At 43.4% G+C, this 142,151-nt stretch overlaps 7 protein-coding genes across 10 annotated transcripts; 3 read left to right on the forward strand and 4 right to left on the reverse strand.

Annotated features, from left to right (window-relative positions):
• Window positions 1–1,556: 1,556 nt before the first annotated feature.
• Hpdl (4-hydroxyphenylpyruvate dioxygenase like) lies at window positions 1,557–6,563 on the forward strand. Its single transcript, XM_040756891.1, has 2 exons — window positions 1,557–2,009; window positions 4,324–6,563. The coding sequence occupies exon 2, from the start codon at window positions 5,210–5,212 to the stop codon at window positions 6,323–6,325; it is 1,116 nt and encodes a 371-aa protein (XP_040612825.1). The 5' UTR covers window positions 1,557–2,009; window positions 4,324–5,209; the 3' UTR covers window positions 6,326–6,563.
• A 453-nt stretch (window positions 6,564–7,016) lies between these two features.
• On the reverse strand, window positions 7,017–16,034 carry Mutyh (mutY DNA glycosylase). Its single transcript, XM_013114843.3, has 16 exons — window positions 15,896–16,034; window positions 12,213–12,330; window positions 10,733–10,881; window positions 10,610–10,649; window positions 10,412–10,485; window positions 10,266–10,307; window positions 10,114–10,185; window positions 9,919–10,032; window positions 9,737–9,834; window positions 9,513–9,657; window positions 9,381–9,435; window positions 9,034–9,225; window positions 8,806–8,942; window positions 8,568–8,720; window positions 8,329–8,370; window positions 7,017–7,198 (listed from the first exon to the last, which is right to left on the reverse strand). The coding sequence occupies exons 2-16, from the start codon at window positions 12,322–12,324 to the stop codon at window positions 7,073–7,075; spliced, it is 1,551 nt and encodes a 516-aa protein (XP_012970297.1). The 5' UTR covers window positions 12,325–12,330; window positions 15,896–16,034; the 3' UTR covers window positions 7,017–7,072.
• An 18-nt stretch (window positions 16,035–16,052) lies between these two features.
• Toe1 (target of EGR1, exonuclease) lies at window positions 16,053–19,599 on the forward strand. The gene is made up of 8 exons (XM_005072055.4): window positions 16,053–16,206; window positions 16,865–17,007; window positions 17,094–17,134; window positions 17,268–17,364; window positions 17,481–17,639; window positions 17,877–18,136; window positions 18,334–18,496; window positions 18,576–19,599. The coding sequence occupies exons 1-8, from the start codon at window positions 16,155–16,157 to the stop codon at window positions 19,194–19,196; spliced, it is 1,536 nt and encodes a 511-aa protein (XP_005072112.3). The 5' UTR covers window positions 16,053–16,154; the 3' UTR covers window positions 19,197–19,599.
• Window positions 19,491–107,347, reverse strand: Tesk2 (testis associated actin remodelling kinase 2). 2 transcript variants are annotated; one of them, XM_040756889.1, is made up of 11 exons: window positions 107,029–107,347; window positions 83,404–83,701; window positions 61,854–61,975; window positions 46,071–46,119; window positions 31,180–31,326; window positions 23,334–23,416; window positions 22,512–22,596; window positions 22,197–22,280; window positions 21,910–21,996; window positions 21,385–21,502; window positions 19,491–21,107 (listed from the first exon to the last, which is right to left on the reverse strand). In XM_040756889.1, exons 2-11 carry the CDS (start codon window positions 83,620–83,622, stop codon window positions 20,395–20,397), a joined length of 1,707 nt encoding a protein of 568 aa, XP_040612823.1. In that variant the 5' UTR covers window positions 83,623–83,701; window positions 107,029–107,347; the 3' UTR covers window positions 19,491–20,394. The 2 variants fall into 2 exon arrangements, with proteins under 2 accessions (XP_040612823.1, XP_040612824.1); XM_040756890.1 differs by lacking the exons at window positions 61,854–61,975; window positions 83,404–83,701; window positions 107,029–107,347 and adding an exon at window positions 50,535–50,636.
• Window positions 107,348–113,216: 5,869 nt separating this feature from the next.
• On the reverse strand, window positions 113,217–119,158 carry Ccdc163 (coiled-coil domain containing 163). 3 transcript variants are annotated; one of them, XM_040756892.1, is made up of 10 exons: window positions 118,635–119,154; window positions 118,472–118,502; window positions 118,115–118,302; window positions 117,930–118,011; window positions 117,299–117,482; window positions 116,369–116,436; window positions 115,771–115,838; window positions 115,401–115,498; window positions 114,192–114,325; window positions 113,217–113,474 (listed from the first exon to the last, which is right to left on the reverse strand). In XM_040756892.1, the coding sequence occupies exons 1-10, from the start codon at window positions 118,983–118,985 to the stop codon at window positions 113,359–113,361; spliced, it is 1,320 nt and encodes a 439-aa protein (XP_040612826.1). In that variant the 5' UTR covers window positions 118,986–119,154; the 3' UTR covers window positions 113,217–113,358. The 3 variants fall into 3 exon arrangements, with proteins under 3 accessions (XP_040612826.1, XP_012970414.1, XP_021084019.1); XM_013114960.3 differs by having other exon boundaries at window positions 118,472–118,505; XM_021228360.2 differs by lacking the exon at window positions 114,192–114,325 and having other exon boundaries at window positions 118,472–118,505; window positions 118,635–119,158.
• Window positions 119,159–119,359: 201 nt separating this feature from the next.
• On the forward strand, window positions 119,360–124,132 carry Mmachc (metabolism of cobalamin associated C). The gene is made up of 4 exons (XM_005072058.4): window positions 119,360–119,509; window positions 121,825–122,019; window positions 122,953–123,105; window positions 123,510–124,132. The coding sequence occupies exons 1-4, from the start codon at window positions 119,429–119,431 to the stop codon at window positions 123,918–123,920; spliced, it is 840 nt and encodes a 279-aa protein (XP_005072115.1). The 5' UTR covers window positions 119,360–119,428; the 3' UTR covers window positions 123,921–124,132.
• A 3,730-nt stretch (window positions 124,133–127,862) lies between these two features.
• Prdx1 (peroxiredoxin 1) lies at window positions 127,863–138,090 on the reverse strand. The gene is made up of 6 exons (XM_040756893.1): window positions 137,940–138,090; window positions 136,049–136,165; window positions 132,711–132,864; window positions 131,791–131,913; window positions 131,133–131,263; window positions 127,863–128,188 (listed from the first exon to the last, which is right to left on the reverse strand). The coding sequence occupies exons 1-6, from the start codon at window positions 138,034–138,036 to the stop codon at window positions 128,103–128,105; spliced, it is 708 nt and encodes a 235-aa protein (XP_040612827.1). The 5' UTR covers window positions 138,037–138,090; the 3' UTR covers window positions 127,863–128,102.
• Between the last annotated feature and the right edge of the window lie 4,061 nt (window positions 138,091–142,151).

Consider the following 142,151-nt stretch of genomic DNA (forward strand, 5'->3'; position numbering starts at 1 on the left):
GAAAACTCAAAATACAAAGACAAATAGACGAACAAGACAAATAACACAATTAAGCAACTCACAACGAGACACGCTGCGCGCTTTCGGCAGAGAACCGAAAGTAAATACTCAGACGGGTCAACAGGAGTAGTGGTCCTGTTTTTCCCTTTTCAGGCCCATGAGCTCCAAACAATTGAGCTCTCCAGATCCCTGGCACGTCTGCCAGGGTGGCAGGAGAGAAGTCTGGGCTCGTCAGCCCCTTCTCAAGCCGCCCTAGTTACTGAATGACTACGTAGCCAACCTGCTCGGAGACAGATCAACATACATACATATAACAAGGAACAAAGCAGACAGGGTGCCGGCTAGCTTACCTCCCGGTGGCACTGGTGGTTCTGGGGCAGAAATCTCGGTGGAAGCTCCAATGAAAAACCTCGGCATCAAAGCGCCGGGCACTGAACCGAACCCTCTGCCCAAGAACCGGGGCCAGACCACTGGCTGCAAATGCAAGAGGTGATTTATTGAGTACACAGGCGCCTGCGGATGCTACTGCAACTCGGGTGCAGAGCATCCCGGGCTTGTAGGGAGTACACTATTTATGGAGTTTTAATGATTACATAAGTATCAGCATAGCAACAGATATTTCATTGGCTACTGAAGCATGGGCTGAGATCATCTGGGGGGGCAGGGGTAGTTGCCAAGGACTAGGTTTCCTACATGAAAGACCCCGGCATGCTTTAACAATTAGTATCCGGGTCCTATGATTGCTACAGTGATCAGACACAATTGGGGGCCAGGGTAGTTGCCAAGGACTAGGTTTTCTAGTATTGTCATATGAAAGTTCCCAGCACGCTTCAGCAATTATTATCCGGGTCCCATGACTGCTATAGTGATCACAGACATCCTGTTTTGAGGGTGAAACACCTGGTCTGGGTTTCTTTCATTAGGCAACGGCCTGGCCTTGCTTTTCTTTTCCTAGGGGGTCCTAGGTAGGGGTCTTTCATGACTTTCTGTCTTGGTTTTACTGTTTTGGGTATTAACCTAGAGCCTCTAGTATACTAGGGATGCCCTTTGCCTTGGAGCTACCGCCCCCTCCCCCAATACTTCCCTGCCTTCTCTTTCCTCCCTCCCTCCTGCCTTTTCACTTAGGGACCTGTCCTGCAGCCTCTCCCCTGGCTTGAATGTACTTACTATCACACAGTGAGTACATTTAAAAGCTAAGTTGGGAGCTGGGGATGTAGGTCAATTGGTGACGTTTGCCTAGCACGCATCCATCCCCAAGCATTTCATAGTGCACACCTATAATCCCAGCATTCTGGAGGCAGCAGTTCAAAGTCACCTCAGTTACAAAACGAGTCAGAGACCAGCCTGGGCTACCAGAAGACCCTGTATGTGTTGTTGTTGGTGTTTTAATTCGTTAGTAAATATGTGTATTTTACAACTTGAAAAAATTTCAAGTCACCTTCCCTGAGAAGTTTTTCTGAGCCATCCCTCGGCAGTCAAGTGAGAATGGAGGCGGATCCAAAAATGGGGGAGCGTTCGGAGCCGCTTCCGGCGGAAGGGAAAGGTAAAGGAGCACTGGGCCGGACCAGGAAGGACTTGTGAAAGCGGCGGATCCCTAAAGAAGCGAGCTGCCGGGTGGCCCCGGAGGCGGGGGCGGGGCCGATCGAGACTGTAGCCCCCTCCCAGGCAGGGTAGGAGGAGCTGGAGCCGAGGATTTCCTAGCATGCTACTGCAGTCGGATAGGTTTAGAGTCGACACCTGCCGGAGAGGAGCTGTTCTACGACTTGGATTCCTCAGCTTTCCGCACAGCCCAGGATCACCCCTACCTCACCTGAGCCAGCCAACACCCAAGGCAGGAGTGGCAGGCAGCTTCCGCAGTACCTTGACCTTGCTCCCTGCCTGGGACTTTATTTCCAGTGGAGTCCTTTGTTTCGTTTCTGTCCTGTGGCCCCAGCACGGGTAGCCCCAGCAGGAGGGCAGTCGTCATGCTGAGAAGCCGGCTTGTGAAGGTTCCCTGGAACTCCAAGAGGGTAATGTTCTGGACGCCACAGGGAACCAACACCTGCAGCCCCCTTCACCCCTCCTTGAAAACCCAGTGTGTTTGTTACCTGTGCCAAGTATGGCGCTTTTCCAGGACACCACACTCCAGCTAAAACACTATGCATACCACTTAGTTTCCATAAACCCTGCCTCTCCCTTCCTGAGCAAGAGGGGCGTGAAGGGCCAGTGGTCTTATTTATACCCAGTTTGTTGTACTTGGGGCACTTGAGAGCAAACTTCTGGGGCTGGGTCAAAGGCCTAGAGGGTTATAGATTATGAAACCCTGACTATAAAAACTCAGGGAAGCCGGGCCGTGGTGGCGCATGCCTTTAATACCAGCACTCGGGAGGCAGAGGCAGGCGGGTCTCTGTGAGTTCGAGGACAGCCTCCAAAGCCACAGAGAAACCCTGTCTCGAAAAAACACAAAAAAAAAAAAAAAAAAAAAAAACTCAGGGAAGCCTGTTTTTGCTGTAGCATTCGCAGAGAACCGTATTTCCAGTCCTCCTTTCTCAGACTCCCCTAAAAGAAGGGCCTTCCTAAGTGCTCTAGGAGTGGCCCTAATATGCATTGCCTTTGAGGCTACACGGTGACCCTCTTGTCTTGGTTGTATAGTCTGACCTACACCCACTCATAGCTGGGTCAAAGCCACCTCAGTCCAGGCCCTACACAATCAGACCCAGGTTCAGGGGTTAGACCTAGGCCTCTCCATAGGTTGCAATTCCTCAGCTGCACATGTCTGAGAAAATCAGCACAATCCAGGGTCTGGTAATAGGGACATTTTCTTTTTGGTGGGAGGACAGGTGAGACCTCTAGGGTTCCACTGTCTAAATCTTTCATTTATCTGCAGTCATTTAAGGTTTCGGTGTGAGACTGGCCTCTATCATCCTGCTCAGTATGAAGTATTTGGGGGAAAGTGAGCTGGGATTATACAGGTTTAAGGTGGGAAGACTAGCATTAATCAAGGTCATGCAACAAAAAATAAAGGCTGGACTGTAACTAGGACACACCTTTTCCTAAGGCAGTCCTGACACTTTCCACAGGGCTTCAGGCTTAGAAATCTTAGAGGGATGAAGCTGAGGTCCAAGGGGATGTGAGAGAAGGAAGGATGGAGGATGGGGGGTGTAGGATGTAGCTCAATGAGTATTTGCCTAGCATTCACAAGGCCCTGAGTTCAATCTGTGGCATCAGGGAAAAAAAAAGTCAGGAATTAATGCTACAAGACTCCCTGAAGGGAGTCACGGCTTGTTCTGGGCCATTATCAGAGCTGTTCCTTGATTGGACTGCCCAGCCTTTGCCCCAAGCCAGTACAGTCTCTGCCCATCCCCATCTCCCCAAACAGGTCAGACAATACCCTCTGGGAGGTACCATTGACACTGTGTAATGAGAATAGAACAATAGGTACAGCAACAGCCACTACTGATTGAACACTGTCTCGTTTAACCACAGCAATCTGGGTTAAAGGTGGGGTGTAATTAAATAGCATGCTTGCCTAATATGTATGAGAACATGGGTTTTGATCACCACCACCGGCATTGGGGGGGGGGGGGGGAGGATCCCATTTTTGCGGATAAGGAAACTCCAAGAAATTGAGCAACATGACCAAAGTCATGCATGCAAAGTAACCCAGGTCTGCTTAGCTCTGGAATCCACGTTCTCCTGACCACTGGTCAGCAAAAGAGGCCCTGCTCTCCCATCCTGCTTGCAATTCTGAGTACCCAGCGGAGCCTGCTAGTCTAAATCTGGTCCCCTATGGCCGCCAGCCTTCTCACTCCCTGACAAAGGAGTTTCTGGCTGCACCGTGGGGCACGGTGTCCCTCCCAAATGTCTTTTCAGCACAATCACTTTGAATTTGCCTTGCGTCTTCTCTTTTTTTTTTTTTTTTGGTTTTTCGAGACAGGGTTTCTCTGTGGCTTTGGAGGCTGTCCTGGAACTCGCTCTGTAGACCAGGCTGGCCTCGAACTCACAGAGATCCGCCTGCCTCTGCCTCCCGAGTGCTGGGATTAAAGGCGTACATCACCAACGCCCGGCTTGCCTTGCGTCTTCTCTTAAGGTTTCCCCCATGCATTTTGTCCTTTCAATGTCATTCTCTAACCTTAATTCAAGGACCTTCCAGCTGAAATCCCACAAGACTTCCGGTTTCCTCATCCTAGTGATTTCACTCATCTTGGGCCTCCTGGCTGATATCTTTAGAGTAAGGAAGGCCTGAGTAGTACTTGGAGTCCTATTAAGGTGACAAACAGTAGTTCCTTACAGGAACAACAACCAAAATGCAACAGCGTCTTAGGATTATTTTTCTCCCTCCAGGTCTCGATTAGATGTGGAAGTAGATTTGAAGAGGCAGATAAAGTTGAGATTGCCCAGATGATTGGAAAGATATGTAAATGCTTTCTCTTCTGTTTCTCCGCCCCGTTTTGGGGATTGAAAATCTGTAACTGCGCGGGAGGAGGGGAGGGAAACGGAGAGGGACCTGGAACTGACTTGTGAAGCAACCTTGTTTCTAATTAAATTTAAAAATAAATAATAAAAAAAGAAAATCTGTAACTGAACATATTTTAATATTGAGAAAATAAAGTAAAACATGAATGGAGCACTAGGACTTCAACATAAACTCCTGAGTCCTAGAGAAAAGGCACCAGACTAAGAAATCCTGTGCTTGTGGAGGGACGATTCGGGCTCCTCCCCCACTTGGGGAGAATTTAGCTCTGAGGTCTCAAGAAGAGTGCGCCTGGCACCGAGTAAAGGTGGCTATTGTGACTTCCCGGGCCCAGAAGGGGTGGCTCAGTGCCAAGGGTGTGATCTGGTCCAAGGCCCTGGGAAGGAACTGCCCTTCGTCTCGACTGTACTCAAGGAGACGGTTCTGGGCGAGAGGGCGTGTCAAAGGCGGAGTCTCAGGCTCCACCCCATCTCCGGGTCCGCTCCCCTCAGCGTCCACGTGGTTCTCATACAATTTACCCCCAGAGCCTGTCTGTGGTCCTCAGCCGGCTTGTGATCGAGGTTGCGCTGCAGAGAGGATCATTCCCCCGACGTCTGACTGTGACCTCTGCCCAGAAAAGACCAAAGAACGCTCTCTCCAGGCAGACCTGGACTCCACCGGCTTCCAACAACTAGTCTTGGACCAAGAATTTTGGAGTTTTAAACAAGTGAGCGGTCCCAGAAGGACAGGGACTGGTGACAGGCCATTGGGATCGCCATGGCTGCGCCCGCCCGCCGTCTGTGCCATGTAGCTTTCCATGTGCCAGCTGGGCAGCCCCTAGCAAAGGACCTACACCGCCTCTTCGGCTTCCAGCCCCTGGCGGTACGGGAAACAGGCGGGTGGAAACAGTTGGCCCTGCGCAGCGGAGATGCAGTCTTTCTAGTGAACGAGGGCTCGGGCCCGGGGGAGCCACTGTACGGCCTGGATCCGCACCACTCGGTGCCCAGCGCCACGAACCTGTGCTTCGATGTGGAGGATGTGGACGGCGCCGCACGGGCGCTGGCGGCACTGGGCTGCGCCGTGCCGGTACCACCCACTAGCGTGAAGGATGCACAGGGCACAGCCATCTACACAGTGGTCAGCTCTCCGGCTGGTAATCTTAGTTTTACTTTGCTGCAGCGTGCGGGCTATCGCGGATCCTTCCTGCCCGGATTCAAACTGCTGCCTTGCACACCTGGCCCTCGCTGGGTCAGCCACGTGGACCACTTGACCTTGGCCTGCACCTCTGGCAGCTCCCCTACACTTAGGCGCTGGTTTCACGACTGCCTTGGGTTTTGTCACTTGCCGCTGAGCCCAGGTGAGGATCCGGAGCTGGGCCTCAAGGTGACTGCAGGGCCTGGGCGAGGGGGACTAAGGCTTACTGCCCTGCAAATCCCGACTGACAGCACCGTCCCCACCCTTGTTCTGGCAGAGTCCCTGCCAGGACCCACCAACAAACAGGACCAGGTAGAGCAATTTCTAGCCCGGCACAGGGGGCCAGGCCTGCAGCACGTAGGACTGTACACTCCCAACATCATGGAAGCTTCTGAAGGGATGATGAAGGCGGGAGGCCGGTTCCTGACCCCCCCTGAAGCCTACTACCAGCAGCCAGGCAAAGAGGAACAAATCATAACTGCAGGTCACAAGCCCCGCCTTCTAGAACGGCAGGGAATTCTGCTAGATGGCAATAAAGACGCGTTTTTGCTTCAGGTCTTCACCAAGTCCCTCTTCACTGAGGACACCTTCTTTCTGGAGCTGATTCAGAGACTGGGGGCCACAGGCTTTGGCCAGAACAACATTCGGGCACTATGGCAGTCGGTGCAAGAGGAAGCTGCCAGGGCCCAGGGAGCCTGACTCTGGCTAGGTGTGGGTGTTGCCGCTAGTCCTGGGTTCTGGGGGTGACACACCTCAGAGCACCACACCTCCACAGGATCACACCCCAGATAAAGGCCATCCGTGCCCTCGGGACCAGGTGCAGGTCTTCATTCTAACCAGTACCTGCCAATTCTAGAGCCTCTTGTTAAAATCCAAAACAACACATTTAGGATATATAAAGAAAGAATAAAGGAATGAGATTATAAGACACAACCAACACCCTGGAGTATTTGTGTTTTCTGTTTCCTTCCCACCAACCCTTCAGGTCTTGTGATTATTAACCCTTGTGCTTTCTGAAGTCTTATTGCTTGTGAAATGTACCCTGAATAAAAAGGAATTCAATACAAACCCTCCACTGTGTTGATCTCCCTAGGGAGCCACAGCTGCAGGGTTAGCCCAACCACCTGCTCTAAGATGATGCTCCAGCTCCAATCAGAGCTTACCTGAGACCCAGAGTGGGAGGAGCATTGGATGCCAGCCACTGACAGGTGCTCCCTGCAGCTGCCCTAACTCTTTACTGGGGACGAATACTCAAGTCAGAATGTGTCCAGCCTCCAGGGCTGCCTGGGAGCTCAGCCAGAGCAAGTCAGAACCAAGCCGACTTTACCATTTTCTTAGCCTCTCACAAGTAAAGGGGCTAGAAGAAGTGTGGGATGTTCTCCAAAAGGACTACAAAAATAAGAAGCATTTTATTAGACTGGATTTGAGGTAGGCTTCACAGGGGTGTCACTGGGTCATACTGTTGGGTGTATCTGTGGAAATAAGAGGCTTAAAGAAACTATCCAGGATTTGCTGGCCCCTGCTGGGTTTTTTCCGGCTTGATGGAGTAGACACCCGGGACCTTTTAGAACCCTGTGCAAAATCAAAAGATGGGAGGTAATGAGTACACATCAGGGAATCTTCTGCCTGCTCTACTAATCTAGTCTAATGCTGTGGAATTTTCCACCTGCCTTCAAGTATCAATCCCTTCAGTCAACTCTCTAAAAGATGCCTAAAAATCTTGCTAAAATGCAAAGCTGCAGCCGTGGACATAGCTCAGTTGACAAAGGGCTTGCCTAACACACACAAAGTCCTACGTTTGAATCCTAGTGTTACATAGAACTGGGTATGATAGGCACATGCCTATAATCCCATCATGACGGGGGGGGGATCAGAAGTTCAAGGACATCATCTTCAGCCACACAGTGTGGGTGAGGAGTAGGGGATGGCTCAGTGGTTAAAAGTGTATGTGGCAGCCAGGGGATGGAGACCACGCCTTTAATCCCAGTACTTAGGAGGCAGAGGCAGGCAGAAGGCAGATGTCTGTGTTCGAGGTCAGCCTGGTGTACAAAGTGAGTTCCAGGACAGTCACGACTGTTACACACAGAAACCCTGTCTCGAAAAACCAAAAACAGAAAAAAAAAAAAACCCCAAAAAACAAAAAACGTGTGTGTGTGTGTGTGTATGTATGTGTGTGTATGTATGTGTGTGTGTGTGTGTGTGTGCTGCTGTTGCAGTGGACCTGAGTTGGAGGCCAAGTACATATGTTACATGGTTCATAAGCAAGTACCTATAACATCAAATCCAGGGAAGCCAATGCCCTCTTCCTGGCCTCTATGGGCACTACACTCAATGTACATATACACACTGACACATACGCATAATTAAAAATAGTAAAGATAAATCTTTTTCTAGGACTCAAATGAGTAGTTATTCTCATTAAGCAGCTTTTCCTGATCCTTGTCTCAGAAATGGCTCCCTATCACATATCCCACAAAACCCGGCACAGATACTTCACCTACCTGTGACACCAGAGCCCGCACCAATTTGATCTTGCCCATCCCCCCCAGTTCTCATTGTACAATCATTCCCTAGTTCATAAACTGTCCTTCTGCCTCCAGCAATGGAATGGATAACGTTCATCCCAAAATGTCACTAAGTGACTTAAAAACCACCAGAGGCAGGCCTGGGGAAAGATGGCAGGATTAGCTTCTGAGGCTCACCTTGCCGGTCCCTCGCCGATGGTCCTCATACATGCGGAATACCTGGCCAAGGTGGAGTTGGGAGGAAACAAAACAGGGCTGGCACCTCCCCGAAAAGAACCAATACCCCGGGTGCCACCCCAGCCTATGGTCAGCCCCAGCAATCTTGTTTAAAATATACATCTCTTTCTCATGTATACAGCAATGAGTTCATGTAAAACATGCAGGTGACAAACAAGAAAAGATAACAAAGGTGGTGCCTTTTTCACAGCAGTAGAGACAGCTGCAGTGTGGAATTCTTCCCAAGTCAACCATCGAGCGCCAGGAGGTGCAGGGGTCACTGGGGTCTGTTCTTCTAGGACCAAACTATATACTTGATACGTCAGTTTAATGTGAGAGAAGACGTGGGTCACCTGGGGGGGAAGAGATGGAACCAGGTCTGTGAATGTGAACACAAAAGCGTCCATTCTTGGATTCCTGGCACCTCTGCTCACCTACCTCCCCCAGGTGCTGGGGACGAGTGGCTGGGTGGAGTCCAGACCAGCTCTGCAGTTCCTGCAGGAGGGCTTTGTGCTGCTGCTGTTCTGAGGGCCCCACGGCAACAGACGGAAACTCCCACAGTCCTGCCAGCAGACCTGAGGGCAGCCAGACACGGGGTCAGCGTCTTCTGCCCCCCCTATTCCTCTGTTGCTTGTGACACTGCCCTCTAATCCCATATTCAGGTACCTGACTTAGGCCTTTGCACCAGCAGGATGAGGGGACTCCCAGTGGCTCTGGGCTGCTCCAGAATACAAGTGGCAGAGTACTCCTCCCTGGGAGGCTTGCGGCTGGCCTTTCGAGGAAAGTTGGCCACTCCCAGAGTGGGGTCCCAAGGTTTTGTGGGAGGTAGGCAAAGCTGGCACTGTCCAGCCTTGAGAGCTGGAAACAAAGATCCAAAATTGTGCTTCGGCAAGCAGCCTTCCGTGCCAAGCCCAGCGGGAGGCTTAGTCCCAGTGCAGCATCTTCTCAGGCTTGAAAGGGTGACTCCCTGATAGGGGCAGGAGGGGCAGGCTGGGACCAGGGCTGGCGCTTACCACACTCCTCTATGTCAGGACTGCCCGGCAAGGCTGAGAGTTGTTCGCACTCCATCTGAGAGACATACAGGAGGGTGTCATAGGGCAAGGGTCATTCGCTAGGGCACCCCAACTCTTCCTCAGGAGGCTCACCCTCTGGTACGCCTGGCATAGGCTCTGCACAGGACACTGGCCACAGAGAGGGTGCTGCGGGGCGCACACTGTGGCCCCCAGCTCCATGGCTGCTTGATTGAAGTCCCCAGGCCGGGCTGGATCCACTAGCTGATGGGCTAGGCTCCTAAGAGTAAGAAATACTACTACAAGCAAAAACCCTATGAAGAAACCCTCCCCAACTTCCCATCATCCCAATATCTTACCAGAGGTGATGGGAGACAGAGGAGCTGCTGGGATCGGCACCAATGGCACGGACACGGCACAGCACCCGTAAAACATTGCCATCCACCACACCGGTTACCTGGCACAGAGGAGCCCGGGAGTCAGACTGGACATGGAGGAAGGGGAGGTGTACACGTTAAATACAGGTGACACATGGGCTAACCTGGTCAAAGGCAATGGAAGCAATGGCTGCAGCTGTGTACTGCCCCACGCCAGGCAGGAGCTGCTGTAGGGTCTCTGCTGTACGTGGCATACGACCTCCTAGCTCCTCTACCACCTGATGGGAGTAGAAGGGCTCACAGTCTTAAGACACCGCAGGTCACCGGCCTCCAACTCTTCGGTGCACCACCCATTTTACCTTCCTAGCTCCCTCCTGCAGCCGACGGCCTCGAGAATAGTAGCCGAGGCCAGACCAGAGCTGATTCACCTCCTGCAGGTGGAGGTGAGAGTTCAAAGATCAGTGGCCGGTCCCTCAGTTGTTTCTGTTCTCCCTACCCAAGGGTGGCTCACCTCCAGGGAAGCACTGGCCAGGTCCTGAAGCGTTGGCCACTTCTGTAGTTCCAAGACAAGTAAGAAGAAATAAGGTCAAGGACGGCGGGGGTGGAGGAATCCTTTTCCGGGGTCTAGCCAAATTTCCCCTCCCTCCCTGGCATCACCTGCATCCATCGGTTATAATAGTCGATCACTGTGGCAACTTGGGTCTGCTGCAGCATAACCTCTGACACCCATACTGGGGAGGGGGTTAACATGAGGTACTGATAACTCACCCCGGCTCCTAGCCCCTAGCCCCCCAAACCTAAGCATAACCCTAAACCCAAGGACCTACAGGCAAAGCAGCCCAGTTTTGTACTGACCAGCATAGGCCCGCCTGTCCAAGTCAGCCTCCTCCTTTACCTGTCAACGAAACCACAGGTGCAGACTTAATATCAAAAGGGCTAAGAGCCAGCTTCCCACCCCACTGTCCCTGTCCCACTTACCCATCTTCTCCAAGGTAGGTCCCGCTTCTCTTGGTCATACCAGCTGAGCAAGTTCCTTCGGAAAGTCTCGACATCGGCCATGTCTCTGAACAGATGGTACGGGGAGACGGAGGCCTTCAGTAACTCCTCTCCCTTCTGCTTGGCCCGGCCTGCGGGACAGTCAGGACACTCAGGGATCAAACCCCACACCCATTTCTTAAGAATTATTTTTAAGTGCTCGTGTATCTGAAGTATCTGATTCCTTAGAGCTGGAGCTCTGGGCAGCTGTGCACTGCCTGACAGTTGAGATGTCTCTCCAGCCACCCTTTTCAGTATTCTGAGGCCGGGCCTCAACAGGCTCTCATATAGTTTAGACTGTCCTCAAATTTGCTGTGTAGCCAAGGCTAGCTTCAAACTCCAAATCCTCCTGTCCCAACCTCCCAAACACTGGGATTACAAGAGTAATCACCACACCAGGCTCTTCTGTATTTACTATTTATTTTATTATTTTTATTGTGTATGTATGATGTGAATGTATGGGCATGCATGCCATGTGTGCATGTGGACGTCAGCATTCTTTTTTTTTTTTTTTTGGTTTTTACAAGACAGGGTTTCTCTGTATTGTTTTGGAGGCTGTCGGTCCAGCCCAGCCTCGAACTCACAGAGATCTGCCTGCCTCTGCCTCCCGAGTGCTGGGATTAAAGGCGTGCGCCACCACCGCCCAGCTCTTTTTTTTTTTTTAAAGACTTATTTATTATGCATACAGTGTACCAGATCTCATTACAGATGGTTGTAAGCCACTATGTGGTTGCTGGGAATTGAACTCAGGATCTCTGGAAGACGAGCCGGTGCTCTTAACCTCTGAGCCATCTCTCCAGCCCCCAAGAGGGCAGCATTCTTGAGTTGGTTCTCTCCTTCCGCCTTTCTGTGGGTCCTGGAGTTTGATACTCAGATCACTAGCTAGGTTTGTGTGGCAAAAGCTTTTTCCCACTAAGCCATCCTGCTGGCCCTTTGGGGGATCATTTTTGTATGGGTTCATCAGGGAACCAGGGCATAGCAACCTATAGTAGCCTGTTCCCACTTAGGGCTTCTCCTACCCAACTCCCTCACTCAAGCTTTAGAGCTACAATCAGATCAGGTCTAGTTATGTGTGGCCTTGGCCAAATTTCTGGTCTTAGTTTTGTCAGAGTGTTTTTGCCCTCTCTGGGCCACAAATGAAGACTCAATAGTTACCCATGCAGGGTGCTTCCTTGTTTTCAAACCACACTCAGGCTTATAAACTCATTTGATCTCATGAAAGTCACACAGACAGTGAAGAAATGTGTAGACGAAATTGTTCCATTTCTACTGTTAAGAAAATACCCAGAGTACTTGCCCAAAGTTACACAGCAACACAGTCAGAATTAGCTTAATTCCCTGGTATACAGCAAGCCTGAATCTGCCCTTTTGTATGGCCAGTGAAAGCAGTTCCAGGACATTCTGGCCATAGCCAGCTCCTTACCAGCAGGGGCAGAAGTCCCGGCCTGGCTGCTGCTGCAGGTACATTTTTCCCTTTTCTCGTGGTTGGCTGACTGCTTTCTGTGACTCCTCATGGATGCTCGTAATCTCTTCATGATAACCTGGAACAGGCAGAGGTAGCCAATGTGGTCAGTCACAGTGAGGCTCCTCACAATGAGGAATTATAGCCACCTCTTCCCGAATCTCTCAGAATGCCTAGCTTTCCTTTTTCTGTCCGTACACATGCATGTATGTACTGTGTGCTACGCTCAGAGGCTAGAAGCCGGTGCAGACCCTCTGGAACTGTAGCTACAGCTGCTTGTGAGCCACCACGTGCATTCTGGGAACTGAACTCTGCTATGAGAGCAGCAAGTGCTCCTAAATGCTGAGTTACCTCTCCAGGCCTGTTTCTGTCTTTTGAAACAGGGCCTTACTATGGCGCCCAGGTTGGCTTCACACTTCTGGTCCTCTGTGATGCTTAATCTTGGTTGTCAACTTGACTATGTCTGGAATCAACTAAAATCCAAGCAGTTGGGCATACCTATAAGGAATTTTCTTTTCTTTTTTCAGACAGGGTTTCTCTGTGTAGCCTTAGTTGTCCTGAAACTAGCTGTGTAAACCAGGCTGGCCTTGAACTCACAGAAATCTACCTGCCTTTGCCTCCCGAGTGATGAAGGATTTTCTTGATTGGATCATGTGGTGGTCTGAACCCCCCCCCCCAAGGGAGTGGCACTATTAGGAGATGTGGCTTTGTTGGAGTAGATGTTGCCTTGTTGAAGAAAGTGTGTCACCGTGGGGGTGAGGTGGGCTTTTGAATTCTCTTATGCTCAAATTTCACTCAGTGTGACACACAGTTGCTTCCTGTTGCCTATGTATGGATCAAGATGTAGAACTCTCAGCTCCTTCTCCAGTACTCTGTCTGCCTGCATGCTGACATGCTTTGTGCCATAATAGGCAAAACCTCTGAAACTGTAAGTCAGACCCAATTAAATGTTGTCCTTTTAAGAGCTGTGTGGCCACAGTGTCTCTTCACAGCAACAGAAACCCTAAGACAGATCTTATGAGGTAGGAAAACACCCTGAATCTGGGCCATACCTTCTGGAGGCAGCCCACACAATAGGGCAAGGAGGTGGAAGCCTGCTTGCCCTGACTCACACTGGCAAGTGTATCCATCTGTTGCTGAGGCATTCTTTCCCTGGTATCAGAACCTACTTCAGGGTTCTAGCATAGACTGAAGAGCAGCAGCTCTCTAGTAATTCCTGGGTGACTTCAACACAGATTAGGACTGCTGAGACATGCAGTCTCCTGGACTGAACAAGTGCCAGATTGCTGGCTCTTCCACCAGATGGCAGTCATTCCTAAACTACTCAGACCACAGCCTGTAAGCCACTCTAATAATGCCCCTTTTAATATGTACTATCCGTTCAGTTCCATTAGAGAGCCTCAATACATTCTCCTATCACTATTCCCAAGTACTAGGACTATACATGCGCACAACTATACCCGACTTGTCCATCTTAAGCCCTTTCAAGATGCCTGTGATTGTCTGACTGAGAATGGTCTCCATAGATTCATATGTTTGAATGCTTGGTCCGCAGTTAGTGGAACTGTTTGGGAAGGATTAGGTGTGGCCTTTTGGATTGGGTGTGGGCTTGTTGGAGCATGTGTGTCACTGAGGGTGGGCTTTGAGATTTGAAAAGTCCCTAACAGTAAGAAGTCTGTCTGTCTGTCCATCTCTCTTTCTCTCTGCTGCTTCTGAATCAGGATGCAAAGTTCTTAGTCACTGCTCCAATGAAACTGAAGCAAGTCCTTGATTAAGTGCTTTTTAAAAAATAAGAGTTGCCTTGGGCTCTGGGCAGTGGTGGTATGTGCCTTTAATCCCAGCAGAGCCAGGTAGATCTTAGTGAGTTCTAGGACAGGCTCCAAACCTATACTGAGAAATCCTGTCTCAAAAACAAAAACAAAAACAAACAAACAAACAAAAAAAAAAAAAACGAGAGCTAGTAAATTGTGACTGGCTGGCCGCTGGTAACGAGAAAATATCCTGGCTGACTGCTGCCAGACTGCTTTCCTGACTATCTTTTCTCTAATTGCAAAAACATTATTAGTAGGGAACAGCAGGATGGCTGAACAGATAAAGGTGCCTACTGCCCAGCCAAGTCCAAGGCATGTATGGGCTCACACACAAATACTACACACATTAAAAATAAATAACACAGCTGGGCGTTGGTGGCGCACGCCTTTAATCCCAGCACTCGGGAGGCAGAGGCAGGCGGATCTCTATGAGTTCGAGGCCAGCCTGGTCTACAAGAGCTAGTTCCAGGACAGCCTCCAAAGTCACAGAGAAACCCTGTCTCAAAAAACCAAAAAATAAATAAATAAAAAAATAACACAAAGTAAATGGGAGAACGGGCTTTTACAAAGTAATCTAACACAAATGGGTGCCTACTGTGTACTCAAGCCCAGGGGGTGCTTTTCTGTGTTGACCACTCTACCTGATGGCTCCAGGAGGCAGGAACTATTACTCCGGTTTCAGCTCAGGAAACAGAGGCTAGTTAAGCAATTTGATCTCATCTTCAGCTGTGCTATAACAGTACCAAACCTGTTTTAATGTCTCCCCCTAGTACTTGGACTTTACCACCTCATTTTCATTAAAGCCCTTGCTTTTGCAATGCCTCTGGCCTCCATGGGCACCTGCAATCACATGCACAAGCCCACACACATACATGTAATTAAAATCTAAAAAAAAAAGGGGGGGCCTGGAGGTGGCTCATTAATCCCAGCACTCAGGAGGCAGAGGCAGGAGGATCTCCAGGTTCGAGATCAACACATACACAGTTCCAGGACAGCCCCTGACAACCACTCCACAGGGTATTTAAACTGCCTCCCAGAAAATAGACTCGTGGTTTTCCAGTCTCTGGGGGCTGGAAGGCCATCCGGGAACGTTGTATTTCTTATGTGGGCTTTTTCTGATTCAGTTTGATTTGGATTGCTGTATAGACGAGAGGCTTACCAGGGTGCAGAAAATTTTCAGCTGATAAAATAGTTTAGTAAGGGGAAATCCAGGTCGGTGGTTCCAGAGGATGTGAACGAGCCCTATGGTGGGGCTGGTTTCTGACAGTGTTACTCTCTTCTGACAGGGGTCAAAATCAAATTGGCTCTACCTTGCTACCCCATTATCAAAGCCTTAAGTGCACATTATCACCTGAGGTTTTTTTTACTTTTTTGGTTTTTCAAGACAGGGTTTCTCTGTAGCTTTGGAGCCTGTCCTGGAACTCACTCTGTAGACCAGGCTGGCCTCGAACTCACCAAGATCTGCCTGCCTCTGCCTCCCGAGTGATGGGAGTAAAGGCCACCACCGCCCGGCTTACGCGAGTTATCTTAAAAGCGTTCCTATTAGTTGGTCGCTTTATCACCTATCTACTCGTGTCCTGTAGGGCACTTCCCGCCTCTCACTTCCATCTTTCCGGAGTTGTGCCGACGCTCAGACCCTTCACTCTGCGGCGCTCCCTCCATCTCTCTCGAGCTCCTAAGGCATGGTTTAGCTCAGCATAGGAGGCATTCTCTTCTCCACCCCTGGGAAGCCTACGTTGCCCACCACACCCTGGGCTGTATAGATGAAAAGGTCTGCAGTAACCTAAAGGTTCCAAGTTCCCGCCAGAAGATACAGAGAAATAAATCAATTACCTGGTGCGCAGTCTCCAGCCCGCAGCCCCAGAGAACCCGCCAGGGGGCGTGGCTTCGCTGCAGTCCGGACGTTCAGCCAATGGACACTCAGCGCGCGCAAAGCCCGCGCTCCGCACTTGGCCGGACGGCTCTGAACGGAAGTTGGGCCCTAGGTGACACAGACGCCGAGCTCCGCCCCATCCCAGACCGGAGTCTTTCCGTGAGACGAAGCGGAAGTCTCCGCGTACCCACAGAAGGCTTGCGCGGTGCGCGCGGCGTCATGGCTGCCGACAGTGACGACGGTGTGCCTTCAGTTCCAACGACCTCTGACGGTGAGCGACTTCCCAGGGGGTAGCCACGGAAGCTTACGCGGTTCTGTGGAGGGAGAAGCCTCGGGCTGGTAGTTCTAGAGACAGGCCTGTAGCTTCTGCTTTCTCCAGATATCCTAGGAGACTACAAGTCCCAGTGTGCAGCGCGTGCAACTGCAAATCCCGTAATGTTAGATTGTAGAGCAGGGAGGGCATGTTGGGAGGTGTGGTTTGGATCCAGCCGGTGGTTGTCAATCGGTGACACCAAGGAAGTGTGAAGTTGTCCAAGGTACGTGGAGCTTGGGTCTAACTTTGAAGCCCTTGTGTCTGTGAGGAACCGTGTTTGGGGTTTGTAGCTCAGGCTGGCTTCAAACTCAAGATCCTTCAGTTTTATGCTCCCTAGTCCTGGCATTACAGGCTCGGAGAATAAAGAACCCTCAAAGGTTGTCTACTCCACCTCCCTCCTGATTATCATGGTAAAAAGGAAGTGATTTCCCAGACCCACATAACACCCACTTTCCAAATTTAGGGCACTGTCCACTCCAAGGCTTGTGGACAGTGGATGCAAAGTCTCTAGGGAAAAGCTTGTTAACGGGCAGCCCCTCTCCTATATCTAGCTTGGTGTCTTCATGCACTGGGACCTTGTGAGACCATGAAAATCCACCACAGTCCTTATCCCTAGGTGGTGTCAACAAAAACACAAAGTCTGCAGAGAAGTTTGTAATACGAGTTCCTGTGGTGGATGTCCAGAGTGACAACTTCAAGGAGATATGGCCATCGCTTTTGCTGGCTTTAAAGACAGCTAGCTTTGTGGCTGTGGACACGGTGAGGCATAGAAGTCAGGGAGGACGGGTGGTTGTGAAGGGTTTGACGGGGGTGGGGAATAATTAACACTCTTGACCCATCCATAGGAGCTGAGTGGGCTTGGGGACAGGAAGAGTTTGTTGAACCAGTAAGTATAAGCCTTTTCCCAGCTCTAACAAGTGGGTCAATCTCAATCCAGGGTTAGGGAGTCCCAGCCCTGGGTAGTTTGGGTCCTTTGTGAAACTAACTCAGCCACAGCCATGCCCAAACCCAACTCTAAGGTGCATCGAGGAACGTTACAAGGCCGTGTGTCATGCTGCCAGAACCCGTTCTGTTCTGTCCCTGGGCCTCGCCTGCTTCAAGCAGCAGCCAGATAAGGTATGAGCTACCCTCATCACAGATGTGAGGCACCGGGCAGAAGAGTTGAGGTGCTGGAGAATATTGTGAGGTTTTCCTCCTAATTTTTGATAGAACAAATCCTCCTTGTTTTTCAGGGTGAAAACTGTTACTTGACCCAAGTGTTCAATCTCACCCTACTATGCATGGAGGAGTATGTTATAGAACCAAAGTCTGTGCAGTTCCTGGTACAGCATGGCTTCAATTTCAACCGGCAGTATGCTCAGGGAATCCCCTACCATAAGGGCAACGACAAGGTATGGCTCCAGCTTCTCTAGCCTTGAGTGTGTGTTCTCTGTGGCGTTTCTTGCTACCATAGGCTGAATGCCTAGAGGACATGTGCTTGTGAATATGGGGAATCACTGGTAACAAGGCTGAGCAAACTGAGACTTTCAAGGGAGGCTAGCATTGGTTTAGACAGTGAGGTAGCACTTTCCCGGTGGGAAAAAGTGTGCTTTGCTGTCCGTCCCATTGACCCCTTCCGTTCCACCCAGGGAGACGAAAGCCAGAGCCAGTCAGTACGGACACTGTTCCTTGAACTAATCCGGGCCCGTCGACCCCTGGTGCTACATAATGGCCTTATAGACCTGGTGTTCCTGTACCAGAACTTCTACGCACATTTGCCTGAGACCTTGGGAACCTTCACTGCGGACCTGTGTGAGATGTTCCCAGCAGGCATTTATGACACCAAATATGCTGCAGAGTTTCATGCCCGCTTTGTAGCTTCCTACTTAGAATATGCTTTCCGGAAATGGTGAGGACACGGTTGAGGGAAAGGGGTGGGGCCTGGTATAAACGCATTGCATCCACTTAAGATTATTTATCAAGTACCTACCATGTGCCAGGCACTGTTTTTAGGTGCTGAGGATTCAGCAGTGAACAAAACACAAGCCCCCCTGTTCTTGTGGCGCTTATACGCTAGTGGAGCAATACCCTCTTGCGCTGTTGCAGTGAGCGGGAAAATGGGAAGCAGCGGGCAGCTGGCACCCCACATCTTGCCCTGGAGTTCTGCAGCTATCCATCCAGCATGAGAAGCCATATTGACTACCGATGCTGTATATCCCCTGTAACCTACCGCCGTTCTCATACCACTGGCATCTGCGACAAGTTCTCGGTGAGAGCTTTCATCCATGTCTTGGGGAGGGGAGGTTCTGATGTATGGTACCCCTTCTTAGTCTCTTTCCAACCTCCAGGCCTATGGCTGGTGCCCTCTAGGACCTCAGTGTCCTCAGTCACATGATATTGATCTCATCATTGACACTGATGAGGCTGTAGCAGAGGACAAGCGGCGACGGCGGCGACGTAAGGATAAACGGAAGAGGGCTTTGCTGAGCCAGCCAGGGACACAGACCTTTGAGGAAGCTGAAGATGGCCCTCCCACAAAGCAGGTCTGTGAAGACAACCTCAAGACAGAAGAAATTGAGCAAAGAGTGACAGAGGGTGAAATTAGGGATGAGCTTGGCTCCAAGCAAGCTCACAAAAGTGGCTCAGAAATGGAGCATAAGGCAACAAGTTCTGAAACAGTTGATGTGGCTACCTCAGAACTGCCTGTGAGTCAAGCCAGTCCTAATCCTGTGCCTGGGGATGGACTGCATCGGGCTGGTTTTGATGCCTTTATGACAGGTTATGTGATGGCCTATGTGGGACTGAGCCAGGGACCTCAGCTCTGTAGTTCTGGACCCTGGCTTCCTGAATGTCACAACAAGGTATATCTAAGTGGCAAAACTGTACCCCTCACAGTGGCCAAGAGCCAGTTTTCTCATTCTTCTAAAGCCCACAACCAGAAAATGAAGCTGGCTTGGGGCAGCAGCTGATCCAAACATCTGTCTGGCCCTAGGCCTAGGGAGAGAAGCTAATAGTAGAAGAGAGATTTGGCAGTGTGTAGTGGCTCGTGTTTGTCATCCCAGTACCCGAAGATGGCAGCAGGACTGGTACAATTTCATGGCCTAAATTGCGAATTCCAAGTCAGCTAATAGCAAAACCCTATTTCAAAAAAAGAAAGTCATTTCAGTTGTCATCTTTAAGTACTACAGAGTTGTTGAGCAGGTCCTGGCCAGAGACAGTAAGTACTTCATTGTTTTCTTTTATACAGAGGCCTGACCCAAGGGTACAAATAAGGCCTACAACATCAACTTTATTTTTTAATCCAAAAGTGTCTTGGGAAAAGTTTTACAAAAGAAAATCAACAGAAATTATGAAAATATTTGACCAACTTCATTCATTCTTTGGTTATTTCTTATTGCGGCTCTGTAAGGACAGACTGTTCCCAAAGCTTCAGCTATAGCAGGGAGAAAAATCAGTCCACATATATATAATACATTAACTACTGGTTGTATCACCTGTTGACACATACACAGTGCAGGCCCTGGGATCTACAAAACCAGCCCCACTCCCAACACCAAGGTTGAAAGTCTTGAGGCAAAACATTAAGACTTTATAAATATGAAAATAGATTAATCAATAAGGAAGGTCTTTGAATAGGTTAGCTAAAAGATCTTTGACCACCACATTCCTTGTCTTCCCCTTGCATGGAGATGTAGTGATGTGGTCTGACCGTACAGTGAGTGCAAACAGCAATTATTCAAGTGTCTTAGACATACTGGAAGAAGCATCCCAGTCTTCAGTCTGAGAAACAGCCCTGCCCTTTACAGTTTCCTAGGTAGCTCCAGTTTCCATCCTGTAGCTTATGTGCCCCAGAATGGGCACAAGAGACCTAGGGTAGGAAAGGAACGGGTATTAGCTGCGTAGCTGCCTGCCAGCTCAGCCTGGAACTAAGAGTCCTTTGGTCCTGTCTAGGACGTGCACTGCAGTCAGTGGGAGCCAGAGCTCCTTGCTGGATTTCAGAGGCTTAGAATTAGGTTGGCCCTAACTATTGAAACACCTCATGTTACAGCCATTGGACACTGAAAGCCCAATTTTTAAGCCAGGCTTCTCTTAGCCTGACTGCTTTGTGGGCTCCAGGGAAGAGCCAGGCTGATTCCTATGGTGAGGCAGGGACTTGTCCTTCCCCCCTCACCCATCCTGCTCTCCCTGGGTTTGTAAGCTTATTCCAGAGACAGAGAAGTGGACAGGAGCCATTTGTGGCCTTTCTTCCACCTCCATCTCCTCGGAGGCAGCTTCAACACATGGGCTGGTCCCCTTGGGTCTGGGTCCAAAACCATTTTCTTCTTGGGGGTTGGAGCAATCCATGGCCTCATGGACTGAAGCAGCTGGTAGGGCAGATGCCCGGAATGGTGGGATCTCTCTTACTCTGTACTTGAGACTACTGAGTCGTGGTGGAGGCCCACCAGATAGTGATTCTTCACAGCCCACAAATGGACAAGCCTGACGCAAGAACTCAGGTGAACCAGGCAAAGAACGCCACCGTCTGGAAGACATAGCCAGAGGCTCCTGGCAATCAGCTAGAGGCGTAGTTCCAGGCTCTGGTGCATCCAGGTCAAACACAAGGGAAATGACAGATTTGCTGGGCAGGTCAAAGAATTTGATCTTGCCACCCTTGAGGTCCTGGCGTGCACTGAAAGGGTTGACTTTGGGAGTACGTGTAGCACCATCTCGTGGCCGGTAGTAGGGGTCCAAGACACTGACTGTACGTGGAGGCTTACGAGAGAAAATGTCTGACTGGCTTCGAGACAGCCAGATAGTACGTCTTGGACGTGGAGACTTATGGGGAATCTTGTCATCCAGTGAACTCAGTCGTTTCCCTCCAGGCACTTTCTCCAACAGTCCTGAAGAACAGTAAGCCTGAGTTACTTCAGTCAATATAAACAGCACTTTATTATATTTTTTTCTTGAGGAAAACAGGGTGCGTAGATGTCCCATTTCATCAATGAGAAAACAGGGAAGCAATGTACCAAGTCACAGCTGTAAGACAACCTAGTATTTTATTGTCTGTAACAACTCCTGTCCCACTTCTGGACCAAGGATCTTTCCCCAGGGGGAATGTCTCACAGTCTTACTCCTCTCTTCAGGGTCAGGTTTGAGTATCTGGGTCTGATCTCTTACCTTTAGCTGTGGGCTGCAGCTTCCTGTCCCTTTCCAACTCTTCTTCCTGTAGGCGGCTAATAATTTCTTCCAGGGTCTTTCCAATCTCCTCAAAGGATGGGCGCAGTTTGGGATCCATCTGTAGACATCCATACCAGCCATAAGCCCTGCCCTGCACTTCTAGCCCCCAGGATGAAATCGGAATCTATTCCTGGTGTCTTAAGATTCAGGTTGGGTAACTAAAGTTGGCTGGTGCTACAGTTCAACAAAGAAAACCTGGCAAAGCTTGGTCAGTATTCAGGGCCCAGCTATGGATTTACTCTGCAGGCTAAGAACTGAAAAATACAAAACATTTGTTTGTTTTTCCCTTTGGTCCAGGGCACTCTGGATAGCCTGTACAGGCCACAGTAGGAAATATGGTTGGTGTTATACATCTGGGGAAATTGATGCCATGCCCTTTATGAGACTAATTTGTATCCCTTCCCTACACTCCTAACCAAATGAAAAGGACTCAGCACCTGACCAAAGACAGGTAAAGACACTCACATTACAGCAGTTGAAGGTGAGCTGTAGAAACTCTGGGGGGCAGTCTCCCACCATGTGCTGGAAAGCATCATAATCCAGCCCGAAATTCTGTGGATGAGTTAAGTGGAGAAGTGTACAAGGGATAAGTCATTAAGCATACACGCTCATCCTGGCCTATTCAGAAGAGGGTAGGAACTGCCTCGGAAGTAGCTACAGATTAGTTCTAGCAACTCCACCCCAAGGATACAACAGTTCCATAACCAAACCAACCCTACCCCTGTGGTGACTGTCCCATGCTGTTGGCTCACCTCTGTGCGAGGAAGATAGTCTGGATCAGCTTGGATGCGGGCGATGATCTCGCAGAGGATGATACCATAAGAGAACACATCTGCCTGGTAGGTGGTCAGACCTCAGTTTTCCTCTCAGTGGAGTAAGGAGTGGACTATCTTCCCTGCCCCACTCCCGCCTCTTAATAGCCTAGGTCTGGGCTACATAACCCATATTCCATTCAAGTCAACCACTGGTTAACAACAGCGAGAGGCTAACCCTATATTTAGCAAGCAGGATACAGATCCTTACCTGGGCCACAAAAGATAATCAGGCCTTGAAATCTCCAGACTTACCTTCTCATTATAAGGCTCATCTCGGAGAACCTCCGGTGCCATCCAGAAAGGTGAGCCCACTACAGCCAGCTTCTCACTCCCTGTACTGTGAAGTAAAGGAAGAAGGCTTGGTGGTGACTGGCACAACAGGAAGTAAGAAAAAAAATGGCAAGGTTCCACATAGCCTAGACTATACATGGGGGATGACTTGCAGCTATTGATTCTCCAGCCACCTCCTGAATTCTGGGATTTCAGGCATGTACCACCATGCCTGGTTTGGTGCTAGGATTTTCTCAGGGCTTTGTGCAACAAAGCACTAAACTAACTGAACTGTAATATCCTCAGCCCTTGAGTCTGTATTGTTTGTTGAGACAGAGGCTAATAAAGCCCTTACTGGGCTCAAATTTAAAGTGATCCTCCTGCCTCTGCCTTGAAAGTATTGGGATCGGGCTGGAGAGATGGCTCAGAGGTTAAGAGCACTGGCAATTCTTCCAAAGGTCCTGAGTTCAATTCCCAGCAATCACATGGTGGCTCCGAATCATCTGTAATGAGATCTGGTGCCTCTTCTGATCTGTGGGCATACATGCAGGCAGAACACTCTATACATTTTAAATATAAATAAATCTTAAAAAAAAAAGTATTGGGATCACAATCGTGTGCCATCATGCTTGACTACACAATTAGACGTTTTGACTGGGTTTTGTTGTTCCCAAGGGCGGGTATAGACTTGGAAGGGTCAAGCCAAGGAATGAACTTGAGCTGTGGCTAGGTTCTGACCTTTGGGAAAGAAGCTGGATTTACCCTTAGCTTTGACCATTACCCATGGTCTTTAAGGTTACTCACCTAGCATCAGGAATCTTCTCAGCCAGGCCAAAATCAGCTACCACTGCAGAGTAACCATTTTCATCTCTCTTTATCAGGCAGTTCTAGGGTTCCCAAAGAAGTGAAAATAAAGTAGAAGTAGGGTTTAGGGCTAGATAGATGGCTAGGTGGTTAAGAGCACTGACTGCTCTTAAAGAGGTGGTGAGTTTAATTCCCAGCAACCACATGATGGCTCACAGCCATCTATAATTAGATCTAGTGCCCTTTTCTGACTGCAGGCATACATGAAGACGGAACACTGTATACATAGTAAATAAATAAATAAATCTTTAATTAGAAGAAGCAGGGATTAGCCAGCCATATAGTTACTACCCATGTCTCCCTATCAGAAGATCTTGTCCTGTTTCTTTGTTTGTTTGTTTGTTTTTGGTTTTTCAAGACAAGGTTTCTCTGTGGCTTTGGAGGCTGTCCTGGAACTCGCTCTGTAGACCAGGCTGGCCTCGAACTCACAGAGATCCGCTGCTTTTGCCTCCTGAGTGCTGGGATTAAAGGTGTGCGCCACAAACGCCCGGCTTGTCCTGTTTCTTGATGAACCTCACACTTAACCTGATCTCGGGGTCAAAACTGGGATACAGCAACTGAGGTTGGTGTGTGTTGTGTGATATTTTGTGTTCTGACAAAGTTTGCCTGGTGATCAGAGGGTGGAGCTAGCCACTAGTTAACCACAGAAACTGGGCTATGGTGGCTTACACCTTTAATCCCACACTCAGGAGGTGAAGACAGGAAGTGATTAGGTGGAGTGGAGACAGGATCTGAACATTTTTTAGATGCAGGAAAGAGACAGGAAGCAACTGGTGACTGATCTTCCATGTTCTTACCCTAGTTGGCTCTCCATTTTTTGTTGATTTAGATTAATTAGGTTTACAATTCAGGTGTGATAGCATAGCCTTTAATCTCAACACTGGGAAGCAGTGAGTTCCAGGCTAGCAAGGGTATGAAACACTGTGTGATGGCTATTCTTGATTGTCAATTTGACTACATCTGGGATTAACTAAAACCCAAATGACTGGGCATACAAGTGAGGGTTTTGTTTTAATCATTTCAAGTGGGAAGACCCACTTTTAATTCACATTTTTTTGAGAGGAAGATCCACCTTTAATCTGGCTTACACCCTACACTAGCAGCCTGTATAAAGGAAAAGGAAGAAGGAAGCTTGCCTCACCCTCTACACCTTCCCTGGCATTAGAGATTCTCTTGAGATTCTGGTATGTACCAAAGACTAGCTGAGAACTAGTCTTATGAACTGAACAGCTACTGGATTCTTGGATTTTCTGCTGGTAAACAGCCATTGTTGGACTAGCTGGACTACAGCCTGTAAGCCATTCTCATACCTATTCCTTCTGTAAATTCTGTTCCTTTAGACCAGTGGATCTTGACCTTCCTAATGCTGTGACCCTTTAATACAGCTCCTCATGTTGTGGTGACCCCCAACCATAAAAGTATTTTTGTTACTACTTCAAAATTGTAATTTTGCAACTGTTATGAATGTAAATATTTTGGGAGACAGAAGTTTGTCAAAGGGATCTTGACCCACAGGTTGAGAGAACCATTTCTCTAGAGAACCCTAATTAACAAAATAAAATAACCTAAGTCAGACGAGTTAATCCTGGATCTTGAAATGATTTATTTTCATTTTGTTATGTACATTGATGTTTTACTTGCAATTATGTTTGTGTGAGGGTGTCGGACCCACTGGAACTAGAGTTTCAGACAGTTGTGAGCTTCCATGTGAGTTCTGGGACTTGAACTTGGGTTCTCCGGAAGAGCAAACAGTGCTCTTAGTGGCTGAGTTATTTCTCCAGCCCTGTTTCTTTTTTTTCTCACCCAAATATTGGTTTAAGCCACCTACTCCCAAAAGCAAAGGGACTGAATCAATATATAATGGTCTCCATTTGATCCAAGAAACTATGTGCTTGAGGTCCCCACACAATTTTCTGAGCAGTGGTCCAAAATCTCTTTACCCATTTTCACAGCATGTCAGAAGCAGGTTCACATCAAGACACAATAGCCACTATCTGACCAGTCATGCTTACAGTAGTATGACTTCAGGAAAACATGCAGCATTCTTTTTTGTTGGGATGGGAGTCCAAGACAGGTTTTGGTATGTTTTATTTAATTTATTATGTATATAGCATTCTGCCTACGTGGACCAGATGGTTGTAATCCACCATGTGGTTACTGGGAATTGAACTCAGGACCTCCGAGCCATCTCTCCAGTCCCCCAAGACAGGGTTTCTTTAGTAGCCCTGGCTGTCCTAGAACTGCCTCCTGAGTACTGGGAATAAAGGTGTGCGCCACCACCACCTAGTTACATGGCAGCCTTCTTACTCCCACCCAGGGCACAGTAACAAAGTAGATGGGGAACTTGCACATTTCTCACAGTGGGCACCAATCTATATGAGCAGAACTACCGTAGTAGCTGAGAAACCCTGGACTGCTTTTCATTTGTGTGTTTTCTGAGACAGAGTTTCACTATGTAGCCTTAGCTGGCTTAGAACTTGAAATGTAGAACAGGCTGGCCTCCATCTCAGAGATCTGCCTGCCTCTTCCCAAGCACTGGGGGTATAGGTATGAGACTCCATGCCCACCCAAAACCACTATTTCTGACCTGGGACTGTTGATGATGATGATGACAATGGATTTGTTGGTTGGTTTTTTTGAGACAGGGTTTCTCTATAATAGCTCTGGTTGTCCTGGAACTCACTCTGTGAACCAGGTAGCCTCTAACTCACAGAGATCCACCTGTCTTTGCCTTGAGAGCTGGGATCAAAGGTGTGTGCCACCACCACAAGGCTTTTTTTTTTTTTTTGAAACAAGGTTTGATAAAGCCCAGGTTAACTTAGAACTTGGCGGACATTGATCTTCCTGTCTCCTCTCCACTTCCCAAGTTCTGAATTTCCAAAACACAAATGTTATCCTTTTTTTTTTTCCCCCCGAGACAGGGTTTCTCTGTGTAACAGTCCTGGCTATCTTGGCTATCCTGGAACTCACAAAGATTTGCCTGCCTCTGCCTCCCGAGTGCTGGGATCAAAGCGTTTGACACCACCGCTTTGAGTGCAGGTACCCATGAAGGTCAGAAGAGGGTGTTGCTTCCCTTGGAACTGGAATTAACAGATGGCTGTAAACCATCTGACATGTGTGCTGGGAACTGAACTCAGGTCCTCTGTAGAAGCAGTATACTCATAACTGCTGAGCCATCTCCGGTCCATATCCTTGTCTTCTAAGTACTAAGCATGGTCTTAAGTATGAAAGATACTTCTCAGTGGTATAATGTGTGCTTAGCTTGCATGAGATTCTTGGTTCAGGCTTCAGCATCCTTCCACCAAAGGTATGACCTGGCCCACTTTCCACATCCCTACTCCGGTACTGCTATGCAACACACCTTTCCCAAACCTGTCACATACAAGCGACCAGGACAAGCCCAGACTTACCAAGCTTAAAGAACTCCTTTACATCTTTATCTTCCTTCATGTTTTCTTTTTTCCATTTGGAATATTTTCTGATACCTATGAATTGTGTGTGTGTGTGTGTGTGTGTGTGTGTGTGTGTGTGTGTGTGTGTGTGTGTGTGTGTGTGTGTGTGTTACTGGGATTAAACTCAGGGCTCACATATGCAGAGTGCTATACCCCTAGACCCACCAAACCTTCCTTTAACCTATGAAAAGTTATCTTTTAAGCTTGAAGGCAAGCTACCTTTGCAATCCTAACTTTTCCAGCCTTCACCTTTTCTTTAACTCCTTGAGCTCCTCTGTATAAACTCCTTTTACAGTCTAGAAGACCTCAGGAGCAGGTTTGATTTTGAGCTTTCTTTAGCATGATACTGAACAAATGCTGCCATCTCTAGAAAAAGGAGGAACTCAAATGATCTATAAATAACCCAAAGCTGCAACTAGCTTGCCCCAAATAGCTGCAATGAAAATAGCTCTGACACTTCAGGCTCGGGAGACCCTGCACCCCACCCAATCCTCCAGAGTCAAAATACAGCAGGGATTCTTGGCTTACAGAAGAAACATTTGTGGAGCTAGTCAGGCCCTATCTGACCCAGGCCACTCCTCCCTCCCTCTCTGTTGCCAATCTGACCAAGTCACATCTGGTTTATTGTGTACCAGGTACATATTAATTGCTTCTTTTGACCTTGATGTGCTCATACTATTCTTCCCTGAGCTAAAAGGAACCTGTTATTTCATCACAATTAATCATGGACCCCAGAGAAATGAACTGGATAGCTTCCAAGGGCTGTCCTTGTGCTCACCCTGACTTGTTCCTAAGTTCTGTTGCATCAGCATTTCAGATCCCTGTGTCTATGAAAAGATGGGCCGGATGTCAACTGATTAGCTGAAACTCCAGGTAGAGTCACTAAGCCTGTGAAGCAGCTCACATTCCTCACTTCTTTCCTTTATCCTCTTCCTGGTTTACCAACAACTTTCTAGGGTTTGGTCTAATGTCCTGTTTACTGACTGATTTACTATTTTTAGCCAGGCGTTGGTGGTGAATGCCTTTAATCCCAGCCTGGTCTACAAGACCCAGTTCCAGGACAGTCTCCAAACCTACAGAGAAACCCTGTCTTGAAAAAATAAAAAGCAAAAAGCAAAAAACAAAACAACAACAACAAAAAAAACCCCACAATTTTCAGAGACTCTGACCAGGTGTGGTGCATACCTTTATCTCAGTGCTCAGAGGCAGAGGCAGGAGGAGTTCCAGACAAAGCTAGTGCTAAATAGTGAGACCCTGTCTCAGAAAAGAAAAAAGGTAATAACTTCAGGTGCCCTGACAGCCATTCCCTGCATCTCTCAAGCTTCCCCATTCCTGTTTTCAGACAGAATCTCCCATGTAGCTCAAGCTGGCCTTGAATTTGTGATCCTCCTGCCTCATCCTCCCTCAGCTACCTTGAATGACAGGACTAGATTACAAATATGAGTCATCATATTCTTGCCTCTAAATCACAAAGATCTGCCTGCCTCTGCCTCTCAAGTGCTGGAATTAAAGGAATGCACCACCATTGCCCAGCCGAATCTACTGTTCTAGAGAATTCCCTATACCATCATTAGACCTTAAGTCATTTAAGCGCACCATTTCCAAGTATCCTCAATACTACCTTGAAATCCAGACCCAAGGAGGGATATAGCCTAGAAACAAGGAGTTGCTGGGTGTGGTGGTGCATGTCTGTAATCCCAGTGCTCAGGAGGCAGAGACATAAGGATTGACCTTTTAAAGCAAGCCAGGGTTCCTTATAAAAGGAATTGTTATAAGTCCCTAAGGTGTTTTTTGTTTTGTTTTATGTGTATAGGTATTTTGCCTGCAAGTATGTTTGAACACCATGTGCATAAAATGCTTCTAGAGGCCAGAAGAGGGCACTGGCTCACAGAAGGTTATGAGCCACCATGCTGTGGTTGGGTATCGGACCTGGGTCCTCTGGAAGAGCAGCCAGCAACCACAAAGGCTGAGGCATCTCTCCAGTCCGCCCTACATGTTGTTTTAAGCCCACTGGTAAAGAGAATACCTACTGTCATATAAGGTTTATTTTAGTTTGGTCTTTTTATTTATTTCCTTTTTGGTATTTTTTTTTTGGTTTTTTGAAAGTCTCACTAGATAGCCTGGGCTAGCCTCAAATTGTGATCAACATGCCTCACCCACACAAGCATTGGAATTATAAACATTTCTATCTGTGCCCAGAGAGCTCATTCATTTTTACAACAACAAGCTCAAAAAGAATACTAACCCAAATGACAAAGTATTTTCAGAGTACAGAAAGGGAATATGCTACACTGCTGAAGAGCAGGGCATTTTCTTCCAGGAAGCTTTACCATCTTGGCCTAGAGTTATCTCCCCTGTGATAAAAGCCTACAGTCCAAGCAGTTGAATATTCAATTATAAAATACTGAACTGGCCGGGCAGTGGTGGGGCACGACTTTAATCCCAGCACTCAGGAGGCAGAGGCAGGCGGATCTCTGTGAGTTCGAGACCAGCCTGGTCTACAAGAGCAAGTTCCAGGACAGCCTCCAAAGCCACAGAGAAACCCTGTCTTGAAAATACTGAACTGTTCTTTATTTTCCTCTCTCTTCTTTCCCTCCTCTGTCCCCCCACCCATCCCTCCTCTCTCTCCTTCTTCCACCTCTCTCCCTCTTCCTCTCCCCTCTCTTTCCTCCCCACAGCCTCCAAGAAGGGTTTTTCTGTGTAGCTCTGCCTCTCCTGGAACTCATTCTGTAGACCAGGCTGATCTTCAATTGAGAAATCTGCCTGTCTCTGCCTCCCAAGTGCTGGGATTAAAGATGTGTACCACTATGGCATGGCTCCTTTAGTTATTTTTCAATGAGGCCACATGCAACTATAGGTTAGAAATTCCCCTTTTCTATTATTTTTCCATCCATGAATCCAGGCATAGGACACATTCATCTAAGTATGGAGTATAATTTGTTGCAAATTTCTTTTACTTTAGAAGAAACAATACTTTTAGTAGAAAGCCTGAGATCTGATTTTGGCTAGATGCATGTATAGGTGTGTGCACATGTGTATATGTGGGGGCAGGGACTAAAGTGACTACTACTCTTGGATATGTTATGAAATTGCTATATTCTGGAGCTAGAGAGATGGCTCAACAGAAGAGCACTGGCTGCTCTTGCAGAGGACACAGGTTTGTTTCCCAGCACCCGCATGCCAGTTCACAACAGACAAGAACTCCAGTTCCAGGGGATCTGATACCCTCTTCTGGCCTCTGTACCCCAGGCATTCGAATGGTAGATTTACATCCATGTAGGCAAACACTCATACACAGAAAATGAAAATAAACCTTCAGAACAAACCCTCTATCAAAGCTTAGAAGACTTTAATTTGGCACTTGGGAAGATGTCATACTAAGTACCCTAGGTGGCCTTACAGTTCCCCATTAGCTCAAATAATATTTAAAGGCCTTGTCATGGAGCCAGGAGGTGGTGGCATACACCTTTAATCCCAGTATTTGGGAGGCAGAAGCAGGTGGATCTCTGTGAGTTTGAGGCCCGCCTGATTTACAAATTAAGTTCCAAGATAGTCAGGGCTACACAGAGAGAAACCCTGTCTCAGAAAAACAAAAACAAAAACAGGAGAAAAAAAAAAGCCTTGTCATGGAAGTATCCTGGGACATTCTGCCTTCAAGTTCCTGCTTTGTAACAAAGCCAACTTTCTCTGAAAGAAAGTCTTTTCTAACCTGGTCACACAGCAATCTGGACAACACAATACTACAGAGACCAGCTAACATCAAAGAAGAACTGGCAGGATGGCAGAAACTCAATCACACAATAGAAATGGGTCAGGACATGGTGGCCCACCGAGCACTCCAAACATGCATTCTTCTGACTCACTATCACCCAGCTCTGCTCTTATGAGAGCTGCTTCCTGGAGGCCATGGAAGAGAAAACTGACAAGGCTCCACCACTTTCCTGAAGCTCAGGAAACTGAAGTAAACATAAAGGCTCTCAAGATGTGTGTATCATCTGGCTCCATGCTCAAAATTGCCTGCTCTGAGCAGACAGAGGCTGGTTTGGTTTTTATTTTTAGGATCCCTAGCCTGGCCTGGATCTCTATGTAGTTGGTGAACTTCTGACCCTCCTGCTTCTATCCAGTGCTGGGGATCAAATCTTTGTGCATGCTAAGCAAGCACCCTACCAACTAAACTATATCCTTAGCCCAGATAGAAGCTTTCTAAGGATTAACTGTCAAATACTGGATTATGCTTTGATTAAAAGTTAAATCTAGAATAGAGATCCCCATATTCCTAGGTTCTTTTGAGAAAACCCTGTTTCTCAAGAGCTATGAAATTAAAGTCTTTATACCTTTGATGTGAGGTCCCGATGGAAAATGCCTTTGAAGTGAAGGTAGCTGAGGCCCACTGCTATGTCATAGGCCAGTTTCACTCTCACAGTCCAGGGCAAATACAGGTTACTGTCTAGCAGCTGTTCCAGGTTCCCAGAGTTGATATACTGCAACACAGAAGGAAAGCCCAGCTATTACTTATCAGAAATGTTTAGGCTGGTGGTAAAAGCATAAGCAAACACTTAGAAACTACATTTGTCCTCCAAAACAATACAGAGAAACCCTGTTTGGGGGGGGGCAAGAAACTACATTTGTTGTTGTTGTTGTTTTTTTAAGGGATTTACTTCGTTGTTTTTCTGCCTCTTTCATTTTGTTTTTGATTTTTGAGACAGGGTTTGTCTGTGTAACCTTGGCAGTCTTGGAACTCGATCTGTAGATCAGGCTGGTCTCAAACACACAGAGATCCTCCTGCCTCTGTCTCCCAAGTGCTGGGATTAAAGGCATGTGCCAAGATTCATTTTATTATACTTATGTGTATGTGTGTCAGTATGAGTCTAATGCCGATGTGTCAGTCACTTGAGGAATCCAGAAGAGATGTCAGATCACTTGGAGTTAGAGTTTCAAGTATCTGTGAGCTGCCCCACATGGGTACGCAGAACTGAACTTGTTCAGTGCTTTTAACTGCTGAGCCATCTCTCTAGCTCCCCAGTCTCAAACACCTTTTCTTTTTAAAAAATCATTTTATGGTGGCACACACCTTTAATTCTAGCACCACTGGAGAAGCAGAGGCAGGTGATCTCTATTTGTTTGAGAGCAGCCTAGTCTACAGATCAAGTTCCATGCCAGGCATGGTGCTTCATGGCATGTAACCCCAGCATTCACAAGGCAAAAGCAGGAGGATTACCATGAGTTTAAAGTCAGTCTGGCCTACATAGTGAGTTCTAAGCCTACTACAAAGTGAGACCTTATCTTAAAAAAAGAAAAGAAAAAAAATAGAAACTAAGTCTAGCAGGAGACTAAAACCTAGGAAGTGACAATTTTGAGCTAGAGTGATTTCTGATGCCAAGTAATAGAGAAAATAGCCTGGGGATAACACACAGGTGAGAAAGTTCAAATGAAAAGACAGAAAATGAGTTCCAGGCTAGCCAGGCCTACACAGTGAAACTTTGTCTCAAAATAAACAAAACAAAAGCTGGGCAGTGGTGGTACATGCCTATAACTCTAGAACCCAGGAGGCAGAGGCAGGTGGATCTCTGTGAGTTTAAGGCCAGCCTGGTCTATAAAGTGACAAATTCTACAAGTAAAATGAGTATCTTGGTATTTCCTTAGACTATGACATTGAACTTACAAAGGACTAGAGGACCTAATGGTATAATGAGCAAGAGATTTGAGTTGAATTCTAGTCAATTATTCCTTCTATGAACCATTTAATTTTGAAAAAAAATCAATAAGGTTAGATGCCCTTCAGTTTTCCCATCTATCAAGTAGGCATACCTGATCAGCCTAACTCACAATCTTTGTGTTTGATGTTGTTTTAAATGAGAATATAATAAATGGATGTGCTCAGAAAAGAACATGGTAATAGCATAGAAGCATCAGAAGACACCAGTTGGGGGCAGCAACAGGCAGCACATCAGATCCCTGTATGAAGCAGAGCAGGTTTGGTAATGCAGAGAAAAAGCTAAAACACACCTCCTAACTCTTGAAAGGAAAGCCTGTCTGCTTGCTTAACCACACTTCGTAATCCATCTTGGATATTTTACAACAGTGTATAATGGAAGCATTAGCACAATAACTTCTTCTCACTCTAGAGGAATCTGCCCAAGTTCACAATAGAGGAGTCCACTGCTGAAAGAAATTGAACTTGTAAACTCCAAACTATAGGGAGCAATGAGGCTAACATTTGGCCATGTAGGCAAACTTCCTTAATTTTGAGAGTCAAAACATCTAAAGAAACAGAGTTTGCTTCTTTGAGAAGGTGGCAGCATGACACAAAAGGCTTGTCTATGAGAACCACTCTGCTTACATGGCTGAACATCAAGCAGAACAAATGAAGACTGCATTTTCTGAAGGTTTGGTGATGCTAGGACTCTTGGTTTTGGTTCAGAGAAACACACATGTATTTACAAATATGTATCAAAGCCCAAGAAAGCAAGGGTAGCTCACATCTATACTTGTGATACATGGGAGGTTAAGTCAAGTTAAGGCTAGAAGGTGGAGAGCAAAGAGAAGATGAGGTTCATAGTGACCGACAGACTCTGACTTTCCTAGGCAGATGGAAAACTAGAAACTAGGTCCAGAGAGGGAAAACAAACATTTTTTTTTAAACAACAATCCATTTGTCTTGCCTGATGCTGGAGAATATATTGGTGGGGCTGGTAAGCCTCGGGGCCCTCAAAAACCACAACTTCTCCATGTCTCAAGAATCATGCAAGCATGTATGAAGAAAGGAAGTTTGAGATCTGCCAACAAGGAAGATTTCTAGATTGCTAAACACTGTGTGCCCATTAGTGGGACATTCACTTCCCCATAGGCAACTCCCACTGCAAACTCAGCTGTGCAACCTCTGAACAGATCCCTTTGCATGAACAGCTGTGTTAGCATGTTCAGCTTTGCTGGATGGGAATCACAGATGCTGTGTGCTCAGTTTGGTTTTTTTTTTCTTTTTTTTGTTTTGTTTTTTACCCACTATCCCCTTGGGCTGTCCTATAGAACATGACAATATATAAAATGCCTTATAGAAGTTTTAACATTGCAATTTTAATTTTTTTGAGGCAGAGTCTCTCCAGTCTAGGCTAGCCTCAAACTTGCTAGGTAGCTGAAGATGAATTTTTTGTTTTGTCTTCTGAGACCAGTCTCTGCCTCCTGAGTGCTGGGATTAAAGCATGTGCCACCATTGCCTGGCCAATTTTGAACTCTTGTATCTTCCTGTCTTTACCTCTCAAGTGGGAGTTATAGTTACTTTAGTACCTGTTACATGATACATATATCAATTTTATCTATACCCAAAACTATTTCTTTTCACAGTCTAATAAAATATTATAACAGCATCTTTCATTTAATCTTTTTATTAAACAAAAGAAAGCAGATACATACATGTTGGTAAATGTTAACTGTCTCTGTATTCACATTGATTTCTGAGTCAATATATATAGAAAGGAGTAAAAAAGCTAGAATTCTATATGCAGGGGTCTAAGACTCTCTAGTTTCTTTCCCTTCCTTCCTTCCTCCCTCCTTTCCTTCCTTCATCTCCTCTCTTTTTTTCTTTTTTTGGTTTTACGAGACAGGGTTTCTCTGTATTGTTCTGGAGGCTGTCGGTCCAGCCCGGCCTCGAACTCACAGAGATCTGCCTGCCTCTGCCTCCCGAGTGCTGGGATTAAAGGCATGCGCCACCACCACCCGGCTCTCTCTTCTCTTTCTTGAGATGGTATCTCATGTAGCCCAGGCTGGCTGTAAACTACTATGTAGCAAGGCTATCCTTGAACTCCTGATTTTTCCTGTTTCTAACCCAGGAATGCTAGGATTACAGGCATGTACTACCATGCCAAGATTTTCCCTTAATTTGTGCTTAATGTTTGACTTCACTATAATCCCTTTCCCTAAGGTATGTGCTATATGTTATATGGTACATGTTAACTAAGAAATATAATGTAAATAAGCCTTTATTATTAAAGTATATGAAAACATATACTAACATTCTCAAAACTTCACGTGAGCCATCAAGATGGCTCAGCAGTAATGTGAGTTCACTCCCTGGAACCTACATAGGTAGAAGGAGAGAATAGACCATACAATTGTTCTCTGACTTACACACATTTACAAATGTGACCCCCCCAAAACATACATCATACATATAACGCAATAAGAACAAAAAAATTGAAAATCACCACACACACATTTAAGTGGATAATCAGATTGCCACTTAAGAGGATTAATTTTGATTATACTCGCTGGTAATCCTAGCACTTGAGAGGCAGAGGCAGGCAGATCTCTGGGAGCCCAAGGCCAGCCAGGTGCACATAGTAAGTTCCAAGACAGCCAGAGTTACATAGTCTATAAAAACAAATAGTCTATAAAATAAACAAACAAACAAACAAACAAACAAACAAACAAACAGCTAATGCCCAATGTGATACTATTAAAGGAATTGTCTTTAGTAGTGCTTAAGTAATAAGGGTGAAATTCTGTAAGTTCAAAGCCACCCTGGTCTACAAGTCCCAGGCCAGCCAAGAGCTACATAGTGAAACCTGTCTCAAAAACACAACAAAACAAAACCCTGTCTGTCTGTTTAGCTATCCCTCACCACTCTGGAGCCTGAGGCTAGAGGATCATTTGAGCCTATGAATTCAAAACTCTCCTTGGCACTATAGCAATACCCTTTCTCTAAAGAATGAAACAAATCAGGGTGAAGCAGACCTTTAATCCTAGCACTAAGGAGGCAGAGGCAGGAGGAAGTCTCTGAGTTCTAGTGAGACCATATTTCAAAAAAGTCTCTAGAAACAATCTGACTTTTTTTGGGTGGGGGTGTTTTTTTTTAAATTATGTGTATGCATTTGTATGTTTTTGTGAAAACAAATGCAGATGCCCATGAAAGCCACAAGAAGGCATATACAACCACTGCCTGGCCCCCCTTCAGACTCTTGAACAGTTAGTAACTACTTTTCAACAACTACTCATCTGGCCAGAACCTGAAGCACTTACCTAAGGGAGGTAAATGCTGCCAAGTCCACACATTCTATCCATTTACCCATACAAATGCTAAAAATCTTTTAAGTGGAAACACTTAAGATAGGCAGCTAGTCTCTTCCCTTAGTTCACAGTTCAGTCCAGATCACATCTGGACTTGGATGGTAGCCCAAGCTAACTTTGAACAAAAGCACATGCCTCACCAAGATAGTCTTCCTGAAATGCCAATCTAAGGCCATTCCCACATTAAATAAATTATTCAATGATCTTCTATTACTTTTGGACTAAAACTCAAAATTCCTGCAATTAGGAACACTGATTGTTCTTCCCGGGGACCCAAGATCAAATTCCAGCATAGCAACTCAAAACTGGCCATAACTCCAGGTCTACAGTATCTGACATCCTCTTTCTGACCTGTGCAGGCACTGAGAAGGCACATGGTGCATAAATATACATGCACACAAAACACCCATACACATTTAAAAACAGTTCTTGGGAGGCAGAGGCAGGAGATCTGGAACTCAAGACCAGCCTTGGCTACATATCATGAGACCTTGTCTCAAAAACAAACAAACAAAAACCTACCACACAGCTCACAATTCCAAGTATAGTTTACAAAGCCTTTTACTCTTGCTTATTAACCAATTAGTCTGCACATCTATCCACTCTTTACACGAAATGTGCTTCCCTGCCCCATACCCCTCTTAACACTCACTCATTGTTGAGAGTTTAGTTCCACTTCATGATATCCCATAGGTAGAGTTGGGAGTATGAAAGACATCCAAGTAGGGCGGTGGTGGCGCACTCCTTTAATCCTTCTGCCTTGGGAGACAGAGGCAGAGGCAGGTGAATCTCAGTGAGTTTGAGGCCAGCCTGGTCTACAAAACGAGTTCTGAGACCACCAGGGCTGTTACAAAGAGAAACCCTAAATAAATAACTTTTTGAAGCAAAGACATGGTTGCTGTTTCCTGGACCAGGCAGTGCAGAACCATTTGTAGTTAAGGTTACAGGTGGGGCATAGTCTGACCCTTGAGAAACAAGGTTTAATCATAAACAGGAATGAACCTAGTTTGTCTTTACAGTAAAATGCTTTTAAGCCTAGAATGGAGGGAGGTTGGTTCAAAAACATAGCTGAAATACTATCTAATGCACCTCAAGATTTACCCTATGATTCAATTTCAATTCTTTAGCTACTCTTGGAGGATATAACTTCAAAGCCCACCAAAATGACATATATTGTAAATACAATGAAGTTCAAGTCTCTAAGCCTTTCTTCCCCCATCTCTCTATTCTGTTTACCCCCATGCTTAACTCTATGCTATAAAGCTTTTCATTGTTGCTGTTGTTACATTTTGGTTTGGTTTTTCAAGATAGCGCTTCTCTGTGTAACAGCCCTGGCTGTCCTGGAACTCACTTTGTAGACCAGGCTGGCCTTAAACTCAGAGAGATCTGCCTGCTTCTGCCTCCCAAGTGCTGGGATTAAAGGCGTATGCCACCAGAGTTATACATTTTTTAATAAACTCCAATTTTGCTGAAATCCTTTCTGTAGTGAAGCCAAGAATCCTGAGTGGACATCTCTAAAAAAGAACTCAGGATGCTATGCGAGACAGTGTGGAGCTGCATCTCCAGTCTGCACTCCACTACTACTGACAGTACACATGTAGAACCAAGGAAAGAGTCAAAGACAACTCAGAAGTCTCCAAATTGAGATGTTTGGAACGTCAATGGGAAGACATCCCAGGATCTTATCTAATTTACTGTGTCATCAGTAAATCAGAAACTAATATTGATGTCAAATAGCCACATCCAGGCCTGTTGGACCCCTGCTCTTTGGATGGGCCTTCTAAAGAGAGGGGCCTGGATGCCGGCCTACTTTTCAATGTAGTCTAACAATGCTTTTGTGCTAGCCACTGGATGCTCGTTGGTCTGTTCTAAGCACAAAGGCTAGCAGACATCCCATCCCGCTGGCTTGCTTTAAAGAAGAAAAGAAAGCTTTGTTACTGGCCTGGGTAATTCCAGGACAGGCGCCCCAGGAGCGCCCTGTGGGAGGCTTATGCTCCATAGGAGTCTCCTGTTCTCAGCTAGAGGATCCACAGCCAGTGTGAGAGCTTACATCTGCACATCGGCTGAGGTCTGTTTGCCACTGTACAACCTCCCCTCCAGGAGGAGTCAAGAGGAAACATTAGTTGGCTACAAAACAGCTTTTACTAACGCATAATATATTCAGAATATTTAAATGTTTCATTTGTCTGCTTTTTCATATGCCGTTATTCCCCTATGCAATTTTCATTCACCCTTCCAAGCCCAGCTTGGGCCTATATTTTGGGAAATATTTCCTAATGCTCCTTCTCATACTTAGTGCCACTTCTACATCCTGTACACATTTCTACTCCTGTTAATCACAGTGGAAATACTGTGGTAGGGACCAAGTGTTTCTAAACTTTCCAAGCCTGGTATCCTGGGAAATAAACAATAAATTTTTAAAAATTTTCTTTTCAAACAGGGTTTTGCTTTACAGCCCTGGAGTTCATTTAGAATGCACTATATATCTAAGCTTGGCTATGGTCATCCTGTTATCAAAGCTGTTAGGGTCAGTGCCTAGGCCCCAGTAGTTCTAACAACCTAGGATTGCCACCAGTCCCCAATAGACCAATAAAACAGTGAAAAGCCAAGAAAGGAGACTTCTTGAAAGCAACCATGCTGGGAAGAGGAGCAAAGAGATTCCATGACCCTTTACACTTCACTCCCACCTCCTGGGTCCATCTTCTGGTCCTAATAAGACGTTTAGATTTAAAATGAAGGCATAAGGTCTGCATAACTAAGCAGTGCTGGTCAAGACATGGTTGGTTGCACCCACCACTGACCCACAATGTCTCTCAGCTCCAGTGTCTATTGCAAGTGGTTAACAAGCTGTCAGAACTGTGTAAATGCTCCTGAGAAACAAGTTCCTCAAGCAGTAGCACCTGGTTTCTGCCATTTCCTTCTGACAGCATGAAATTCCTGGGGGCCCATTGTCTCAATAGTCTTAAAGTCACAGGGAGGGGCCGGGCGTTGGTGGTGCATGCCTTTAATCCCAGCACTCGGGAGGCAGAGGCAGGCGGATCTCTGTGAGTTCGAGGCCAGCCTGGTCTACAAAGTGAGTTCCAAAACAGCCTCCAAAGCTACAGAGAAACCCTGTCATTAGAATATCTTTGTTACTAATAGTACAATTACAATCCTTTAGCCTCAGGTTCCCAAGAACTAAAATTACAAGTATGAGCCTCCTTACCTGTATAAATTCAACAATAAACCAATGAATGAAAAAAAATGAAATGCACTTAAATAAATGGAAGCTTGGAGAGACTGCTCAGTTCTTACTTTTCCCAGAGGACCCATTTGGTTCCCAGCACCAATGTCAGGTAAGTCACAACTGCCTATAACACAAACTCCACTAATCCAATGCCACCTTCCGGGTTCTGTAGGCACTCTAACACACGTGGCATAGATAAACACGGACACATGAATAACAATTTAGAAATAATCAAATGGGCTGTCACTGTCTATAACACCACTACCACACCCAAGACTCAGGGACCACTAGTGATGAGGGTAGGAAGACTCTTAAGAGCCTGAAACCCACAAGGACTAGAACAAAACAGTCTTCTGGACATGACAGGAACGCTGTGCTCATGAATTCATAGAAACTGTGGTTACCTGCAGATCAAGCCAGTTAACATTTTAACATGGAGGAGGGACTCGAGCCCACACTCCTGAAAGAGGGGCTACTGAAAGTTGATGTCTTCTAGGGGAGGAACAGAGTTCAATTCCCAGCACCCACAAGGCAGCTCAAACTGTAACTCCTCTTCTAGTGGATCGAACACCCCTCACACAGACATACATGCAGGCAAACACCAATGTACATAAAATACAAATAAATTATTGTTTTCAAAAAAGAGACAAGCTCCGCCTATCTCTCTCTGTCTGTTTCTCTCTCTGCCCCCACCCTGCTTTCCTGTTCCCTTCCCCCAATAAAGAAGCCTTACACGTGAGCACTGTTGTATGACTTGACTCCTTTGTTCTGTAAAACTATAAAAATTTTGTGAAAATGCTTCCACATTAGAACTTAGAATTTGAGGTAACATAAATCTGTGGTTTTGAGCTATAGTCACTCAGAATGACTGTAGAATAAACTATTCTTATTCCCTTTAAGATGAGAACTTTGTGTGCAATCCCTGAAACCTTTACAGTGGAAGGAGAAAAGTGACTTCTCCAAGTTGTCTTCTGACCTCCACATATGTGCTATGATACTCTAACATACGTGTGCACACACAAACAAAATAAGTAAATGGCTGAGCAGTGGTGATGCATGCCTGTAATCCCAGCACTCGGGAGGTAGAAGCAGGCAAATCTCTGAGTTTAAGGTCAGAGTAAACCCATGGTACCATTTGATCTATACACCCATCAGCAAGACATGAACTAAATCTGGAGAGACTATCTCCAAATTCTGAACAACTTTATCAGAAACATACCTTGTTTGGACCATGCTCAACAGCACTGCTCCCTCCAGCATGATGTGGAGTAGCGACAACCCTGTACACTCCTCTGGATTCATGCATGAACCTTTTATTAACTGCACTTACATTTTTGTTGCTGTTGTTGTTTTTAAATGTATGAGTACTCTGTCTACTGCACACCAAAGAGGGCATCGGATCCCATTATAGATGGCTGTGAGCTACCATGTGGTTGCTGGGAACTAAACTCAGGACCTCTGGAAGAGCATCCAGTACTCTTTACTGCTGAGCCATCTCTCCAGCCCCCCAGGGAACCTTTTTTTTTTAAATTTTAGTGTGTATGTGTGTGCAAACATGCACAAGCAACTCACCACAAACACATGTGGAAAGCCTGTCGGAGTTGGCTGTCACTTTCCATCATGTGAATCCTAGGAATTAATCTCAGGTGGTTAGTCTTGATAGCAGGTGCCTTCACCTGCTGAGCCAACTAGATGGCCACAATCTTGGGTTTTGTGTTGTCTTATTCATTTATTTGAGACAGGGTTTCTCTGTGTAGCCCTGGCTGTCCTGAAATTCAACTTATAGACTCAGGCTGGTCTCAAACTCATAGATCCTCCTGCCTCTATCTGATGATCTCATGAGTGCTGGGATTAAAGGTGTGAGTAGCCACAACTAGTCTTAGATTTATTATTTTTATTTGTGTAAATGTGTGAACACAAGTGAGTAAATATACTATGTTTGTGCAAGAGCCCACAGAGGTCCCTTGCTATTCCTGCTTCCTCATACTTTCTTGTGTTCAACTAGGTTCTTCAATTCCTCAAGATTTTTGTCTCTTAGGTGAAGTCACAGATGATACTGGATACAATTTGTTTTCTCCTTTAATATAGCTCTTCTGCCAACTTCTTATTGATTGTAACAGAAATTCCATGAGCGGAAAGATTCTATTTATTCATTATTGCATTCCCAGTACCTAGAAGAGTAGTGGATAAATTGTAAGAACTAAATAAATATTTATTAATGAATAAATTAGCCAAAAGCAACTCAGGAGGAAACTCCTGTAATGTAAAAGTAATCTACATGAACTCTTCTGTTACTTGCCAGTGAGACCACCAGCTTCAAACTTTTGCTTCTGAAATGTTACTAAAAGTAAGAGCACTAACCATATACTACAATATATTTGCAGGTTATCTGAGCAGTGGTGGTGCATGCCTTTAATCCTAGCACTCAGGAGGAGAAGCAGGTGACTCTCTGTGAGTTCAAAGTAACCCTGGTCTACAGAGCCAGTTCCAGGACAGGCTCCAAAGCTACAGAGAAACCCTGTGTTGAAAAATCAGGAAAAAAAAAAAAAGGTATTATAGGCAGCTGTGAACTGCCAAGAAAAGCTGAGCCATCTCCATCCCCTCACACTACCTTTTTGACCTTTTTTCCCCACTGAGGCTAATTCAGCTTTTCACAGAACTCAATCTACATCACACAGCTGTGAATATATTTTAACTATATACCATGGGTCTAGTTGCATGGGTTACTATCATAGGTCCTATCCAGTAGGGTAAGCTTCATTAGAAACAACCTGGAACTTATGATAGCTTAGAGAGTAGGAGAGAAGAGAGATAAAGACATTCTATAAATCAGGGTATATAGAAGACAGCAAAAATACCCACTTAACTAAATCTTTTGAAAAAAATTATACATGATCTAGAATGCTAAACAAATTTCAAACAGAAGCATTTAATTATCAGTTATGCTAGATGAAGATAATTTGAGTAGACTAAAATGAAGTCAAGAAAAAATAGAAAGCAAGGTATAGTAACTCACACCTATAATCCTAGACTAAGGAGGAAGAGGCAGGTGAATCTTTGAGTTAGAGAGCAGCCTTGTTTACATAGTGAGTTCTGGGACAGACTACATAGGGAAATCCTGTGTCAAAACAACAAAAACAAAAATAATAGAGACAGGAAAACCAGCTACAAAATATTAAGTAGGGACTTAAGCATAGAATAAGATCATAGAGGTTAAAATGGAAAGAAATATAAACAGAAAGACAAAGAAGACAAGGGAAGGACAGGACTGGGAAATGAGAAAAAGTCAGAATGTATTCCACAAACTTTTGTCTGGTGTGCCCACCCATCTTTCTTTTTTCAGACAGAATCTTGCTATGTAATTCCACTGGCCTGAACTTGCTATGTTGACCACACTGGTCTGGAATTCATAGAGACACCTGCCCCTGCCTCTAGAGTGCTATGGTGATGGTTCTTTGTTTCTTTGATTTGTTGGTACTAGGGGTTGACTCTAGGGCATCGACCCCTTGAGCTATATCCTGGCCCTCCCCTTAGAGGTTGTCATTTGTGCTCACCATCTCTAGTCCTTTAGAGACCTCTGAACTGAAAAGGCTATATATTTTGTTTGTTTTTCTGAAACAGGGTTGCTTTGTATAACAGCCCTGGCTATCCTGGAACCTGGAACTCTTTTTGTAGACCAGGGTGGCCTCATACTCACAGAGATCCACCTGCCTCTGCCTCCCAAGTGCTGGGACTAAAGGCGTGTGCCACCACTGCCCAGCTTCAAAGAGGCTATTACAATCAGTATTCTTAGTAGTCTTTTTTATCCCGGGCCTCCCCAGAACTGCCCTACACTTCAAAGACATGCATGTGTCTGCTGCCAAAGTTAACCTAACAAGAAAACCTGGCAGCACTGCATCCAAACCAAGGCAAATTAGGACAAGGAATACTTTGTACTCAGCCATACAAAACAAGGGAAGAGACAACCAGCAATACCACAGCACACCAAGACACCGGAATCAGGGCCTACCTGCCCATTTTTATAAATAATGCATGACTTAGGTCACTGAACCCATAGGGTTTCCTTTCACCTTAAACTCAAAGATGATATAAGACTTCTTGTAAGTCTGAAAAAGCCAGCTCAGAAGCAACACATACCAACCCAAACAAACAAAAATTTCCCAAGTTAACTACCCTAACAAACTAAACTATTATCCTCTTGTTTCTACCTTCCATGTGCTGGGACTGTAAATATAAGCAACCATGCTCAGCTAATCTTTAAAGAATGTGTAGGTTAATTTCTCAGAAATTAACAACAAATATGCAACAAATCTTTCTAGATCTGGATGCTAATTATTAGATCTCTAAACTGAAAATGTTATTTGTTTTGTTTTTCTGAAACAGGGTTGTAACAGCCCTAGCTGTCTTGGAACCTGGAACTCTTTTTGTAGACCAGGCTGGCCCCAAAATCACAGAGATCCACCTGCCTCTGCCTCCCAAGTGCTGGGACTAAAGGCATGTGCAATACTTTTCTTTCCATATATGATCTTCTGTTAAATTATAATTCAGTGAAAAGCTCTTCAAAATTTAACATTAATGGAAACACAAGAAAAACAATGACACACCAGAACTCAGAGTACAGACATGTGACTGAGAAACGCAAGTTTCAATAGTTAGCATGCATTAAAACAATTATTATATGCAAGGCACTGTGCTAAATGAGCATTTTCTACTTCATGCTGTCAGTATCCTAGCTAGGTCATCCTTTGATCAGCAACATGTCACAATTAATTACTCCTGCCTCCTTGAAACTCCTTTTTCATTCTAGACCAACAGCCTTTCTTCCTCCCTCACCATCCACTCCTCACTCTGTCCTCCCTGCCTGCTAAAGCTAAAATACTCCAGAGCTTGGTTCCTTTCCTCTTCTCTATGCTCCTTACAGAAGAAACTATTAAGGTCTCCATTTAACACATTTTAACACATGTAGCCTCAAACAGATTCAGATCTAGGCAATCAAGATGTCAAAGGTTTCATCCTTCTGGCCACATAAGAGACAAAACATTCTTTTTAGGTAGTATCTCACTATGTAATCATGGCTAGCCTGAAACTCAGTGTGTAGACCAGGCCTGTCTCTGCCTCCTGAGTGCTGGGATTGGCCTGACCTACATCCTAATCTTCAGTAACTGAGAAAAGGACATACCTGGGGCACATGGGACTTTCTTTCTTAAGGTATTAAGGACAATTACCAGGCACCAAGTCAACAGGAAACCTTTACTCTTGCAAATTCCATTAACCAGTTTCCTTCCTAAGTTTCTTCACTTTACACTTTGGTAATTACTTCTTGATGAGGAATGTGAAAATATTCTAGAACAAAGACTGTTAAACCTAGATACGTGGAAGACTTTTTTTTGTTTACAGGGTTTTTTGTTTGTTTGTTGGTTGGTTTGACTTTTTTGAGGGGTTGTGGATTTTTTGTTTTGTTTTGTTTGAAACATGGTCTCTCAGATAACCCTGGCTATCATGGAAGTCCATATGTAACCCAGACCACTCTTGAACTCACAGAGTTTGGGGGGGGGGACGACTCTGCCTCCCAAGTGCTTAGATTAAAGGCATGCCGGGGAAATTTTTTTTTAATTATTTGTTATCCCATGTGTTGTTGCACACATATGGAATCAGAGAACAACTTCTACTGAGTTGTTCTCTTTAAGAGACTTTTTAATAATACAGATGGGGTAGAGGCAGTAGATTTCTCAGCAGTAGAGACACTTGCCACCAAGTCTTGATGACCTGAGTTCATCTCCAGAACCAATAAAGAAAGAACTGTCTCCCATAAGTTGTACACAGAGAAAAACAGACAGAGTCTCTAAAATTCATTCAAAGATGAAAGGAAAGAACTCCACAAAGTTATCCTCAGAGCCATGGTACACACACACACACACAAATAATAAAATACAAAAATTAAAAATACTGGAAAAGATCCAGGTTGTGGCACATACCTTTGATTCCAGCACTCAGGAGGCAGAGGCAAATGGGATCTCTGTCTGGTGTACAGAGCAAGTTCCAAAATTGTCAGAACTATTACACCAAGAAACCCCATCTTGAAAACTTTTTTAAAAAGCATGTTTTGGGGATAGAGAGATGGCTCAATGGCTTAGGACAGTCAGTGGCTGTTCTTCCAGAAGTTGTGAGTGAATTCAATTCCCAGTACCCACATGGTCTCTTCTGGTGTACATGCAGACAAAGCATCCATATATGCAAAATACATAAATAAATCTTTAAAAGAATACTGGAAAAGAAAAATACAGAGGTGGAGCCTGGTGTAGTGGTATGGGGCTGCATGTGCTATAAACTGAGGCAGGGGAAACTTCAGTTCAAGACCAGCTGAAGCTACACAGCAAGACTTTGACTTAACAAAACAAAACAAGGAACATAAATGGGACCTATCCAGACAGGTTCAACCTAGACTCAAGCATTTTCTGAAGCTACTAACATGGCACCTCAAGCCTTTACTTGAGAGGGATGCTCTGGTCCTCCAACATGACATAACAATGTCTCCACCCATTTGAATTACTGATTCCAGTAAGTATTAAGAAAGACCAGGAAACCAGTTGATTCCAGATCATAACAACACTTTCCAGTGATGTGGGAATTTGTTACACGTTAAGGGCTTACAGTCAAGCCATAACATCCTTTCATCTGGAAAGGAGAAATTCAGAAAACAAGAACCAATTTTACACTTGAAGGAACACTCATGTTCTCAGGCTACTCACCAAATATTATGGAGGAATGTAAGAGCACAAGAGCTAAGGCTATTGTCCCAAGGCAACAGACAAACACATTACCATTTTGGTGTAAATATATTGCACATGTATTTTACCTATATACACAAGTAAAAAAGATCACAGATGCTGAAACAAAGGCAAAGAAATTACTTCAGCACACTTATGGAAATCATACCTCTGTAAGTGCATGCAACTGTCCTTGATGTACACATACACCCATGAACCTGAAAAACAAAAAGAACAAGACAAGAATAAAATTCCATATGGAAAAACTAGTTGAGTTACCTAGACATAGGAAATAAAGCAATTTCTGTGAAGTCCCTATACCATCTCAACCTTGAATAAGAGGCTGCCTTGAGGGCTGGGTGGTGGTGGCGCATGCCTTTAATCCCAGCAAATCCCAGCACTTAGGAGGCAGAGGCAGAAGGATATTTGTGAGTTCAAGACCAGCCTGGTTTACAAGAGCAAGAGCTAGATCCAGGACAGCCTCCAAAGCCACAGAAAAACCCTGTCTGGGGGGCGGAGATGCTAGATTAAGGCCAGCAAGATGGCTGAACATGTAATGGCACTTGCCCCAAGTGGGATGACCTAAATTCAAGCCCTAGGATCCACATGGTGTAAGAAGAACCAATTCCTGCAGGGTATCTGTGCTGGCTAGTCTTATGACAACTTGACACAAGCTAGAGTTATCTGAAAAGAGAGATCCTTCATTGAGAAAATGCCCCTATAAGATCCGGCTGTAGGGCATTTTCTTAATTGGTGATTGATGGGGAGGGCCCAGCCCATTGTTGGTGGTGCCACCCATGGGCTCATAGTCCTGGGTTCTGTAAGAAAACAGGCAGAGCCGGGCGGTGGTGGCATACGCCTTTAATCCCAGCACTTGGGAGGCAGAGGCTGGTGAATCTGTGAGTTCGAGGTCAGCTTGGTTTACAGAGGGAGTTCCAGGATAGCCTCCAAAGCAATACAGAGAAACACTGTCTCGAAAAACCAAAAAGAAAAAAGAAAAAGAAAACAGGCAGAGCAAGCCAGGGGGTAGCACCCCTCTATGGCCTCTGTATCAGCTTCTGCCCTCTGAGTTCTTGTTCTGGCTTCCATCAATGATGGACTACAATGCAAAACTGTAAGTCAAATAAACCTCTTTCTCTCCAACTTGTTTTTTGGTTATGGTGTTTCCTCACAGCAATGGAAACCCTAATTAAGACCTCTGACCTCCATATGCCACGGCAGGAGTATACTCTGTCTCATTGATGTAATTTATTTTAAAGATGTCTAACTGATAAACTTCATTAAATTTATGGTGGCAATATACCTAAAAGTAAAAGTACAATGGTGATGAACAAGGCTAGCAAGCCTTGAGAACAGCATGGGAAGTCTGGGGCTGTTGCTCAGTGGTACAACACTCACCTAGGTTCACCTTTGCAGAATTGCCAAAATGAAACAAAATAAGATAAAATAATAAAATAGGAAACATTCACTTGAGATTGTCTTGGCAATTCTTTTTTTTTTTTTTTGGTCTTTCAAGACAGGTTTTCTGTAACTCAATTTGTAGACCAGGCTGGCCTCGAATTCATACAGATCCACCTGTTTCTGCCTCCGGAGTGCTAGGATTAAAGGCTTGAGCCACCATACCTTGCTTGTCAAAGCAATTTTTTTAAAGACTTACATTCTGTCTGCATGTATGCCTGCAGACCAGAAGAGGGCACCAGATCTCATTACAGATGGTTGTGAGCCATCATGTGGTTGCTGGGAATTGAACTCAGGACCTCTGGAAAAGCATCCAGTGCTCTTAACTGCTGAGCCATCTATCTAACCCCTATAATCCAAGATTTATTGACTAGTATAAATGTTTTATGGCCTAGGAATTTATTAATGGTTGAAGTGCAAGTGCTCTCCTTGAGTTAGATGTATGTACTTGTAGTGGTTTGAATAAGAATAACTTCTAAAGACTTGTATATTTAATTGAATGTTTAGTCACCAGGGAGTGTTGCTATTTGAGAAGGATTAAAAGGTCTGGCCTTGTTGGAGGAAGTATGTCACCGTCACCGGGAGTGGGTTTTGAAAGTTTCAAAAGCTCACGCCAGGCCCAGTCTCTGTCTCTCTGTCTCTCTCCGTCTGTCTCTGTCTCTGTCTGTCTCCCCTCTCCCTCTCCCCCTCTCTCCCCTCTCTCCCCTCTCCCCCCTCTCCTCTCTCTCCTCTCTCCCTCTCTCTCCTTCTCTCCTCCCTGTTTCCCTGCAGATCAGGATGTGGCTCTCAGCTACTGCTGCAGCACCATGCTCCCTCCCCATCATGATGATAGTGAACTAAGCTTCTGAAAGTATAAGCCAGCCCCCAGTTAAATGTTTTCTCTTATAAGAGTTGCCTTGAGCTGGGCGGTGGTGGCACACGCCTTTAATCCCAGCACTCGGGAGGCAGAGGCAGGCAGATCTCTGTGAGTTCAAGGCCGGGCTGGACTGACAGCCTCCAAAACAATACAGAGAAACCCTGTCTTGCAAAAAAAAAAAAAGAATTGCAATGGCCATGGTGTCTTTTAACAATAGAAACTCTAAGACAGTGATGAAGACACTAAGATCAGCTAAAATTTCATCTTCCCCATGACTGACTTAGATGATTAACATAACTCTTCCTTCTCCTTTCCATAGTACTGCTAGCACTTCCCCCCTTCTTTGAATAACTGCTGTTTGGCATTAAGTGAGTCATCTGAATCTGAAATCAGACTACTACTGACTCCATCACATACTCAAGACCTCTGTTTTTAAATCTGCTTATTTTAAATTTGCTTATTTATTCATTTATTTATTTATCATCATCATTACTGTGTATGCTTTAATCACACACAAAACAGGAATATTACTATAGCCTAATTCCTATAGTCATCTTCAAAAGGACACAATCATGTTACTCACTAGAAAATATAGTTATTCTTTCACTGATTCCCCCACTTGGAATATATATCAGCTTTTAAGAGAACAGAGCGTGGACTCATGAGATAGCTCAAGATTCTTTTGCTTTTTCGTTTTGTTTTGTTTTTCTGAGACAGGGCTTCTTTGTGTAGCCTTGGCTGTCCTGAAACTCACTCTGTAGACCACCATTCCTGGCCTTGGGAGTGTGTTCTTAGATAAGTGCTTAAAAATTTAGTGAAGGCTCAATTTCCCTGTTTTTAGTTTTATATTACAGACTGACTAATATTGAGAAGAGAATTGATAACTTATATTTGTGTGTATGTACACAGGTACACTATTCTATGTGTACACAGATGGAGGTCAGGTCTCTCTGTCTCTCTCTCTGTCTGTCTGTCTGTCCGTCTCTCTCTCTCTCTCTCTCTCTCTCTCTCTCTCTCTCTCTCTCTCTCTCTCTCTCTCTGTTTTTCAAGACAGGGTTTCTCTGGTGTAATAGTACTAGCTATCCTAGAACTAGCTCTATAGACCAGGTTGGCTTTCACCTTATTCCTTTTAAGAGTTTTTAGTGGGGTTGGACTGATGGCCCAGTGGTTGAGAGTAGTGGCTGCTACTCCAGAGGACCCAGGTTCAGTTCCCAGCATCATAATCATCCATAACTCCGGTTATAAGGAATTCAACACCCTTTTCTGACCTCTGTGGACACTGGATACATGTGACACATTTATATTTAAGCAGGCAAAACACACTCATACCCAAAAAATAAAATAATAAATCTAAAAAAATAAATAAGGGAGAGCTGAAGAGATGGCTCAGTGGTTAAGAGCACTGGCTTTCCCCTGCCCCCTCCCCCCAGGACCTAGATTCAATCCCCAGCACCCATGTAGCAAATTACAAAACTGTCTGTAACTCCAATTCCAGCGGATTTGATACTTTCATACCAATGCACATAAAATGAAGTTAAATAAATTATTAGATAAATAAATAAGGGGCTAGAGTTGTAAGTAACTGGGCTCAGCAGTTAAGGGTACTAACTGCGCTCCCAAAGGACCTGGGCTTAAGTCCCAACACTCACATAGCTGCAACTCTAGTCCCAGGGATCAAGTTCTCTCTTTTGGTCACACACACACACTGTACACACAGGTAAAACACCCATACACATAAAATAGAATACAAATTTAAGAGCTGGAGTGTTGGCGCAGTAGTTAAGAGCACTTGTTACTCTTGAAGAGGGCCTGGGTTTTGTTCCTAGCACCCACATGGTGGCTCACAACCATTTCTAACTCCAGTTCTGGGAGGTCAAACACCTTCTTATAACCTCTGTGGGAACCAGGCATGAACATGGTACACAAACATGATGGGGAAAAACACATATACATATAAAATAAAAAGAAAATATTAAAACAAACAAATAATCCAAAGATATAGAGATGAACAAAACCCAGCCCCTTTCCTTACTGAGCTTCTGGTTACTGGAAGCTTTTCAGCCCCTGATTACAGTTCAAATTCCTCAATGTGTTACTCAAAGGACTGAAAGAGCTAGGCATAGTGGCATAGGCCTACAACCTCAGTCCTTGGGAGGTGGCCTCAGAGGACAACAGTTCAAGGTTATTCTCAGGTCCACTGAAAGTTCAAGGTCAGCCTGGGTAACATGAAATTCTGTCTCCAAAGACCAGAAAACAAAAACTAGTAAGCAAATAAATAGCAGGCACAAAAGGTCTGAATGCTCTGGCTCAGTATCTTACCTCCTATCACGTCCACCGGCATTCTCTTGATTGTGGTTATGTAACTGCCACATGCTCAGAGTCCTCATACTTTTACACTGGTACTTGAATGAGTATTTCTAAAACCTGTTTTTCAAAAATTCTATTAATCCTTAAAAACTCAGTTAAGATCATCTACAAACTAGCCAGGAATGGTAGTACATTCACTTAGGCCCAGTACTCAGGAGGTGGAGGCAGGGGAATCTCTTTGAGTTGTGTGCTAAAGCATGGCCACATATTATGTTATTAAATTCCTTAAATTGGATGAACCTTGTGGCACAGGCCTGAAATTCCAGCTACTCAGAAAGCCAAGGCAAGTGTATTGCAATTTTAATGAACAGAGTTATCTCAAAGCCATCCTAGACAAGGTTACTGACATTGGTCTCAAAATAAAAATAAGAAAAAAGTTTTGGGGTTTAAGAACATGAGCTGCAAAATAAATAAACAAACAAATGAAAAGGCCAGGCACTGGTGGCATATGTCTTTAGTCCCAGCACTTGGGAGGCAAAGGCAGGAAGGTCTCTGTAAGTTCAAAGCCAGCCTGGTCTATAGAGCTAGTTCCAGGATAGCCAGGGCTACACAGAGAAACTCTGTCTTCAATGTCTTGAAAAACAAACAAAACAAGCCAGGCAGTGGTAGCCTTTAATCCTAGCACTTGGGAGAGGGGCAGGCAAATATCAGTGAGTTTGAAGCCAGTCTGGCCTACAAAGTGAATTCCAGGACAGCTAGGACTGTTACACACAAATATACCCTGTCTTGAAAAACCATTAAAAAAAAAAAAGCATGAGCTGCTTTTCCAGAGGATCTGGGGTTCATTTCCCAAATCCCATAGAACTGTCCATACCTCTAGTACCAGGGGATCCCAGGTTATCGCCTGAACTCGGTGGGCACCGTATGCACATGGTGCACAGAAAAATAAAAATAAATCCTTTTTTAAAAGGGCTGGAGATGCAGACTGCTTGCTTTTTGTGTTCAAGGTCCTAGTTTCAATACCAGTGCTCCCTCCATACACACAGTCTAAACTGGCTTTCCAAGCTGGCTATCATCCATTCAGAGATGTAATTTTAACTCTTTCTCCATCTTTCCCATCAAAATTACCTTTCTCTTCCCTACACACACACACACACAATACACACACACCCCTATTTTGGAGCCTTTATTGAAGAACTTAGAGGCCCCACCTTCTACCTCACGTTTTATCTATATCTAGCTCTTTTTTTTTTTTTTTTTTTTGGTTTTTCGAGACAGGGTTTCTCTGTGGCTTTGGAGGCTGTCCTGGAACTAGCTCTTGTAGACCAGGCTGGCCTCGAACTCACAGAGATCCCCTGCCTCTGCCTCCCAAGTGCTGGGATTAAAGGCGTGCGCCACCAACTTTTACTTTGTCACAGTTTCTCTGGGTTGGAGATCCTGTAAGCGGACAAGAATGTCTACTTCTTCATCAGACTGCTTCACCTTTCCTTCTGCTGTAAACATTTCCTAGTTTTCAGTACTCTTGGTCATTACCATGGTATGTGGGAAGATTGTGCCGTACCTAGGCCTATCCCAGAACAACTCAACATCATCCTCTAAGCTTTTTCCATCCAACAGCAGATGCAGAAGATCCAGTGAAGGAAATTGAGGTTTGATTCTAGCAGAAAAAGGGTACTTCCACCCAACCTCACCACACCAGGACAGGAATGAGAAACATGCCTTTAAGGCTAGGATATCTTGTTTACTACAGCAATTAACTCCACCTCGACCAATAGCCTGGTTCATTGTTAGTGTTTAGTAAATAACTACTAAATTCAGCTAAATTTTAAAATTCTTATTCCAAGGCAAGACCTTTCCTAGGCTCTGTAAATCTCTATCAGGGGAAGGGACTAAGATCATCTGTTAGAGTTATAGGAAGAAAATTAGAACTTTTATATAAAAAGAGAAATTTAGCTTTACTAGTATTTTTAAAAGTATCTTATGGGTAAATGTGTGTTCCTCCATGTTCTATGTGTGCACCATATGTATGCAGGCACCTGTAGAGGTCAAAAGAGGGTGTTGGTTCCCTGGATCTGGAGCTAGTGACAACGGTGACTTCCATGTGAGCTCACCAAAGTCAGGTCTTCCATAGGAGTCGTAAGTACTCTTAACCACTGAGTCACCTCTCCAGTCCAAGCTTTACTAATATTTAATTATGAGTTAATCGTAGCACAGGGGAACATGCTAAAAATGTTTTCCTAATGGGATATTGTGGTAGATGACTAATGGCCCCCAAGAGATATCTAAATGCTAATCCCCAGAAACTATAAATGTTGTAAAGCAAGGGGGAATGAATGATAGTTACAGATAGAATTAAAACTGCATGTCAGGCATGGTGGTGCTTCCCTATAATCTCCATATGCAAAAGGCAAAAGCAACAGGATTATGACATTCAAGACCAGCCTGTACTAAACACTGAGAAACTTCTTTCTCCAAGGGAAAAAAGTTGAAATTGGGGTGTGGTTTACATTACTAGTCAATTTACTTTAAACAAAAAATGGACTGGGAATATGATCTCAATAGTAGAGTAAGCTCTAGGTTCCATACCCAGTAGAAGGCAACAGGTGAAGGAAAGGAGGCGGGTCACCCTAAAGTAATGAGGTGGGTCCTTCTAAATACTGTTGTCAGAGAAGAAAAAATACAAACACAAGAGCCATTATTAGAATGATACAATATGGGGATGAATATAATCAAAATATATTATATATGTAGACATATATATATATATGAAATTGTCAAGGACTAAATAAACTATTTAAAACAAAACAAACAAAAGAATGATACAACATGAAAAGGAGTTTTAAAAAGTTTTAAAAAATTTTTGAGCTGGGTGGTGGTGGCCCAGGCCTTTAATCCCAGCACTCAGAGGCAGGTAGATCTCTGTGAATGTCCATTTCAGGACAGGCTCCAAAGCAACACAGGGAAACCTTGTCTCAAAAATAAAACAAAAAAAGTTTACATTTTTAATGCTCTATAGATAGGGGCTTTGCCTGCGCACCACATGGGGACCTGATGACCACAGAAGCCCGGTGAGGGCATCAGATGCCCTGGAACTGTAGTTACACATGTAAGTCTTAGTCTTCATGACGGGAATTGCCCTTTGGTCTTCTGTAAAAGCAAGTGCTCTTAACTGCTGAACCATCTACCCAGCCCATTTTTCAAGGTCAGCCTGGTCCACAAAAAGAAGCCAGGGCTAAACAGAAACCCTGTCTCAAAACAAAAACAAAAAAAGGAGGAAGTAGAAGAGGATAATGACACTGATCTCAAGTCTCCAAAGAAACTATGACTCTAGACCTATAAAAAGGTAGTCCAGTAATATCCTTGGGTAAAGCCTCACTACACAGTTCAAATGTGCTCTGGATATCATGGAAAACTGGTTGTTCAAGGTCCCAGACACAAGTATTCATAAGGAAAACTTGGATGAACCTCACACAGGTGATACTCAACAGAACTGGCTCAGTCTAGCTTCTTTCCTGTTACCACCATTAGGTGTGGGCATCAAACTTACAATCTCAAATACTGGAAATTGAAGACAGATTAGGTTGCTTGCACAAAGGCACATAACTAGCAAATGGCAGAGTTGTTTGTCGGGTACATTTTGGGGAGTTACTTTTTTTTTTACTGTGTATGCATATGCATTAGGCACAATTCAGGGGTATAGAAGGAACTGAACTATAGAAACAAACAGTCACTTCTTCAAGTAATTCACAGGCAAGAATGATGATACCAAACATTCTGACCAGTTTTGGACACCAGTCTAGGCTGGCCTTGAACCACTATGTAGCTGAGAGTGAACCCCTAATCCCATCTCCACTGCCTGCTGGCTGAGCCACTCTACCAAGCCTGGTTTATGCTATGCTAGACATTTGTAGCTAGCATCTACATGCTAGACAATTGTAACACCAACTGAGCTATACCCACAGCCTACCTCATATTCTTTTTTGTAGTTAGTTTACATTTGTTTAATGATGGGAGGAGGCATATGAAAGTCAGAGGACAATTATTGGGAGTCCGTTCTCTGCTTCTACAATATATGTGTGTTCTAGGGATAGAACTCAGGTCAGTAGGCTTGGCAACAACAAGCACTGTATCCACTGAAGCATCTTGTCAGCCCTCTTCCTCAAATTTTTTTTTTGTAAAGTTGTGAGGTTTTGTTTTTTTCCAGGGGTGGGGGGTTCGAGACTAGGTTTCTCTGTGTAGCCATGGCTGTCTTGGAACTCACTTTGTAGACCAGACTGACCTCAAACTCAGAAATTCCCTGACTCTGCTTCCTAAATTCTGGAATTAAAGGCATGCACCACCATGCCTGGCCTAAATTAATTTATTTTTATTTTACCTATATGAGTGTTTGTTTTGCCTGTATATATGTCTGTGTACCACATGTATACAGTGCCTGAGAAAGCCAAAAACAAGTCAGATTCTCTAGAACTGAAGTTAGAAACAGCTGTGTGCCATCACGTGAACGTTGAGAACCAAACCTAGTTCCTCATAAAGAACAAGAAGTGCTTTTAAATGACAAGTGATCTTCCAGTGCTCCCTCACATTATTTATGTGCATTCTCACTTAATCCCATCATCAACCTAGTATAACAAACAGTGCTATTATTGCTCCCTACTTCAGAGATCAGAAAATGGAGATTACAGAGGCTACATTATTTTTGCAGAGGTCCTGAATCTCACCTTTGAATTCCAGATTTGTTTACCCAACTGCAATTTTGTATCTATTGATCTCACTTTCCCAAAACCTGTTCCCCACAAGATCTTACCCAGTGTTGCTACTGGTGATGTGATGCAATTCTTCCAGTTATTCAAGTAAAACCCCTATAAGAGTCAACCCTGACATCTCCATCCCTTGGATTAACATTCCACACCTAAATTCGTTGGGAAATCTTGGTCCTTATTTCAAAGTACTGAGGTAATCAAACTACTACTATGCCCACCGTTATCACATGGTCTCAGCTACTACTATCAGGTCTATCTGGATTGTTGTAACATCATGCTAACACTTTCTATCTTTACATACTTACAGATGATCAAATAGTATATATGAAAACAATAGACCTCTAGTTTGTCCAGCCACATTGAATACTATTCCACAAATGGAACTGCAACTTTCTTTTTCAGTTATTTCTTTTATTCATTTTTGGGGTAATCTCACTAATACCCCAGGCTGGTCTCAAACTGGAGATCATCTGCCTCAGCCTCCTGAGTATACAGATTATAGACATGAGCAACCAACCATACCTGGCCTTTACCCATCTCTTATTTACCTTTATGAACCTAACTTATATACTACTCCTGCTAACCTTTATTTTTTTAATATTTTAGATCTATTTATGTGTATGGTATTTTACCTGTACTTATGTATGTATACTGTGTGTGTGGTGCCTACAGAGGTCAGAAGAATGCATCAGGTACCCTGAAACCAGAATTGTGGATTTCTATGAGCGGCCAGGAAGTGCTGGGGACCGAATCAGAGTCCTCTGCAAGAACAGCAAATGCTCTTAACTGCTGAGCCATCTCTCCAGACCCAGCTATTGTTGATCTTTTCAACCAGCTTCAAAGAGGAAAAGTTAAGGGTATGGCATTCAAACTACTTCCCTTCCATCATCACTATGAAACAAACTTATGTGACATCAATATTTAGAAGGGGAAGTCTGGGACTCAGCATTTATACTACAATTGCTTATAATCATTATTAGACCAGCCATTGTAATGAAATTATATTTTATTTCTTCTATAATACTTTGCCTTTCAAATTTTTTGCTTATTTTATGCCTACTATCAGTCTTTCTCAAAGTCACCAACAGAATCATGAATTCTTTTGAATATGGTTTCTGAACCTTGCCAAAAATATGAAGAAATGTGTGTCTTATCCCTCACATCTCATTCCAAACCCCAATATCTCTCCTGATAGACATAACCCTTATACTCATTAGACTATTTAGCTTGTAACTCAGGATTGTTACACAGAGAAACCCTGCCTTAACAAAAAATATGGGGGGGGAGAATAAAGAAAGCAGGCTGAGCAAACCATGAGAACAAACCAGTAAGCAGCACCCTCCATGCCCTCTGCTTCAGTTCCTGAGCCCAGGTTTCTGCCCCGACTTCCCTCAATGATATATTATGACATGAAAATTGTAAAATAAAATAAACCCTTTTCCTCCATGTTACTTTTGGTTATGGTGTTTTAATACAACAAAAGAAACTCTAACATACACACATACTCAATAATTTAAAAAATATATAATAAAAAAATTGGGGGCTCCAGGCAGGGTTTCTCTGTGTAGTTTTGGAGGCTGTCCTGGAACTCGCCCTGTAGACCAGGCTGGCCTCGAACTCACAGAGATCTGTCTGCCTCTGCCTCCAGAGTGCTGTCATACTCTACCACTTCCTGGCAATAAAAAGGTTTTTAAATGCCAGACATCCTGAAATCCCAATGCTTGGAAGGGTGAGGAAGGAGGACTGCTATGAGTTGCAGGTCAGCCTGAGCCACCAGTCGCAGATGATGCTTTAAGAGTTCTCATCTCTGAAGACTCTTTCACCTCAATACTAGGATTACAATGATAAAATCTGAGAACTCTTCTTTAAACCACCCTGGAACACATGCACAGACATGTGCACCTATGCAGACACACACACACACACACACTCTAATTCAATACATTTTCAAGCCTCATCATTTAAGAGTCAGCATTTAATTTAGGACACTTAATTGTAGTGAGATATCCACCCTGCCCACGCCTGTAATGCTGATTCTTGTTTGGGCATGGTCAGCGCTACAGGTGTGGGCGGGGTGGATATCTCACTACATTTAATTCTACCAATATGTTCCCAATCCTTCCTTTCACAATGCAACGAAGCCCAGAGATTGGATAATATGCCCTAAATAACAGTTATGATATTTGAGCAGTGTTAAATATATTAGAAAGAATAAAGAAAAGAAGATAAATCAGGAAAAACCATCAGATTTGTCTCTTTCACATCTAAAATCAATATTGAGTCATCATAAACTCTTTAAGGAATAAACTACAGCAGCTGGAGACATAACAAGAGGCTCTACATTCCATCCCTAGCACAAGGAAGAGTGGGGAAGCTGTTCAATTTGCAGCTATCTCAGGAAGAGTGGAAACAGGACAAACAGGGAAAATAACGTTCACTCTAGGTAAAAGTGAAGAAGGCTGAAGTACAACAAAAGGCACAGATGCACATGTCTTCAAGATTCAGGGTCAAGTCAAGGAACAAAGGAATACTGAAGATGACTAGGATTTTCAGGTTGGCTAACTGGAAAGACGGCGATAGCTGATACTAATCTTTCCTAGTCTTTTCCCCACCCTGTCCCCCTTCTTTCTCTGTTCTAGTGATAAAACTCGTAACCCAATCACAGTAGACAAGCATTCTACCATTGAGCTACACTTCAGTCTCATCTATTTATTTTCTTTTTGTTGTTTTTGTTATTTTGGTTTTTCGAGACAGGGTTTCTCTGTCTCTAGCCCTAGCTGTTCTGGAACTTCCTCTGTAGATCAGGCTGCCCTTGAATTCATAGAAATCCTCCTGCCTTTGCCTTCTGAGTGCTGGGATTAAAGGCGTGCTCCACTACCACTGTTCCCATCTATTTCTTACATGCACAGTTTGCTTCCTAAAAGGACTGGCAGAGAGTGGGTTCCTGTATCCTTTGTACTCAACGCTATATAATCTGTTCACAACTGACCTAGGTAGTTTCAAATACATACTTGGTAAATGTAAATCACATTCTTCATTATAACAAAAACAATTTTATTTTGCTGTAAAGTTGAACTTGTACTCCTGATCATTCTGCCTCTATCTTAAATACAGACACCATGCCCAGCTTGAGCTGAAGACACTCTGAACAACCATTAGTAGTCTGATCCTTCTGCCTCTACCTCCCAAGTGCTGAGATTACAGGCATATACCATCATTCTCAGTTTTATGCAGTACCAGACATAGAATCCTGGGTTTCATGCATGCTATGTCAGCTAATCTATATCCCATCCCTTCTTTTTAAAAAAATTTACATTTATTAATTTTATGTATGGTGAGTGCCCATGTGACATGTACTGTGTGGAGATCACAGGACAACTTGCAGAGTTGGCTCTCTCCTTTCACTATGAGGGTTGCAGTGATTGGTCTCAGGTCTTAGTCTTTGTTGCAAGCACCCTTACCTGCTAATCTATCTTGCTGTGCCTCACCTCTGTTTTTGAGACAGGATCTTGATATACCTCAAATTTGCAATCCTCCTGCCTCAGCCTTCTGCTGAGTTCTTTAATTCTGCACTTGGGAGGCAGAAGCATGTGGATCTCTGAGATTGAGGCCAGCATGGTCAGAGTAAGTTCCAGGACAGCCAAGGCTACACAGAGAAACCCTGTCTTGAAAAAAAAATTAAAAATCAAGTGGTAGAATGTGTATAAGGATTCTAAAAGAAATATTAGATTCCTCATAGCATGAAGAATAATAAAGAGACATGAGAACAAATACTAGCCAGGTCCTCATAAAGACCACTGGGGAATGGAAATTAGCAGGATGTGGAATTGGATTACAGATTCTGAGCACAAGACTTCCTGGCATAAACAACTCTATTCACAAGAAGCAAGAAGTCCAAACTATCAATTCCTCCAAGCTCAACAAAGTACTTCATTGTTTATTTAACTGCTAACTTAGAACAACTGATATTAAAACTCACCAATCCTAACTATACCTATATATAAAAATATACATACAAACAGCCACCCCAACGACTTACCCAGTCCACTCTTTCATTTATTTATTTACCTATCCATTGCTGGGATAAGTGTGTGCCACTACATCCTGCTATTCTTTTCCTTCTGAATGGAAATCTTTGTGGGGAAGATAATAAAAGGAAAAACTGTAGTAAGGAGGTTAGGGTCAAGAAGAGGAAACAAAACAAAACTCCAATAGCTCAGCTGGCCCTCTGCTACTGGGCATGCAGTAGCTCTGGCAGCAGAGGAACAAGTGTGCCAGAGGATCAGATGCCTGCTCTCCAGGTCTCCACAACCTTCTTTGCCGCATAGACTTTCCAAATCACTAACTTAGTCGTTTTCTTCCTTCCTTCCCTTCTTTCATAGGAAGTTTCTTTCTGTTTAATTTTGTTTTTGAAGCCAAGATCTCATTATGCAGGAACTGTGTAGGACAGGGTGTTCTTAGAACTCAAGAAATCCACCTGCCTCTGCCTCTGCTGGGATTAAAGGTATGCACCACCATGCCCAGCTCAGGACAACCTCTCTTTAAAACCCTTAAACTAGCCGGGCGGCGGTGGTGGCGGTGGTTCACGCCTTTAATCCCAGCACTCCGGAGGCAGAGGCAGGCGGATCTCTGTGAGTTCCAGGCCGGGCTGGACGGACAGCCTCCAAAACAATACAGAAAAACCCTGTCTTGTAAAACAAAAAAACAAAAAACAAAAACAAAAACCTTAAACTAGGGGCTAAAGGGATTGCTCAGTGATTAAGAGCACTGGCTGCTTTTGAAGATAATCTGGGTTCAATTCTAAGCTCATACTGTAATTCCAGTTCCACAAGTTCTTCTGACTTACACAAGCACTGGCATACATACCGGCAGGCAAAAGACTCATACTCAGCCAGGTGTGGTGGTTCATGCCTGTAATTCTAGCACTTGGGTAGTAAAGCATCAGGATCAGGAGTTCAAGGTCACTTTCAGCTCTATAATGAGTTCAAGGCCAGCCCACTCTACAAGGACCCTATCAAGTGTGTGTGTGTGAGGGGGGGGCCCCCATGGAGGGATTTCTTACATAAACTGTTTATGGTGACACACATTAGTAACTCCAGATCTTGACAGTCAATAGGATTTTGAGGCTAGTCTGAGCACTTCTGATATTATAAGCATCTTAAACATAAATTCTAGTTAAATATATATTAAATTACATAACGTAATATATATTGCCTTGTGCAATTTCATTTGGAAATACACTTACCTCACTAATATATCAAGATAATTAAAGTGAAAAATACTCAGATATTAATTACTAAAAAAGATATTATTTATTTTTATTTCAGGTGTTTAAGTATTTTGTTTGTGTATACTATATACATTTGCACCACATATATGCTTGGTACCTACAGAGGCCAGAAGAGGGCAATGGTTCCTTTGGAACTGGAGTTTACTAATAGCTGTGAACCACTACATGGGTGCTGGGAATGGAATTCCTATCCTCTGCAAGAACAGTCAGTGTTCTTAACTGCTGAGCTACCTCCAGCCAGTAAAATATAATCTTTAAAAAAATTTAATTATGGCCGGGCGTTGGTGGTGCACACCTTTAATCCCAGCACTCCAGAGGCAGGCGGATCTCTGTGAGTTCGAGGCCAGCCTGGTCTACAGAGCGAGTTCCAGGACAGCCTACAAAGCCACAGAGAAACCCTGTCTCGAAAAACCAAAAAAAAAACACAAAAAAAAATTTAATTATAGGCTGGAGAAATGGCTCAGAGGTTAAGAGCACTGGCTGCTCTTCCAGAGGTCCTGAGTTCAATTCCCAGCAACCACATGATGGCTCACAACCATCTATAATGAGACCTGGTGCCGTCTTATGGCCTGCAGGGATATGTGCAGATACAACACTGAATACATAATAAATAAATAAATATTTTTAAAAATTTAATTATATTTATTCCATGCATGCATGTGTGGAGAAGGAGAGGAAAAGACAGAAAGAACTACATGTTAAGCATAGAAAGAGGTCAGTGAAAGTTGAGCCAAAAGTAGAGCCAATATTGTATTTTCTCCCTCTGTCATGTGGGACCCAAGGGCCAAACTTAGGTCATCAGACGTGGGTCAGGAACCTTACTCCCTGAGTCATCTTGCTGTCCAAGGCTTTCATATGAAAAAACAATTCTCAACAGTAAACTATGTCTCTTAAAGTGAGTACTCATGGTTTAGGGTGGATAGTTTTATGCCCATAATTTTGCTGTTATTTTTATTCACTGATTTAATCACAATTCTTCATAAAGCAATTAAGAAAATTAAATAACCACATAAAGACCAGTATTTTATCTCTGACAAATTACTAATCACAGTAGGAAACAATTATTCTAGTACTAATGTTCTAGTGAGAATAAAGCAACTTGAAAGAGGAAGCTGCCTTATTAAATATTTGCTAATTACAGGAAATTAAGTTGTAATGCAGAGAAAAAGACCTAGAGCCTAGCTAAACCCCAGAAAGATGGATTCCTCAAGATGAAGTACTACTGTAGCAAGCCTCCAATAATGTCTCTTACTGATCTTGGGGAGACTGAAAATCCATTACCTGAGGATGTTGGGATGGGAGAGTCTATTCATGAGCTGCATCTCTTTCAGCAGGTTTGCTCGGTTACTGCTCAGCGTGTTCATCTTGAGAGCCATCACCTGACCAGAAGCTCTGTGTCTCACCTAGAAATTTGGAGTAAGAATGTCAAAGGCAGCAGCTATATATGGTATCAGAGTCTCCATATATAGAACAACACACCAGGATGTTTTAGTACCAGTTTAGATTAAAATTTTTGTTTTGGATGCTGATGCAGGAACGTGAATAAATGGCCAGCCTGGACTACACAGTAAGATCTTGTCTCGGGGCTGGAAAGATGGCTCAGGGGCTAAGAGCACGGACTGCTTCTCCAGAGGACCTGGGTTCAATTCCCAGCACCCACACGACAGTTTGCTGCTGTTTATAACTCCAGTTTCTGGGGATCTGACACTGTCACACCAATGCACATAAAATAAAGTTAAATAATTAAACGAAAAAAACCCTGTCTCAAAAGAAATTACATTTATCTCACTCCACTAACAAAGATAAATTTATTTTATCCAATAACAAAATTGTTCCACACTGAGCTGGCCAAAAATACAATATTAATCCTATCTTTTGTTTGTTTTTATTTTCATGTTTTGAGGGGTCAGGGGAGAGTTGGGACACAGACCAAGGTGGCCCCAAACTTCCTATATAGCTGAGGATGAACTAAACACCTTACCCTCCTGCCTCCACCTCTAGGTGGGATTACAGGCACATGTCAACACACCCAGCAAGGATGTGATTAGGCAGAGACCTGCTATGTAACTCTGAATGGCTGGGAACTCACTCTGTAGCTTGCCTAACTGACTCACTCTCCAAGTGCTTGGATTACAGGCAGGAGCCACCACACCTGGATAATGAGGACTTTTTTAGGCTACTTCCTTACAGCCAACACTGGTTGAGTTAGGATACTAGAAGGAAACAATCCCTTCTGTAGATTTTTATTTGTGGTGGGATGGGAGAAATATGAGTAAGCCTTGCATAACAATGAGCTATGAAACTCTTTATAAGACACTTTATAAGGCATGAAAATGACAGGCCTTCAGTTCACACTATAAGCACCATAAAAATGTATCTCGAAGGGGAAAAAAACAGGGCTGGGCATGGCACAAAGGTAAATTATTGCACTCATCATGCACGAAGCCATGTACATTGAACACATGCACATGCATGCATGCATGCATACATTCTCATAAGGGTGGGGGCCAGAGAGAGAAGTTAAACATAGAAAGAGGTCAGTGAATATTAGAGCATATATTGTAGTAATACAACCCAGAACACATGATAATAACATAAACACTAAAGTTGGATACAATAAACATGAGTCATACCATTCACAATATTATCCATACACACAATGGAAAGTCTAGTCCTAGGAGCAGATGCCCACTAAAGAATTCATTTCATTTTATTCATGGAAATTCTCATTTCAAAGCATACACTTCACAGGTTTTATTTTAAAAACTGTCACACTAGGCCAGGAGTGGTGGTACATGCCTTTAGTTTCAACAATAGGAAGACAAAGTTCAGTTCCCAGGTTCTATGCTGGGTGACTCATAGCCATCAGGGGGAATCTGATACCTCTGGCCTCCATCAGCACCTGCACTCACATGTACAGATCCACTCACAGACACAGACGCACATAATTTAAAATAAATTAATTTAAAAAATAAATAAATCCTGGGCCAATGTAGTGGCTCAGCAGATAAAGATGCTTAATGTCAAACTTGATCTGAATTCGATCCCCAGGACCCACACAAAAGAAGTAAAGTACATATTCCCACAAGTTGTACACACACACACACACAAAAAAAATCAATAAATGTAAATTTCAAAATTTAATTCCAGAACTGGTAGAGCAGGCACTTGTAAAGCAAAGCTATTGTCATTCTGTGAACTTCAGGAGTATTACTTTATATCTGCTTTAGTCTTCACCTTCTAAAGGCTCATTTGAATACCAATAACTCTTAACAGTCTTATTTATCCATTAATACAGGACAGTACAGCTTATCCTGTACTTAAAGCAACAATGGTGTGCAGTAGCCACAGCCAAAGAGAAAAGCTGGAAAGCTACAGAAGCTAGTCAGAAAAACGGAGGCAAAATGCTGGCAGGCTCTCCCCTCCCTCATTGAGATCCTAGAGATTTGAAAGCCAACTCTCTTCTCAGTGCATCAGTGATACTGCTGTCGTGTATCCCGTGACTGACGACAGAGAAGTGACTTTCCTTTCTAGATCCTGCATAGATAAGTTAAAAGAGATCTTTATATACAAAGATTTCACTGACAGTATTTTTCCAGTACTACTTGCAGAAAAACATCTGTGTTTTAGTGGGCTCTCCATCTACTGTCACCTTTCCCCTTCCATCATTTGAAAACTGTCACTCTTGAAATTTTTGCTGTCATTTTTTAAAGAGTCTTGCCATATAACCTTGACTGGACTGGCAGTCATTATAGAGCCCAGGATGGTCTCCAACTTGAAGGGAGTACTGGAATATAATATAACCATATCTTGGCTCAGTCTGAATTTTTTTCCTGGTTTTTCAGGACAGGGTTTCTCGAACTCACAGAGATCTGCCTGCCTCTATCTCCAAGTGTTGGGATTAAAGAAATGCACCACCACCACCCAGCACACTCTGATTGATTGGTTGATTGATTGATTGATTTTTAGTGGTTTTCTGAGACAGGGTTGCTCTGGGTAGCTTTGGAGTCTGTCCTGGAACTCACTTTGTAGACCGGGCTGGCCTTGAACTCACAGATATCTGCCTACCTCTGCCTCCCAAATGCTGGGATTAAAGGTGTACACCACCACTGCCTGGCCCGTATTCTGAGTTTTTTGTTTGTTTGTTTGTTTGTTTTTACGAAACAGGGTTTCTCTGTATTGTTTTGGAGGCTGTCGGTCCAGCCTGGCCTCGAACTCACAGAAATCCACCTGCCTCTGCTGGGATTAAAGGCGTGCACCACCACCGCCCGGCAATAGGTTGTGTGTGCTAGTTACCTTGTTTTTTTTTTTTTTTTTTTTTTGGTCTTTTTGTTATTTTGTCTTTTTTTTTTTTTCCAGAGCTGAGGACCGAACCCAGGGCCTTGCGCTTGCTAGGCAAGCGCTCTACCACTGAGCTAAATCCCCAACCCGGTATTCTGACTTTTTTAAGAAAATGTTCAGTTACTCAGAGAAACCCTGTCTCGAAAAACAAAACAAAACAAAAAGAATATTTGATAATAAAACTAGCAATATTCAGGGGTAAGCAAGTTGTCTTCCTCCTCCTTTTGTGGGGGGTGATTTTGTTTTATTTTAAAGTGGTGTGAACCACCACTGCCTGGCCAACCCCCTCTTAAGACAGTTTTACTCCATAGCTATATTTTGTTTTTGTTTTTTGTTTTTTGAGACAGGTTTCTCTGTATTGTTTTGGAGCCTGTCCTGGAACCCGCTCTGTAGACTAGGCTTGGTTTCGAACTCACAGAGATCCACCTGCCTCTGCCTCCTGAGTGCTGGGATTGAAGGCATGCGCCACCAATGCCTGGCCATAGCTGTAAATTTCAATGTGTGTTATCATGCCTGGCTTTAATTTATTTTACATTTTTTTCATTTAGAGTGAGTGTGTGTGGTGTATGTGGTGTGTGGTGTGTGTGTGTGTGTGTGTATGTGTGGTGTGTGTAAACAAATACACATACATATGTGGAAGCCAGAGGACTACTTTCAGAAGTCAGTTCTCCCCTTTCACCATGTGCCCTAAAGATGGGCAGGCAACAAGTGCCTTTATCTGATGAGCCATCTCCTCAGGCCTATTTACTTTTTTATTTATTCATTTTCTTACAACATCAGGGAGCAAAACCAGGGCTTTTTACATATTAGGCAAGTATTCTACCTTAAACTGTACCTGCAGTCTCCATGGCAATAACAGTTAAAGGATACATACACACTTCCTATATGCCAGTGAAATACTAATCCATATGGTTGGCTGATTTCTTTTAGACACGGTCTAGTTAGCCCTGGCTGGCCTAGAACACCTATGAAGACTAGTAAGGCCTCAAACTCACAAGAGATTCTCCTACCTCTGTCTCCTAAGTGATTATCCAGGTATGCCACCAACCTCAAGTTCCTTGTATTGTTTCTATATTATATATAAAGCTCTCATTTGCTTCAGCAGCAAGTAGGTTAGTGGTTGTTTGGGTCTGTGGGAAAGGGAGAAGCAGAGGACATGGAGACAATTTAATCTAATGGGGGGGGGACTAGGAGGAGTGGAGAAGGAGAAACTAGCCAGGATATAAAATAAATAATTTTTTAGAATAAAAATTAATCTAAAATTAGATACTGGTGATGGCTACACAACCAACAACCAACTGAATACTGTCAAAATCTTTTTGTTTTCCTTTTGGTTTTTTAGGCAGGGTTTTTCTATGTATCAGTTCTGGCTGTCCCGGAACTCACTTTGTAGACCAGGACAACCTTGAACTCACTGACAAGTAAATAAAGTAACAGTTAAGTGCTGCTAAGATGGCTCAACAGGTAAAGGAACTTGGTGCCAAGCTGACATCAGAGTTTATTACTTTGGACCCTCAAGGTGGAAGGAGAGAAATGACTTTCTTGAATTGTCCTCTGACTTCCACATACGTACAATGTATGGACAGAGTGCATACCCACACACAAACAAATAAATTATGTAAAAAACACGAACAGTTAATAAAAGAGAAACTTTAGTTCAACTATAATGTTTATGTTGACATTTTAACCGTATTTAAAAACAATGTATATAGAAAACTACTTAAGCTTTGAGCCAGGAGTATCACTGAGTGGTAGAGTTGCATGCTAAGCAAGCTCAGGCCTTGAGTTTGCTCCCTAGTACACGGGCATAAGAAATGACAAATGGGGGGAGCACAACAGTTCAAGTGTTATTAAAGTTATTTGCTGAAATGATTCATTTGAAGCCAGGCATAGTGGGGCACACCTTTAATGCCAGCATTTGGGAGGCAGAGGCAGGCAGATCTCTGTGAATTCACTGGTTTAGAGTGAGTTCTAGGATAGCCACGGTGATTACACAGAGAAACCCTGTTCAAAAAAAAAAAAGAAAAAAAAAGGGTGGGGATAGTTTGCTTTCTGAAAGAAATTAATGGTAATAGATAATGTTGGGTGTGGTATTGCACAAATTCATAGATCTTTGAATTTGAGTCCAGGCTGATCTACACAGCAAGTTCCAGGATAGCAAGAGCCAGAAAATCAAAATAAATAGGCTGCTTGGACTTCCAGTGAAGAAGTCACAATGAGTATACAATAAATATATGGTAAGCTAATATAGCAACATTATTATCAAACAAAATAAGAGTCCAAAGCAATAATTTTCCAGAGATTATTCATTTGTGAGGTGTGTTCCAAGTTTTCAGGAATGTTCTGGTTATAAGAATGGCCGGGACTGAGGAGTGCTGCTGGCCAGAGATGCTTGACCAAAGCCATATTACAAGGTACAGGAAGGTATGCACAAGCATCATCCATGTGCTATCTAAAACTCAAGTGCCTTGCCAGCTATTCATATAAATGAAAAATAAGATCCATTGGATCTGACTCTTTCTCTCTCTCTCTCTCTTTTTTTAAGTTTCATTGTTTATTATGTATACAGTGTTCTGTCTGCATGTGTCCTTGTAGGCCAGAAAAGGACAGCAGATCTCATTACAGATGGTTGTGAGCCACCATGTAGTTGCTGGGAATTGAACTCAGCACCTCTGGAAAAACATGCAGTGCTCTTAACTGCTGAGTCATCTCTCCAGCCCCATGATCTGAATCTCTTATGTATATAGAAATCTAGGTGGTGGTGCACGCAAATTACACCTTCTCTTACCACATACAAATGAATCTAGTCTTCTATTGTATTTTAATCCCAGCACTCTGGAGGCAGAGTCAGGCAGATCTCTGTGAGCTCGAGACCAGCCTGGTCTACAGAGTGAGTTCCAGGACAGCCTCCAAAGCCACAGTGAAACCCTGTCTCCAAAAACCAAAAAAGAAAAAAAAAAAACCTATCTACCTTGAGTGGTTTTAACATATGCTAATTTTTTTTTCTGTGCTGGGAATTGAAGTTAGGGTCGCATACTTGCTTGGCACTCAACCACTAACTATATTCTCCCAGCCCCACACTCTGGTCTCAAGGACCGGAACCACTTGTAAGCTTTTTCTTCTTTCAGAGCATGGTTCCAAACTGATCGACCAGAGTATCTGGCCACCAAAGGCAAGGCTGTTCCTGGCAGAGAAAGCCCAGGATGGTACACCTGTGTCAGACTCTGTGGGGAGCTTTATATCCAGAGTAATTTATTTAGTCTTTCCTATCAGAGCATCAGATACAAGAACAAAATGTGTTTTTGGCTTCCTACAATGCAAGTCATCAATACACTTACTCAACATTTTCCCCATAATGAGACACTCAGGATTAAATGATACTCACAGACACTCAGATAAAGCTAGATAGAACAAGATCTGCCTTTACTCTCATTTATCAGTGGAATTTGTTTTGGCAAATTACACCTTCTCTTACCACATACAAATGAATCTAGTCTTCTATTGTATTTTTATATTAATGCCACTAGCATTTTTGTTTGTTTTTTTTCAAGACAGGGTTTCTCTGTATTGTTCTCCAGGCTGTCCTGGAACTCACTCTGTAGACCAGGCTGGCCTTGAACTCACAGAAGATCCGCCTGCTTCTGCCTCCTGAGTGCTGGGATTAAAGGCGTGCGCCACCACTGCCTGGCGCCACTAGCATTTCTGCTTTACTGTTTTGCTCCTAGCATGGAGTAGATTTTGTCCGGTTTGTTGTTTTGAGATATTTTCCTGAAGTCCAGGTTAGTGATGAACCAGCCTGCCTCCATCTTACGGAGAAAGGGTTTTTTAGTGTATCCTGGCTGTCCTGGAACTCCCTCTGCAAATAAGGCTGGCCTCAAACTCAGATATCTGCCTGCCTCTTCCTCCTAAGTGCTGGAACTGCCCAGCTAAGTCATTTTTAATAGTAAAAACAAACGAGGTTCTTTCCTGTTTATGATTAAACCAGTTTCTCAAGGATTGAACTGTGTCTCACCTGTAACGTTAACTATAAATGGTTCTGCACTGCCTGGTCCAGGAGATGGTAACCATGTCTTTGTTTCAAAAAGTTATTATAACCATCTTACAACTTTACCTTTGCTTCAAAAGGTTGTTATGACTATGTGTTGCTATGACTACTTTGTCAGGACCATCTATAATCATGCATTTGTTTCAGGGGGTCATTATGACTAACTTGTCATGCTTATGTTCTGCTCCTGTAACCCTGCTCACCAAATCCCTTTTAGAAACCCCCTGAGCTATAAAAACCTTGTCTTCCTCACATCCAATGCTGACCTCTGGAATCCCACCTTAGGGGGAAACAGTCACGTGTACACACACACACACACACACACACACACACACACACACACACACACACACTTGCTTTACTTAATTGCTTGTTTTAATTAATTTGGCCATGATGATTTTGATTGCTGGTCTTTTCTCCTTGCATCTTTGGGATTACCATCAACTTCAAACTTGTTTTGTAGTGGAGACTGGCAATTAACTCCTGACCCTCTTGCCTCCAGTTTACAAGTGCAGGTAATAGAATTACAACAGGTTTGTGTGATATTGAGACTCAAACCCAGAGTCTTTTGCATACTAGGTAAGTACTGAGCTATATCCCAAGGCTGTTTTTTTTTTTCTTAAATCTAAACAGTCTAGCATTCATGAGGCCTGAGGATTCAAGACCAGAATCACACTAAGAAAACAAAACAAAAATGGAGAACTAGCAAGATGACTCAGTCAGTGCCGGGCGTTGGTGGCGCACGCCTTTAATCCCAGCACTCGGGAGGCAGAGGCAGGTGGATCTCTGTGAGTTCGAGGCCAGCCTGGTCTATAGAGCTAGTTCCAGGACAGCCTCCAAAACAATACAGAGAAACCCTGTCTTGAAACAAACAAAGATGGCTCAGTCAGTAGGATACTTGCTTAACAAGAACTGAGGACCTGGCCAGGCGGTGGTGACACACACCTTTAATCCAGAGAAACCCTGTCTCATAAACCAGAAGAAAAAAAAAAAAAAAGAACTGAGGACCTGTAATCCAAGAACAGAGGAGAATGAGACAAGAAGACTTCTAAGGCTTGTAAATCAATCACTCCAGACTGAAAAAAAATAGAGAGCAATTGAAGACACCTAACATTGACCTTTGCCTTATACACACCAAGTACACACACAAGAACATACACACACAGTGTAGCAGTGCATGCCCATAATCCCAGGACTAAGGAGGAGGAAGTAGGAGGAGGAACTTCAAGGATTTTGAGGCCAGCCTGGGCTACAGAAAATCTTATCTCAAAAAGAACAGCAACAACAAAATGAGTTAAAGGTCACCTTCAAACACTAGGAAAGTAAAGAATAACCCGAAGTATAAAGACAAAGGCATAACTATGAAGCAGAAAATATTCATAGAGTTCTATGAAACTATTCAACAAAACCTAATTTCAGAGGGAGAAAACTATTAGTAAAAACAAAGATTAAAATAAAAATAACACCCAATAACTCTGATTAAGAAAAACTCCAGTTCTAGGAGATCTGATTCCCTCGGGCAACAGGCATGCATGTGGTATACACACATACATGTAGGCAAAACACTCATACACACAATAAGTGAATCTAGAAAGAGACAAGAAAACAAAAACATTTAAGAGAATAAATACTGTCCATAGATTCATGTATTTCAGCACTTGGTCTACAGTCTATAATGCTGTTTGGGGAGTTTAGGAGTTGCAGCACTGATGAGTTTAAAGCCTCCTGTCATTTGAGATTTGCCCTCTCTGAGCTTGTGCTTGAAGATGTGAGCAGTTAGCTTTCTGATCCTGCCACCATGCTTGCTGCTAGCTTCCATGCCTCCCAACTATGATAGACTCTGGAACTATTAAGACAAAATCAACTCTTTTGCTGTGATAAAGACCATGACCAAAAGCAACTGGGAGAGTACCTTAATTGGTGTTCTATTGCTGTCAACAGATACCATAACCAAGGCAACTCTTACAAAATAAAGCATTTAACTGGGGGCTTGCTTAGTCCACGATCATCATGGCACAAAGCAGACAGGCATGGTGCTGGGGCAGTAGCTGAGACCTTTGTTTTACACCTGACCGAGAGGGAGAGGGACACACCCAGCTTTTTACATGGATGCTGGAGATCCAAACTCAGGTCCTCATGATTGCACGGCAGGCAGTTTACTAACAAAGCCATCTTCCCCATAATCATCTTTATTTCCAGACATAGACTAACACAATTGAGGATGGCCTTAAACACTGAACCCTGATCCTTCTACTTCCAAGTACTAGGATTACAGGTATAAACCACCAAAGTAATAAGGTACAAATGAGGAGGTATGCTCTTTTTCCTCTTTATTCTCTTTTGAAAACCCCAGCCGGGCGGTGGTTGGCACACGCCTTTAATCCTAGCACTCTGGAGGCAGAGGCAGGCGGATCTCTGTGAGTTCCAGACCAGCCTGGTCTACAACAGCTAGTTCCAGGACAGCCTCTAAAGCCACAGAGAAACCCTGTCTCGAAAAACAAAACAAAACAAAAAAAGAAAATCCCAGCAATGTAGCTTCAGTTCTATGAGTTATTCACCTTGTTGCCTCGGGAGGCAGAGGCAGGCGGATCTTTGTGAGTTCGAGGCCGGGCTGGACCGACAGCCTCCAAAACAGTACAGAGAAACCCTGTCTCGTAAAAACCAAAAAAAAAAAAAAAAAAAAAAAAAAAGTTATCCTCTGACCTCTAAATGTGTGTCATGATATGCATGTACACACACTCAACAAATTTTTAAAAGGAAAAAAATTTTAAATAATCCCAAACTCACTGAAATTTATGGCAGATTTGGCAAATTCCTTGAGATTTAGGAAACTATTTCTGATTTCTACTTGTTTGTCTACCTATTTCATTGTGGTTCTTTTGTTGTTTTATTTTTTGTTTTTAAATCTTTGTGGGGCCAGGTGTGGTGGCACACACATTTAAACCTAGCACATGGAAGGCAAAGGCAGGTGGATCTATATGAGTCTGAGGCCAAACTGATCTACATAGTTGAGTTCCAAGCCTGTCTCAAAACATACATACACAAAACAAAAACAAATCTTTGTATGTGTATGTATTCACATGTTTATGTATGTGTTTGTATGTGTGCATATACGTGCCATAGAATGCATGTGAACATCAGAGAACAACCCTGGGTATCAATGTCACATTATCTCATACTTTACTACAGACAGTGTCTCTTCTTGTTTGCTACTGTTTAAATCAGGCTAGCTTTGACCTCCTCCCATCTCATTATAGACGCTCTGTGATTACGAACTAACATCTGGTTTTCTGTGGGTTCTAGGGATCCAAACTCTGTCATACTCTACTGGCAAGCACTTTACCCACTGGGCCATCTGCCTAGCCCTCTCTTGCAAACTTCTTTTTCTTCTCCCTACATTCTCCCAAATAAAAATACTTCCCAAAGTATCACTAGTCATTAGAGAAGTACTAATCAAAATTGCACTCAATTTTGTCTTACATCAGTTCTCAGCTCAAATCACCAACACTATGTAAAATGTTTGACCCAGTCAAACATAGCCTGTGACTCAAGCAATGTAAGAGATGGAGACAGGAGGATCACTGAGGTTTGTTGGCTGCTAGCCTAGCTCCAGGTTTAGAGATTCTATATTAAGGAAATAAAGTACTGAGTGACACAAAAGACACACTCACACATTACAGAGCAAGAGAGTAAGAATAAACGCTGATAAGCCAGGTATTGTGGCACAAACCTTGGATTCCAGCATTCAGGAGGCAGGGGAAAGCAGATCTCTGAGTTTGAGTCCAGCCTGGTCTACAGTGAGTTCCAGGACAGCCAGGGCTACATAGAGAAACCCTGTCTCCCAAAAAAAGAAAAGAAAAAAAAAAAAAAAAGTGAAGCCTTATATACTGCTGTAAACTAGGCTACCCTGGAATTTTTGGGACTTTTGTCTCAGGAAAAAAGAAAGTGTGGGGAGGGGGAGGGATGGAGCCAAAAAGAAAAAGGAGAAAGGGAAGAAAAGAAAAGAGGCAGCTTTGCTTTCTTTCAAAGTTCTTAAGTTACAGCTTAGAAGATTAAAAAATAATGATGCTGGTTGTGGTGGTACATACCTACAGTGTCAACGACCTGAGAGGCTGAAACAGGAAGATCACTTTAGGCCAGGAGTTTCAGGCCAATCTAGGCATGTAGGGGAAACCCTACATGAACACACACACCCCAAAATTATCAGATTTGGAAAGAACTGGGACATGGAGACCACTACAAGGGCACTAACATTTTTGCTGTTTTTGAGACAGGATCTCAAAAAAAGTAGCCCAGACTGGCTTCAAACATAGCAAAGAATGACCTTGAGTTTCTGATTCTCCTGCCTTTAACCACTAAGTGCTAGGATTATAGGCACACAACACTATACCCACTTTATGGAGTGTTTGGGTTGGAACCTCATACATGGTAGACAAATATGTTACTGAGCTACATCTTCAACCAGTACTAGCATTTTGAAACAAAGCTACCAGAGAATATAAAAACTTAACCTCTGGCTAAGGATGTATATCCTGTGGTAGAAGGCACTGTAGCATGCACAAAGCCCAGCATGGTTACACACACCTAAAAGTACAAGTAAGACCACCTTCCCAATCACAAAATATATATCACAGAACAATGTTTCCCTGCTTTCCTTAAGTCACAACTGTTGAGAATGCTACACAGTTTGCATGACAAGCTGGAGGTGTGTTACATAATAAATGCATAACTAGAAACATGAATAAATCAGTATTTCAGTACCTACCAGATGGTAAACACTGGGTTCTTTTAGCTTGTAAGTTTACAGCTCCTTAAAAGTTAGTATCTTTGTGTTGCCAGTTTAGAAAACTATTAACTAGAGAAAACCAGAACTCTTTCTTCATATCTCAGAGAGAAAGAGAGAGAGAGTGTGTGTGTGTGTGTGTGTGTGTGTGTGTGTGTGTGTGTGTGTGTGTGTGTGTGTGTGTGGCTGCCTTTATCTGTTTTCTCTATCAAACCATCTTCAAACTATCTTCAAAATCAATAATGGGGGTGAGGCATGGTGGTACATACCTTTAATCCCAGCACTAAGGAGGCAGAAGCTGGTGGATCTCCAAGTTCAAGGCCAGCCTGGTCTATATAACAAGTTCCAGGACAGCCAGAGCTACATAATAGAGAGGCTCTTGTCTCAAAATCCAAAAACAAAACCAAACCATACCAAAAATCAAGAATGGGGTATTATGGCATATGCCTTTAATCCCAGCACTCAAAAATGGATCTCTGTAAATTCATAGAGTTCCATGCCAGCCAGAACTACCCACGGAGAAAAAAAAGTCTGGGTGATAGTGGCACATCCTTTCTTTAATACTAGCACTTGGGGGGCAGAGGCCAGCCTGATCTACAAAGTGAGTTCCAGAACAGAGTTATTTTATAGAGAAATCCTGTCTCAAACCACCCCCCAAAATGAGGAGGGGGGATGTTGGTTAAGTCTTGGTCTTGTAACATAAAATGAATTAGTATGAGCTCTATAATAAAGTGAAAAATACATATGTATAAATACTTATAGTTTAAAAATAGCAAAAAATTAAAATTGAGTAGTAATTTCTTCTGAGGAAAAGTTAAATGAAATGTTCTATTAATTAATTGGGTAAGAAGGAAATGTGTGTGCGTGTGTATAAGAGAGTGCACCAGTGATCATGTTATGCAGATGCATGCACATGGAGGTCAGAGTTTCCTCAACTGTTTCTCTACTTATTGTTTTACATTTATTTTATGTGTGTGCACTGTGTGCATGCCTAGGGTCTGTGGAGGTCAGAAGATGACTGCTGGATCCTCTGGAACTGGAGTTACAGATGGTTGTGGGCTGGGAAAAAAAACCCAGATCCTCTGCAAGAGCAGTAAGTGCTCTTAACTGCTGAGACATCTCTCCAGCCCTTCCATCCTTTTTTCTTTTCTCTTTCCTTTTCTTTTCTTTGTGGGTTTTTTTTTTGGAGGCTTGTTTGTTTGCTTTTCAAGACAGAGTTTCTCTGTGTAGCCAGGTCTGTCCTGGAACTACTTTGTAGACCAGGTGAGCCTCAAACTTATAGAGATCCATCTGCCTCTGCCTCTGCCTCCCTGGTGCTGGGATTAGATGCGTGCGCCACAGCCACTGCAACCAAGCTCATATTACAGGGTTTCTCTGTATTGTCATATTACTTCTTAAGACAGGGACTCCCACTGAACCTGAAGCTTTCCTTTTGGGGTAGACTGGCTAACCAACAAGCCCCGAGGATCCTCCTGTTTCTATTCCTTAGGGCTGGAACAACAGATGTGGCCACCATGCCCAGCTTTTCATGTGGGTACTGGGAATCCAAATCAGGTCTTCATGTTTGCATACCAAGTGTTTTAACCACTGAGCATCTTCCCACTCCCAGGAATTCAGATCCTAGCTTCAGCAAGTACATGTTACAGTGTACCTCACAAGACAGTAAACATCTTTGAACCTCAGTTTCTTCATTATAAAATAGAAGTGTGGGGGCTGGAGATATGGCTCAGTGGTTCAATGTGTTTGAATCCCAGCATCTATGTCAGGTAGCTTACAACTAACTGCCTGTAACTCCAGCTCCAGGGGATTTGACATAGTCTTCTGACCTCCTTGGTGTATCCACACATGTGGTATACTTACACACATACATACATAAATAAAAATAATTTTTAAAAACTGGAGCCGGACAGTGGTGGCATATGCCCTTTAATCCCAGCACTCGGGAGGCAGAGGCAGCCGGATCTCTGTGGGTTCAAGACCAGCCTGGCCTACAAGACCTAGTTCCAGGACAGCCTCTTGGAGCCACAGAGAAACCCTGTCTCAAAAAAACCAATTTAAAAAAAAAAAAAGTTTTAAAATGGAAGTGTGGCCCAGTGGTGATGGCACAGGCTTTTAATCCCAGCACTCTAGAGGCAGATCTTTGCGAGTTCCAGGCCAGCCTGGTTTATAGAGTGAGATCCAGAACAGCCAAGGCTACACAGAGAAACCCTGTCTCCAAAAAACTAAAAATAAATACATAAATAAATAAAATAAAAATGGAAGTGATACTACTTACAGGATTGTTGTAGATATTAAACAAGAAAATGTATAAAAGTTAGCATAGTGCCGGGCATTGGTGGCACATGCCTTTAATCCCAGCACTCGGGAGGCAGAGACGGGTGGATCTCTGTGAGTTCGAGGCCAGCCTGGTCTACAAAGCGAGTTCCAGGACAGCTTTCAAGACAATACAGAGAAACCCTGTCTCGGGGAAAAAAAAAAAAAAGTTAGCATAGTATCTAGCACAAAGAACTGAATAACTCTTAGGCATATGAAAGAATTAACAAGTAGCTCTTAAATAGGCTGCAATATATATAGATACTGTTCTAAGTCCTTTGTATATACTACCTTAGCATATCTTCAACTCCATAAGGCAGGTATTACTTCTTTTGATTTTTAATTTTTTAAAATTACATTAATGTATTTACCGGGGGATGCTCCCTCCTCCTCGCCTCCTCCTTTTCCTCTTCTCCTCCTCTTCCCCCTCCTTTTTTTTTGTTTGTTTTTCCGAGACAGGGTTTCTCTGTATTGTTTTGGAGGCTGTCCTGGAACTCACTCTGTAGACCAGGCTGGCCTCGAACTCACAGAGATCCGCCTGCCTCTGCTTCTCGAGTGCTGGGATTAAAGGCATGTGCCACCAACGCTCCCCCCTTCTTTTTTTTAAACACAAGATCTCAGCTATGTAACTCTGGTTGGCCTGGACTTCCTTGTAGACTAGCCTGGCCTTGTAAAACAAAACAAACAAAAATGTAGCTTTTTTTTAAACATTAGTTCTAGCATGCAGGAAGGCAGAGGTAGGAGTATATCTGTGAGTTCAGACAGGACTACACAATCAGATTTCGTCTCAACAACAATGAAAGCCTTTTTAGCTTTCCTGTGCTAGAGACAGCTCAGTGGTTAAGAGTTCATACTGGCCGGGCGGTGGTGGCACACACCTTTAATCCCAGCTCTTGGGAGGCAGAGGCAGGCAGATCTCTGTGAGTTCGAGGCCAGGCTGGACCGACAGCCTCCAAAACAATACAGAGAAACCCTGTCTTGTAAAACCAAAAAAAAAAAAAAAAAAAATTACATTATTGTATTTACGCCCCCCCCCACAGCACATGTGTATGTCACAGCCCATGTGTGCATATTAGAGGACAATTTGCAGGAGATGATTCTCTCCTTTCAGATCTATATGCCTCTACCTCCTGAGTGCTGGGGCAGGGATTAAGGCATATGACAACATAGCTGGCCCAAAATCTAACTTCCACTCAGCCAAACACTATAGCTATTAAATCATGGGTTAGCAAACTTTCTGTTTGGGGTCAGACAGTAATTATAACATAATAAGGCTCTGAGGCCTTGTGGTCTCTAACAACTGCTCAGCTTGGCCACTGTAGCACAAAGCAGCCATTAAAAATAAATTAACACTGTATGCAACGTCATCAATGTGGTCTTTGGGTGTCCACCATACTCCTTCCCACTGTCTGCCTTCTTGACTAATCATGCCATAAAATCCACACTTGCTACTCACACAGATGGATTATAAGGGGGGCAGCAGCACCTGAACATATGTTTCAGGGAATGATCTTAGTCTTTATTAAGAACTGATGGAGGGGCTATAGAGATGGCTCAGAGGTTAAGAGCACTGACTGCTCTTCCAGAGGTCCTGAGTTCAATTCCCAGCAGCTACATGGTGGCTCACAGCCATCTATAATGAGATCTGGTGTCCTCTTCTGACTTGCAGACAGACACAGAGGCAGGATGTTGTATTCACAATAAATAAATCTTTAAAAAAAAAGAACTGATGGAGCCGGGCGGTGGTGGCACACGCCTTTAATCCCAGCACTCCGGAGGCAGAGGCAGGCAGATCTCTGTGAGTTCAAGGCCGGGCTGGACCGACAGCCTCCAAAACAATACAGAGAAACCCTGTCTCGTAAAACAAAACAAAAAAAAAAAGAACTAATGGGATCTACTGTTGACATCCTCTCAAGCTATTACTTCTTTAATACTCAGGCACAGAGAAATTGGGGGGATAGAAAAAAACTAAGAAACAGGCTAAAAATAACAAACATGGGTTTTCATGACCGAACACTGACTTGTTTTCTCATGAGGTAAATTGTCTTGATAATAGAAACATGAGTTAAAACTATCTTTATCTCACAGCACAGCTGTATATAGATTTAGTGTTCATTATATTTCATGTGTAACCCAGTTGTGTTTTGATTCATAAATATTTTAGATCCTCTTTTCATAATCTTGTTACTAGAGAACACAAAACACTGTATATAATTCTTCTTTCAAGTATGCATAAATAATAAATAAATGCCTCACAAATGATTGTTTATTTAAAAAAATGAGACAGATCTGGTGGCTCAATTCTGTAATCCCAGCACTTGGGAACTGGAGGCAAGAAGATTAAGATTTCAAAGTCAGCTGATGGAAGCAGAGGGAGATACCCACAGCTAAACACTGAACTCTGGAACCCAGTAACAGAGAGGGAGGAGAGATGAGCAAAGGGGTCAAGACCAGGACCCCATAGAAACAGCTGACCTGAACAAGAGGAGCTCATGGACCCCAGACTGATAGTTATGAAACCAGCACAACAGGACTGACCCAGACCCCCTGAACGTGGGTGTCAGTGAGGAGGTCTGGGCAATCTATGGGGCCTCTGGTAGTGGATCAGTATTTATCCCTAGTATACGAATGGACTTTGGGAGCCCACTCTACTTAGAGAGATATTCTTTCAGCCTGGACACATGGGGGAGGGCCTAATCCTGCTCCAAATGATATGACAGACTTTGAAGATCCCCCATGGAAGGCCTCACCCTCCCTGGGTAGCATAAAAGGGATGGGATAGAAAGAAAGTGAGGGGCAGGGAAGGAGGAGAGGGAGAACTGGGATTGACATGTAAAATAAGATTGTTTCTAATCTAAATTAAAAATACATATATAATTCAAAGTCACCCATGGCTACTTGGCAAGACTGAGGCCAGCCTTACTAAGAAAAACCAGGATCTGGAGCCTAAGTATGAAGTACTTGGCTCACTGGAGATAACCCTCACAGGGTTCCATCCCCCAGTGGTCACCTCTTCAAGAGTAAAGAAACAAGTAGAAGAAACCAGGACATACAAAATTAAGAAACATGGTAAAGATAAATGATGAGAATTTTCATGATTTGAGCCCCTATGGGTCCCTCTGTGGGTCTTGCTTGAAATATTGTTTTTTCACCAAACAGCTATAAGCTCAAAGCCCAGGAAGAGCAGCATTTTCACCTCTATTCTAAAGACAGAAAAAGATGACTATCTTAGCTCAACCACTCAGGCAGGAAGGAGTTCTGTCTTGCCAAAGGTCAGCCTTTTGTTTTTTTTTTTTGTTTTTGTTTTTGTTTTTTTTCAGATTTTCAAATGACCAGATAAAGGCTATCCACATTAAGAAGGCTATTCTAAACCAGGCAGTGGTGGCACACACATTTAATCCCAACACTCACCTTTAATCCTAGCACTTGTAAGGACATAATACAAATTTCCAGTACCTACACGGCAGCTCAAAATCTGATGTCCTCTTCTGGTCTGCAGGCATATATTAAAAAAAAGAAAACAAGCCGGGCGTTGGTGGCGCACGCCTTTAATCCCAGCACTTGGGAGGCAGAGGCAGGCGGATCTCTGTGAGTTCGAGGCCAGGCTGGACCGACAGCCTCCAAAACAGAGAAACCCTGTCTCGTAAAAAAAAAAAAGAAAAGAAAACAAAACAAAACAAAAGTCTACTGCAAAACTTAGATTCAGCAGCACTCCGGAGGCAGAGGCAGGCAGATCTCTGTGAGTTCAAGACCAATCTGGTCTACAAGAGCTAGTTCCAGGACAGCCTCCAAAGCCACAGAGAAACCATGTCTTGAAAAAACAAAACAAAAAACAAAAACGAAAACCAACTTAGATTCAGTAAGTTAGCTACATGAAAACAATTCAGCATTTAAAACAAAGTCAGGCCAGGACTGGAGAGATGGCTCACTGCTAGGAATACTTGCTTTTGCAGAGGATTAGAGTAATTCACAGCACCCACATTAGTAAGCTCACAGAGGATCTAACACCATCTTCTGGCTTCCCCGGACACACATCCAATAAATAAACAATTTTTTTTAATGTAAGGACATAATACAACATGCTTCTTACCACAACAGTACTCAGAAGACAGATCTCTATGAATTCAAGGTCAGCCTGGTCTATAAAATGAGACTGTTTCCAATCCCACCCCACCCACCCCCACACACACAGAATAAAAAAGTATTTAAGCCAGGCTTGGTGACACATGCTTGTAAGTCCAGCACTTGGAAGGTAGAAGCAGGAAAATCATAAGTTCAAGGTCTTCAGCTACTTAGGGAGTTTGAGGATAGCCAAGGCTACATAAGATTCTATTAGAAGCCGGGCATTGGTGGCGCACGCCTTTAATCCCAGCACTTGGGAGGCAGAGGCAGGTGGATCTCTGTGAGTTTGAGGCCAGCCTGGTCTACCGAGTGAGTTCCAGGACAGTCTCCAATACAGAGAAACCCTGTCTCGAAAAACCAAAAAAAAAAAAAAAATTCTATTAGATAAAATTTAAGAAAGATAAAAATACAAAATGTATTTTAGAAACTAATAGTTAATCTACAAATGTAATCTCAATATGGCAAGAGTCAATTCTTAGAAATTAGTTCTAAAATTCACATAAAAAATAATAAGGGGGGCTGGAGAGATGGCTCGATGGTTAAAAGCACTGGCTGCTCTTCCAGAGGTCCTGAGTTCAATTCCCAGCAACCACATGGTGGCTCACAACCATCTATAATGAGACCTGGTGCCCTTTTCTTGTCTGCAGCCATGCAGGCAGGCAGAACACTGTATACATAATAAATAAATAATAAGGGAGCTGGAGAAGTAGCTCAATGGTAAAACATTTGTCTAGCACGTACAAGGCCTGTTTTTAAGCCCCAATACTCCTCCAAAAATGAAACTTAAGAAAAGGAAAGAAATACCAAGAAAATTATTTAAAAAGAACAAAAGAAAACTAAATTAACCAAATGTTCAAGTCACATGATTACATTATTATAACAATGTATACTGATATATGAATAGATAATGACTCAAAATGAAGTCCAGAAAGAGACCAAGTCACAGTTTAGGAAAATTTTAGTACAGATAAATGATGACAATTTTTAATCAATGGGGAAATATTAAATAAACAATAAATTTTGGACCAGGTTTGGTGGTACAGACCTGTAATCCCAGCTATTGGAGACTGAGATAAGAGGATCCAAAGTTGAAGGTCTCCTTAGGCTACATAGTGAGTTCAGGGGCAAGGCACTTGCCTAGCATGAGAGGCCCTAGTCCAATTTCCAACAGTGTAATAAATACATAAACAAATGTTAGTGGTACAACCGAGCAGCCATCTAGAAATGTGAATTTAGTACTGTTTCATGTAAAATAATTAAACTATAAGATTTAGTAAGGAAAAAGGGGCAAAGAAGGTGGCTCAGCTCGACGCCACGTGGAAAAGCCTGATGTGGCAGCCTATTCCTCTACTTCCAACACTAAGGAGGCAAAGGCAGGTAGATCTCTGTGAGTTCAAGGACAGCCTAGTCTATATAGCCAGTCTCAGGACAACCAGGGCTATTTAGAGACCTTGTCTCAAGAAACCAAACTATAAAAAGATGAATGTGATGGTACAAGTCTTTAGTCTAAGCACTCAGGAAGACAAAAGCAAGAAAATCTCTGATCAAGACAACCTGATGTACTGAGCCAAGGTTACACTAAGAAACCTTCTCTCAAAAATAAACGAAAAAAAAGAAAATAAGCCGGGCGGTGGTGGCACACGCCTTTAATCCCAGCACTCGGGAGGCAGAGGCAGGAGGATTTCTGTGAGTTCGAGGCCAGGCTGGACCGATAGCCTCCGAAACAATACAGAGAAACCCTGTCTCTTAAAAACCAAAAAAAAAAGAAAAGAAAAGAAAAGAAAAGAAACAGTAATAATAATAAATGAATAAAATATTAAGTGGAGTCCAGCATAGTGGTACATGCACTTAATTCCCCTGCCCCCCCCAAAAATAAATAAAATGGGAAGTTAAGGCAGAGCAGGTCTCTATGAGTTCCAGGTCATCCAAAACAACACAGTGAGACCCTGTCTAAAACACAAACAAAAAAATAAAATGGAGAGTTGTTGAGAATGATATCCAACCTCTGGACTATGTATACTCACGGGGGGGTGAGAAAGAGGAGGAGGAAGAGGAAGAAAGGCTTATTTGGGCTCATGGTCTGGTTCTGGCTCAAGTGGCTTTCTTTCTAGCAAACCCTAAAGCAGTGCAGGGTATCACAGAAACATATGTGCATTCTCTTTTACAAAACTAACAGTAGGGGACCCTATACTGCCTATACTGATGACTTATCTAATCTTGATCCCCTCCAAAGCCAACCTCTAAACATCACAGATGAAGTAACACTTTACAATGGATTTGATTAAACTTTATCATGCATTTTTAGAAGGTACAAACCATATTCAAACCAAAGTGCATATGAATATAATTTTTAAAAACTAAGTTTGGGTCCAGAGATATGGCTCAGCAGTTAAGAGTACTTGCTGTTTTTCCAGAGGACTCAGATTTGATTCCCAGCACCCACATGGAAGTTTACAATTGTCTATTATTCCAGTCCCACAGGATCTAATGCCCATTTCTGGCTTCCATGAACACCAGACATGCACATGGTGTACAGACACATGCAAACAAAAATAGCCATATACATATAATTAAAGATAAATACATTCAATTATATTAAAATTACATGCTCAATGAAAGACAAAAATAGTACATTTTGAAACATGAGACGGTCAGACATAGTAGTGTACTCTAATAATCACAGCATTTAGCAAACAGACTTGAGTCAATGTAATTCAAAGCCAACCCTGTCTATACAGTAAGTTTGAGGCTAGCCAGAACACTCATGCTTGCAAATTTATATACACATATGCACATATACTCCACGGAGGGGGGGAGAATATAGGTAGTTCAGGGGCAGAATGTTTGCCTAGCATGTACAAGGCCCTGGATTCCATTGCCAATATTGTAACAACAACAACAACAAAAAAGTAGAAGTTATATATATGAATGAGGTCTCTCAAAATATTAAATCATATCTGGTAGTTCATTGCTTATTTAATCCCAGCACTCAGAAGGTTGAAGCAGGAAAACCAGTGAAAGTGTGGTGGTTGGTATACACCTGTAATGCCAACACGCAGTAGGGGCAGGTGAATCTGTGAACTCAAGGCCAGCCAGGGTTACTTGGAGAGACACAATCTTTAAAAAGCAGTAACAAACAAACAAAACACCATAAACAACTATTAACTCTGCAGTGATTCTGACCATCAGAAAAACCCTATGAAATAAGCTGAGAAATCACCACTCACCTTAAACACTTCAGAGAAGAACCCAGATCCTATTTTTTCACGAGTGAAGTCATCCAAACTTGTCAGTCTGGAAAAGGCACTAATAATTGCACGATATGAAGATGATGAAACTCTTCCCACTTGGCTGGTATTCCCATCCCCTCCACCACCTTCAAATTCTTCCAAGCGCTCCACACGTGGGGGAAATCCTGCAATTGAGTTCCGCTTACTCCGATCCATAATCTCAATAATTACTTCTCTTAAGAAGGAGCTCCACTCATAGCTTTTTGTTCAGTTTTACTTCTTTTCCAGTGTGACACTACAGAAGAAAAAAAAAAACACTGTAGTAAAATCATTGATGACTACATGAAAAGTAAAAAATCTCAATGCAAAAAGACTTATTTCCAGGGCTGGAGAGATGGCTCAGTGGTTAAGAGCATTGGGTGTTCTTCTAGAGGACCCAGGTTCAATTCCCAGCACCCACAGGGCCACTCACAACTGTCTATAACACCAGTTCCAGGGATCTGACACCTTCACACCGATGTACATAAAATAAGTTAAATAAATTTAAAAATATTTATTTCCTTTTGCATTCTACCTCTGATTTCCAGACCTAAATAATACTATGTCTTCTCTCAAAAAAAAAAATACTATGTCTTCTCTCTCAAAACAGTGACACACACAAAGGGAAACTGTAAATAAAAATCATAGATTACATTCTTTTAAAAAATTATTTTAAAGCCAGGCTGTGATAGCACACCTCTAATCCCAGCACTTGGGAGGCAGAAGAAGGTAGATCTCTGAGTTTGAGACCAGCCTGGTCTACAGAGTAAGTTCTAGGACAGCCAGGGCTACACAGAGCTCTGTCTGGAAAAAACGAAAAATTTAAGAGTTATCTATTTCAGGGCTGGAGAAATGGCTCAGTGGTTAAGAGCACTGACTGCTCTTCCAGGGAACCCAGGTTCAATTCCCAGTACCTACATGGTAGCTCACAACTGTCTGTAATTCTTGTGACAGGGGACCTGACACCAATGGATATAAATAAAAGTACGTTTAAAAAAAAAAGATGATTTATCTATTTCATTTCACATATATGAGTGTTTGGCAGGCATGTGCATGTTTGCATGTATATGTGCATGTGTAAGTTTGTGTGTGTGTGTGTGTATACACATGCACATGTGTGCACTCATGCATGTGTATGATATGCTTGCCTAGCACCCACAGTGGTCAGAAGAGGACTTTGGATCCCTGGAACTGCAGTTACTATGGTGGTTGTTCTGGCTAAGCTGTTTTTGTTTTTTTTTTGGAGAGGGGGGCAGTTGGTTTGGTTTGGTTTTGATTTTTTGAGACAGGGTTTCTCTGTGTAACAGCTCTGGCTGTCCTGGAACTCACAGAGATCCGCCTGCCTCTGCCTCTTGAGTGTTGGGATTAAAGGTGTGCACCATCACCACCAGCTTGTTCTGGCAAGGTTTATGTCAATTTGATATATGTTAGAGTCACTTGGAAAGGGGAATAATCAACTGATAAAATGCCTCCATAAAATGTACCTGTTGTCAAGTCTGTAGGGTACTATTTTCTGAACTACTAACTATATGGGAGGTCCCAGCTCACTGTAGGTAGTGCCATCCCTGGGCAGGTGGTCCTAGGTAAAATAAAAAAAAGCAGATGGAAAGTCATGGAGAGCAAGCCAGTAAGTAAGCAGCACCCCTCCATGGCCTCTGCATCAGCTCCTGCCTTCAGGTTCCTGTCCTATTTTAGTTCCTGTCCTGACTTCCCTCAGTGATGGACTGTGATATAGAACTGTAAACTGAATGAAATAAACACTTTCCTGCCCAAGGCTTTTGATCAGTGTTTTACACAATGGAAACCTAACTAAGACAGTTATGAACCACCATTTGAGTACTGGGAACCAAGCCCAGGTCATGGCTAAGTGGTTACAGTGAAGAGCTGGAAAAACAAACCATATTAAATTGCATTTCAATGTTTAAGATATAGCTGCCTGCTAAGTTAACTAATGAGCAGTTTGCTGCTTAAAGTCTACTTTGAATACTGCAAGGGGTTGTCAACAACCTTTTTTGTTTATTGAGTACAACGTCAGTCTGGATAGTAACTAAGTATCACATGAAGTGTAGTCAATAATTCTTTTTCATTTTTATATACATATATTTATTTACTAAGTTGATGGGGGGTCCTTCTGCATGCTGTGAATATATGTTTCTCTTATTGGTTATGAATAAAGTTGTTTCGGCCAATGAACAGATGTAACCAGGCAGGAAGTACAGATAGGGCTACCAGACTAGATGGCTAGGAAGACAAATGCAGAGAGTGGCCAGGGAGATGCCGAGTAGCTGCTGAAGGAATAACATGCAGGTGCATTGCTGGTAAGTCATAGCCTCATGGCAACACATAGTTTAATAAAAACGGGCTAATAATTAAGAGAGCTAGCCAATAAAAAGCCTGAGCCATTGGTCAAACAGTTAATAATTAATATAAGCCTCTGTGTGTTTATTTGGGACTAAATGGCTGCAGAACTGGGCAGGATAGAACCTCTATCTACACTAATTTATTTGCTTGCCTATGCCACAGCAAATGTATTAGTCAGTGCTTTCCTTCCTCTTTGTGACTCCTAAGGATGAAACTCAGAGCATCAGGCTTGGCAGGGAAGTGCCCCTACCCACTAAGCCATTATTAAACTATTCAATACCCAAGCACTGAAAATAATATTTCTCGTGCCAGGCATTAGTGGCGCACACCTTTAATCCCAGCACTCGGGAGGCAGAGGCAGGGGATCTCTGTGAGTTCGAGGCCAGCCTGGTCTACAGAGTGAGTTCCAGGACAGCCTCCAAAACACATCAGAGAAACCCTGTCTCAAAAACCAAAAAAATAAATAAAAATATTTCTCAGTTTGGTTTGTTGAGACCTCAACCCAATTGTGTAGCCAATATGACCTTGAATTTCTTACTGTCCTGCCTCTACCTCACAGATGCTGGGATTACAGTGTGTGCTGCCACATCTCACTTAAAATTATTTGTTGCAGTTCAACATGTCTGATTTTACATTCTCAGCATGTAGAGAGAGGAAAGGAATTTCAAATTCCAACTTGGAATGTTTAGTAGAAGTCTTGTTATAAACATAGCACAATAAACTGACAAATTTTATAGTTTACTTTGAAAAATAACAACTTTACTCACAGGACCTACCTTCCTTTTTTGAAAGGAAGGTGTCTCATTAAGAAACCCAGGCTGGCCGGGCGTTGGTGGCGCACGCCTTTAATCCCAGCACTTGGGAGGCAGAGGAAGGCAGATCTCTGTGAGTTCGAGGCCAGCCTGGTCTACCGAGCGAGTTCCAGGACAGCCTCCAAAACAATACAGAGAAACCCTGTCTCGAAAACCCAAAAAAAAAAAAAAAGAAAGAAAGAAAGAAACCCAGGCTGTGCTGAGCAATGGTCACACACGCCTTTAATCCCAGAACTTGGGAGGCAGAGGCAGGCATATCTCTGAGAATTTTGAGGGCAACTTAGTCTACAAAGTGAGTCCCAAGACAGCCAGGGCTGTTACAGAGAAACCCTGTCTGAAAAAAAAGAAAGAAAGAAAGGGAGAGAGAGAGAGAGAGAGAGAGAGAGAGAGAGGGAGATGAAAGGGGACAGAAGAGAGGGAGGGAGAAAGACTGACCAACCAATCGACCGACTGACCCAGGCTGGCCTCAAGCTTCATATTTTCCTGCCTCATCCTCTGGAGTACTGAAATAATATCCATATACCACTACACCCAGCTCAAACATTTTTTTTAAAGATTTATTTATTTATTACGAACACAACACCCTGCCCCCATGTACGTCTACACACCAGCAGAGGGCACCAGATCTCATTACAGATGGTTGTGAGCCACCATGTGGTTGCTGGGAATTGAACTCATGACCTCTGGAAGAGCAGTCAGTGCTCTTAACCTCTGAGCCATCTCTCCAGCCCCCTCAAACATTTTTCAAGAGGGAGAATAATAGTTTTTGGGTTTGTTTTGTTTTCAGTAACACAATGTCTTAGGGTTTCTACTGCTTCAACAAAATGCTATGAGCAAAAAGCAAGTCAGGGCATTCAGAGTTTATTTAGCTTACATTTCCACATTGCTGTTCATCACCAAAGGAAGTCAGGACAGGAAGGAACTCAAGCAGGGCAAGAACCTGAAGGCAGGAGTGATGAAGTGAGAGGTCATGAGGAGTGCTGCTTACTGGCTTGTTCCCCCATGGCTTGCTCAATCTCCTTTTTTTGATGTTGTTGTTGTTTTTGTTTTTCGAAACAGGGTTTCTCTGTATTGTTTTGGAGGCTGTCCTGGAACTTGCCCTGTAGACCAGGCAGGCCTCAAACTCACAGAGATCCACCTGCCTCTGCCTCCTGAGTGCTGGGATTAAAGGCATGCGCCACCAACGCACTAGGAGGACATGTTTTAAAAGAGGTAACAAAGGAAATATACGTAGTATACTCTATGTTAACATAGTAATAAGCCTTATGGTCTTCAAAGCAAGCAATTCAAGTTCAAATCCTTGCTCCCTAACTCATATAACTTGTAGTTATATGAACCTAGATATAATTAACCTTGTTGCATCTCCAGTCCTCATCTGTGAAATAAAAACAAAAACACTGGCTATATTATACATATAGTTTATACTTATTAGTTATTTTAAGTCATGTAATGGCCATATGATTATTGATTAGACAAATAGTTAACATTCATGTCCCAATTGTCTATCAATACATTGTTTATAGTGAATGTTGAGAAGCATGAGTTATAAAGACACTGTGATGCTTGATTTTAATTGCCAAACTTGAATGGGCTATGAAATGCCTAGAGCACCAATGAAGCACACTTTGGGGTATGTGTGAACTCTTCCAGGGGGAATTAACTGGTGGGTGGGATACTGACTGGCCTTGAATGTAGGCAGCACCAAGCCTTGGGCTGGGGTCCTATACTGAATAAACAGAGAAAAAGGAGAAGAAATGAGCAGAGCCCCACCTTTATCTGCCTCCTGCTTCACTGATATGTGAACCAGCAGCCTCGTGCTCCTGCCACAGCGGAACCACCTGGCACCAAGCCTCCTGCCATGCTGGATAAGATCCCCTCAAACTTCAAGCCAATAACCCTTCTTCCCGCAAGAGACTTTTATCAGGAACTTAATCAAAGCACAAAGAAAGGAAATATTACAGATAACTGGCATGGGAAAAAAAGTAGAGCTGCTGCTATAATAAATTTGACCATACACCTTCTGGACTGGTTTGTGGGAGGAATGTTGAAGAGTTTGGAGCTATAAGGTTAGAGAAACCCTAGAACGTTTAACATTTTAAACTAACCTCAAAGATCCACTCTGATGGGCACTTAGAAGACCAGAATGCCAGTGAAAATGTGGACAGTGAAGACTACAAGGATTCAGAGAGAAGGACTCTACAGGGAATTGAGCTAGAGGCCATTCACATTCTGTTTTGGCAAAGACTCTGGTTGTACTTTTGACCATATCCTGAAAGATGAAGTGAGACTGAATTTAAAAATGGGCTAAGTTGTTTGGAAGGAGGAAATTTCAAGACAATGCAAAAAAGGAGCTATGGCACGGTTATTGCTTACAATATTTACCCAAAAGTACTGTGTGTGTGTGTGTGTGTGTGTGTGTGTGTGTGTAGACAGAGAGAGAGAGAATAGAAAGACATGAAAACATGCACTTTGGCAAAAAAAGAAGTGTGAACCCTGTCAAAGTTATGGATAGAAATGTACAGCTTAGTAAGAAAAGGAACCTGAACCCAATTAAAGTTAGGCTGGGCAGGTGGAGACAGCAGCTGTAAGTTAAAGTCTAGCACCATTATGGAGACACTTCAGACTTTGCACTAGCACAACAGGAAATAAGACACCACCCACTGAGAGCTCCAAGGTATAACAGTAAATTTTATGTGACAGTGTCTGAGAAGACAGAGCTTTCAGGGTACCCTACTGGAAAATGGTTGCCTGAGAAGCTGTTTTCCCATGTTCAGACACAAAGGACACAAATGGACGCAATGACAGTTCCTAGTGGGCTGACTACTTTTCTTCTCTTTTGGGGGATGAGAGGATTCTAGACAAGGTTTCTCTATGTAACAGCCGGGCTGTCCTGGAACTCCACTGGTAGACCAGGCTGACCTCACCTACCTGACCCTGCCTCCCCTAGATTCTTTTCTTCTCTACTCTTCCTCTCTCCATTCCTACCCTCCCTCTCACCCCCTCTCTGTGTTTTTTTTTTTTTTGAACAGGGTTTTTCTGTGTAGCTCTGGCTGTCCTGAAACGCACTATGTAAACCAAGCCGGCCTCAAACTCACAGAGGTACCCCTGGCTTCTGCCTCCATAGTGCTAGATTAGCAGTGTGTGTCAACAAGCCCAGCATTCCTGGCTACATTTTTGAGCTGGCAGAACTTGGCATTGCCAACATGATGGTGATTTTTCAGGCATGCAGGATACAAGAGAGGTCATGATGCTGGCACTAAGCTGGCAGAGTTGCTGAGCCTTGCAACATGTAGCAGGTTGGGATTCTATGCATGGGGATACTGAATGTTTTGTGCATGACTGTATAAAGGAGAAACCTAACTTACAGTGGAGATCCAAGGATATTGCAGACACCAGAAATGTGATATATCTTTTTTTTTTTTTTTTTTTTGGTTTTTCGAGACAGGGTTTCTCTGTATTGTTTTGGAGGCTGCCCTGGAACTCGCTCTGTAGACCAGGCTGGCCTCGAACTCACAGAGATCCTGCCTCTGACTCCCAAGTGCTGGGATTAAAGGCATGCACCACCAACGTCCGGCTTTGTCCCAGGTTTTTTTGGTACCTGAAAAACATTTTTTCTGAGTACTATGTTTTCTTACAGTCTAAAATTTTGTTTTGTCTTGTTTTTTGAGACAGGGTGTCTCTATGTAGACCAGGCTGGCCTCTAACTTACAGAGATTAGAGATCCCCCTATCTTTGGCTCCTAAATGTTGGAATTAAAGGCATTTACCCTCAAGCTCTGGCTTAAAACTTTTTTAAATAAAACATCTTAATTTTTCTCTCTTTCTTAAATCTATTGCTAATATAAGTTATTCAACATTCATATGCCAAGAAAACACAAAGCAATCTGGCAAATAAACAGCAATCCAATATGCAAGCCAAGCTTCCAGATTCTCAAACTATTCTGCAACATTCCACTACAGTTTTTGGTCCAAGGAAGATTTATATCCCACACTAAGGTCTGTGGAAACTTACAAGAGTGTAACTTATATAAGTCATAAATTCAAAGTAGAAAAGAACGTATATGAAACATTTAGTTTAGAGACCCTCTTATATGCTAAAGTAATATTAGTCACCAGGCAGCTGAGATGAATGATAGAAAGTATAGTCCTCTTCATGGGAATAAGGACTTTGTTAATACATTTTAGAAATTCTAAGAAAGGAAAACATCCAAGCTGTGGTTTCTATTCCCATGGCCAGCCACTAAACAACCACATTTAATTATCATATATGTGTGTATGATGTGTATGTACACATTTGTGAGGGGTATATGGGAGTGTACATGTTCATGTGTGAAGGTGCATATGCAGATGTGTTTGTATGTGAGTATGAGTGTCAACATGAATTCCCCTGGAGCTAGAGTTACAGGCAGTTGTATGCTGCAATACCTGGGTGCTGGGAGTCAAACTCTGGTCCTCTGCTCTTACAGTGAGTGCTCTTATTACTGAGCCTTCTTTTTAGTTCATCCCTTTTTACTGTTGCTTTGTTTTGTTTTGATTTTTTGCTTTTTCAAGACAGGGTTTTCTCTGTGTAACCCTAGCTGTCAGGGAACTCACTCTGTAGACCAGTCTGGCTTTGAACTCAGAGATCTGTCCCTGCCTCCCAAGTACTGAGATTAATAAGAGCATGCACCACCATCATGCCTGGCTCTTTGACAAATTTTTATTAGCTATAAAAGGCAGGCCACCACATGAAGGCTGGTGATATTATGGCTCAGCTGAGTGAGTAAAGGCACCTGCTAAGAACCTGAGTTTGATCTCTGGGACTCACGTGGTAGGAGGAGAGAAGCCACTCCTGCAAGCTGTTCTCTGACCTCCACATAAGAGCAGCCTTGTTACATACACAACCAACACATATATGCACACAAAATAATAAATGAAATGTTTAAAGTTGCCAGGCATAACCAGGCGTTGGTGGCACTCGCCTTTAATACCAGCACTCAGAAGGCAGAGGCAGGCAAATCTCTGTGAGTTCGAGGCCAGTCTCCAAAACAATACAGAGAAACCCTGTCTCAAAAAACCAAAAACAAAACAAAACAAAAAACCCAAAAAACATAGTTGGACCTTGTCTTGTTTTAGAGCATGTATTTATTAATTAGGGGAAGAGATACCGGAGCCACAGTGAGCATTTAGAGGCCTGAGGACAACTTGCAGTTCTCTCCTCCCACCCACTGAGTTGTTGTTGGTGTTGTTGTTGTTTTGGTTTTGTCTTTTCAAGACAGGGTTTCTGTGTGTAACAACCCTGGTTGTCGTGGAACTCACTTCGTAGACCAAGATGGTCTCCAACTCAAGAGATCTGCCTGCCTCTGCCTCCAGGCATGTACCACCATGCCCAGCTGGCACTCTTGAGTTTCTAAATCTGAAAAATTATTAATTTTAAAATCAGAAAATATGCTATTTTAGCTGGGCGGTGGTGGCGCACGCCTTTAATCCCAGCAGAGGCAGGTGGATCTCTGTGAGTTCGAGACCAAGCATGGTCTACTGAGTGAGTTCCAGGACAGGCTCCAAAACAATACAGAGAAACCCTGTCTCAGAAAAAAAAAAAAACAAGAAAATATGCTATTTTAAATGTACAAGTCTTTAAGATGTTTTCTACCTCTGGATTACTTGTGTTGGTCTTATTCATGGAATATCACCTTTTTAAAAGTGTGTATTTATATTTTATTTTATGAGTGTTTTATCTGCATATATGTATGTGTACTACATGAGTGCTGGGTGCCATCGGAGACCAGAAGAGAGTATGGTATCCCCTGGAACTAGAAGCAGATGGTTGTGAACTGCCACGCAGGTGCTGGGAACTGAACCCAGTGCCTCTGCCTTCCCAGCGCTGAGATTAAAGCATCACCACCTGGCACATGAGACCTTATTTAAGAAAAAAAGACTACAGAGAAACTCTGTCTCAGAGAGAGAGAGGGAGAGAGAGGGAGGGAGGGAGGGAGGGAGGGAGGGAGGGAGGGAGGGAGGGAGGGAGGGAGTAGGGGAAGAGAGGGAGTAGGGGAAGGGAGGAGTGGAGTAAGGAAGGAAAGAAGGAAGGAAGGAAGGAAGGAAGGAAGGAAGGAAGGAAGGAAGGCAGGCATGGATTTTAAGCACTATATAGACACCTTTCTCAAGAGATAGAATGAGTAATTTTAACTTATAAAAACTTGGATTTTAGCCGGGCGTTGGTGGCGCACGCCTTTAATCCCAGCACTCGGGAGGCAGAGGCAGGCAGATCTCTGTGAGTTCGAGGCCAGCCTGGTCTACAAAGTGAGTTCCAGGACAGTCTCCAAAGCTACAGAGAAACCCTGTCTCGAAAAACCAAAAAAAAAAAAAAAAAAAAAAAAAAAAAAAACTTGGATTTTATTTTACTGCTAGGAATGGAACCTAGAGCCTTACACATGCTAGATAAGAATTCTTCACTGAGCAAATGCTCAGACAAAACATTGACTTTTAAAAAAAATGAAAATTGGTACTACTTGACCTGCTTCATACAATAACAGAAAGAGGCATGTGAAAATCTGTCTGTGGGAGGCTGGACATCCTATCAAGGAAGGGTTTTTATGACAATATTGGGGGTGTGGGGTAGGCAATACTGGTATGTTAGTGGGCAGGAGCCAGGGAAACTAAATGTCCTGCAATGGGTAGAACAGCCTTGCACAACAAAGAATTGTCCTGTTTGAAATGCCAGCAGCGCCCAACTGAGAAACCCTGCACTGGAAAATCTTCACTGCTTTTGTCCTTAAACAGGAAATGGCCTTTTGTGGTCCTTCAAAAATGTCAAAATTATGTGGCTTACAAGGAAACAAACACTTTTTGGTTTTTTTTTTTTTTAAGACAGGTCTCATTATGTAGCCCTGGATTGCCTAGAACAGCATTGCTACACATACCTGGCTAGCCTCAAACTCAGAGATCCTCCTGCCTCTGCCTCCCAACTGCTGGGATTAAAGATCTGCACCTAGCCAAACAGCAGTTTTCAGTATCTGTGTTTCAACTTGGACACTTTTAGAAGAAAGGAGAAATGAAAGGGGGAGGGGAGGGAAGGAGGAGGGTAGAAGAGGATGGAGAAGGCGGAAGAGGGAAAACAGAGGAAGAAGAGAGGAAAGGTGAGGAGAGGAGACTTATTTTTTAAAGTTAATTGTTGAGTTGTCATAGAAAGTAAAGTAAGTGTGGAACTAGAGAAATGGCTCAGCAGTTATGAGCCCACTGCAGCTCACAACTTACTGTATATAACTCCAGTTCCAGAGCATATGACACTCTCTTGGGGCTCAGACATTTCTTGATACATACATGCAGGCAAAACACTCATGGACTTAAAAATGAAAGTAGGTACAATTAAAAGTTGTGAGCAGGCGGTGAGATAGCTTAATGGGCAATGATGCCACCAAGCCAAATGACCTGAGTTCCATCCCCAAGACCTACATGGTAGGAGAAGAAAACTGACTCCAGAAAGCTGTCCATACCCTCCACCTGAACAAGGAAGTGTATTCATGGACACACACAAGAAAGAAAGAAAGAAAGAAAGAAAGAAAGAAAGAAAGAAAGAAAGAAAGAAAGAAAGAAAGAAAGAAAGAAAGAAAGAAAGAAAGAAAGAAAGAAAGAAAGAAAGAAAGAAAGAAAGAAAGAAAGAAAGAAAGAAAGAAAGAAAGAAAGAAAGAAAGAAAGAAAGAGAAAGGAAGGAAGGAAGGAAGGAAGGAAGAAAGAAAGAAAGAGAAAGGAAGGAAGGAAGGAAGGAAGGAAGGGAGTAAAAATGAAATTGTAATCTTTTCTAAAATAATGATTGGAAAAAAATTTTAAAAGACAGTGAATTAAACTAAATATCCTATATTTAATATTGGATGTTTTATTTTTCCAAAATGGAAATTCTATAAACCATTTCCCAAAGAACAAAGGAAACTTTTAGGACTCTCATATAACCCTCTTAATGCTTCTATAGCTAGCTGCAGACACCATTTTGCCAATTGTTTTTGTTTTCTAACTTTTGTTTTATGTGCATTGCCTGCATATATGTCTATGTGAAAGTGTCAGATCCCCTGGAACTAGAGCTACAGACAGTTGTGAGCTGCCATGTGGGTGCTGGGAAACGAACCCAGCTCCTCTGGAAGAGCAGTCTGTACTACTAAGCCATCTCTCCAGATCCAACCAATTATTATTTGTGTTTCCTCTAATGTTCATGACATCTCCACAAAGTATGCATTATCTCCCATGTAAGGGGGGTCCACTGTGTGTGGTGGCACACACCGTAACCCAAGCGATGGGAGATAGAGGCAGGTGAATCTCATCTACAAAGCAATTCCCTTTGCTATGGCTTGGTAGTGAAATTTTTGTCTCAAATGATAAAAAAAAGGAGGGTCGTAAGACGTCAAATTAGCCAAGCAGTGGTGGTGCATCCCTTTAATCCCAGCATTTAGAAGGCAGAGGCAGCTGGATCTCTGTGAGTTTGAAGCCAGCCTGGTCTACAGGAATCTCAGGACAGCCAGGGCTATGCAGAGAAATCCTGTCCCAAAAAACTAAATCTTGCCAATAAACACTCTTAATTGCTGAGCCATCTCTCCAGAACCCCATTCTCACTCTTACTGACTGGTATTTAGCAAATGTCTTTTGAGTCTTCCAAGCTCCTAACTCATATATATACCTTACAGTCTAGGATAAACTTCTAAAAATGTTGTATATGTAACAACACTCTTCCTCATTTGACCCCTACTGCTATCTCCAATTTCTTTTTCTTTCTTTAAAATTTCTTTTGGCAAGGAGGTAATGGCACATGCCTTTAAACCCTCAAGAGGCAAAAGCAGGTTCCCCGTGAGTTCGAGGCCAGCCTATTCTACAGAGTGAGTTCCAGGGCAGCCCTCAAAACAATACAGAGAAACCCTGTCTCGAAAAAAACAACAACAACAAAAAAAAAACTGATTTATTTTTATTTATGTAATCACAAAATACCGGTGTTTTGTCTACAATGTATGCTGTCTTTGCATCAAATGCATGCAGAGGCTGCAGAGGCCAGAAGAGAATGTCAGATCCCTTGGAACTGGAGTTATAGTCATTTGACAATATGTATGTGGGTGCTGGAAATTAAACCGTGTCCTCTGGAAGAGCAGTTAGGCTCTTCACTGCTGAGGTATCACTCCAGGCCCCCTAGCTCCAATTTCATGTCTTTCCTCTTCTATCCATAGGCACAGTCAATTTATGATGGCTAGTGTTAGCTGTCAACTTGACAAAATCTAGACTCACCTGAGAGTCACCTCACTGCATGGCTTTGAGGATCATCTTGATTGCATTAATCAGGCGAAAAGATCCACATACTGTAAATAGCACCACTCTTAGTCCTGGACTATATCCATGGAGAAGGGGGACTGAGCAGTAGCATGCTAATTCATTCTCATTAATTGCTTTCTGATTATGGTGTGCTTCCCATTCCTGCCACCTTGACTTCACCTTGATTGATGGATTGCACCCTTGAATTATGAGCCAGAGAAAACTCCTCCATTGGGCTGCTTATTTGTAGACTACTGGTCACACTTCAGTGTCCATGCATGTGACATTCTTTCTCCTTGGTGTGTTCTTACTGGTTTCTTCCACATGGCTCTCTCAGGAATCAACTAATATGTGAAATGTTCTCTGACCTTTCAATCTCCTTCATCTATGCTTTGATATGATATTGTCCTGAACAAATCCTATTACAGATATCTTACTGTACATTAATTGCTGCTTATCTGTTTTCTGAGTTTTCTTCACTGGACTATGAGCTCCATAAGGATTTGAAATTGCTCACTTTCAAATGAATTATGGCATATAAATTTTAATATTGGATATAAATCAAAATGTACAGTTGAGGGGAAAAGTAAGATTTAGATACTGAGATCAAACTTTATTTTGGATTTGGTTTGGCTTTTTGTTGTTGAGACTCAAATTTTGTGTGTTTGAAAGTGCAGGAGTGTTATGGTACACGTGCATATGTGTGTACGTGTATGTGGAGGACAGAGGTCAAACTATGGTGCTATTCCTCAGGAACTGTCCACTTCATAGTTATCTGCTATAGCCCAGCTTTCTACCTGAGTTTTGGAGATCAAACTAGGGTCAAATCCTCATGTTTGTACAGCAAGCACTTTACCAACAGCTATCTCACCTCACCAAGATTCAAACTCTATTTGAAAAATATATTCACTCTTTCATTCGCTTAGCCAACAAATACTTTACTTAGTGCTTCCTAGAGGTCACACACCATGCCAAGACCTTGAGAGTTTAACAATATAGACATGCATAGCAAAAGAGGATATATGTATGTTCAAAATGATAATTGTTCAAAAAGCTATTAACTTAGTGAATCTTGGGCAGTGTGGTGGTTTGAATAAGAATGGCCCCACCAGGTCCGTATATTTGAATGCTTAGTCACCAAGGAGTAGCATATTTGAAAGGATTAGAAGGATAAGGAGGTGTGGCCTTATTAGAGTAGGTTTGGCCTCATTGGAGGAAGTATATCATTGGAGGTGAGCTTTGAGGTTTCAAAAGCCCATTAATACTCTCTCCTCTCCCTCTCCCTCTCCCTCTCTCTCTCTGCCTTTGGATCAGGATGTAGTTAGTGTTCAGCTATTGTTCTATTCAGATTCTAATACAGAAACAACAAAACTAAAATATTCGTGGGGGGGAGTTAACAGGCAACTGAAGAGTGTGTTTGGAAATGATCTCAGTGCAAGAATTACTGCTAGAAGGGACAGCCCAACATGATGCTAGTTAGCAGGATGAATAAAGATGAAGAGATAAGGGGCAGGAGAGATGGCTTAGAGGTTAGGAATACTGGCTGGTCTTGCACAGGACCCAGGTTCAGATTCGAGTAAGATGTTTGTAAGCCTAAAGCTGGGTATTGAATTCAGGTTCTCTGCAAGAGCAGTCAGTGACCTTTTTCTTTTTTTTTTTTTTTTGAGGGGGGGTTGTTGAGACAGGATATCTCTGTGTAGCCCTGGTTGTTCTAGAGCTCTCTTTGTAGACCAGGCTGGCCTTGAACTCACAGAGATCCACCTGCCTCTGCCTCTCAAGTGCTAGGATTAAAGGTGTGTGCCACCATGCCCAGCTACCAGCCAAAGAGATCTTAACCTCTAGGTAATCTCTCCAGCCCCCCCCCACACACACATAATTTTTAAAATATCCTTTAAAGAGTTGCTCAGAAATAAATTAATTGAATGTGACTGAACAGATCAAGTAAAGGCACACTGTAAAGTAATTAAAATAAAAGAACCTGAACACATTCTTGCTAATGACCCAATGGCTAAAATCACTCCAAAAGGCAGAGTCCCAGACTTGACAGTTAAGAATGAACTCCTAAGAAGAAGAACATCCCTTGCTCAGCATGCCAGTCTTTAAGGTTAATTAAGAATGTGTTGTTCTGCTGATTTACTTCCAAAAGTAGAACTTTCTTTCAATTAAAAACTAATTTCTAATGCAAAATTATTTTTAGTATGATACTATACAGTATTCAGTAATGGTATATAGATTGTACTGCTTTTTCTCCTTCAGTGTGTTATTTCCATAAATAGCTCATGAATGGAAAAAGTATAATATACTACAAAATAAAATATGTAAATTTATCAAGATTACCACAGTGAATTCATTGTGGAAATCATTTTGGAAAAAAAAGAGCCCATGCAAACTGTCCTAGGAAAACATAAGCAGTAAGATCAATTCCATCCAAATTTTCTTTTCCTTTTTCTTTTTTCTTTTGGCGGGGGAAGGGTGACACAGGGTCTCTCTATAGAGCTCTGACTGACCCGAAACTCACTATGACACCAGGCTGGCCTCGAATTCACAGAGATCCACTTGCCTCTGTCTCCTAAGTGCTGGGATAAAAGGTGTGCACCCCATATCCAGCTCCTAATTTTTTATATTACACAAATAAAACTGTATCATTCTATTCTATTTAATACAAAGAAAAACACGACAGCCTCTATACAGCTTGTTCAGAAGATAAATTAATAAATAACATTATATTTCATCTGTCTAATGATTTACAGTTCACAAAGCACTTTGACCCTTACAACAATTCTGTATCCTTGCTCCAACTGGGTAGCTTCAAAAAGCAAGGACTAAATGCAGGTCTTTCTTCCTATATTTCAAAAGACAAAAGCCAAAAAAAAGGAAGGCTGAAAAGTTTATCAGCATAAACATCTAGAACTTCCATAGGGGAAATAAAACAAAAGAATTAGCATAAACATCTAGAACTTCCATAGGGGAAATAAAACAAAAGAATTAGCATAAACATCTAGAACTTCCATAGGGGAAATAAAACAAAAGAATTAGCATAAACATCTAGAACTTCCACAGGGCAATAAAATAAAAGACATCAGAAAGACAAAAATCAAAGCAGGCCTGAGCGCCCAACACTTGAGGCTTGGAGTTCAACACCCTGCATCCAAGAAGAAAAAAAGAAAAATTCTCATAAAACATATCATATCAAACATTTAACTTTTTTTTTTTGGTTTTTTTTGGTTTTTTTTTTTCGAGACAGGGTTTCTCTGTGGCTTTGGAGGCTGTCCTGGAACTCACTTTGTAGACCAGGCTGGCCTGGAACTCACAGAGATCCGCCTGCCTCTGCCTCCCGAGTGCTGGGATTAAAGGCGTGCGCCGCCGCCGCCACCACCACCCGGCTCCAAACATTTAACTTTTTATAGAGTCCTACAAATCAGAAAGAGATCCGAGTCAACAGAAAAATTATGTTAAAGCCTTGAAACTGGGTAGTTTACAGAACAGGAAATGGGGATGACTCAAACATAAGAGACACTTCGTCTCAGCATGATTAAAATAAAACTAAAACCACTCTGAGTTATCACTTCTTTCTATCTATCACACTGGCAAAAATCCAAGATTGATAACAGAAGGGCATAATATTAACAACACTGACCCTCCAGTCAGAGTGCTTACTGGAATTTCTGTAGATTGGTGGCTATGGATTTGAGTACTTCAACCATTCCTTAATGTATTCATCTGAAAAGCAGTATCTGTATCCACCTCAAAGGAATTTTACTAAGATTAAATGACATATATAAAGCACCTAAAACAGTATTTACTGTACAAAATAAACACTGTGTAGACATTAGCTATGACAACAGGCAATGTTAGTTGAGTAAGCAGTCAATGTTGATGGGAAAAATACCTAAGGGAAGTGAGCAATTCATGGTAAATAAATGTATATCAACTTTAACTTAGAAATTCTGCTGCTGGCCAGATGGTGGTGGCACACTTTAATCCCAGCACTCGGGAGGCAGAGGCAGGCAGCTCTCTGTGAGTTTAAGGCTAGTCTGGTCTATAAAGAGTTTCAGGACAGCCAGGGCTATAACACAGAGAAACCCTGTCTCGGATAAGAAGGGATAGAGGGAGGGAAGGAAGGAGGGAGGGAGGGAAAGAAAATTCTGCTTTTGTAAAACTTATCCTGTAAATTCCCTTGCACACATGTAAAAATGACTTATTCAAGGTCTCCATTACAGCACTGCTTAGAATATTAAAAAGCTAAAGGAACGTATATAATAGGGAACAAGTAAGTTAGCATACGCACATTCAAAGCTTCTTGGTGTTTCTTTAAAATAATGTTTTTCCACGGGCAGTGGTGGGGCACACCTTTAATCCCAGCACTCAGGAGGCAGAGGCAGGTGAATCTCTGTGAGTTCGAGACCAGTGTGGTCTATGAAAGCTAGCTCCAGGACAGCCTCCAAAGCCACAAAGAAACCCTGTCCCAGAAGAAACAATGAATGAATGAAATAACGTTTTTTCATTACATTTCATTTATCTGTGTTTAGAGGCCAGGGGAAAAACCTATGGGAATTGGTTCTCTCCTTCTACCACATGGGTCCCAGAGATTGAGTTGTGAGACTCTGCGGCAATAGCATTTACCCACTGAGCCATGTCATCAGCTAATTTTTTTTTTGTAGTTTTGTTTTTTTGAAACAAGGCTTCATGTAGCCTACATTAGCCTTTCTCCAGCCCCGGAACATCTTTTAAATTCTGAATAGTCCTAGCCTCAAGTAGCCATGTGGGACTAGTTTAACAAGAACAGGGCTGATATTTAAAGACCTGTCTGCACTCCAACAAGAAGCATCAATCCCTTCTTGCTCCTGAATTCATCCTCCTCCATTCTTGTCTCAGCCACCAGCAAATCTAAAGAGGTTACTGATGTCTTCATATTTCCCTGGAGGCCCCACCCCTTGTTTTCCAATGTCCACTCTGTACCACTTAACGCAGCCAATCATCTATAAACTATGGTCCTTGATTAAGGATAACATAATACAAAGACAAAGCCCCAAAGCTCTGTGAAGGTATCTCAGGATCAAAAGCATTTTTGCAGGGAGGGAAGTAGGGGTGGTCTGCTTGTTTTATTTTTGAAATAGGGTCTGTTTATGTGATCCTCATTGTCCAGGAGCTCACTAGGTAAACCAGGCTGGCCTTGAACTCACGGAGATTCTCCTGCTTCGGCCTCCAGAGTACTAGGATTGCCAGTATGCACTGCCACACCCAGCTACACCCAAAAGAATTCCACAGATACAAAGTAGGTATTTAGAGAATGAGGAAGCTGTCAGAGATATAGTAAAATGAAAGACAAGCCTAGTGAGGTGGAAGGCAGAACTGTGAGAAACCAGCTTTTTTCAAGAAAAATAGAAAAATAAGGTTACATATTCATGTTTGGAAGCATTTGTCTAAACAAAGTCTAAAAGAATACAAAGACAGCTAGAGGTGTGGTGGTCCACACTCCAGCCTGTATGCTAGGGAGGTCAGAAATTGAAGATTATCCTAACAAAACCCTTCTCCAAAAATGGGGATGAGGTAGGGGTAGAATACAAAGGGCAGATGAGTAGGGGGTGCTGTGGCGGAAGCACACTCCTTGGAAACTTGGAAGGCAGAGGCAGGTGATCCCTTGTGAGTTCCAGGACAGCCTGATGTACAGTTCCAGGACAGCCTGATGTACAGATCAAGTTCCAGGACAGCCAGAGCTGCACAGAGAAACCCTGTCTTGGAAAAACAAAAACAGAACAAAAACTACCCTAGGTTTCACCTGCAGTCACAAGCCCCCAAAGAGTTTTTAAAAATGGATTAGGGGAGGGGGGCTGGAGAGATGGCTCAGTGGTTAAGAGCACTGACTCAGTCTGCTCTTCCAGAGGAACCAGGTTCAATTCCCAGCACCCACATGGCAGCTCACAGCTGTCTGTAACTCCAGTTTCAACAGATCTGGCATCCTCACACAGACATATATTCAGGCAAAACATCAATGCACATAAAATAAAAATGAATAAATTATTTAAAAAATGGATGGGAGGGATGAAGGAACCATGGAGTTGGGTAGACAGAACAGTTATGAGACTGAAACTATTTATACAAAATTTATATATAAAATCCTGTTATTTGTAAACAGTTTTATATTTAATCACTAGAATATGTTATATTTCAAATATTATGTGTGTGTATATATTTTTTTAATTTATTTTGGGACTTGTTCAAGTTTTGTTTGCATATTTTGTTTTCAGCAATGTATTAAGAGAAAGGGAGGAAAGTTCCCAAGAGTAGGCCTAATTCCAAGGGAGGAATACACTATTTAGGACAGATGGGGGTGGACAGAGGAAGGAGAGAAGAGAGAGAAAAATAAAGAGCAGTTCAGTATTTTCCAGACAGGGTTTTTCTGTGGCTTTTGGAGGCTGTCCTGGAACTAGCTCTTATAGACCAGGCTGGCCTCGAACTCACAGAGATCCACCTGCTTCTGCCTCCTGAGTGCTGGGAATAAAGGTGTGTACCACCATGCCAAGCTCTATTTAGGTATTTTTGAGACAGGATTTGACTACTATCTTCTTGCTTCAGTCTCCTAACGCTAGGATTATAGGAGTGCCCCCACAGCACTCAACTTCAAACATTAAATTGAAAACAAAACACTAAGGCTTACAGAAGGAAAGTATTTTGCCTATAACCAGATAGATAATACAATTTTAGTTTTGATTTACAATGAAGATTTCCAATGTTTTTCCCTTTTTCACACTGCCTTTATAAAATGTCAGAAGAGCCTGGCAGTGGTGGCACCCTCCTTTAATCCCAGCACTCAGGAGGCAGAGCAGGCAGAATCTCTTGAGTTTGAGACCAGCCTGGTCTACAAGAGCTAGTTCCAGAATAAGTTCCAAAGCTACTGAGAAACCCTGTCTAAAAAAACCCCAAATATATACATGCATACAAACAATAACAGAAGACCAGCAAAATGGGTAAAAATACCTGTTGCCTCACTTGATGACCTGAATTCAGTCCCGAAGACCCACATGGTATAAGTTCAGAATCAACTTCTGAACTTACCTACACACACACACACACACACACACACAAATAAACAGTAAAAATAAAATGTCAGGAATGAATAGTTGACACTTTATTACAAATATGCTCTGAACACTTCCAAACAACCCTACTGAGATCACACTGAAGTCATCCTCATTTGATGACTCAGGAAATAGCATAAAGCCCATTGTTGGTCTAAAACATTCACCATCACCCACACAAACAATGTAATAATTAGACTCTATTACCAGAAGGAGATAAACTTCCCATAAAATCTCCTATCCCAGATTTCAAACTCCAATAAAACATTTCAAAACAAAATTAAGTGTGTGATATTAATAATGTATTTAACAAACACTTTAATATAAAAGAAGAATGCATTTTTTAAAGCATGTCCCCTTTCTGCTCTAAATCAGCTAGGGAACAGTTTTCTTCTTCTAATGAACTAAAACTGTAAGTAGAAAATATCACGTCTTAAACAAAATTAAGACCCTCATATGCCAAATCACACAGGATAGTTTGAGAGACACAAACATTTATCTCTATAGCAGAGAAACACAACATGTATTAAAATCACCCAGATATCTGAGACCATCATTGTTAATTCACAAACAAATATCTGTACCATTGAATACTAGTTTCTAACAAGTGGCAAAGTATCTTCAAGTGGCAAAGTATCTTCAGTTTGAATCCCTCTTGGGTGATGATAGGCCCGACCCATAGGACCTGATATCTGTGTTCCATCTCCTGCTATCACACTGCGCTATTATGACATCCACATGACATAGTCAGAAGAGTCCTTAACACTGTAGCACTATTTTAATAACCTATAGCTCCGTTTCCTCCATTTCCCTGCAATAGCACTGAGACAGTTATGCCTTTTTTTCTCTCCCTTTGCTCTAAAAGAACTCTGACCTTTCCAATCATGTTTTTTTTTTTTTTCCTTTTTTGGTTTCTCGAGACAGGGTTTCTCTGTATTGTTTTGGAAGTTGTCCTGGAACTTGCTCTGTAGACCAGGCTGGCTGGCCTGGAACTCACAGACATTCACATGCCTCTGCCTCCCGAGTGTTGGAATTAAAGGCGTGTGCCACCAATGCCCAGCCCCCAATCATGTATTCTTACAAAACCTGATCTTCACATTTCTGGATATCTTCATTCTCCAAGTACACTAACCTTCTTAAAGATTTTACTTCTTTTTTAAATGTCTATTGTTTCATGTGTATGAATGTCTTGCCTACATGTATGTCTGTGTAATGAATGCAGGCATTGTTCAAGGAGGACAGAAGAGGGTGCTGGGTTTCCCAAGACTGGAGTTACACATAGTTGTTAGTTGGCATGTGGACACTGGGAACTGAACTTGAGTCCTCTGGAAGAGCAACCACCTGAGCTGGGTCAGCTGAACTGAGTCATCTCTTCAACTCCAGATTTTACTTCTTTTGAGACAGGGTTTCTGTGTAGCCTTGGCTGTCCTGGAACTCGATCTGTAAACCAGGCTGGCCTTGAACTCACAGATACACATGCCTCTGCCTCCCAAGTGTTTGGATTAAAGGCATGGGCCACCATCACCTGGCTCAGATTTTACTTATAACCTATTTAGACTGTGCAATTGACCATATATCCCACAGTATCACTAAAAGTATAAAGTGGGTTTCCATTTTATATTTCTCCTTTGCAAATTACACTTTTGAATCAATGAATCTTTTATTTTTCCTCCTTCCTGTTCCTAGTATATTAGAGAAAATGTAAAATCCAGTGGTGGCTCCAGGCATTGATGCCACACACCTTTAATCCCAGCATTCGGGAGGCAGAGGCAGGTGTATCTCTGTGAGTTCAAGGTCAGCCTGGTCTATAGAGCGAGTTCCAGGACAGCCTCCAAAACAATATAAAGAAACCCTGCCTTGAAAAATCAAAGAATAAATAAATAAAATAAAATAAAAATCCAGTGGTGGACACATAGTTCAAGGCCAGCCTGATCTACAGAGGCTGTCCTGGAACTAGCTCTTGTAGACCAGGCTGGCCTCGAACTTACAGAGATCCGCCTGCCTCTGCCTCCCAAGTGCTGGGATTAAAGGCGTGCACCACCAACGCCCGGCAAAAAATTATTTTTGATGCTAGAGATGGCTCAGTTTAGAGCACAAGTTGCTCTCCCAGAGACCTGGATTCAAGTCTTAGCACCCATCCATAACTCCACTTCTAGGGGATCTAATGCCCTTTTCTGACTTCTGAGGGCACCATCACACATGTGGTAAACATACATACACCACAGGCAAACACACACACATCATACATGGACAGCATGATTTACATAGTGAGTTCCAACTGGTCAAAGCTACAGAGTGAGATCCTGTCTCAAACCAACAAAAAACCATTCACCACATAAAAAATGTAAATATAAAATAATAACAATAAATCCTTGCTATTTTCCACTGCTGATTCCTATGGTTAGAATGCTCACATAAGAAACTCAATACAGCCGGTTGTGGTGGCGCACGCCGGTAGGATTTGCTGAAGGAGGCAGAGGAAGGAGGCCAACCTGGACTACACATTTTTAAAAAGCCGGGCGTTGGTGGCGCATGCCTTTAATCCCAGCACTTGGGAGGCAGAGGCAGGCGGATCGCTGTAAGTTCGAGACCAGCCTGGACTACCAAGCGAGTTCCAGGACAGCCTCCAAAGCCACAGAGAAACCCTGTTTCGGAAAAAGAAAAAAAAAAAGAAACTCAATACAGTTTCTTCAAGCTCCAGAAAAAAAACTGACTAACCCACAGATAACTGATGACAAAAAAAAAAAAAAAATAAGCCCAGGCAGGTGTGAGAACACATACATACTTCCAGGCTGGTCTGTGCTACACAACCCTGACTCAAACAAGCAAGCAAACAAAAAAGCAAAGAAAGAAACTCTTTTTACTCACTACTCCCAGTTGTCAAATACACGTGCTTCTAACTGAATCTACCTGCCCTCTGGTGCACCTGACATGGTACTACTCCCCTCCCTTCTGGAAAAGACTTTCCTTTGGCTTCTGTAATACTGCCATCATCCTTGTCCCCACCCTTTAAACCTCTCGTGCAGTGTGTGATCTCCAGTGATGCTGCTTCTGACCCACAGCCCAATTCTCTGCTCTCTGGGTTACTACCTCCTATTAAGGTTTCAAGAAGCCCTATATATTCTCTCCACACTCTCACACGCCCAATTTCCCAGCTCTATCTGAAAAACTCGAATTGAACTTGCCACAACTAAATTTGTCATTCTTCAAAATTATTTTTCATTCTGTTCCTATTAACACCACCAATCCAATACCATAAACCAATGAGAAACCCCTTGCTTACAAAAGCAGGAAAGACACAAAACAAAAACAAAATAACTCTCAACTCTATTTTGAAAATTTTTAGAATTTTTTTTCATTCTCTTCATTTTCCTACAACTACCCCGGTTCATTCATCCTTTCTCACCCATCGCAGCACAAGTCTCCAGCCTATGGAGGCCGTCTGTCCTCCCGTCTTTACTTTCAATCTTCACATTTTCCAGAGATAATCCCTATCACGCTCCCTGTATCTACAGAATAAAGTCCAATTTCTTTAACGAGTTTCTCTGAGGTATAAAAAGAAAAGATTTTCAATTCGACTAATCTGGATTTTATTTCCAGCTAAATCTGAACCGTAGTTCAGATTGGGATCTTCAAAAATAAGTGTAAAAAGTAAATCAGTAAAAGGAGAGAGAAGGAAAGCCTCTTAGGCTAGGGATAGGCACGTTTGATGGGAGGGAAGGAATCCAGATCTCAGCAGAGAAGGTGGCTTTGAGACCGTGAGGCACACTCAGCAGGGGAGCGGGATTCCAGAACTTTACAAGTGAGGAGGGTCAGACACCACAATGTCTATTGGAGGTATAACTTCCAATGGGATCCCGGCCTCTGACGCGAGGTGAGGACTGTCCCAGGATCCTGAGGGAAGTGAGAAGGAAAAGGAAAGGGGGAAAGGGACGAGAGACCGTCCCCTGCCTCTTTGAGAATATCACGGAAGGCACCAGGCTATCCAGTACTCGGCGACCCCCAAGGCTGCGCGCGCGGCAGGGATGCCAAGCCTTGTTCCTAAAACAGTTTTCCCGACGCTACCTGAGGCAGGACTGAGCCAGCGAGGGGGCGTCTGCGCGGGCCGGAGGGCGAGGGGAGGCGACGGCCCAGAGCCAGCATAGCAGCTGCCGGCCGTGGCGGTTTAGCCTGCGGAGGAGGTAGGGGTCCCTCGCGCAGAAGCCGGCGATTCCGCGGGGCCAGCAGCAGCGTAGGAGCGGGAGGCTACTGCCATGGCCTTGCGGTCTGGGCTGCTTTTCCCCGCCTGCTCGGCGGGGCCCGGAGGCGGATCACCGCTAGGACTGAGGGCAGCTGGAAACTCTCGGCTCCCCGCGGCTGAGCATCTGAAACGCCTGGGGGCAGGGCTGGGGGCGGGGCTCAGGGGCTCCGCCCCTCCTCTGGCCTCCCTCAGGTCAGCCAATCAGTCCTCAGTCTTTGACAAACGAGCTAGTAGAGTTGTCCAATTAGCGCTAGGAATGCCACGTGGTACGAGGGTGGACACAATGGGCGTCCAGAGAAACCAATCAACAACGCCAGGCGCCAACTCTTAGAAGATGAAGGGAACCAATAGGAAGGAAGTGGAGGTAAAAACAGAAGAGACGGTGTGTTGAAAAAGCGGAACCGAACTGCAGAGAATACACCTGGGGGAAAACCTAGAGTCTCTAAGAGGGCGGGACCGTAAACACAAGATAAACCAATCAAAATCTCTCAAACAGAAGCGATTGATAATTAAGCCAACAGAGCAAACACTAGGCTGGCGCGGCTTTTGAATAAGATGTCCTACAGGGTGGCAGTATAATGAGAAGCCAAAATACATAATTCCTAGCGACTTGAGAAAGAGCAACAAGCAGAACTAAACGAAATGCCGAGGGAAGAGATTGGATTTGGTGACTTAAAGGATAGGTGTCACGAGTTGGCCTGAAAAGGAGAATTATGAAAACTCTTCGTGTGGGTTAAGAATTTTACCCAGATGTTCATCGGGTACAGATTTCATCACACTTTCCATACCCGTGGATCTCAAGGGCTTATAATCGTATACCTGAGCAGACTGCAATAGGTACAGTGGAATATGGACTTTACCCCCAGGGTTTAGGGGCCTCCTTTCAAAACTCTAAAGACGTCCCTCTTCCTGGAAGTGGAGATTTTTTAGCAAATATGTAGGACATAAACAATTGAAATAGGACTAGGGGCATAAGGCAATGGTAGAGAATGTACCATGTGTCCCTGGGTTCAATTCCCAGCACTGAAAATAACAACAGAATAAAGGTGGTCCTTATGGCAACTAAGTTTAAGAAAATGTATGGTAGGGAACAAAATTGGAAGAGGCTAAATGTGGATGAAGCTTAGATAATAAAATCAAAACTTTGTTTTAATGCTGTGTGATTTATTGAATAGAAGCATAACCAAAATGGGACATTGCTTGAGGAGGAGTTATTAGTAGCTCACAGAATCTCTGAAGTGAGATCTCTGGAGCCCAGTTCTCTGGCCTGGTCAAAATCATTCTGTCATAAATTATGTGCTGCCACCTGGTGGCAGTTCAGGTGTTACCGTTCCACTGTTGTCCTTTGACATTTCCGTTGAAAGATTTGGCACCCTTGCAAGTGTTGTCTCTCATAGAGCTCGATACAAACAGTTGATAAATACTACTGGTAGCAAACAGTTTAAAAACGCCACCAAGCCAGATGAATTACCTGCCCAGTAAAAGCCAAGAGGAAGCTTGGTGGGAAGGCTTTTTCAAAGCAGGTCTACACATCAGAGCAACGATGGCCTATGTATGGATCTCTGAGTTCAAGGCCAACCTGGATTAAGAGCATGGTCCAGGACAGCCAGGGATACAGAGAAACTCTGTCTCAGAAAAAAAAAAAAGGGCCGGGCGGTGGTGGGGCACGCCTTTAATCCCAGCACTCGGGAGGCAGAGGCAGGAGGATCTCTGTGAGTTCGAGGCCGGGCTGGACTGACAGCCTCCAAAACAATACAGAAAAACCCTGTCTCGTAGGAACCAAAAAAAAAAAAAAAAAAAAAAGTGGGTCTAAACAACAAAACTTTTAAATTTGGAGCTAGAGATGCAGCCCAGTAAGCAGAGTGGCAGTATGCATGAAGCCCAGGTGTGGTGGCACATTCCTAATCACCCCAGCCTTCAGGAGGTGAAGGCTGGATACCAGGAATTCAAGGTCATCCTCAGCTACATATGGAGTCTAGGCCAGCCTGGGACACTTGATACCTGGCCTCAAAATAAATAGATTAAGAGTAAATAGAAAGGGGAGGGAAAGCCGGGCGGTGGTGGGGCACGCCTTTAATCCCAGCACTCGGGAGGCAGAGGCAGGCAGATCTCTGTGAGTTCGAGGCCGGGCTGGTCTACAGAGTGAGTTCCAGGACAGCCTCCAAAACAATACAGAGAAACCCTGTCTCAAAAAACCAAAAAAAAAAAAAAAAAAAAAAAAAAAAAGAAAGGGGAGGGAAAATAACACAGTGGATATGAGCATTTACCATGCAAGCATGAGGAGGAACTTGTAATCCCAGCACTCCCACCACTGGAGATGGAGGCAAAGACTAACACCAGGGTTGTCCTCTGATCCCAATGTGTGCACTAGAGTGTCGATGAACACACTCAGTCATTCCCACAGACATACAAGACAAGTATGATAGGATATGCCCGTAATTCCAACACCTGGAAGGGGAAACAAGGCCATCTTTGACTATATAAAGAGTTTGAAGCCAGCCTAGATAACACAGGATTCTGTCATATACATACACACCAAAATAAATAGATAAAAAATAAATCTAGGTCTGAAGTCAAGAATGAGCTCACTGTATCACTTGTATTCCCCACAATAAGGACTCAGGCAGGACTGAAACAAGCTGTGGCCCAGTCTGAACTACAGAGTTCTGAGCCAGCCTAAACTAGAGTCCCTATTTCAAAAAAATAAATAATAGGTAAAAACAAGGGTGGAGAGATGGCTCAGCAGCTTTTCCAGAGGACCCTGGCTCAATTTTCAGCACCCATATATTAACTCCAAGTAGCATGTTAACTTAAGTTCCAGAGTATACAATGCCCTCATCTGGTCTCTGCAGGCACCAAGTACCAGACAAGCACATTGGTACAGACATACATACAGGCAAAACACCCATTCACATGAAATAAAAATCTAAAAAGAATAGTAAAAACTCTCCTCCTTCTCCCCATTTCTTTCTCCCTCTCCCCCTCCTTCACTTTCTGGCAAAGTCTCATAATACAGTCCTGGCTGATGTAGAGCTTGCTATGTAGATCAGGCTGGCCTTGAACTCAAAGAGATTCACCTGTCTCTGCTTCCCTTCCCAAGAGCTGGAATTAATGATGTGCACCACCATAGCCATCAAGAGACCCTATCTCTGCCCACCACATATACATGCTTGGAGTATAACACACACACACACACACACATACACACACACACACACTCATACACAATGAGGGGAAGACATCCCTGTAGCTATTCAGTGTATAAGGTCTTCTCCCTATAATGTTGGCTACTAGTTGGGACACAGATTTATATACACCTGTCTTACTGCCTCTGCCTTTTATTGTTTGTATTTCAGATAACTCTCCTCTTGCCAGAACTAAGAGTTAGAACCGTTCCATAAGCTAACTATATATCTTAGTGTAGGACAAATGCATACAAAGACTTAGTTGGTGGATAAGTGACATTATCTTCTGTCTACAGTTACCACTGGAAGAGGCTTCACGAGGTCTCTGTGAAATACTGCTGATTCTTAGGAAATCTTGAACTCTCTAGAGCATAAAGTTCAGAAAAGAAAGTAAAGCTACCCTTCGATGCCTAAGAAGATATACCTTACCAGGTGGTGGTGGTACACACCTTTAATCCCAGCACTCGGGAGGCAGAGGCAAGTGGATCTCTGTGAGTTCCAGACCAGCCTGATCTACAGAGTGAGTTCCAGGACAGCCAAGGCTGATACACAAACTCCATCTCAAAAAAAAAAAAAAAAACCCACTAATATACCTTGCCAGGTGGTGGTGGCTCACACCTTTAATTCAGCAACTGGGAGGCAAGAAAATTTTTAAAAATGAAAATAGTAAAATTTAAATCATGGTATTCTTTATTTATTCGTGACAATTATAGCAAAAACTACTTTTTGGCTAGGTGTGGCAGTGCACAACCTTAATTCCAGCACTAGAGAGACCAAGGCAAGAGGATCTCTGCAAATTCAAGGTCAGCCTGGTCTATATAGCAAATTTTACCTCAAAAGAAACAAATAAGGCAGGCAGTTCTCTGTGAGTTCGAGGACAGCCTGGTCTACTGAGCAAGTGCCAGGATAGGCTACAAAGCTACACAGAGAAACCCTGTCTCAAAAAAAACCAAAAAAAGAAAAAAAGAAAGATGATAGGAGGTGCCATTCTGTAAATCTGTCGCTTATTGGTTGATGAATAAAGCACTGTTGGCCAATAGGGAAGCAAGATAGGTGAGACTAGGAATTAAGGAGGATTCTGGGAAAGAGAGGCAGAGTCAGACACAATGTAGCCCACCACAAGAGTAAGAGGTCCAGACCCTTTTCTCGGTAAGAGAAATACTTAGATTAACAATTATGGGTTAGGCCGGGCATTGGTGGCGCACGCCTTTAATCCCAGCACTCGGGAGGCAGAGGCAGGCGGATCTCTGTGAGTTCGAGGCCAGCCTGGTCTACAAGAGCTAGTTCCAGGACAGCCTCCAAAGCCACAGAGAAACCCTGTCTCAAAAACAAACAAACAAACAAACAAACAAACAAAAAAACAATTATGGGTTAAATACTTAAGTCAGAGCTAGCCAGTAAGAAACAAGCAAACGGCCAACATCTTCATAATTAATATAGTGTCTTGTGTGTTCCTGGGGGCTGCAACTGTGGCAGGGCCTAGGCTGCTGGCAAGGAAAAGACTACACTCTACAGAAAGAAACAAGTAATAAAGGTTTGGGGTCAGGGAATTGTTTTGTTTGTTTGCTTTGAAGATGACTCAGTTTCAGGGAAATTGAGATTCCTACTGCAAGCATACAGACTGGTCTGCTAAGGATGAGGAATCTAAAGTAAACCTCAATAAGTAGTATGACAACGTGACTATCTAGATCTAGTGCAACTGAAGTATCATAGTCTCCTCTGCAATCTTAGCAATACTGCCACAGATCAATATCCTAACCCATTCTACTCATCAGAACAGGAGAAATTATTTCTTTCCAAGTTGCCCTGAGCCTGTAGTTAAAGGTGTATCTATAAGGGGATGGAGAGATGGCTCAGTGGTTAACAACTCTGGCAGGCTGGCAGAAGTGGCCCACACCTTTTTTTTTTTTTTTTTTTTTTTTTTTTGGTTTTTCGAGACAGGGTTTCTGCCTCCCGAGTGCTGGGATTAAAGGTGTGCGCCACCAACGCCCGGCGTGGCCCACACCTTTAATCTCAGCACTTAGGAGGCAGAAGCAGGGGAATCTCTGTGAGTTCAAGGTCAGCCTGATTTACAGAGTGATTTCCAGGACAGGCTCCAAAGCTACTAAGAAACCCTGTCTTGAAAACATAAAAATAGGGACTGGAGAGATGGCTCAGAGGTTAAGAGCACTGACTGCTCTTCCAGAGGTCCTGAGTTCAATTCCCGGCAACCACATGGTAGCTCACGACACGACCATCTACAATTCAATCTGGTGCCCTCTGCGGGTATGTGGGCAGAGCACTGTATGTGTAATAAATAAATAAATCTTTAAAAAAAAAAACATAAAAATAAAAAAAGAGTACTGGTGGCTCTTGCAAAGGACCAAGGTTCAATTCCCAGCACCCACATGGTGGCTCACAACCACCTGTAACTCCAGGTCTATGAAATCTATTGCTCTCTTTTGACCTCCACAAGCACCAGGCACACTTGTGGCAAACAGATATATATGCAGATAAAACATTCATACACAGTTAATTAATTAATTAATTTTAAAACAAAGGTGGCCTGGTATTGGTGGCTCACACCTTTAATTCCCGTACTTGGGAGTCAGAGTAGGCAGATCTAGGTGAGTTCAAAGCCAGCCTGGTCTACAGATAGAGTTCCAGGACAGCCAGAGCTACATAGAGAGAGACCCTAATCTATAAAAACCAAAATAAACAAAAAAACAAGGTGTGTCTATAAATGTCAGATTTCAGAGGCAGAGGTCACAAGAAACAGTCAGGTAACAACAAGGCTATGCAGCTGAATAGATCCCATGTGCATGAACATTCATAGAAAACACATCAGGGAGCATTACACCACTTTATTTTAAATGAGTTTGGGGAGCAGGAATGACTGTACAGTGAGATGCCTTATAAGAAGGGCACATACCAGAAAGGGCGAGAAGATTGCCCCGGATGGAAGTCTCATCTCATTCTTCTTACAAGTCCTTACAGGTCACTCTGGAAGACTTTGGGGCCCTGAAGGAACAGATCCTCTTGTCCAAGACTCTGGCCATGGGGCTGAGAGTTGCGGGGTTCCAGGTTAGAAAGAGTATTCTGGAGTTCTAAGAAGAAGCAAAATGAAAAACAAACCATTAGCAAGACTATGATATAAACTAGGTATAAAACTAGACTCTGAGGGCTGGAAAGATGGCTCAGAGGTTAAGAGCAGTCAGTGCTCTTCCAGAGATCCTGAGTTCAATTCCCAACAACCACATGGTAGCTCACAACCATCTGTAATGAGAAATGATGCCCTCTTCTGACCTGCAGGGATACATGCAAACAGAACACTGAATACATAATAAATAAATAAATCTTAAAAAAAAAAAAAACCTAGGCTCTGGACCTCCCTGGAAAATACATACAGGCCTGGTATATATGTGCCCATTCTATGGGGGTTTCTCACTGTCTACCTGTTTCAGTCCCCCAAATGCAATGAAGTGATTCAATGAAGAATATAGCGGCATGTCTGGAATCCTAGCACTCAGGACTTAGGCAGGAAGATGTTGAGCTCAAGAGCAGGCTGGGCTCCATGGCAAGCCTGAGCTACAAAGGAAAGCCTGGCCTTTAAGTAAATATTAAATGATAACTACTTTGGCTTCTCTTTAAATCATATAAATATTTTGCCTTTCACTAAATCAATACTAAATAAAAAAGTAGCGTAACTCTCCCTGATATGTAACATGGATAGATGGACTCACACAGAAAAAGGCAACGCCAAAAGATCAAACAGCTGCATTCAAGCACCATTCAGATCCAACCTCCCCCAAAACTGTCCTTACCCCTATCTAGTTTCTTTAAAAGTTCCCAGCTACGGTCACAGTCTGGAAGACTGACTTCAGAGTTAGATGATGAAACAGACATGGCGAAGATGGTGGCCAGAGGCAGCTTAGATTGTCGAGCATGAACAGAAGTTCTAGAAAGAATAATCAGAGGCATAGAAGGTGACGGATCTAGCACACTCTTTCAGCATAAAACTGTCTTCCTTTCTGAGGTCAGGATTCCAGACTCCTACCCTGCTCCCACCATTATCATTCAGACATATAAAGATATATCCCAATGCTGAATCAAATTATGGGTGCCGCCGGTCGTTGGTGGGGCACGCCTTTAATCCCAGCACTCGGGAGGCAGAGGCAGGCGGATCTCTGTAAGTTCGAGACCAGCCTGGACTACCAAGGGAGTTCCAGGACAGCCTCCAAAGCCACAGAGAAACCCTGTCTCGAAAAAACCAAAAAAAAAAAAAAAAAAAAAAAAAAAAAATGATGGGTGCCTAATATTGGGGCCAGCAGGATGACTCAGCTGATAAACATGCCTTTCATCAAGCCAAACAACCTAAGGCTGATCCTAAGAACCATGTGGTAGGTGAGAATTGATTCCTACTGGTCCTCTGACCTCCACATGCACTTCACAGTACATGCATGCCCACACATATACAGAATAAATAAATAAAATGTAAAAATAATGCAGGTGAGCATAATAGCACACACTTATTATTCTATACTTAGGAAGCAAAGACAGCAGGTTGGTGTGTTTGAGGCCAATCTGGACTACCCAGTGGAACTCATCTCAATAATAATCAATCAATAAACAAACAAATAAACACTGAGTCTGATAATATATTCTTGTAACACCTGCACTTAGGAGGTAGAAGCAGTATGATCAGGAGTTCAAGGACAGCCTAGATTAGAATGTTCAATGCTGTTCTTATGAATAAAACCCCATGCGGCTGGAGAGATGGCTCAGAGGTTAAGAGCACTGGTTGCTCACATGGTGGCTCACAACCATTTGTAGTGAGATCTGGTGCCCTCCTCTGGTCTGCAGGCATACATGCATGCAGAACATTGTGTACATAATAAAGACATCTCTAAAAAAACAAACCCAGATACTCAGACCCACCACCCCAACCAATCCTGGCCAAATTTAGGATAGTTGAACTTTGACCTCTATTATACAAATCCCCTCTTACTGCCAAAGCACACAAAACTTCTGACCTGAGGAGGTCCTCCTTCTGGGCATCAGGGGCCTCTGTCCTGGTAAACTCCAAGGTCTGAACCTTGCTCTTCTGGTCCCTCTGTAGGTGTTCCAACGTCTGCCAGACCATGGTGTAGAGGGAGGACTAAATCTCTCCGTTCCAAGGGAAACTGCCTCCCACAACTCCCCTCCTAGGTGAGTGTCTTCATGCAGGCAAGGACAGTGACTCTTGTTTACAACAGAGACTGGAAAGACCTGCTTTGGAGGGATATGGACTCAGCATGGGGAAGGATGATGGGGATAGAGATGGGAGTGGGAGAAGATATCTAGGCCTTTCTGTAGAGCAGGACAGAAAAGAAATATGTGGAGACTGGTCTAACCCTGTCCTACCTTCCAGCTCCGGGCCTGAACCTGGCGCCCCTCAGCCATCTGTTCCAGCAGCAATTCCTGATGTTGGCCTGAAAATGGGACAGAATAGGAGGGGACAATTCTGCAACTTCACTCCTTCGTCACTGCCTTGTAAGTAGACTGGCAAAGGAAATTTAAATATGTTCTGGTCCCGTGACTGGAAAGATTCCAAGCTCATGGGAGACACTAAATTCACACCATGAGAGACACAGAGCAAAATAAAATATTTTGTAGCTTGGTGGTGAAGCACATGCGTACCAAGTACAAGTCTCTGTATTTTATATCCAGTATCACACACCATACAAATCACACAATATACAAATAATAGTAATAATAACAGCAATAATAATTTGCCTGGCCAGGGGTGGGTTTCTGTGAGTTCAAGGCCAGTCTGGTCCACACAGTGAGTGCTAGAACTGCCAGGGCTATGTAGAGACCCAGTCTCAATAATAGTAATAATAATGATGATGGTAATTTGCCAGACTTTTCAATAGCTCAAACAGGCAGAGGTATGGCCAATTACTGGAAGAAAAGATATTCCAAAAATAGGAACAAGGGAATACTCTCAGTCTTTACTTACTCAGCTGGTCTCGAAGCAACTTCAATTCCTCCCGAAGAATCTCTGACTCTTCCCACAAAAGCTGGTGCCTACAAGAGTGACAGCAGTGTCATTCTAGAATCAAATAACAAACCCAAAGCCGCTAGAGATTACAGCTCAATACTAAGGGTTGTCTACCAAGCATACACAAGGCCCAGGGTGCAATATTCAACATGACAGAAAAACAAAACGAGGAGGCCAAACTTCTGTTATGCCAAGGGTTCCGAAGCCTCAAAAGATGAAGCCTTGTGGCTAGGAAGATGGCTCAGTGGTTATGAGAACTTGTTGTTCTTAAAGAGAGTCTTGATTTCCAGCATCCACATGGGTGGTTCAAAACAATCTTTAACTCCAATTCCAAGGTATTCAACAGGCATACATGTGGTGCTCATACATGCATGCAGGTAAAACATTCATACATATAAAATGTTGTGGCAACTTGCCAGGCAACGGTGGCGCAGGCCTTTAATCCCAGCACTCAGGAGGCAGGGGCAGAGGGATCTCTGTGAGTTTGAGACCAGCATGATCTACAAGAGCTAGTTCCAGGACAGCCTCCAAAGCCACAGAGAGATCCTGTCTTGAAAAACAAAAACAAAATGTAGTGGCATCTTGTTCTGCTAGTCGATTTGTGGTGGGGGCAGCATCTAGGCATGTGGCTTCAGGTGTTCCGTGTGAAGGTGGAATTAAAGGAATACACACATAAAAAATTTTTTTGTCCTTTTTTTTGTTTTCTGAAACAAGGTCTCACTATCCAGCCATTGTTGGTCTACAACTCAATATGTAGAGCAGGCTGGTTTCAAACTCATAGAGACCTGCTAGCCTCTGCCTCCTGAGCCCTAGAATTAAAAGCATGTGACACCAGGAAATAAATCTTAAATAAATAAACAAAAAGATGAAGTCTTGCCCATCACTTACTCAGTCTGCAGCTCTTGGTGAAAGCCACTGGTACTACTGAACTTCCCTGGTCTTGTTCTCATTTGGGTTTGGACTAGCTCTTGAACCTTGTTCCGAAGGCCCTTCAGTTCTTTTCTCAACCTTTCCAGGCGTTGTTCCAAAAGGGCTCTCCCTTTGGGGCCCTCCTGAAGCAGTTTTAATGATGCTGCGGTGGGATAAGTGAAGGTAAACTGCTCAAGAGCTTCACACATGAGCCCAGGCACTGCTGCAAATCAAAACTACACAGCAAAACTGTGGGCACATATATAAAGGTGTGTGGGAGCCGGGCGGTGGTGGCGCACGCCTTTAATCCCAGCACTCGGGAGGCAGAGGCAGGCGGATCTCTGTGAGTTCGAGGCTGGGCTGGACCGATAGCCTCCAAAACAATACAGAGAAACCCTGTCTCGAAAAACCAAAAAAAAAAAAATAATAATAATAATAATAATAAAAAATAAAGGTGTGTGGGGCTGAAGAGATGATCGGCTCAACCACTAAAGCCTCACAGCCAAACGTTGTGTGTAGATCAGCAACAGAGCATAGCTCAGCCTGCACACTCTGGCCTTAATTTTAAAACTCTGTATGCTACACAGGAAGAAAAGAATTGCCCCAATACCTTCTAGCATACTGATCTTGTTCATCTGCTGCTTCCGATCCTTCAACAGGCTCTGCACAGCATGCGTTAGAGCCTCAGTCACCTATCCAAGCGGAGAAAACCCAGAAACTACTTTCTAAGTCGTTTTCCCGACTCCTAATGTTATCCTCTCACATTACCACGCATACAAACACCTAATGCCTCACCTGGGCCTGAGCCTGAAGCTGGGCTCGCAGTTTAGTAACTTCATCCCAGAGAGAACATGAGCTGTGGGATTCAGTGCAGCTCAATCTCTCTCCAAGAATCGGAGTCTTTAAAGCCCAGGGCTGATGAGCCTGGGCCCCTGGCTGAGGAGGCAAGTGATGAGGGGAAATCCAGGTGTCAGCCAGGTTCCCTATTGAAGGAATAAGGGAGGGACAAGAGCAGGGTCTGTCTGTATAGGAAATAAGAGTTCCAGCAGGGAAGTAACTGGAATTTGTACAGAATTGTAGATGATACAGGACAGCACTGGAAGAAAGAAGGCCTTAAAAAGAGAAACGACTGGGAGAAAGGACAATACTTACCTGTAGAGGAAAGTCGAAGAGGATACAAAGTCTGCTACAAAAGAAAACAGTTCCACAAGCCAGTGAGCTCTCAGTGTCCTTTAACCTACGCCCTAGCCTAGCCTCCCGATGGGGGAGGAGGAATTCCGGGAGGTCGGGAGGGAAGGTTCCTGTGCCTCCTCACCTTAATCCGGGCCATATTTTCATCAGTTGAATTGAGAACTTCATGAAGCTGATCAGACCAGCTAGGGCTCCTATTCATCCTGGAGCACTGGGGACTGCGTCCCTGACTTTTCCTGCTCTTGCTCTCCCACACCGAGATACCCGCGGTACAGCCCAGAACAGGCCACAGTGTTGGATGGGAAGAGCAAAGTGGGAATGGGAAAACTAAGGTTACAAATACAGTACACCAAAATTGCGAATCTGTTAATAGGGAATGGAAGTCTTGGGGAAATGGGAAAAGGAAGAATACTATAGAATGCAGATAACAAGTGAGGGTAGAATGAGCTGAATCTTGGTTGAAACCTTTCCACATCAAGGACGCTAGCACAATCTCCACGTCAAGTCTATGTCAGCCATCACTACCGCCTGTGAGTTCAAACTCTGGTAGGCGGAGAATGAGATTTAAGAGCGGGTGCCGCAGCGCCACCCGGGAAACTGAATCCGCTTTTTGCGGAGACAACAGGCAATAAAGGGCGGAAATACGTTTCCCTGGAAGCGCCCACACACGTTCATACACCCCCCCCCCACACACACCCCGTGAAGCTTGTCGGGACACGGAGTCTTACGGCCTCTATTAAGCTTGTGTTCCGGGGAACAAATGAACTACATATACCAGGATGCATCGTGCAGACGCAACTGAATCCGTTACTGGTCCTTTACCTTCTGGGAAATGTAGTCCAGTCCGTCTTGAAGCATACAAGCTCAAGTTAACTATGAGACTCCATTTCCCAGGAAGCTCAGCGTTCAGCGTGCGCTATGGAGCCGCGTGTCGCAGAACTGAAGCTGAAGATTGAGGACAGCTTGTGTCCTTTTGGCTTCGAGGTTTACCCCTTCCAGGTTGGTTTTTTTCCCTAGAACTAGCCCTAGAACTAGCTGTATGATTGGCCTCGGCACCAAAAGTGTGAGGCCCGGTGAGCCCTTCTTATCCAACCCAAGCTCATACCGCGGCCATCTAACGACCCGATCTCTGGGTCGTGGTGTGAAACGGAGCTTTGTTTAAAAGGTAGAGAAACAATCCCCATATTTGCCCTTTTACCTCTTTATGATATCAAACAAATGAATTGAATACAACTCACAATCCCTAACCTCTCATCTCCGTCATTTACAGGAGAAATTTTCCTCTGTTGGTCCGGAATCACCGGACGTTTCTGAAGGAATTAAGAGAGGTCAAAGTTTGGAAGGTTGGCATGGCTATGTATTAGCTCAGATGATGAGAGATGAGTATTCCTGATGTTGAACAAGACACAATTGGCTAGTTTGTTCCGTCAGCCAACAGAAGGCTAATTCATTGTGTTGCTAACCATCAACACCGGACTGAGCATAGAAATTCCTCGCGCTCGCCTGGTACAGAAGTCTCTGTAACCACCGTCCCTCTTCACCCCACCCGATCCCGCCCTATCCCACACTTTACTCCCACAGAACAAGATGTGCTTATGTCACAAACCTCAACCAAAATCATCCTGAGGCCTTTCATCTATTTTAAGAGACTTCCCATTTCCTATCCATTCCATTGAGCTGCCCACAGTAAGACTTAGAATGAGGTACTATAGAAGTAAGTTAAGTCTAGTTTGAAAGTATTTGCCAGAGGGGGTTTTTTAAAAAAATGAAATTAAACTCCTGAAGGATGTAGCTATAGAGCTCTTGACCACCATGATTGAGGACTTAGATTCAGCCTGGTCTACAGAGCGAGTTCCAGGACAGCCTCCAAAACAATACAGAGAAACCCTGTCGGGGGGGGGGAAGCAAAAACAAAGAACTGGTGAAAAGATTGATTGAAACAAGGGATGATTATGTACGTCCTAGAGTAAGAATTTGGAGGCAGTGCTGAATGGCAGGTATCGGGAAGAGGGCCAAGCATGGTGGCAGACCCCAGCAGTCTGGAGGCAGAGGCTTTGATTTGGTTACATAGGGAGTTCCAAGTCAGCCAGGACTATATAATGAGATCGTCTGAAAAGTGTGTGTGGGGGGGTCTGGGTAATGGGAATTAGTGTACTGAACAGAGGTAGCTGTAGCTCTCTGCCTGTCATCATAAGATGCTGCTACTCACCTTCCCAATCCCACATCCAACAGCTACCGAGTCTTCCAAATTCATAGTTTTTTAGCCCAACAACCTATCCTGTATCCAAGAACATTTCTCTCATTAGGATTACTATAATCTTGCTGCCATCTAGGCTCCAATCCATTCTCTACACTGCAACTAGATCTTTCTAAACTATCAGGTCACTTTACTCTTTTAAGATAAATGACTCCTCATTGTCACCAAATTGGAGTCATAGTTTTTATTTAAGGCAAGGCCCAACCTAACACCTACTAATCTCTCAAGCCTTTTCTCCTTAGTACAGACCCTTCATGTCCATCAGACCAGATAGTCTGCTTTTCTCAAATGCTATTAGTACATTTATTTTTCTTATTTTTTCTTACTTGGTTTTTTGAGACAGGATCTCTCTGTGTAGCCTTGGTTGTCCTGGAACTCACCCTCTAGACCTCTGGTCCCCCAACCCCCACCCTTGAGTGCTGAAATTAAAGGTGTGTGCCACCACAGTTCAATGAGCTGAGTGCATTTCGACTGGCAAGGCTACATAGTAAGACCCTGTCTCAAATAAGTAAATAAACAGGAGATTCTCTATCTCCCATATCAACCTTCAGTTTCCTTACCAGCCCCCCAAACTGGATTTCAGTGTTTTTCTTTCTTTTTTTTTATTTTTTGGTTTTTTTCAAGACAGGGTTTCTCTGTATTATTTTGGAGGCTGTCCTGGAACTCCCTCTGTAGACTAGGCTGGCCTTGAACTCACAGAGATCCAACTGTCTGTGCCTCCCAAGTGCTGGGACTAAAGGCGTGTGCCACCAACGCCCGGTTTTCAGTGTTTATCTAATGTCAGAGGATACTTACCTGGTCCTGCCACAGGACTGGTCATAATTGTCACTTTCTATTTATGGTTTGTTTATAAACTCTTTCCAATCCAATCAATTGCAGACAGATTTCCCATACAAGGTCAATATGCATATATTACAGAACATCAGTGAAAGTTCTGTGAATGAATGAAATAGAGATGGGTGCAAAATGTATGAAGCCTTGAACACAAAGCCAAGATTATGGGCCTAGTTCAGGACCAAGCTGCTTGCCAACCAGACCTGAACTTTCTGTGTTCCAGGTGGCATGGTACAATGAACTCCTGCCTCCAGCTTTCCACTTGCCCTTCCCGGGACCTACCCTGGCCTTCCTGGTACTCAGCACACCTGCTATGTTTGATAAAGCTCTCAAACCCTTCTTGAAGAGCTACCACCTCCAACCACTGAGAGACCCAGTGGATCAGTGCGTATCCTACCACCTGAGAAGTGTTGCAGAGGTAAGGCTCAACTTTCCTTCAACTCTCAAACCTACATCTGCTTCCTGTTGATCAAGCTCAGTGTAGGGTCTAGACTTAGGGCTAGGAACCAGGCTTCACCCTTTCCTTTAGCAGACTCCCCATCTGAAATCAGTTTCCTTAGGTGACTACACTGATGGACAGCTATATGAATCTCAGGCTAGTCTTATCACCAGTTGCGATATGAGTAAATCCTGTATCTTATAGGCATTGTTCGCTGTCCTTTGCTCTGGGCTGACTAGCTCTATGATGTCTTTGGAGTGTTTTGAAGACAGAACAGTATTTCCTAGCTCATAAATTTGTACATATAAATTCTAGGGTCTTCCCACCCTAGAATTGTACAACTCAAGGCACAATAACTCCTGATAATGGAGGCTTCTGAGCATAGTCTTTTGCATTTCCCTTCAAGCACAGGCTTTTCCCTTCAAACAGAGTTTTTAATGGAGAATTCCAGCAATAGGGAGGTAGAGGCAGGAGGATTAGGAATTCAAGATCTTTTTGTTGTTTTTCGAGACAGGGTTTCTCAGTGTAGCTTTGGAGAGCCTATCCTGGCACTCACTCTGTAGATCAGGTCGGCCTCGAACTCAGGGATTCACCTACCTATGCCTCCCAAGTGCTGGAATTAAAGTCATGCATGTGCCACCAACGCCAGGCCTGATCATCTTTGGATAGATAGAGAGAGAGAGAGAGAGAGAGAGAGAGAGAGAGAGAGAGAGAGAGAGAGAGAGAGAGAGAGAGAGAGAGAGAGAGAGAGAGAGAGAGAGAGAGGAGAGAGAGAGAGAGAGAGAGAGAGAGAGAGAGAGATTGATAGAGCAAGTTCAAGGTCATTCTGACCCTGTTTCAAAAAGCCAAACCGTGAGCTTATACAACTTAGGCCTTTGTAGAACAAAGTCATGACTCCTATCATGCTAACAGAATTTTCCAGAACTGCAAATGGAAATCATTGCTGACTATGAAGTTCACCCCAACCGGCGCCCTAAGATTCTAGCCCAGACCGCAGCTCATGTGGCAGGTGCTGCTTACTACTACCAACGAAAAGATGTGGATGCTGACCCATGGGGGACCCAGGTTAGTAAATATGTGTGAATGAATGAGTGGGGACTGAGAAAAAAATAGTGAAGGCCCCTCCAACTATCCCTATGAGGTCCCACATTCCTTCACCTACCTTTGATGAAGTTGATATATAACTCAAAACAAAGCATGTATGGTCCTGACAAATAGGCCACCTGCTTTCTGACCCTTTAACCTGCTTTCTGGTTTACCTGAGGACTAACAGTTCAAAACACCTGGTCCCTTTTTAATGTTTTAAAAGTATTAAAAAAGAAAAAAGCCGGGTGTTGGTGGCACACGCCTTTAATCCCAGCACTGGGGAGGCTCATAAATCGGAGGGGGGAAAAAGCTTGCAATAACAGCATTTGGACCTAGTGTCAAAACAACTTCTGAAACCTTGCTTTTCTTTGCCCTCTCCCTAGCACATAGCAGGTGTGTGCATACACCCCCGATTTGGGGGCTGGTTTGCTATCCGAGGGGTCATGTTGCTGCCAGGGATTGAAGTACCAAACTTGCCACCCAGAAAGCCCCCTGATTGTGTCCCTACAAGAGCTGGCCGCATCACTCTGCTTGAAAGCTTCAATTTCCATTGGCGAGACTGGACATACCGGGATGTTGTGACTCCTGAAGAGCGGTACTCAGAAGAACAGAAGGTCTACTTTTCCACTCCACCTGCCCAACGCTTGGCCCTATTAGGCTTATCTCAGCCCTCAGAACACCCTAGCACTACATCTGAGCATCCTAGTTCCATGCTTACCAAGCCTCAGGATTCCAGCAGAGCTCGAAGCTGGCTTAGCCCCAGAGTCTCACCACCTGTATCCCCAGGCCCTTGATACCTTTTCCCTTGTGGGATTCCCACTTATGGTAGATTTATTTTGGGTGGAATTTGGGTTTTAAAAAAGCACTTTGAGCCCAGTGGGGTGGCACAAACCTTTAATCACAGCAATCAGAGACAGAGGCAGGTGGATCTCTGATTTCCAGACCAGCCTGGTCTACAAGAGCTAGTTCCAAGAGAGCCTCCAAAGCTACAGAGAAACCCTGCCTTGACCCTCCCCTCAAAAAAGAAAATGCATTTTGAGCCAGGCGGTGGTGGTGCATGCCTTCAATCCTAGCACTCAGGAGGTCAGCCTGGTCTACAGAGCAAGTGCCAGGACAACCTCCAAAGCAATAGAGAAACCACGTCTCGAAACCCAAAAAAAAAAAAAAAAAAAAAAGCACTTTGCTTTTGTTTTTTCAAGACAGGGTTTCTCTGTAGCTCTGGACCCTGTCCTCCAACAGGCTGGCCGGCCTTGAACTTAGAAAGGTACTGTCTGTCTCTGCCCGAATGCTGGGATCAATGTGCCACCAATGCATGGCCTTGGTGTTTTTTTTGTTTGTTTAAGACAGGGTTTCTCTGTGTACTCCTGGCTGTTCTGGAATTCACTCTGTAAACCAAGCTGTCATCCAACTCAGATCTGTCCACCTCTGCCTCCCAAGTGTTGGAATTGAGATGTGTACCACCACCACCCAGTGAAAAAAGCAGATTGAGTATTTCCTGATAGCTCTTCAAAGAGTGTCAAGACTCAATTTACATTGGTCAAGACAATTAACATGCAAAGGCAGACTCAGAAATCAGCAGCTGCTTCAAATATGAGACTCATACCATTACTGTTTTTGTGTAGAACTTCATGATACTATTTAGAGTCATGGTTCTCAATATTCCTAATGCTGTGACCCTTTAATACAGTTAGTTCCTTCCTCGTGTTGTGGTAACCCCAATCATGAAATTGTTACTGAAATAATTGTTATGCATCATAATGTAAATGTTTTCCGATGGTCTCAGGAAACCCATGAAAGTGCCCTTTAACCCCCCCAAAGGGGTCTTGACCCACAGACTGAAAACCGATGATTTAGTGGATCCCAGGGGTATATACTCTTTAAATGGTACTCACGTAGTGCTATGCCATGTTATTTAAATAAACTTTGACACTGTCTGACCTGTAGTAAGTGGTTATTACTGAAGGCTTAAGAAATTTTACACTTCTCATAAAATACATCTAGTTTGACTCTGGAATGTTGGAAGGTCATGGCATAGGTTTGTCTGCTCTCACCAAAAATCCAGAAGAAATTTTTTGCTGACTTAACAGTGAGGGCCAAAAAGGAGTATCCTCTAATCATAGCCAGAATGCAAGAAGTTGGATATAATCCTATTCAAAGCCATTAACTTTGCCTGTTCTCTCCAAAGTGATAGAACCCCCTGATTTTTCAAGTCTCACTGCCTGGGCCTAAGAAGGTGGCTTAGTTGGTAAAGTGCTTGCCATGTGTAACATAAAATTGTATCGGTAAATTGTCCATGCACTGGTTGCATTCATAAAGTGAAAAGAGGATCAGAGGTTTACCTGTGGGAAACATGAGGTCCTGTCTTTAAAGGGAAAAAAAGCTGCCATCAGAATCAGCTGAAGGTATATACACACATAAAAGTGAGATATTTTTTTACATTTTGGATGGAAGGGCAGACCCAAGCCCTACTACACTGCTGGCCTGTGGCATGTTTGCTGGATTCAAATGTTAGTCCTAGTAAAGTTACTTGGACTGTTTTGCTGGAAGAGTTGCATAGAAACAATTTTTGCTTCTTAGGATAAATGCAAAAGAATAATTAATTAGGCTAGTAATAGGCTCAAGATGGAAACAGAGAATTGGCTCATTGAGGTTGTCCTTTGACCCCAGATACACCCCTCCCCCCAAAAACACTTAATTTAAAAGAATGAAAAAGAAATGGCCAAGCCTATCAGTTCTTTAAGAAGCATGTGCTGAGCCGGGCATTGGTGGCACACGCCTTTAGTCTCAGCACTTGAGAATGGGAAGCAGAGGCAGGTGAATCTCTGAGTTCGAGGCCAGCCTGGTCTACAGAGCAAGTTCTAGGACAGCCTCCAAAACAATACAGAGAAACCCTGTCTCGGAAAGAAAAAAAAAAAAAAAAAAAAGCATGTGCTGGACTTCTTCAGTTTGGAATTAAAGACAGTTAGCTGTGAGCCACATTGTGTATTACAAACAATAAGAACCCAGAGATAGATATTGGGGTTAAAGCTTAAGATCAGAGATGAAAAGCAGCCAGCCATTACAGAGTTCTCATCTCTACCAATGCTCAGACCAAAGGGGCAATGGTGTCCTCTGATTGCATCTCCAAGCTGCACTGTGCTCCTGCCTAATGCTCTCTAGTGCTGGGATTAAAGGCAGAAACTGTTTCTCTTTTAGAATGATTCACTCTCATGTAGCCCTGGGTGGCCTTGAACTCAGATCTGCCTGTTTCCAGAGTCCTGGGATTAAAGGTGTGTGCCACCATCACCTGGCCTGTGACTGTGGCTAGCTTTGCATTCTGATCTCCAGGCAAGCTATATTACATCATAAACAATACATCACCACAACCTGATACAGCTTTTTTAAGACAGTCTCACTGAACTTCATGTTTATTGAAGTTTGCTGGCCAGCAAGCTTCAGCAATCTGCCTGTCTCCCTTAGTCCCCTGCACTTAGATTACAGACACATAGCATGGTACTGGCATTTGGGCATTAGACTCAGACCCACATGCTTGCACTATATTCTGTCCAGAGTTTAATAACTCTGTAGCAACCAAAAGCAAAGACCAAATAAAATATCAATTCAGGTATTTATGAAATCCTTCTTAGCTGAGTGTTCTCCACACAGGTAAACTTTTTTTTCCTGGTTTTTCGAGACAGGGTTTCTCTGTATTGCTTTAGAGGCTGTCCTAGAACTAGCTCTGTGGACCAGGCTGGCCTCGAACTCAGAGATCTGCCTGCCTCTGCCTCCCCAGTACTGGGATATTAAAGGCATGTGCCACCACCGCCCGGATCACACAAGTAAACTTCTGATACCTTGTCTTCACTTCTCTAGTGCTGGGATTACAGGTATGTCCCACCACATCCCATTTATGTGGCAGTAGGGTTAGAAAACAAGGCTTTGCGCATCTAAGGCATACTGATTAGTTTTTGTCAACTTGACAGCAAACTATAGTCACCTTGGAGAGGAAACCCCAACTGAGGAATTGCCATCAGACTGGCCTGTGGGCATTCTGTGGGGCATTTCTTTTTTGTTGTTGGCTAACTGACTTAAGGGGTTCACTGTGCATAATACAGGTAGCTCAGTGCTGGGGTTATGGAGATAGCTCAAGCCATAAAATGTTCTTGTGAAGTTTGGTCCATGGAACTACTACAAAAAAACAAAACAAAACAAAAAAAAAAACAGGCCATTCGCACAAAAGCAGCACTGGAGGAACAGATCCTGAGAGCCTTCAAACCACACCTACATGTCACGTTCCAGGACAGTTAAGAGATCCTGCCTCAAAAGGAAGGAACTGAGGAAAGGGTTCAGTGTTTAAGAGAACTTGTTGCTCTTGCAGTATACCCAAGTTCAATGCATGCAGGGAAAACATACACATAAAACCTTTAAAAAAAAAAAGTAAGCCGGGCGTTGGTGGCGCACGCCTTTAATCCCAGCACTTGGGAGGCAGAGGCAGGCGGATCTCTGTGAGTTCGAGGCCAGCCTGGTCTACAAGAGCTAGTTCCAGGACAGCCTCCAAAGCCACAGAGAAACCCTGTCTCGAAAAACCAAAAATAAATAAATAAATAAATAAATAAATAAATAAATAAAATAAAAAAAAGTAAAAGCACCAGAGCAACACTTTTGGCTTCCATATTGACACACAAACATTAAGCTCCAAATAAAAAGTAAATTCCTCTCTAAAATCTAATATTGCCTTAAAATGAATCACCAAGTTCTCAGAGTTCAAGTTTAATAGATACTAAAAAAAGAACAGGTTGATTTCTATGACAGGAATACCAGACAGTCTACCCACAACACAGCTCAGGCCATTCCCAATAGTGGAAGAAAGGCTAACCAACCACCCCAGTACTGTAGGAAAGGCATGTCTTCAATCACACATTTTGTTTTGTGTTTAAGCACAAAGAGTATAAGAGACTTTCTTCTGGTGCAGCCTGGCAGAAAAATGGTCCCAGTGCTCACTTCTGCTTAGAGAAATATTCTTTGCTCCTTTGGACATCAGGCTTGATGGTATCACTGCCAGGTTTCCAGCCAGCTGGGCACACTGCAAGAGAAAGGGTATCATTAATCATTCACCTGCTCAGTAGTGTGCATCTCCTTCCCCTGCCTCCATGGACCAAAGGGCTGTCTCCTTGTGATGGCACATGCTAGCACTGGCAGGATATGGTGAAGAAATTGGGGCAGGAGAATTATGAGTCGGAAATTACAAATTTTCCATGGCACATGCCTTTACTCCAGCATTCAAGATGCAGAGGAAGGCAGATCTCTGGAAATTTAAAGCTGGCCTAGTCTACATAGGGAATTCCAGGCAAGTGATAACCTGTTTCAAAAAACAAAAAACCCCACAAGATTGCCACACTGAAATCTCACCTGTTAAACCCTGTTATTTTGACACAGGATTTCCTTGGCTGTCCTGGAACTCTCTGTAGACCAGACTGGCCTCAAACTCAGAGATCCACCTGCCTCTGCCTCCTGAGTGTGGGGATTAAAGTCGTGCACCACCGACACCCAGGTTCATTTCCTGGTCTTTGGGGAACCAAAAGCTAAACAAGGCCCTAAACTTGGGAGGGAGGGAGGGAGGGCTGCATAAACAAACCCAGGCCAACACTTTGCCAGTAAGTACTAATGGGTCCAAAAAGGATTCCTGTATAGGAAACAGAAAGAACCAGGTCTCACAGCTTACCTCTAATTCTGATGACCTGAGGTCCACACAAGCCAAAATAGACACAGAATCCACACACACACAATAATAATGGCTGCAGAAAGCTCTGCAGTTCTACTATTTGGGATGCAACAGAATAGTGCAACATACATACTTTACCACTTCTTGTTCCTTTTACTTTAGCAGTGACCCTTACAGACAGTATAGGGCAGGCAATCTCAGAAGCCTAATGTCCACACACACAGATGGTGCTTTAAAATTATCTGGGCTTACTATGCCTGATTATCAGCCCTCTACACTAGCCAAACACCTTCCGAACACCCAGATGTACAATTAATCCATAGACTTAACCTTCTGTAAATGGCAACATCAGAATTTTAACAGAATTTTCTTTCTCCAGCCCTATCCTCAAAGCATGTGATTATAAACAAAAAGAGCATATTACCTGCACAAAGCACCTGGAACAGGGGCTATATTCTACTTAATGCTTAACTAAAAAAGTGAGACCAGCAAAATGGCATAGTGGGTAAACATATTCCCTGATAACTGACTGCTCTTCCAGAGGATCTTGGATCAACAGGCAGGAATGGTGGTTCATACCTGTATTTCTATACTTGGGACGCTGAGGAGGAAGATCTGTAGGAGTCTGAGACAGTCTGGGCTACATAGCTGATAGGAAGATACCATCTCAAAAAAAGGGGAAACATACTAAATCATGTTTAGACTTTACAAAGGTTAATCTTTTTTTTTATGTGTATGGATGTCTCATCCATCCCCATGTCCCCCGCCCCCGTAAGATTTAGTTTGTATTTTAACTTTTCTTTCATTTTATTTTATGAGTATTTTGTCTGTGCACCACAATGTCTGAGAAGGCAGGAAGAGTGTATCGGGTTCCCTTGAATTGGAGTTACAAGATAGTTTTGAGCCACCCTGTGGGTTCTGGTAATCAAGCCATAGTCCTCTGGAAAAGCAGACAGTGTTCTTCAATATCTGAGCCATTTCTCCAACACTTGTTTTGTGTGTGTGTTTGAGTGAATGTGTGTGTGTGTGTGTGTGTGTGAGTACGCAGAGACCATAAGAGGATGACAGATCCTCTGGAGATCAAATTATAAGCATTTATAAAAGTAATTTGATATGAATGCAGAGTACTAAATTCAGGTTTTCTGGAAGAGCTGCATGTGCTCCTAATTACTAAGCTACCTTCTCCATTTCTCACACACCCACCACACCCTCTTTTGAGAAGGTAGCCCTGCAACTCATTGTAACCCTGTAACTCACTAAATAGCCCAGGATGAACCTAACCTCCTTATTTTCAGGCCTCTTACTCCCAAAAGTACTAAAATTATAGTAAGTTACATCCCCAGCCCTAAAATAGCCTTGATAGTATATGGGCTGGACATGAACCTCAGGAACTCACAGGTTAGATAGGTTACCCCTGAGCTACATTTCTAGCAACCATAGATGAATTTTTAAAGATTTTATGTATGAGTTTTTTGCCTACATGTGTGCATATGTATCACATGCATGCCTTGTGCCCTTGGAGGTCAGAAGAGGGCACTGAATCTCTCAGAACTGGAGTTATAGATTAATCTATGATTCATCATGAGTGTGTCAGGGATCAAATCCATATCCTCTACAAGAGGAACATATTGATTTAACCTCTCGATGTATGTCTGTGTGAAGGTGCCATATTCCCTGGAACTGGAGTTAAACAGCTGTTAGCTGCCGTGTAGATGCTGGGATTTGAACCCCCGAGTTCTCTGGAAGAACAATCAGGGGTCTTAATCTCTGACCCACTTCTCCTTATTTATATATTTAAAAAGGGCAAAACCCCAAAAAAAAACTTTCCACCAAGTGTGGTGCATGCATGTACTTGGAGGCAGGTAGATCTCTTAAGTTTGAGGCCAGCGTGGTAAAGAAAGCAGAGAAACCCTGTCTCAAAATAAAATAAAATAAAAATATAGTTCTGCATGACCTAGAACAAAAAATCCACACACACACACCTCTTCTACAATTCCTAGAACTACCTTCACCAGGCTGGTATCTGAGATCCACTGGTCTCTGCTACCTGGATGCTGGAATTAACAGTGAGATCTTCCTCAAATCTGCAATCAGTGATTCCAAATTAGCAGAAGACAGTTGAAGAATATGAAGTTTGAACAAAAAGCCTTTGTTTTCTTTGCCAGGCTTATCTATTTATTACCCCACCCCCACAGACCACTCTAATCCACAGACTTCCATTTCTTGCATATACACAATTACCCTCCTACCAAACAGCCTTTGCACCCTACCATACCAATGTCTCATTAGCAGGCAGATAATTTACCTTCACCATGTTTGTCAGTGAACTGGAAGGCCTGAACTAGTCTCAGAATCTCATCCACCGATCGGCCAACAGGAAGATCATTTATAGTGATCTGTCGAAGGATACCTTTATCATCGATAATAAAAAGGCCCCTAGTGAAAGAGATTGAAGGATTAAGAAAGGCATTACAATTTAAAATTTTGCATTGTTGGAAGTCCTAAGGAAACGGGCTATTCTATAAGAGTTATATTAGTCCACTATTAGTGAAGACCACTATATTGAACAACGCAATGAGCAATAGATTCAGCTCAGGTGGCAGCGCACTTGCCTAGCATGCAGAAAACCCCTGGTTTTCAAACAACACATACAACAAATATATATTTAAAATTAAGCATGCAATCCCAACACTGAGGAGGTAGAAAGAGGCAAATCATTGGAACTCACTTGCCAGCCAGTCCGGCCTACCTGGCAAGTCTGTAGCAATGAGACACTATCTCTAAAAAACAGTGGACAGTGTCTAAGAACAATGCTCCAGGTTGTCTTCTGACATCCACAGGGACACATATACACATGAGGAAGATGCTCCTCAGATGTGCTCTGGCTTTTCTAAATAAATGACTATTAGCTAACTAGACCATTCTCATAGTAACTGCCACCTCCCACTCTTAAAAGTACATACCTGAAAGAGATACCTTCATCAGCCTTTAAGACTCCATAATCCTGAGCAATGGTGCGCTTGGGATCTGATACCAAGGGAATGTTCATGGGTCCCAATCCTCCTTGTTTCTTGGGTGTATTAATCCTACAGCAAAAGCCACTGTTAGAATCCATTCATTCATTCAGGGCCTGGAGAGATGGCTCAGCAGTTAAAGTACTGGTTGTTCTTCCAGAGGATCCAGGTTCAATTCCTAGCACCCACATGGCAGCTCACAACTGTCTGTAACTCTAGTTCCAGGGATATGACACCCTCACACAAACATACATGCAAGCCAAATACCAATGCACATAAAAATAAATAAATCTAAAAAGAATCCATTCATTCAAACCTTTGTGAAGCAAGAATATTAACTGGACCTATCACTCTCACTTTGGCTACCCTTTCCCCCCAAATTTTCCAACAGTAAACTAGATGGCTTAATAACACTTGAGTGGTCACCAGTAGCCGGGCGTTGGTGGCCCACACCTTTTAATCCCAGCACTTGAGAGGCAGAGGCAGGCGAATCCCTGAGTTTGAGACCAGGCTGGTCTACAAGAGCTAGTTCCAGGACAGCCTCCAAAGTCAGAGAAACCCTGTCTCGAAAAACCAAAACAAAGAAAAGAAAAAAGAAAAGAGTGGTCACCTAGTATATATCAGACAACAATTCAAGCTGCTTTGCCTCTGCTGCTAGGCAGTAAAAAGGAAGTTGGAGCCTAGAAGCCAATAATTAAGTCTACTGCCAAACCTGTAAATTTGTTCAAGAAATCCACAACATATTGCCAGGTGCTGTGGTATACGCCTGTTTCCCACCTACTCATTAGGCTAAGGCTAGACATACTACAAGGTCAAAGAAAGTTGGCCTGAGTTACATATTAACTCAATAACAAAACCAAAAACTTTACCATGCCAGATGACAGAAGTGAGAATCCACAGAAGCTCCAATCACTTGGCAGTTGAGTTTCTTAAATTCTTCTGCCCTATCACTGAAAGCAATGATCTCAGTGGGGCACACAAAAGTAAAATCAAGAGGGTAAAAGAAGAATACGACATACTTCCCTAGGGAGGAAAAAAAGTAATCAAGAGGTTAGCTTTGAAACAAGAGTTTCTGATCAAGGGGTGTTGGGGGTGTTGATACATGCCTGTGATCCCAGCACTCAGGACAGAAGGATTACTTTGAGCTTGAGGCCAGCCCAAACTACAAATGAGCCAGATTAGAGACAGTCTCAACAAAAACAAGAAATTTCCAGGAGATTCCTTTGCAAAGACATTTTTCTGTGGAAGACTTTTTTCCTGAGAGTTTCTCTGTGTAGTTTTGGGGTTGGAACCTGTCCAGCAATTTGCTCTGTAGACCAGGCTGGCCTCAAATGTGTTCACCACCACCACGCAACTATACTGGGGGGGGGGGGGGGTAGTGGCAAGGATGTAATTCATTTAGTAAATAATCCAGCACCAGTGCTTACAAATAGTACCTAGAAAATCAAGTGTGGTGGTAGACGCAGAAAGCAAAGGCAAAATGGATGGACTCTCTCCTCTACTGTAAAATGAACCCAAAGAGGAAGTCAGGGTGGGATATAGTGTTAGGAAGACTGAAGAGTTGGAGACCAGCCTGAGCTACATAGTGAACTCCAGGCTAGCTCCAAGATGCATAGAGACAGCCTCCAAAAAACAACCACCTACCCCAAAACACACTCATAAAAACACTGGGTGTGGTAGCTAACTGCCACAGGAGACAAAACCACAAGTTCAAGACAAGCCTCGGCTATTTAATAATAAGTTCCAAGTTAACATGGACTACAGAAAGAGATGCTATGTCAAAAACAAAACAACTGTCTGCTGGTGATGTCAAACACCTTTAATCCTAGCAGTCAGGAGGCAGAGGCAGATGGATCTCTGTGAGTTCTATCTAGCCTGGTTTACAGAGAAAGTTCCAGGATACCCAGGGCTACACAGAGAAACGCCATCTCAAAAATCAAAACACAACCAAAAAAAAGAAACAAAACCAACAACAAAAGTTGGGGGGTGGAAATTCAAGGCCATTATCCTAGGACTTGGGTGGTAGGGACAGGGAAATCAAGAGTTTAAGGTCATCTATCAGTTAAGAGCTGGCTGTTCTAGAGGTCCCAGATTTAATTCCAGCATCCACACGATGGTTTACAACTGCCTGTAATTCTCTGCCTCTTCCTGCACCAGATATATATGTATGATGCAGACAAAACACCTACACACATAAAATAACTAAATTTAATTAAAACGAAAATATAATTAAGCATTCTCATTGGTAATAGTCTCCCTTTCCATCTTGTTATGGGCAGGGTTTCCTGTTTTTGCTGTTAAGATGTGGCACTACAGACTAGTTGGCTCCATCTACCTTGAATAGGACTAGTGGGATTATAGAATCCAACCAATGAAGCAGGGCAGTGATGGCACATGCCTTTAATCCCAGCACTCAGGAAGCAGAGGCAAACGGATCTCTGTGAGTTCGAGGCCAGCTTGATCTACTGAGTTCTGACAGCCTCCAAAACTAGAGAAACTCTATGGGGGGGTGAGAGAGATTCCAAACCAATGAATCCTATTTTTTTTTAAATGTAGATTCCACGGGTTAAATTTTGTTTGTTTGTGTTTGTTTTGCGACACAGAGTTTCTCTGTGGCTTTGGAGGCTGTCCTGGAACTAGCTCTTGTAGACCAGGCTGGTCTCGAACTCACAGAGATCTGCCTGCCTCTGCCTCCCTAGTACTAGGATTAAAGGCATGCACCACCACCGCCCAGCAGATTAAAATAAATTTGAGTACTCAGGCTTGTGCAGCAAGCACTTTTACCTGATGAACATGTTCCCAGCTTTCATGGGTAATATTTAAATAATTTCATGAATCACAACAAATGTGTTCCTAACAAGCTCAACAGGACATAACTAGATAAATTTCACAACCACAAGTACCCAGTGAGAGTACTGGTAGGTAACAGGACTTCTAGCCTATCACTAAGTAAATTATCACTAAAGTAAACCTTCAAATGGGTCATTAGGCCTCTCACCATACCAAAGGGCTGAACCACTGGAACATTTCCAAACACCTACTTATTTTCAGGTAGCAACTATGTCTGAAAGTCAAAACAAGCAGTCCTTGACTCATCTAAGCAATCTCTGTGGCTTTGCTTAACAAGCACTTTGAAGCCTCAGTAGACCAAGCCCTACAGAGCAGAGAGCATGACTCCCTAGACCATGAGCCAGGGTCGTCTCCCTAGAGGTGCATTTTAAGCTGTTTGCTGTTAAGAGATCTTCTCCATAGGACACATAGTATCATCTGTTCTCATCCCAACAACAAAGTGTGATATAAGGTAATTAACTGAATGTTTTATCCAAAAGCTATCTCCAGAAACTGATATACCACTAAGAAGGGTACATTTAACACCAGAGTTTGAGGTTTGCATCTGAGGAATCTACGTTCTCAGCAGTCCCAAAAGACCTAACTACTGAGACTGCAGGCAGGAAAGGAAGAATGGGAACTAGAGAGATCCCCATGCACCCAAAAGCAGTGTACATATATACACACAGGCAAAACATTCACACACATAAAAAAATACACCTTTTAAAAAAGGAATTAAGGTGGTCAGGTTTATGCTTTGCTTTTTTTGAGATAGGGTCTCACTATACAGCTTTGGCTGGCCTAAAATCCAGAGACTCACTTGATATATCACTACTGCAGCATGAAATGTAATACAGGTATCAAGTCATCCCTATGAGCAGAAGCAAACAGCTCCAAAGACTTGATCTGTAAGACTGAATGTACTCAAGTTTTCTTAAAACAAGAGATGACAGCTCAGCAGTTAATCACAATGGCTGCTCTTCTAGAGGCCCCCAGTATAGATGTGAGGGCTCACAAACATCTGCAATTCCAGTCTCAGGGGATCCAATGCCCTCCTACTTGTATGCACATGGTACACAGGAAAAATAGCCACCCATACACATAAAAATAAAAAGTGTTTTAAGAGCCAGGCGCACACTTTTAATTCCAGCACTCAGGAAACAGAGGCAGGTGGATCTCTGTGAGTTCGAGGCCAGCCTGGTCTACAGAGTGAGTTCCAGGGCAGCCCTCGAAACAATACAGAGAAACCCTGCCTCCAAAAACAAAAACAAAAAGAGGTTTATACCTAGGACAACTAGATAACTACCCTTGTAATCACTGTTCTAACCATGACTTCACTTCAACATGGAGCATGTTGCCCAATGTAATTGATTCTTACCTCTGTATTCACTTAGGCTGATATCTCTGAATTGTCCATCTGGCATAACAGCTGTGGCTTTGAAGTTGGGGGCAGGATGCCCAATTTTTGCATTTCCTGAAGACATCTTGCTATCAGCTGAAAAAGCAACAACAAAAAGTTGAAATCACCCTGTTTTTCTAAATAAGCAACAGCTTTTACCTATCTAGGAACTTAACTGGAGCTCAATGAAGGAACTGTCCAGTGGCCTTGAATACATTGTTTTGTATTATAATAGTAAGCAAGGCTAGCAGTCAAGGGTCACAAGCCAAAGGCTCCACCTTTGGGTAAAACAAGACTGAATGTCTTTGTTTCACTTAAAAATAACTCCAGTGTGTCTAAAATCAGCTCTACTACCCTTTCTGAGCCAGTTTTTGCAACAGCATTTTATTTTACATATCCAGTGGGCAGATGCAGGAAAGGGGGAAACAAACATAAGACCCAAGTTAACACAATGCCAAGAAACTGGCATTTATTGTCTCAAAACTTTAGGTGCTGTTTAAGCAGGAGGTCTCTGCAAAACTAGTTTGAGGCCAACCTAGGTTGAGAGACTATATCTTAAATTTTTTTTTAAAGTTTCTGCCAGGAACGGTGGAGCATAATTCGGGCACTTTGGACGCTGAGGCAGGAGGATACTGAGCTCAGGCAAGACTGAGAAAACTTGTCAGGAGTTTCTGAATCAGGGAGACTATGTAAATTAAAGCTCTTGCTACCTGACCTTCATTCAATCCCCTGCGCCTGCACAAAGATGGACCAAAAACTCAATTCTACGGGTTGCCTTAACACCAGGGCCCACACACATAAATACTTTAAAATACTTTTTAGGTTTCTGCCCTCTGGGACAAGATCTTGGGGCAAAGGTATACCAAGAGTCCTTTACAGGTAGGATTTGGGATCACAAGTGTAATCCCAACACTTGGGAAGTAGAGATCAAGAGAGTTCAAGGCTAGCCAAATTAGACCGCCCTAATTACTGAAAAGAAAAAAATCCAAAGTTATGTCAGAAACCGTTTTTTGCACTATTTACCCAGGTCAATACCAAGGCAAATTGTTAAGATTTACATCATTAGCTTTAGAGATGGCTCAACGGTTAAGAGCCGGCACTGTTCATTGCAGAGGACCCTAGTTCGCTTCCAAGCACCCACTTCGGACAATTCACAGCCACCTGTAACTAGTTCTAGGAAAGCTCTCACACCTCTAACGTCCTCGGGATCCTGCACTCACATGCACGTACCCAGACAGTCGACACACACACATAATGAAAAACACAATCTAAAACGAGATTTATCTGAATGCCCCTGGTTCGTAACACCAATAACCAAAAAGAAGGTTAGAAGGGTCGTTTATCGCAAACTTTTTAAAAACTTAAATTTTTCGTCTTTGCCAAACTTGCTTTCCGGCCTGGCACTTCCAAAGCCCAATCAATCCCGAAAAACTGACTTCCGACCGCTGCGATAGAGAAATCGGCCCAGTACGCCCAAGACGGTCACGCGCCAACCTCACCGGAGGTACGTCCCTGCCACTCACGCCATCATCCACCCCAGCACTTGAGAAAGCACCGCGACACGAGCGGACTGCGCGCAGGGAGCTTAGTCGAGAAGACGCCAGCACTACCCGTCCCACCGCGCCAATTTACGCTTTTATCAGACAGCCCCGAGGGCGGGAAACTCAACGTTACACTCAGGTTCCAACAGGTCCGGGAACTAAAGGCCACGTGAAGAATGGGGTAGCGACCGAGCACTCGTGGCACCAGGCCTCGCCCCGCTGCCTCAGACCATTACCGCCCCTGCGGAGCCGGGACCGGCCTGGGGCAGAAAGAACCGGTGACAAGAGGCGCGAGCGTCGTCTCGCGGCAGCGATACCCACACACTCACCAGGGCCGAGACACAGGTCTCCGACAGTAAACTCAACCAGCGCGAGCGAGGAAGACGACGCCCGAGACGCGCGCGGGGCGCAGCTTTTATAGCCCATAAAGTTATCGCGAGACTCGGAGCGGGCCGGGGGTGCGGGAGGAGGGGGATCTGGCAGAGCCCCGCCCCGACCCTCCCGGCCGCCCTACGGGAATGACTCAGCGCTTTCCCTATGGAACTGAAGTTGGGGGGAGTCTCAAAACCCAGTCATGATTTCGCCGCTGGTGTTCAGAAAGGGGGAGGGCTGTCCTTTGAGGCGTCTCTTTTTAATCGGGGGTACCTGGGAAACCTCGCTGCTCTTTATTCCCAGGACCTCCATGTATTCAAGACCCAACCTGGAGTAAGGGAGACAGACTACGTCTAATTACGTTATGTTCGGGAACTGTGCATCCCAATATTTCTCAATTGCATTGCGGTCTCAAAAAGTCTGTTCTAGGACGGAGAAGGTGGTTCAGCGGCTAAGAGCACTGGCTGCTCTTCCCGAGGACCCGGGTTCAATTTCCCAGTATCCACATGGCAGCTCACAACTGCCTGTAACTCCAGTTTCAATGGATCCAACACCTGCACACAAACATACACTCAGGCAAAACACCAATGAACATAAACTAATAAAAATTAAGTCATTAAAAAACAAAAACAAAAAACCTATTCTAGTCCTCAGTAACCCACACCACTTGAGGCATCCTACTCCATTGGTCTCTGGTTACTTGCATCCATTTTTTTCCACTCTCTTAAATCTTTCTGAATCTGATCTTGTCACTGATCTGATTTGTGGTTTTAAAAACTGGGCCTCTGTGGTCAGTGTCCTGAGTAAAGAGTCACTCTTGCAGCTGCCAAGGTGCCTCACGACTTTAATCCCAGCAGTAGGGAGGCAGAGGCAGGTGGATCTCTGAGATCCAGGCCAGTCTAGTCTACAGATCAAATTCCAAGGCAGCTAGCACTACATAGTGAGACCCTGCCTCCAAAGCAATACAGAGAAACCCTGTCTTGGAAAAAAAAAAAAAGTCACTGTTCTTACATGTGACCTTGCATAAAATGTCATCACATTAAGCCTTGTTCTTTCTTGCCTATAACATGGAATAATTCTATTATCTTTTTGGAGGGTGGCAATTCAAAGCAGGGTTTCTCTGTATAGCCTTGGCTTTCGTGGAACTTACTCTGTAGATCAGGCTGGCCTCAAACTCAAGAGATCCACCTGCCTCTGCCTCCTAAGTGCTGGGATTCAAGGCATGCTCACTATGTCTGGTTAATTCTAGTATCTTTTTTTTTTTTTTTTTTTTTTTTTGGTTTTTCGAGACAGGGTTTCTCTGTATTGTTTTGGAGGCTATCGGTCCAGCCCAGCCTCGAACTCACAGAGTTTTTTTTGGTTTTTCGAGACAGGGTTTCTCTGTGGCTTTGGAGGCTGTCCTGGAACTCGCTCGGTAGTCCAGGCTGGTCTCGAACTCACAGAGATCCGCCTGCCTCTGCCTCCCGAGTGCTGGGATTAAAGGCGTGCGCCACCAACGTCCGGCTAATTCTAGTATCTTAATGGAAATAACTAATGTTCATTAGAACAATACCTAAGTTTGCTTTGGGGTACGTTTCTGTTTCTTGAGACAAGTCTCTCGTTTATCGTCATGATCCTCCTGCCTCAGCCGGTCTCAAAATACTTAGTTCTTACTATGATTGTTACTATTACTAGTTACTAAAGATGTTAACTATTGTTTCTACTGTACCTTTTCCATCTTCCTCGATTAAAACCCACAACTGCTTCAAGTCTATTTATTGATACCAGGAAAACCAGTTCCCCTGAGTTGTCCCCGAGAGAATATGCCAGGCCTGAAGACTGACTCAGATAAGCATTACTTCCTGTAAAGCTGTTCCTGACCTTGGTTTATGTGTGCAATCCCTCTAACAGTGTTACTGACTTTCATTTGTTCCTTGAATTGACCATTATGCCTAAACAATAACCTGTACAGCCAAGAAGAAAAAACTTTAGTCTTGTTTACATGTCTGTCTCTTCCTGCTAGCATGGTTTTCTAGTGCAGTGGTTCTCAACCTTCCTAATGCTGCCACACTTTAATGCAGTTCCTCATGTTGTAGTGACCCCCCAAACATAACATGATTTTCATTTATACTTCATAACTGTAAGTTTGCTACTGTTATGAGTCATAATGTAAATATCTGTGTTTTCTGATGGGTCTTAGGTCCTTCAACGCAGAGGTTGAGAACGACTGTTCCAGACGGTAGGATTTGGATTACATCCATCTCTGTGTCCCTAAATCACAACACAACAAGTGATATAAAATAGGAACTCTGAGCTTTTAATGAATAATATTGGGTTTTTCTTTCTCTTACACTCTTTTCTTTTTTTTGAGACAAGTTCTCTCTATGCTGTTCTTTGCTATCCTAGAACTTGCTATATAGACTAGGCTGGCCTCAAATCCACAGATGTTCTCCTGCCTCTGCCTCTCACTAAAGGCATGTATTACTATCTGATAAGAAGTAGGGGAAATGCTATGTCATGCTAGCTGGATATTTCAAATTTTGGGTATTTAATCATCTCTTACAAAAATAGTGATTTTCTTTTTCCATCTCAGCATGAGGTTGACCATTTATTTTTTATTATTCATTTCCAGTTAGTGGAGGAGTTAACCTCCATTAGTTCCCATGCCCTGGTAGCAGGATAGAAATAGGGAAGTGCTATGTCATGCTGCCTGAGCATCTGACTTTTAAAAATTTTTTTGAAATTTTTCAATACTCTTTTTTTTTAAAGACTTTTTCATTTTTTAAAGATTTATTTATATTTATTATGTATACAATGTCCTGCCTGCATGTGTGCCCACAGACCAGAAGAGGTACCAGATCTCATTACAGATGGTTTTGAGCTACCATGTGGTTGCTGGGAATTGAACTCAGGACCTCTGGAAGAACAGCCAGTGCTCTTAACCTGTGAGCCATCTCTCCATCCCCCTCAATACTCTTAACAACAGTAGTTTTTTTTTTTTTAATTGCTTTTTGGAATGTGTGCGTGCGTTTGCAGGTACATGTACCTTACACTTGAGCAGAGTCATGGGAAAGAGGTTGGGTGTTATGTCTTAGTAAAAAAAACAGAACCTTAAGCAAATCTGGTGGAGATGCTCTGGTCTCTGCCCACAAAGCACTAGGAGTTTATAGATAGATCTATGCAACTACAAAAACCACCCACTGCCCCCCTCATGATGCTGGAATCCAAACTCAAGTCTTCACGTTCATACAGCAAGCCTTTTTACCCATTGAAACATCTCTCCTGACCCGTGTTACTTGTTTTTTTTTTTCCTTCTCACCCAGAAAATGAACGATTGTCCTTATTCATTTCTTCCTCATGAGAACAAGGTGAGCCAGGGGACAGCTTTAAGGTGTCAGTTTTTTCTTTCCACCTTGTGGTTCCTAGAGATGGAACTCAGGTCATCAGGCTTGGCCTTGGGTTCCTTTATCTGCTGACCCATTTTGCCTAGTCATTACTTTTGAAACCAAGTCTCACTATATATATAGCCTAGAATGACTTGAACTCAGGTAGTACTCCAAAGCCTCCAAAGTACCCATAGGTTTCACACTTAATCAAGTTTTATATTTTGATGCTACAGATAAAACCTCAGATCTTCCATGAGCTAGGCAGAAGCTATAGAATAATCTACATCCAGCCGGGTGGTGGTGGCGCACGCCTTTAATCCCAGCACTCGGTTGGCAGAGGCAGGCAGATCTCTGTGAGTTCGAGACCGGGCTGGACCGACAGCCTCCAAAACAATACAGAGAAACCCTGTCTCATAAAAACCAAAAAAAAAAAGAAAGAAAGAAAGAATAATCTACATCCACAGCCCATACTCCAGTTCCAGGTGACTTGACAGCCTCTGGTCTCTAAGGACACTAGGTATATATGTGTATGTGTGTGTGTGTGTGTGTGTGTGTGTGTGTGTGTATGCAAGGAAAACACTCATACAGATAAAATACATTTTTAAAAAAAAGAAAGAAAGAAAATTACCATCTGTTTCAGCATGAAAGCTCAGTGGGTAAATGTACTTGCTGCCAATCCTATAACCTCATTCTTTTTTTTGTTTTTGTTTTTTTTTTTGTTTTTTTTGTTTTTTTGAGACAGGGTTTCTCTGTGGCTTTGGAGGCTGTCCTGGAACTAGCTCTTGTAGACCAGGCTGGCCTCGA

Source organism: Mesocricetus auratus, unplaced genomic scaffold, assembly GCF_017639785.1.
Source record: "Mesocricetus auratus isolate SY011 unplaced genomic scaffold, BCM_Maur_2.0 Super-Scaffold_100014, whole genome shotgun sequence".
Classification (NCBI taxonomy): Eukaryota; Metazoa; Chordata; class Mammalia; order Rodentia; family Cricetidae; genus Mesocricetus; species Mesocricetus auratus.

Excerpts from the sequence above, each read along its gene's own strand:
- Hpdl (XM_040756891.1), top strand. The coding sequence starts at position 5,210 with ATGGCTGCGCCCGCCCGCCGTCTGTGCCATGTAGCTTTCCATGTGCCA.
- Mutyh (XM_013114843.3), bottom strand. The coding sequence starts at position 12,324 with ATGAAGAGATTACGAGCATCCATGAGGAGTCACAGAAAGCAGTCAGCC. Across the intron at positions 10,308-10,411 it reads ATTATAACCGATGGATGCAG|AAGTGGCCAACGCTTCAGGA; the intron begins GTGATGCCAGGG and ends TTGGAACTACAG. Across the intron at positions 9,226-9,380 it reads TCCTGACATAGAGGAGTGTG|CTCTCAAGGCTGGACAGTGC; the intron begins GTAAGCGCCAGC and ends CTTTGTTTCCAG.
- Toe1 (XM_005072055.4), top strand. The coding sequence starts at position 16,155 with ATGGCTGCCGACAGTGACGACGGTGTGCCTTCAGTTCCAACGACCTCT. Across the intron at positions 18,137-18,333 it reads GAATATGCTTTCCGGAAATG|TGAGCGGGAAAATGGGAAGC; the intron begins GTGAGGACACGG and ends GCGCTGTTGCAG. Across the intron at positions 18,497-18,575 it reads GCATCTGCGACAAGTTCTCG|GCCTATGGCTGGTGCCCTCT; the intron begins GTGAGAGCTTTC and ends TCCAACCTCCAG.
- Tesk2 (XM_040756889.1), bottom strand. The coding sequence starts at position 83,622 with ATGGATCGGAGTAAGCGGAACTCAATTGCAGGATTTCCCCCACGTGTG. Across the intron at positions 23,417-31,179 it reads ATCGGGACCTCACATCAAAG|AACTGCCTGATAAAGAGAGA; the intron begins GTATAAAGACTT and ends TGGGAACCCTAG. Across the intron at positions 21,108-21,384 it reads GCTGCAGCCCACAGCTAAAG|GACTGTTGGAGAAAGTGCCT; the intron begins GTAAGAGATCAG and ends ACTGTTCTTCAG.
- Ccdc163 (XM_013114960.3), bottom strand. The coding sequence starts at position 118,985 with ATGTGGAAAGGTTTCAACCAAGATTCAGCTCATTCTACCCTCACTTGT. Across the intron at positions 118,506-118,634 it reads AAAATATGGCCCGGATTAAG|CAGACTTTGTATCCTCTTCG; the intron begins GTGAGGAGGCAC and ends TTTCTTTTGTAG. Across the intron at positions 115,839-116,368 it reads GTTGCTTCGAGACCAGCTGA|GCCAACATCAGGAATTGCTG; the intron begins GTAAGTAAAGAC and ends TCCCATTTTCAG.
- Mmachc (XM_005072058.4), top strand. The coding sequence starts at position 119,429 with ATGGAGCCGCGTGTCGCAGAACTGAAGCTGAAGATTGAGGACAGCTTG. Across the intron at positions 119,510-121,824 it reads TCGAGGTTTACCCCTTCCAG|GTGGCATGGTACAATGAACT; the intron begins GTTGGTTTTTTT and ends TCTGTGTTCCAG. Across the intron at positions 123,106-123,509 it reads CTGACCCATGGGGGACCCAG|CACATAGCAGGTGTGTGCAT; the intron begins GTTAGTAAATAT and ends CCCTCTCCCTAG.
- Prdx1 (XM_040756893.1), bottom strand. The coding sequence starts at position 138,036 with ATGGGCTATAAAAGCTGCGCCCCGCGCGCGTCTCGGGCGTCGTCTTCC. Across the intron at positions 136,166-137,939 it reads AGACCTGTGTCTCGGCCCTG|CTGATAGCAAGATGTCTTCA; the intron begins GTGAGTGTGTGG and ends TTGCTTTTTCAG. Across the intron at positions 128,189-131,132 it reads CACTGACAAACATGGTGAAG|TGTGCCCAGCTGGCTGGAAA; the intron begins GTAAATTATCTG and ends TTTCTCTTGCAG.